At 45.2% G+C, this 144179-nt stretch overlaps 1 protein-coding gene across 7 annotated transcripts; it reads right to left on the bottom strand.

Annotated features, from left to right (window-relative positions):
- Window positions 1-34870: 34870 nt before the first annotated feature.
- Window positions 34871-136767, bottom strand: BCL11A (BAF chromatin remodeling complex subunit BCL11A). 7 transcript variants are annotated; one of them, XM_045979344.1, is made up of 6 exons: window positions 136602-136767; window positions 135862-135954; window positions 134931-135108; window positions 127665-127994; window positions 50192-50293; window positions 39652-44891 (listed from the first exon to the last, which is right to left on the bottom strand). In XM_045979344.1, the coding sequence occupies exons 3-6, from the start codon at window positions 134983-134985 to the stop codon at window positions 42871-42873; spliced, it is 2508 nt and encodes an 835-aa protein (XP_045835300.1). In that variant the 5' UTR covers window positions 134986-135108; window positions 135862-135954; window positions 136602-136767; the 3' UTR covers window positions 39652-42870. The 7 variants fall into 7 exon arrangements, with proteins under 7 accessions (XP_045835303.1, XP_045835306.1, XP_045835305.1 ...); XM_045979347.1 differs by lacking the exons at window positions 135862-135954; window positions 136602-136767 and adding an exon at window positions 34871-35135 and having other exon boundaries at window positions 43149-44891; window positions 134931-135515; XM_045979350.1 differs by lacking the exons at window positions 135862-135954; window positions 136602-136767 and adding an exon at window positions 34871-35135 and having other exon boundaries at window positions 44749-44891; window positions 134931-135472.
- Between the last annotated feature and the right edge of the window lie 7412 nt (window positions 136768-144179).

Genomic DNA, 144179 nt, shown 5'->3' with positions numbered 1-144179 from the left:
TCTCCCTGTTTTGTTTTGTTAAGTTTTTAAGAAATGTCTTTACCATTCCTGCTTCTTCCTAAAATGCGTTTACCCCAAATTAACCTCATAGAAAAAAATCCCTCCCCCGGGGAGCAAGAGGAGGGCAGGTATATTAACAGTCAACTCAAAGGTGACCTTTAACCCCCAACCCTTTCATCAGAAGATTGACCATATATTAAGCAAAAGGGCCAGACCAAGGGCAGCTGCAGCCACCTTTGGCCCCTCATCCTTATCACAGATCAGATGCCTCTTCTACTGGGCTGGCATCTGTCCAGAAGCTCAGTTCAGCCAGCGCAGACCATTCCGTGTGTCCAGGCTGGTTCCAGAATCCAGGACTTTTCCATTGCCTTCAAAAACAGAGCCAATGACAAGACCGTAGATGGCAAAGCCAGCAAGGACACTTGCTCTGCTACAGAGAGAGAGACTGTGGGGTGGACTGGACACATGTTTATGGGACGAGGTTGGAGCTATTGGATTCTGGGCCCTCCCAGGCCATATTTAATAGATCTCTACCCCTCGCCTGAGAGAAATGTAGGTATATAAAGTATTGCTAATGCAGTGAAACTGAGCTATTCATTTGGGACTGGGGTAGTTACATGGACAATTTACATAAACTAGCAACAGTTCTAAATTGCTCTTTACACAAGTGATGAGGCAATCACCCCTCAAGGTGATTTTAGGATTCAGGGAAGGTTGCCACACTTTCCTAATCCCCTCTTCCCAAAAATATCCTTTTCATCTTTCAATTTGATGTCTAAATTCCCTTCCATAAATTAGAAAGCCTTATACTCCACAATTGGAGCTGAGGCTATGGAATGCCTCAAGAAGTAATTCATTCATTGGCTTTAGTTCATGCCTATAAGGCATAGGTAGTGTCTAGAACTGGCCTCTGGGGAAATTTCAGAGGGAGGGTCAGAAGCCATGGAGGCAGCAACCTCTGATAGGATGAATTTGATATATAGAATTAGGCCTGGATAGAAAACCTGGCTTCACCCCATACTAGCTCTGTGATCTTGGCTGAGTTACTTAACGTCTCTGAGTATCAGTTTCTCCATATGTAAAATATTCAACTCACTAGGTTAAGCATAAAAAGTAAAGGTGATAGGGGCACCTGGGTGGCTCAGTGGGTTAAAGCCTCTGCCTTTGGCTCAGGTCACGATCCCAGGGTCCTGGCATTGAGTCCCTTGTCAGGCTCTCTGCTCAGCAGAGAGCCTGCTCTCCTTCCTCTCTCTCTCTCTCCCTGCCTCTCTGCCTACTTGTGATCTCTGTCTGTCAAATAAATACATAAAATCTTTAAAAAAAAAAAAAAAGGAAAGGTGATAGCATAAGTAAGTGGTCGGTGCATAAATCATCAATTTTCTTCTGTCTCTTGCGAGGAGGAAACTCCCAATAAAGGGTGGGGGGATAAAAAAATCCTTTACTTGTTTCACCATTGAGCCCAGAAACAGTATTAACCCCTTCTGAGATATAAATAGGAATTCATTAGTAAAATAAGTCTAATAACTGGGAAAGCCACACACTCATAGAGGACTTGAGTGACAGCCTACTTTGATCTGTATTCTATACCAGGGGTCAGCAGACTTTTCCTGTGAAGGGCCAAGTAGTAAATATTGCTGACTTTGAGGGTCAGCCTCTGTCACAACTACTCAACTCTGCACTGAAAGCAGCAGAGATGGACAGACACAGATCCACAGAAGAACAAGCATGTCTGTGTTCTAATAAAACGGTATTTATAAAAGCAGGCAATGCCCTGGATTTGGTCCCTGGACTATAGTTTGCTGATCCCTGTTCTATATAACAAGTCCCTCATTTTGTGGCTTCTTCTTTTTTTTTTTAAGATTTTATTTATTTGGCAAAGAGAGAAAGATCACAAGTAGTCAGAGAGGCAAGCAGAGAGAGAGGCAGAAACAGGCTACCTAGTGAGCAGAGAGCCCAATGCAGGGCTGATCCCAGGACCCTGAGATCATGACCCGAGCTGAGGGCAGAGGCTCAGCCCACTGAGCCACCCAGGCGCCCGTTGTGGCTTCTTTTGAGCATCACAGGGCTACCTCTGAAGATTCTGCTGTACCTGGAAGACTAGAGTCTCCATACTAGAATTAAGGAGAATAGCATCTTGGGTACATTCACCAGTTTGTCAAGCCCTTCAGACTGCCACTGGATTGAGTAAGTCAACCTTTGGTAGGGTTTTTTGGTGACTACTGCTAATACATGGGGAAAATATGCTGAGTCCCAACCCCAGGCTAACTGGCCATATAAACTGAAGCTGAGTTTACGTTCTTCAGGGAAGAATCATAGGTAAGGGTGGCAAACAACATGCAGAGCAATTTGTTCCCCTCCCATCCTTTATCTCAGCTCATGGCCAAACAAGGCCATGAGACAGAACAGATACCATCACCATGTTTTATAGATCTAAAAACTGAGATGGCAGGAATGAGGAGATTCACCTGCACAAGATCAGATAACTAATTGCCTAATTAGTGACAGAGCCAGAAATGAAATCCAGTTCTTGGTCCCTTTACCATATCATAATTTTTCTTGCTTTTTCCTTGATTTTAGGACTTTCGAAATTGGCTGTGTGAAGATATCTCCTATACTAAAAGGGACTGAAGTTTTTGAACAACAACTAACAAAGAAGCTCATGTGCATAGGAATTACTGGCTTGTTGGGTGGTTTGTGATGTCTCAGGCATATTGTGAAGATTATATACTCATTTTTAAGAGCGACTTCTATAGCCTAGAAGCAGGACTTGGGAGATGAGGGAGATGGGAGTTAGGGAGGAGGACAAGGCTATGGTTTTTCTGCATGGTGTTTAGTCTTCCCAAATTGTTCCTGGCATCTTGTGTCTTCATGCAAGCAGATCATTAAGCAGGTAAAACCGACCTTGATCCATTTAAGAACAACTGTCAAATGGAAACTGATATAAACAGAGTACTGCTTGGTTTCTGCAGGGATTCTTCCCACCACAATGCACCAAGCAGAAGAGAATTCCTCTCAGCTCCTAAAACTAAGGGAAATTATGATTTGTTCAGGAGTGTTGGCTGATTGAAGAATTCAAGCTTCATTCCTGAGCATGTTTGTTTTCCCTCTTCCAAATGCCCATTTTAAAACTCTGCCTTTGCCCCACAGATTTATGTAGACACTGCCTCTAACTCTTTGAAATAAGAACTAAATATAAATTTTAAGAAATAAATAATGACTAACATATATTGAGAGCCAAATCCATGTCAGGCACTTTGCATGCAATAACTCATACAATGCTCATAATAACCTCACAGTCATGTTATTACTATCCCCATTTTCCAGATGAGAAATGAAGAATCTCAAAAAAGCTATCATTTCGAGTGACACTCTGGATTTGAACCCAGGTCTATGTGCTTCCAAAGTCCTCCTGCCTTTGCTGATTTATGCTCATTAATAGAGCCACCTCTCTTTCATAAAGCTCGGGTAAAGTTTCACACAGAAACTGCTTATTCTGGTGGCTCATTCTCCCTCTCCCGGTCTTCAAAACTCGGTATCCAAAAGGTGAAGGAGGAAAATGACTACAATATCCACCAGGCTTGCCCTCTTCTATAAAGCATTTCTGGGGAGACCCAGAGACACTAGACACAGAGAGGGGTATCACTGCACCACCCCAGTCAGGATGATCATGCAGAGCAGCCATGCCTATGTGCGGACTGTGGTGATAAGGACAGGTGTTCACCAGGGTGTAGGTGAAGGTCAAAGCCATGGTGAACTCTGGTCCACAAGGTGAAAGGCAGGCCATTACTAGCCCATGCTACCCTGTTTCTCCCCCACACAGAAGAGCAGCAAATGGCCCCAGAACCCGCAAATGGCCCCAGAACCCAAGAGTTTTCATTGCCACTCTCAAGACACTTTGAATGCATCTGACTGCCCAGTCTCATTCATCACCTCTGAGATTTCAGGGAATGACCTGACCCTGGGCTGCAGACTCAGGCTCACCTTCAAGGCTGTGAGTAAGAAATATAATACCACTCCCTCCCTCTAGCCTCCTGTCAATCCCCAAGGCCTCAGACAGCCCACAGGAGCCCAGGAAGGGGAGGCAGAGACGGGCCTGACCAGAGAGGGAAGGGAGCACATGACCCTCCAGGGCTTCTCATGCCACCACAGTAAAAAAAAAGGTGATAGATCAAATTTCATTCATTTCTTCTGATTTATGTAAAGCAAGTCTCTGAGTTGGGGCAGGAAGGCAACACAGAGAAAGGTCCCTTAGGTACAGAAACCCAGACAGCCTGTGTGTATGGAGGGGAGGACGAGTGACACACTGTTTGACAAAGGTGTCATGTGATATTAAACATGGTCTCAGACCTGTGAACACTGACCTTTGCCCCCTTTCAGTCCCACCCCCTTTTTCCCTAGCTTCCCCCCATTTCAAATCTGAAATGTAGATTTGGCTTGAATACAAAATACCTTTCACCCACCAGAACTGAACATATGCACACCCGACTGCATTGAAATGATACAATGCCAGGGTCAGAGTAACACAAAATACTAGGACCACTAGACATAACACAGACTCTTTATTTCTAAACACCATTCTAGCAGTTCGCAGTCTCCCACCCCGCAAGCCGAGGCTCAAATGTAAGAGAATTTCACTTTATTTCCTCAGACTTGTTTTGCCTTCACTTTCACTATTCATTCAATGGCTTAGTGCTTTCTTTTGGCATGCATGCATACATACATACTACATACATACATACATATCAGGACCTTAAAGAGCTTTGGCCAGCCTCTTGAAAACAGCTGCAGCCGAGAGGAAGGCACCTTCAGAAAGGGTGTGGAAATCTGTTTGCAACTTTCTAGAGTGTAATTCTAAACCACAAGGAAGAATATCCTTCCGCCCTGTGCAGCTGAAAAATTTAACAAACCACAACTGCCTTTTCCACTTACAGGCAAGACATCCCTTCCAGTTGAAAAACTGGATTCTGAAGAGAAGGATCTATAGGAATATTAACCACAAAAAGGATATCTTCTCCTCCAAAACATTCACCTTTGAGTTCTGAGTGTCTAGTTGTATGTGTGTCTGTGTTTGAGTATATAGACGTTTATGCATACATACACATTTCTGCAAATATGTAAAAGTGAATAAGCATACATGAGATGAGTGACTTATGTGTGCACAAGTGTCTATGTATGTGTATAAATGTGTGTGTTACATGAATGTATTTATAATGAGAGTGTATGTGTCTATGTGTGTGTTGGTATACGTTCAAGTGTGTGGGTATATGAATGAGTGTGTGGACATATGTGAATGCATGGAAATGTGCATATGTATGTGTGAATGTACTAGTGTATATCAGCATGAGTATATTTGTGTGCATGCATGTGTGCACATAGTCGTGTATGTGTGTGTGTGCGTATGCCTGGGTTTTTAATGGAGTAACCCAGCATCTCATTAATGAGCTGGATTAGGGACCTATTGGCTCCACCTGGAACCCACGCACTACCCTTTGCTCCTTCAGTCAGGGCAAGATTGGTGTTGAGGTACCTGGAGGTATGTGATGAGCCAAGGGCCACAGAAACACAAAACAGCAAACATTCCAGGGAGACAATTCCCGTTGTTGAAGACATTCTGATGTTTGTGAACTTGACCTCAAGTCCCTGGAAAAGCCTACCCCAAGAGGGAAAGTCTATGGCAAGGTGAGGCCCTGTCCTTGAATGAAGCAGGAGAGAGAGCGGGATTCAACATAGCTGCTTGCTTGCCCAGCTCCTTAGTTGGTCAATCTGCCTCAAACTCACTGAATTTCCACAGGAAAAAAAACACCCTGAATCAAGAGAAAGATGCCCAGTCATAGAGCTCCTTCATTTCTGCATTTGTAGATCAAGAGACTGATACATCCTGATATATCCTGATACATCCAGTTCAACCCTCCTAAAACCCTCTTCATTCCATCTCTACCCAAGCATCTCCTCCATCTCATTTTTCCCAGCATTCTACCCAAGTGACAAAAGACTCAGAATTAAATGTTCCTTTTTTCTCCATAAATATATGCTCTTCACTACCCCCTTATTTTTCTAATCTCCTAAACTCATTTAATTATGTCCAGAGTAATTAAACTTGCTATCAGGGGGCATCTGGAAGGAAAGTTAATACATTTTAATTTGACTTATACAATGAATATTCGATCCCACATACAGTGTGGGGGGTGGTACTTGTACACAGACATTCTTGCATAATATGCTCATGGGGATTCTGGGTTGCAGGAGGTTCTCAGGGTGGGAGCTGGGAGTATTCACCCAGACAAGCTAGGAGACCATGAACACCATGTGGACAAGGCCTTGGGGTGAAAAGGGATTAGTGGGGAGTATTAAAAACCAGGCAGGGTGGGGCTTCCAGAATCTCAAACACCCTTCTGACAAAACAAAGTCCCTGAGATTTAAACCAAAGATCTTCCTCACCAAGAATTGAGAATTTGTATTTCCTTTAAAAGCAGAAGGAGATATTGTTTGTTTGTTTGTTTGTTTGTTTAAAAAAAAGGGGGAGCACCTGGGTGGCTCAGTGGGTTAAGCCTCTGCCTTCCGGCTCAGGTCATGGTCTCAGGGTCCTGGTATCGAGCCCCACATCAGGCTCTCTGCTCAGCAGGGAGCCTGCCTCCTTCTCTCTCTGCCTGCCTGACTCTCTGCCTACTTGTGGTCTCTCTCTCTGTCAAATAAATAAATAAATTCTTAAAAAAAAAAAAAGAAAAGAAAAAGGTGTGCTTGTATTGAGCCTCCCTCTCAAACTGAATTTTTAATGTGAACTTTTTCCTGAACTAGGGTACCTGCCTGCCATAGGTACACACGTGCTTCCATCTACACACATGCCAGGCTATGCTTGCATCCTCTGTAAACCAAGATGAATAAGTCTGCATGATTTAGAAAGAATTTTGAGGCTGGAGGTACCAGGTCCTGCTCAACACTTAACAGGCTGTGTGACATTGAGCAAGTCCTTTCTCTACTGGCTCCCTGTGGCCAGCTAGCCTCAATTTTGTCATCTGTGAAGTGCAGGGTTGAACAGGAAGCTTGCCAAAGTTCCTCTAGCCAGGATACCTTGATTCTATCCCTTCTTACTTCAGACCTCCCCAAGGAAATGTGCCTCCTGGTGAGAAGGGGTTATAGGCCAAGATCTGCTGGCAGTAGAGTTCCCCAGCAAGGGACATTAATCCACAAGGGGACAGTTAGCATAACTGGAATTTAATCAAATAAATGGCTAAAACGTAATTGTTCAGTGGGAGCTTGCCTATGCCATCTGACAGATGGCACACTCCCTAATCCTACAGCTTACTGCACTGCTGGACGCCATCTGAGGGGCCGTTCCTACTCACCTCCCAGTTGGCCCCAGACCACTCATACTCACACACTGGTGAGGCCACTTATCACCAGAAGGCCCCCTTATGCTAACAAGCAACCAAGATAAAGCATGTAACTATTTGAAGGGGCAAAAGATCCCTCGTGGGAAAGACTCATGGTAAGAGAACACACCTCCCTGGAAACAGATGTCCTGATCCTATAACACAAATTGCGGTATCACATCCCCAAAATACAAGCCCTCCCATAAATCATTCAGGGGAGCCTGTTTCGTTTTCCTGTTCTGATGAAAGTGACCCGTGTATGGGGCTCAAGGCCAAAAGTGCCGCCACACTCGAGCAACCCCACACTTCCCCACAGCTTACTGTAAAGGTGCTGACCAAAACCACCACAGCCGGAACCGCTTCCCCTGCTGCCCTTTAGAAGTTGGCATTCCCCAGGGGTTGGTCCACAGCTAAGCCCCTGCCCCACCCTCCTCCTGTGCCAGCCTGGCCAAGCCCAAAGGCTCACCCACACAAGGTTCCTTTCTCCCCACTTTTTCGGAATCATCCACACACATTGGAAACTAGGTCTCATCTTTACATTTCCATACTCTTCCTTTGGCCTCTCATATTTGGGTCATTCTCTCTTACTCTACCTGACATTGTTTCATGCCAACATGTTTTTTCTCTCCCTGTGGTATTTTCCATAATCAGTTTTACTGAGGTGTGATTTACATAAATAAAGCTCACCAATTTTCAGTGTGTAATTCAGTGAGTTCTGACAAATGTATACAGACACGTAACCACCACCACAATCAAGTATAGCACATGGACATTGTCTCCTTTGTTCTTCGGCAGTAAACCCCTTATCCAGGCCCCCTGACTCTTGGCATCCTGTCATCTGTTTTCTATGATGATTGTTTTGTCTTTTCTAGAATTTCCCTTAAATGGAATCATTCAGTGTGCACTCTTGTGTCTAGCCAGTCTTGGGTGTACTCTTGTGTCTTTGCTCAGCAGAATGTCTTTGAGATTCATCCCTATCCTCCAGACATCGGTACTTCCACACTTTTTATTACTGAGTAGTATTCCACTGCATGGCTAGTCACAATTTGTTTGCCCATTCACTGGCTGATAGATATCCCAGTTGTTTCCAGTTTTTCACCATTACAAACAATGCTGTCATGAACATTTAAGTACAAGTCTCTGTGTGAACATACGTTCTCATTTCTCAAGTCCGCAGAGAAATTGCTGGGTCACGTGGTCAGCGTGTCTTTAGCTGGGAAAGAAATAGCCCAACTCTTTTCCAGGGTGAGTGTACTATCTTGCGTTCCCACGAATGAAAGTTCCACTTGCTCCACCAGTGTTTGTTTCTTCTGTCTTTTTAATTTTAATCATTTTATTGTATATATAGTGGTGTCCCCTTATGGTTTTAATTTACATTTCTCTAATGACTGTTAATGTTAAGTATCTTTCCAGGTGTTTATTTGCCATTTGTGTATCTCCTTTGGTGAAACGTCTATTGTACAAATCTTTTTTTGGCCCTTTTTTATTGGGTTGTGGGTTTCCTACAGTATTATAAGAGTTCTTCAATTGGGATACAAGTTCTTTTTTTTTTTTTTCCACTATTTTTTTTATTTCTTTTCAGCGTAACAGTATTCATTGTTTTTGCACCACACCCAGTGCTCCATGCAATACGTGCCCTCCCTCTTACCCACCATCTGGTTCCCCCAACCTCCCACCCCTCAGGTTGTTTTTCAGAGTCCATAGTCTCTCATGGTTCACCTCCCCTTCCAATTTCCCTCAACTCCCTTCTCCTCTCCATCTCCCCATGTCCTCCATGTTATTTGTTATGCTCCACAAATAAGTGAAACCATATGATACTTGACTCTTTCTGCTTGACTTATTTCACTCAGCATAATCTCTTTCAGTCCCGTCCATGTTGCTACAAAAGTTGGGTATTCATCCTTTCTGATGGAGGCATAAGTCCATCGTGTATATGGACCACATCTTCCTTATCCATTCGTCCATTGAAGGGCATCTTGGTTCTTTCCACAGTTTGGCGACCGTGGCCATTGCTGCTATAAACATTGGAGTACAAATGGCCCTTCTTTTCACTACATCTTGGGATACAAGTTCTTAATCAGATATATTTTTTACAAATATTTTCTCTGTCTTTATTTTGTCTTTTCATTTTGTTAAGTGTCTTTTGAAGAGCAATTTTCAATTTTGAGAATGCCCAAATTATCACTATTCTATTTTATAGTTTGTGTGTGTGTGTTTGTGTACTGTTTAAAAAGGTTTTGCCTAACCCAAGATCACATAAATTTTTTCCTGTTTTCTTTTATAACTCCTACATTTAGACCAATCCATTTCAAGTTAATTTCTGTGTATAAATAAAAATTGAATTTTTTGGTGCTTGGTTTCTAATTACTCCAATTCATTTGATGAAAAAGTTATCTTTTCCCCCATTGAACTGCCTTTACCCATCTTTGCAAAAAAAAATCGGCTAATCATATGTGGGCATCTAGTTCTGGACTCTATTCTGTTCTGTTGATCCACATGTCTATCTCTACACCAACACCACAATGTCCTGAGTATTCTAACTCTACATTAAGTCTTGAAATCAGGTAGTGTAAGCCCTCCAACTGTGTTTTTCTCCTTCAAAATTGTTTTGACTATCCTAGGTATTTGCATGCTATATAGATTATAGAATCAGTTTGTCAATTTCAACAAAAAATCCTGCTGGGATTTTCACTGAAAATGCACTAAAATCTACTGATCAATTTCTCTCCCAATTATGTTTAAAGTTCCTGGTGGACAAGGAACCTATCTTACATTTCCGCGTGGTTCCTGAGTAATATAGTCAAATATCCATCTTTCAGTGGAAATGTGGCTATGGTTGGGGCAGGGAAGGCGGAGGGCAGAATGAGAGAAGGCACTGCTGAAGGAACACAGGTCAGGAATGGTGTGGAGTCAAATGCAGACATGAAGACAATGAATGGGAACTACTGGGTGGTTGCATATATCCTGGGACTAGCAAAAGAAAGTAGTGACTAGGAAGAAGTCAGTTTCTCTTATAGCCTGCGTTTCACAATCAGGGCAAGTTCCCAGATGTCCAGAACTTGGAAATTCTAGAGGGAGAAACTGGGGTTCTTAGAGACTGGGATCTGGTAAGCAATCACTCAGAAAGGGAATGGAAGTTAACGTTTCTGTCTGACTCCAGCTTCCCTCTAGCAAAAGTTGGAAAGGGCTTAGAGATCATCTAGTCCACGTTTTACAAGTGAACAAAATAAGAACTAGACAGATTAAGGTCACAAAGTTAAACGATGAATTAGTAGCACAACTAGGATTACAAAACAATACCGGTTTTTGTCTCCAAGGTCAGAGACCTTTCCATCATATCTCAGCCTCTTTCTTTAGCAATGTGTATCCCCTCCTGCCTGTCAACTAACAGAGCCATTTGCTTCCAGAACTGGAGCTCGAAGAATTTGATCAGATAGTTGTCCCAAAAAGTCAGAGGGTGGTCTAAATTCTCCCCACATGCTTTCTCCCTTTTTTGTCCACCCATCACCAGAAGCCGTTTTCAAGAAACCTTAGTGGCTTCTCTTCAAATCCCCACTACAATCAAGCTCCCTTTCTCTGCCCCTTGCTTCAAGCCAGGTTTGGCTTTCCCAGGTACTGTGGGAAATGAGAAGGGCACTTAGCCAAAAGTTAGGAGACCTGGTCTCTGGACCACCTGCCTCTAGCTCACTGGACAAATCACTGAACTTCTCTAAGCCATAGTTTTTCACCTCTGACAAATAAGAATAACACTTACTCTACTGGCTTAAAGACATTGTGAAGATACGGTGAAAATAGAGTGGAAGTGCCCTCCAATGCTTATAAGCCGGCATATAGTAGAAGGTACAGGGATGAAGAAAACAGATACCGAAAGCAGACTTTTTCTGAAGCCTTACTGCCAGAAGCAAAAATTACAAAGGAGGTTTAGGAGCATGTCCAGCATGCATATTCTCTCCTCACAATGGAACTCATCTCTGCTTGTAGGAAAACTTGATTTGGCCCTTTCATTCCCAGTATCTATAGAAGATCTGTGTGTATGGGTGAGTGGACATTCCAACTCTCTGCCAATTTCCCCACCTCCCTCTTTCTATCTGGAAATAAAACCTGCACAGAGATATTTAAGTGCATCTTTGCTCTGGTCTTAGGAGACCCTCCCGCTCCCAGGTAATTGTGCCCTCAAGTTGCAGCACCCCTACTCTCCCTCCAAAGGTAGGCCAGTGTCCTGGCCCATCTCTTGAGAGGCTTCCAGTCATGCTGCTGCTTTGCCTCCTCAACAGTTATTTCCAACAATCCAAGGCTATTTAAATTCCCCTGTAAATCAGTTATGCCTAAACTAAGATGGTTCAGTAATTGAATAGAGTTCTGAGCCCTCCCAGGTACTACTACTAGGAGAGAAAGAACCATAAGAGTCATCAGTGATCACCTCCTAGATATCAAATACTGCCCATAGTAAAAACCCCCAGATAAATGGCCATCTCATTTCCAGAGACATGCTCCTTTTGCTTGCCTTTCTCTCCCCAGAAAGGAGATCCCCCCATTTCTGCTGAGACTAAACGCTGCTTTCATAGAATAGCCTTCTTCCTGGTAATGTAAGATTCAACTCCCATTCCCAGAAGGCCCCAAATTCAGTGCTACTGCAATTGACTCTAGGCTTTGCTTATCTATCCTGCTTGAAGCAATTTAATTACTAAATTAAGGTAATATCATTGTTTTTCTAACCACAAATGGTGTTAAAATGATCAATGTCACTAATGGGTAGCTTGATCTCCCTCCAGCCACCTCCCCCACCTACCTCCTAACCCCCACTTCCCCACCCCCAAAGAGAACCAAACAGTCTCCTCTCCTAGTGAGAGTGCCACATTTCCATGCAAATTGAGTGTCCAGAGTGAATGGGGTGGGGGCGGTGCCCAGACTTTCTCCATGGCTGAGCTGCTGGAGGAGTATTTGCATAATAAAATGTGTTAACAGCTTGGAATTAATCATAGCTGCTACCCTGGATGGCCTAAAGAACTATTTTCCAGGCCCTTATCTGTGAAAACTCTGGATGGCATTTGTAGGTAATGGACCCTCTGTATATTTTTCTAATTATCATTACATTTTTCTATTTGTCTCCAAAATGTGCCCCCATTCTAAAATATCATAAAATTTTGTAGGTTTTTTTAGGATGTTTTTATTATATAAAAATTCTTAAGCACTCAATAAATTACACCATAAATGCCTTTATGCACAAGGTTATGTTGGAAGAAGATGACTAGAGATTTATATGATAGAATGGACAACAAAGTATAGGTTTTGGAACCTAAACAACCCTGGTTTGAGTCTAACTTCGTAGATGATTTAAGGAAAGTCACACATCCTTACTGAGACTTGTTTCCTCTGCTGTAAAAAGGGGATGTGGTAGGCTGCCTTCTAAAATGGCCCCAATGCCCCGCCTTCTGGTATCCACACCCTTGTATAAACCCCTCCCCTTGAGTGTTGGCTAGATCTAGTGGCTTGCTTCTAACAAAAGAACATGGCAAAAGTGATGGGATGTCAGTTCCAAGCTTGGGTTACAAAAGATTATGACTTTTCTCTCTCTCAACTTGTTCATTGTGATAAAGCTGGCTACCATACTGTGAGCTGCCCTGTGGGGGCTCACATTGCAAGGAACCTAAGATGGCCTCCAGCCAACAACCAGTGAGGAACTGAGGTCTTCAGGTCAACAACTCAGAAGGAACTGAATCCTGTCAACAGCTCGAGTGAGTTTGCTCAGTTGAACCTCAAGAAGAGTGCAGGTCTGGCCTACACCTTGATTGCAGCCTAGCGACAGACCCTTAACCGAGCTAAGCGGCACCTAGATTCCTGACCCATAGAAACTATGAGGTAATAAACGTGTGTTGATATCAGTGTTAAGTTTTGAGGTAATCTGTTATAATACTGCAATAGATAATCTATAAGGATATCAAAGCATATAAGCTACTTCACTGAAACACGTTCTTAAAATTTAAAATAGGGTTTTAAATAGTGCAGCACCATACAGATGTATATTATCATGTGTTTTCAACCCAATAAATAACTCACTTTCCTAAATGCTTAAATTGCTTTGTTTGAACAGCCAAAGGAAGTTCTGCTTCCTACAAATGTCCCCATCTATATATTTTCCAGGCATTTCATCCCTGTTGCAATTTTCACTCTGGGGCTTGGGGTTTGTTTTGTCAAGATTATGGGCAGGACCACCTCACAGAACATAGTGGGTAGACAACGATGGGAAGTTAGTTGTCAGTAACAGGAAGATTGTTCCCACAAAACTATTCTTTCTTGAGGTTTGTCACAGACCAACTCCTACCACTAATAAATGACAGTGGTAAGAATCAGAATGATAAAGTTACTACCATTTATTGAGCAACCATTATGTGCACGGAACTTTGAAAACATTCTTTCACATCCTCTCCACAACACTGAAAAAAAAATTCAGAGGGTTTAAGTCACTTGTTCAATACTAAGTAGTTAGGGTGCTTCAGGGCTGAGGTTAGAACATAACTCTTTTTGTTTGTATTTGACCCTTAGCTTTTATGTATGTGTCCTTAAATAATTTTTTTTAAATAAAGGGAGAATTTGTCTTGTATCCTTTTATCCTTTTTTTTCCCTGCTCAACACTTTATCATGAGCTTTTCCCCGATGTTATCAATTTTTTAACACTATTTTTAAAGGCAGCATAATATTCCATTATGGAGATTTCCTCTACCTTTATTTTTTTGGTATTTAGGCTATTACCAGATGTTTTGCTTTCATAAATTATGCTGTGATAAGCATCTGTGATCATATCTGATGATTTTTATAGAATAAAGCCCTAGGAGTGGGACTTCCAGGTCAAGTTTATAAGCATTTTTAAGGCTCCTGATGCATGTTGCCAAATTGCTTTCCTGAAAGGTTGTATAAATCCGTATTCCCAGGGAGATAAACACTTAACTTTGAAAGCAAAGGGAATTTTAAAATGTGAGATAAGCTGGCACCTTGTTTAAAGGAACAACTCCTTAAGTTCCCTGCAAAAGCCCTCTGAGAACCCCCATGAACCACTGGCTAAGGAAACACTGTTCTGCCTTCCTGACTGGCTGGTTAAATTCCCAGTGTCCCAGATGTCATTTTATTCACAGTTATAGGAGGGGATTGGGTGGGGTAAGAGGGGAAATAGAAGCATTTGCATGATAATAAACCTGAAACTTAATAATCATGCTTTTACAAAACATGTATATGGTCCTTTCTTGAGGCCGTTTTTCCAGAAAAGGATGACCTTCTCCAAGGGGATAAGAATATTTTTCTCTGCCAGATCTTAAGCTAGGGCATTGAAATTATTTCTATACACATACACAAAGAGAAGGAGGGAGCTGAGGTACAAATATTTAGTCACCCAAAGAGAGGAAAAAAGATACCACAGTGGTGTTAATTATCTAGATGGTATTTAAGGCCAAAGGAAAATTCAGGAAGATTTATTTTTAATTGTAAAAATTCTCCACCCCAATTTGTTATGTGTTGACACAGCCAAAGAACCACTGGCCCATTTTAACCTTTGAATATTTCCATTTTACTTCTACAAATTGGGAGAAAGGAAAAGAATATTCACAAAGATAAGGGGGGAAAGGATGATTATAGGAGGGAGACAGAAACAAAAGAAAAAATATTTTCAATTCTCAGCAGTTAGTTGGATTTTCAAACCATAGTCTGGGTCTTAAGAAATGGAAATTAACTTCATATACACACTGAGTAGGGCAGGGCCTAGATAGCAGGGTTTTAAAAGATCAAAAATATTTTGGTATTTTGCCATTATTTGCAATGCACTGCACTGATCAGGATTGGCCAACTGCTGTAGCAAACAAACCCGGTTTCAGTGGCCTAACATCATAAAGGGCTCCTTCTTGCTTATATCACAGTCTAGTGTAGGTTGCAGAGGGTGGGGGTTGGTGAAGGAGAACCTATTCCACATAGTCATTCAGGGACCCAGGGAAATGTGAATTAAACAAAGAATGTACCATTCTCATCCACTGGATTAACAAAACTTGAATTTTTATAACAAAAACATACCTGTATATAAATTATATCACTTGAATAGATTTTAGAAATTATAAAATGGCTGCTTGGTATTCTATGTCCCCAGAGCAGACAGAGAAGGTAAACAAAGCTTAGAGTAAAAGAAGGGTTAGATGACAAGAGAAGAATTTGGGGAAACCACTTGCATTGAAGGGGAAAAGGAATCCAAGTCCTAGAAAAAAGTTGCCATAGTTTACAAAGAGTAGCTATTGGCAACAGGATACAGGCTGTACCCAAACAGGCATTTTAGACTCTTACCGCCACTCTCAGAACCCTCCCTCCCAGAATAAATCACCCGAATCAAGACATCTTGGATCTTGGGCATGAAACACCCATCTCTTATGGTTCCTGCTCTGTTGTGGCCATACATTTCTAACTTAGCAGCCCAACCAGAGCATCAGTTTTAGAAGAAAGGTTACTTGTTCCCAGGCCCACAATGAGAAATGGGAGGAAATGTGGAAACCAGGGCAAGACTTGGCCACGGTGTGATTAGATGACTAATGAATACTAATAATACTAATAATTACTAAGACTTCTTCTCCAGTCTGGAGCTCTTCCCACTGCAACACACAACTGCATCACTAGAATCCCCAAGCAACTGAGTTAATGGGCCCCAAGAGATTATGATGGACATCCCTCCTAAATCCTGTGAGAAATGCTCCCAATAGTCACCACCGTTGACAAAGGAAAGGATGGCAGTGGCAGGCTCCCCTTGGGGAAATTCATGTGGTGCCTGAGAGGCCATACCACACCACCATGAGCTGCCATGTCTTTCTGGGGCTCCACTCCCAGCCTCCAAACCCTCCCGACCAACATCAGGGCCCTAAACTTGCCTGTACTACCTTCCTATCCCACCTTCTCAGCTTATACGGGGGCTAGAAAAGACCAAAAAAAGGGCAAGGAGACACATGGGATGCAGTAAGTCAGAGTCATTACAACAGCCTCACCGAGAATCTCCTTAGAATTTTGTTGTTTTCTAAGATTTTATTTATTTATTTCTCAGAGAATGAGAGCACAAGCAGGGGGAATGGCAGGCAGAAGGAGAAGGAGGCTCTTCACTGAGCAAGGAGCCCGACGCAGAACTCAATCCCAGGGTCCTAGGATCATTACCTGAGCAGAAGGCAGATACTTAATCAACTAAGTCATCCAGGTATCGCTAAAGTTTTTTTTAAAGATTTTAGCATGCGCACAGGTTGAGGAGGGGCAGAGAGAGAGGGAGAAATGGGCTCTCAGCTGAGCAGGGAACCTGATGTGATTGGGAGCTGGATCCTGGGACCCTGGGATCATGACCTAAGCCAAAGGCAGACGCTTAACTGACTGAGCCACCCAGGCACCCCAATTGGTAACTTTTGAGAAGCTGAATGAAATACACTGCTCAAGCTGATTCTACAGATAACAGCATTGCTGTTCTCAAAAACCAAACCAGCCACCAAGCAACTACTTCTTCAATCAAAGAAGCACCTACTTACAATGTCTTATTTTAAAGGGAACGAAAAAGGTTCTGATCACACATAGAAAGAGTCTGTGCAGCTGGTAGTATATACCCCTTGGGAACATGGGGCTTTTAAAATCATTACTCTTATGGCTTCTCCTATTATTATTTCAGTTTTATTAAGGCTCATCTGTGTAGACGTACCCATAGAAAAGGTAATTCAGGTTGGATACAGGTTTAAAAAGCATGTGGAAACTGCCATCAGGGATAATTATTTTATATTCTCACCCCTCCTAGGTCCCTCTTCTGGATTTAGAGACTGTTGTTACTCAGGCAGATGAGAGTAACACAGTGCAGGTACCTCTCCAATATCTTAGAGATTAGAAGTCCACTTCAGATAGATACATTTAAACCTAAAAGGCTGTGACATTGCAAAGACCCAGCTTAAGTTCCTCCTAAAACATCTTGCCAAGCCTCTACAATCCACATCATTCTCCCTTCTCTGAGTTCATGTAGGTTTTAAAGTAGCAATTAATTACAAAATGTGTTCTACTGTGCTCTTCTTTCATGATTCAGGTATACAGAATGCCTCATAAGAGAAATGCTCAATTAATACTTGTTTGATGAATAGGTAAATATGAGCATGGATTTTGGAGTCAAAAGACCAGATGTTACTTCTCACTAGCTAGATGATCTTTAGTAAGTCACTTAACCAGTTCTAGTCTTGGTTTCTTCACCTGGAAAATGGCAGTAATAGGACACAGCTCAGAGGAATAAATAAAATGCAAATAACAGGTGGTCAAGGACAGAGTGAGCCCTTTACTTTCACCAAGTACCCACTGAGTCCGCATTCATTTATTGTCTAAACCAGTTTATATTCCAGAGTCTTTTTTTTCCCCAGCAGTATTCATGCTGAGACATGTCTACCATATTTTTTTTAATATTTTATTTATTTGACAGAGAGAAATCACAACTAGGCAGAGAGGCAGGCAGAGAGAGAGGAGGAAGCAGGCTCCCCGCAGAGCAGAGAGCCCGATGTGGGGCTCGATCCCAGGACCCCGGGATCATGACCTGAGCCAAAGGCAGAGACTTTAACCCACTGAGCCACCCAGGCGCCCCACCATATTTTGATTAGGACAAGGTTTAGCCTACTGATTGTGAAAAATTTTCTAGAAATCAAGACCAAGTTCTGTAGCAAAAGGACATGGGGCAGTTGTGGTATAAGTGTGTGATGATATGCCCTCTTATGGGAGAAGAAAAATTCCCCAAACTTACTATAACAAAAAATGTTGCTTGAGTCACCCGCCATGGCCCTAGTATCATTCACCATTGTTTCCTTCAAAATACCTCAAAATGTGTCCACCAGGTAGTAAGACATAGCAGGCACTCTATTTGTGTTTGTAAACTGAATTATAGCCATGATTCCAAAGTGTTAGGAATTTAACTAGCTAGAACAGTAGGGAAATGTCTTCAAAAGTCATTTAATTCTTTGTGTCCTAAGGTATAATTCAACAAAACAGAACTCCAAAAGACTGCTAAAAACTGCAGCCAAAACAGGCCTGGGCCAAGGATTGTTAAACAGTGTCCTTTAAACCCTGCCCCATAAATATTCTCAGCCTAATGAACCCATGCCCCCAAACATCCCCTGAACTGGTCTACTAACCGCAATACATGTTAAATTTATGATTTCTAAACAAGATAAAAGACCTGATTGGATTTATTTCCTTACCAAAAAAAAAAAAAAAAAAAAAAAAAGGCATTCCATTCCTGACCAAGTTGAAACCCTGAGCTGGTTTATTTGCTACCAAAACCTACTTGTATGTAACTTAGGCAAAACCTTCTTATATAGCTTCCCTGGTGTTCTGTAGAGTGGCCTTCTTTCCCTGACTGGTCTGGGCCTACTCCTCTCACCACAGATTGCTCATGGTGACTTCGCAGCCATTCACTGATTCCTCCTATCGCTGCTCCAGGTGACTTCCTACCTGGCCGCCACAGCAGCATTCTCCCAGGTTGTTCTCCGCAGTTCTCCCTTCTAGGGAGAGTCACATGGAATCACAGAGTCAGAAGTGACCTTGGAATTCATCTAGTCAGTTTGCAGATGAGAAAAATAAGACCCAGAGAAGAAAATGAACATGAAGAGCAGGGACTAGATAGAACCCAAGGGTCTTGATTCAGAATCTAGAGCTCGGCCCCTAGTGTCAAGACCTGAAGACATCGTCAGCAGGCCCTCCCCCCAGCACACATTCCAGGAAGGTCACGTGGGAAGTCCAGAGCATTTGCCTTTAGTGCCTCAGCGGGACTTCCAAAATTTCTGTGTGGATAGGCTCCTAGTGGCTACCATCCTCCCACCTATCATTCTCCAGACTCCAGTCTTATCTTAGCTGACTTCCCTACACTTTTGTTTTCTCAAGGTTAGACTCTTTGTTTTTAAGAGTCTAAGTTAAAGTGAGATGAGCAATATCTGACAAACCAGCCTACCTGAGGAAAGGAGATTAATGACTCCTCCCAGATAATCTGAGAATATTAAAACAAGGGCCTTCTGAAGGCTTTGCTATCTGGACCAATGCAGCATCTTTAGAAGAAAATATCTAAATCAGGGGGTGATTGAGTGAGCCATTCTTTTAGAGGTAAGGTGTGGGAACTGGCCAGGCTCAGAAACGGCCCAGGGAATACAGGCTGTATGTGGATCCACATGATTTCTTGGCCTGAATGTAATTGCTGAGAACCACATACCAGTATCATGAACCCAACACTCACACTCCTCCCTTCCAGGAAAGAGTCTGTCCTCAATTCCTCTCACCTCACTGTGGCAAGGTTAGGACCAGCTCCAGCCTGAGCATGTTAGGACATTTAAGAGCCTACACCCACATTTATCCACTATCTCCAATACCCGCCCATCTAGCACCTAGCATGAGTCTAAACCCAGGAGAGAGCATGTCCAGAAAGGACAAGATTAAAAACCTTACAGAAAGTCTGCAGAATGAGTCATAGTGCCTGGGTCCCAAGTCTTGTCTACTCTCCTAACCAGTTCTATGGCCCCCAACAAACCATTGGACTGCCTTGTGCCTCAGTTTGCTCACTGGAGAAGTGAGATTGATGGCAATACCTTGCTAGAATAGGGGCAAAATGAGAAAATAAAAACTGTTCAATGAAGGTAAAAATAGTTTTCAAAGGTGATACCTCATTATGTTATTAGTAATAATGCAATCACTTCCTTGTCCTCCTCCCAGACATTTACTCATATTTCTTCAGAATGCTTTCAGAGAACTCTCAGATTTATCAGATAGCTTGAAAGATTTAGCTTCCCCTCCTATTTTAATTCCCTTGCAGTTAAGCCCATTTTGTACCAACTGACTTTTTAAAAAACAAGATTAAAAGGGAAGCTTTGACCAGGACTCAGGACTCAGAAAACCAAATCATTTGGCAAAAAATGAATTCCAAGCACCTACTTCCATCACCAGCAAATACATGCTGCATGCTTCCTGAGAGCAAGTCACAGAGTTGAAAGCTTGGAGTCCTTTGCCCTGGTCTCAGAATATAACTTCAAGTCTCTCAAGTTTTGTTTCTGAGGCCAGTTCTTGACCTGCAAGTTCTTTTTTTTTTTTTAAGATGTTATTTATTTGATATATAGAGATAGATCACAAGTAGATAGAGAGGCAAGCAGAGAGAGAGGGGGAAGCAGGCTCCCCACTGAGCAGAGAGCTCGATGTGGGGCTCGATCCCAGGACCCTGAGATCATGACCTGAGCTGAAGGCAGAGGTTTAACACACTGAGCCACCCAGGCGCCCCAAACTGCAAGTTCTTAAAGCCCAATAGCAACCAGAGAAAACTCTTGCCCACACTGTTTTATCTCAGTATTCACACCTTGCATTCCAGCCTCTTTCTGTCTACAGACCTGAACCTTCAGAATTTGACAAGCAGGGAGTTCTACAGGCAAGGGCGATGATTATACCATGCTGTTGCTTGAGGGAGAAAAGAGAGGTGAGGGAATCTTAAACAAGCAAGGACTGACCAAACAAATTAACAGGTCAGACAACATAAGACTTTGTCTTCCCTGATCCAGCTCAAACACATGTATGAAAGCCAGATCTTCTACTTTTTTAATGGGCAGAATGAACAACAAGAAACTTTTAGAATGATGATAGTAGATTTCACAAACAAATAGTAAAGAGCCCATCCAGGGTATAAAACATCTTACCTGTCTTTGGAATGCTCCCACTCCTTGAAGAGGTCCCCCTACTTACACTTCCAAACTCCTCAGAAATTATTCAAAGTGAGAATATAATGAGGGGAAGGAGCAAACTTGCAATCTGATTATTTTTTCCAGTCCTCCCCAACAGAAACCTTCCATAAAGTAAAGGGCTCTGAGGGTGCAGTTCACTGAAAGCACTCATATCAACCACCCGCCTTAAAGTGGACATAAATATCAGGTCAGCTTCACTGCCATTTATCCTACTCTCAGGACAACACACATAAATAAGCTGGAAGTGGACACTTCTCCCACTCCAGGGAGGTGATCCTGACCCTAAACTCCAGGGACCCTGTCAGGCAGTCGAAGAAAATCAGCCCTTCTCTGGCTGCAACAGACTGGACAGTTTGTGGGTGCCCCAGACTCTAGAGAGTGCCTCTGTCTCCCATAAGATTCTTTTCCCTCTCTGTGGCTGCCTCTCCCATACCAGCTGCGGTCCTTGCTCCTTTGCTTTCTCTTGCTAGTCTTGTCTCCTGTTTTGTGTTTATTTTGTTGCCATTTGTTCTTGTTAATCTTTTTTTTTTTTTAAGATTTTGTTCATTCATTCATTCACTCATTCATTCATTTGAGAGAAAAAGAGAGAGGGCACAAGCAGGGGGAGAGACAGAGGGAGAGGGAGAGGGAGAGAAAGAAGCAGGCTCCCTACTGAGCAAGGAGCACAACTCCAGACTCAATCCCAGACCTGAGCTGAAGGCTTACACTTAACCAAATGAGCCACCCAGGTGCCCGTGTTCTTGTTATTTTCTATTTTGTTTTTCTTTGCTTGTTCCTTTAAACAGCTTTTTTAGTTAGGGTGAAATATATATAACATAGTATTTACCATTTTAACTACTTGTAATTATACAATTGAGTGGCATCAAATATACTCACAATATAGTATGCCCATCATAAATATGCATCTCCAGAGCAATGTATCCCTTCAGCAGACCCAACAATTCCCACAGCTGGACTTCCCTTCCCTCCCCAGCCAACATCAAGGTGACCCCAATGTTATCTAAGATAGCATCTCACAGTGCATCATCCTTGTGCCCTGACAACTTCCAATGAATCCCTATGCTTCCTATGTTATTTTTCCCTCTAATTGCAAAGATTCAAATCCCCCCCCTTCAAAAAAATAGATGTTTAGAGAACTTTTTCTTCACTATTCCAACCCTGAAAACCCTAAATGATAAATGCCAAATGAAGGGCCCATGCAGTAGGCCAGAGGATGGGGTTGGCCACACTTTTCAAACTTAATTCATGTTGTTAAAATGTAGACCATGACTCCGTAGCTCTGGGGAGGGGCTGCAGATTGTGCACTTTTATTGGACTCCCAGCTGACGATGCCCATACCCTGGGGTCCACTGATAGCACTTTGAGTCTGGAGGGGAGATGCCCCTTCCCCAGAGCCCCCAGGTGTGGAAGGCTTCTAAAAGGAGGAAAGCTTAGGAATAGTTCTCTTGCCTGTGTAGTCCCACAAGAATGGCCACCTGGGCAGACATAGGGTACAACCTCACCATGTCACCCTGAAAGGGAAGCATAATTCACCTACCCAAGGGTGGAAGTAGTGGCAGGAAGTCCAAGTACACCCAGCAGGCTGTTTGTGCCACCCAAGGAAAGAGGAACTGACCTTTTTCTCATGGGGAAGTGTATCTTCTCTTCTCCAAACCACAGGCTCCCAAACATACTAGCTCAAGTGAAGTTCCTGCAATGACCATTGGGTGTGGGCCAGCCTCATCTGGCCCCCACCACACAGGCTACGGCCAGCCAAGAAGGGCTGCCATTCCACTGCCCTGCTGCAGGACCCCAGCCTTCCCACCCAGGAGCACAGCCCCATTTGCCTTCCCACACCAGTGCTGTGCCTCTAAGCCCAAGCCAGGGAAGAAAGCTGTGTACACTGACACTTAAATTAGATCCTTGCAATTATCTCTCAATCCTGGCTTGCCCTGTGCTTCTTTATCACTTTTTTTAATAGCTAAAGTTACTCGCCCTCGTTTTAAGTACATTGTGCAAAAGGCATAGGCCAACTTCTGATATATTCCCACAAGCAAAATTAAATACCAGTAACATGTGTTTTAGTGAATTGGGTCCCTCAATTTGCATCTTATAATAAGGATGTTATCATACTGGTTTATAGCTCAGCTCTTTAGTTTTTATCTCTCTGGGGCTAGATTCCCCCTCATGAGTTCAATGTAAGTCTATGAACTAATGCAGTTTTTAAAATGCTTTTCTTCTGTGTTAACATTAACACCCTTATGAGCGAAAAGATTTTACTCCCCAAAGTGTACAGAATGTTTGCATTCACTGGAGGATGGGGCGGGATATTAGCCCTTAGTGATATCTGTGGCTGCTCTTAAGTGAAAGGAGTTGAGTCAGTAATCCAGTCTGCCACCGCAAAAAAAGCCTTTTTCACCTCTTTGCACTGAGACATAATCTCTGGTGTGTTCATTCCCTTACATTTAGATTAATTATAAAACATTGTCACCAGAATATTAAAGTAATGTTTAATACACAGAAGGGAATAAGGTATTCTGGAAAATGCATAATTTCCCTATGATGATTTTGCCAGTTGCATGCAATATGATCTTTTGATTGCCAGCTATAGAAATATTGTGACTAAGCTTTCACTAGCTTTTTATTTTTGCAACCATCCTGTCATAGCACTTTGAAAACTGTAAGCTTGGCCCATCAAAAAAAAAAAAAAAAAAAAAAAAAAATCCAAGGGTGCCCATGCTAAAGAGTTCTCTCAGCTTGGTTCCAAAAGAGGGTGGCAGGAGGAGAGAGTGTGCAGTGTACAACAGCACCTTCCACTTCACCAGTCCTAACACAGTGGGGAGACGGAGAAAGGACTGACCCTACCTTCTACACAAATCCACCAAAGGCACACACGCACATGCACACACACATGCACACACCCACATACACACACACTCTATGTCCCTTGACTAGGGGAAGGTGTCAACATTCCTAAATGGAAATCCCAAGTCCTTTTGCTCGCTTCAGATTTTCCAAGCTCTAGTGCAGCCACACACCCAGGAGGAATGGCCTAAATCAACATAGAACAGCGGCAAATGAAATGTTCCTTGCTGGCGGTGGCTGAAATGGGACCAACAAGCCTCGGAGGACCACTCCTGGGGATTGGTTACCTCAGCCATCTCCCTCTAGGTCACTGGGCTAGTCCTTGGCTGTGTTGGTTAACAACCAAGTGTCGTTACCAGCGGAGGGCTCTTGTCCTTCGAGGTCTCACTCCAGGTCTCTGCAGGTGGAACTTTTCCACTTCAATAATAATTTTTTAAAATAATAATAATAATAGCAGTACCTTCCCATGAGCACTCACTGGCAAGGTGGTGGTCCCATCCCTCTGTCACATTACCAAGAATGCTGGTAGAATTCTTCGAGCTTTTAAAAACTGGAATTAATTTTTAAATATGTGTTCTATTTATCCATGCCACCTAACAGCAATACGCCCAACACCTGTCATCTTGTTTTCCATTCTCTTCAAGGCTTCCTATGCCTCGCTGGCCCCCACCCTCTGCTCTTCAAAAATATACTGGATCTATATATGAAAAGCTAAGCCCTCTCACCCCAAAAGGCTCAGAGTCTGGAGGCTTAATTACCTCTCCATTTGAAACACAGAGGCCCCTTGGGTCAGAATTAAATGTGATTTCCAGTAGGAGAGGGGATAGGTTTACTCCACTTCTGCCCATCCCACATCTGTTCTGTAGACACAATGACTCCTTAGGGCAGGAGAGGATAAACGAACCTTCTCTAGTCCAGTTTTGAAGCCTTTAACTTTAACTCCTAGGGAAGAAGAGTGGGGGTCAAAATGAGTACAGTTTCTGAAGATAAGATTCTAGAAACCAGGGGGTGCTGAATATCAAAGATCAAAGCCCAATAATGTCCTTGAGATCATCACAGTCCCCATTTGGGATGAGGAAGGTTTTCCTGGCTGGTTGTGTGCATACTGGCAGCATACACAATACATGAATATGCATATGTTATAAACAGGTGTATACATACAAAATTAGAAGTATAACTCTGCATATATATACACCCTTCCTGTACATACACCATACTTCTGACTCATGGGAAAAATGAAAAGAATAATCACATAAAACTATTACATTAAACACTTGCATTACAACTACTACATTAAACAATTAAATATATTATATGGACACTTACACTTCCTAACCAAGTATACAGCCCACCCCCTTATCCATGGAGAATATAGAACCAAGACCCCTAGTGGATGCCTAAAACCACTGTTAGTACCAAACCCTATATTTACTATGTTTTTTTCTCCCTATACATACATACCTATGGTAAAGTACAATTTACAAATTAGGCACAGTAAGACATTAACAACAAAAACTAATCATAAAATAAAATAATTATAAAAACATACAGGCATCCCTCGTTTTACTGTGCTTTGCTTTACCGCACTTCACAGATACTCATTATTCAAAACTGGAAGGTCTGTAGTAACCCGGTACTGAGCAAGTCTATCAGCATTTTCCAACAGCACCTGCTCACCTCATGTCTGCTTTTGGTAATCTCACAACATTCCAAACTTTTTCACTATCATTGTATTTGCAATGCTGATCTGTGACCAGTGATGACGGCCCGCGCAAAGCTCAGATGATGGCTAGCATTGTATCGCGATAAAGTATTTTTTAATTAAGGTATGTACTTTTTTAGACATCACACTACTGTACACGTAACAGATGACAGTATCATGTGAACATAAATTTTCAATGCACGGGGAATGCATAGAATTCCTTTGAATTCCTTTGACCTGCCATGTGACGATACTCACTTTATCGCGGTGCTCCGGAACCAAACTGTAGGATCCCCGAGGTGTGCCTGCACTGTGTTAAAGTTACGTGTCTGAAAATCTCTTATGTACCTTACCCTTCTTCTTCCTGTGAGGACGGGAGACGGTGAAATGCCGGCATGATGAGATGACGTAGTGAATGACGCAGCGGAACGACGCAGGGATTTGACGCAGGGGAATGACACAGACGACGTGACGTAGTGCTGGCTGTGGACCGTGCGTGAGAGGGAGCACCCCCTTCCTGACCACTGTTGCCGATGGCCAACTGAAACCACGGAAAGCCAAACTGCAGATGAGGAGAGGCTCCTCTCTGTGACTTTCAGTGATTATCATTTTGTTGAAGTGTGAACTGAGCCCTGTGCTGATACAGAAGAGGGGGAGCTTAGCGAGAGAAGGGAGCTTTGTCTTCTGCTCCACAGACTTCATCTCACAGAGACCTTACTTTCCTCCCTGTCCCACGTCAAGGTCTATAGGGAATACTTAACTTTTTCAGTTATTCTTTATTTCAGTGGGAGGGAAATATGAGCCATACCTGTCATGTCAAAGTGTTTTCACACCTCAGGGGAATGTTTCCACGTTTATTGAACTCCTTGGGCAGCTCCCAGCCACTCACTCATGCCTGATCTTTAGCTCATATTTACATCCTTGACAATCCTCCTGAGAAGTGGGGCCAGCACTGGGGCTTGTGGCTATGGACAGGTCACAAGGGTGAGGAAGAAGAGGTTGGAGGGGTAACTCAAGGGTGAAACGGAGAGTTTGCAACCCCGTGTCAAAAATGAATCCCTCGTATGCCTTAAATGTCCTCATGGCACTGGACAGTCATAGACCAATCCTGCTTCCAGAAAGAACAGAATGGTAGCCAGGAGGAAGGGAGGTGTGGAAGGATAACAGACGATATGACTGCTGTATAAAAATACAAAGGTCTCTCTCTCTCTGTCTCTTTTTGTTTGTTTGTTTTTTGTTTTTTTTTGAAATTTAAGCTCCAAGAGAGTAAAGACCTAGCCTGCCTCAGCCTTACTGTGGTGCAGAGAACATTTCTCTGATTCTGTGTAAACATTCTTGCTTACTTTGACTCCATGCCTTCATTATGAAATTCATCTAGTGCTGTGGCCAAATGACAATAAAATCGTATTATTACAGTATCTGGCATGTATCAACAAGCATATTGCAAAGAAAAAAGCAACATAATTCAACTTTTACAAATAGTCAAGAGAACTTAAAAAAAAAAAAACTTTAATCTTTCCCCCTCGAAATCCTTGGAGCCCACTGAACTACCAAACTCTTACAGTTTTCTGTTCTTTTTCCAGTTAAGTTTATCATTATGCTTGAGACTCTGTTAAACTGTTAAATGCCTGATGAAACAAGATGTTTTCCCTTTATACTATAAAAACGGTTCATCTCTAGGCAACTGACCTGTTTGGGCCTCAAGGTCTTTATCTTCAGGCTCTTCATTGTGCGGGCTTTAACAACAGTCAACACATAGGGAAGATCTTTTGTTGCACCCTTTCATTGTTAATTACCTGATTTTATGCTTCTAATTTTTTGCCCTCTTAATGGGACTGATTATAATCCCTCTGAAGACAGGGCTTGGGTATTTGTAGTTGTCCACAGTGCCCAGAACACCACCTTGTACACTGTAGGTGGGGAAAACAAATTTGGCTTATGCTGATATTCTGAAAGAGATCATAGGACTGCACATAGGAGAAGTAAAGATCTCTTTGTCATGTTTCATTTAGAATGAATTAGCAGCAGATAATCAGTGACAGGTCAGCCCGGAGAGTGGAAATACATGGATTTAGCCCTTCTATAGGATATACACATAGGATATATAGGATATAGATAACACTTATCTTTGATCCACAGGACAAGAAGCTGTGTTTTTATTGCTACTCCCCTTCTAAATGATCTGCTGTTATTATTTACCATAAGGACTGGACCAACTACCCAAGGAAACATCAGTGTATACTTATCCCCACCATTAGAAAAATAACTTTTAAATATATCCTACTGATAAAGTATAAAGAATAACATTCCCATTCATTCAGGAGTGCTGAAGCCCCTGGCCTGTTGTCTACTTTGGCAAAGTGAATTATATATTAGCATTTAAAAAGGCCCACTGTTCTCACCATGTCAGCTTACCTAGTTATTCAGTAGGATTCTAATTAATTTAATTCTCCACTGGTGGCAATTTCTGATGGGCAGTAACTGTGCCCTTTACCTCTTTGCCTCCTTTCCTCAGCACTTAGCTCAGTAGGTTGCATATAGCGAGGAACTAATAAATATTTGTTGATTGAACAAACGAATGAGCCTTACTGCAGATGGAAAAGATGCATGAGTGAATTCTCAGTTATGCCACACAAAATCAGACTGGTCCTCCCAGTGCCAAGGACAGAGAGAAATGCAAGCACTGTGGAAATACTGACACCAACCTTACTAAGTATTTGACAAGACCAGAACCCTGAAGGCAATGCTTTCTAATCAGTTTAATTAGCCCTGCACTGTTGTTGCTGTTTATTACAGGGGACCCTCCCCCATGGCGTCGCATATGATGACAAAATTCTGGAATGAGACAGAAACTGGAAGTCAGTATGTAGAGGTTAAGAGGGAGGACTCTGGAATTATATCATGGCAGTGAGACTGGGCATGTCACATAGTCTCTTTCGGCTTTGGTAAAATGGAAATAATGATAGCAGCTACCCCACAAGATGGTTATGGAGAAGAAATAAGAATGTGCATGGAAGGGGTGCCTGGGTGACTCAGTTGGTTAAGCGACTGCCTCCGGCTCGGTGATCATGATCCTGGAGTCCCGGGATCAAGTCCTGCATCAGGCTCCCTGCTCTGCGGGAAGTCTGCTTCTCCCTCTAACCCTCCCCCTTCTCTCTCTCTCTCTCTCTCATTCTCTCTCTCTCCCTCAAATAAATAAATAAAATCTTAAAAGAATGTGCATGGAAAATTCTTATCACTATGCCCAGAACATAGTAGTAATTCTGAATAAGTATTGGCTAATATTATTGTTTTTATTTTAACCTATATTTTGCTCTTTGTCAAGCACCAGGCAGTTGGCCAGCTGAGAAGTGTTCGGTGTTCAACAGAGATCACATTTCGGATATCTCCTGGTCCTTGATATTCAGGCAGCAGATATGTGGTGCTTTGCAACTTTCAGGGAGGTGCACAAGGCCCTCCAGTGCTACCTCAGCAGTACAAGGAGCAGAGAGGGACCTCCAACCTTCAGGTGTACCTGAGTGATAAAAGGCACCTTGAGCACTGCAAAGGTGAGCATTTTGAAATATGACATCTTTAGATCCCAAACAAAAATTGCTGCAGTTTTTTCCCCTGTGCCATAAAGTTACAAAGAAAACGGGCTTACTAACTAAAATCAAAGAAAAGCCCAGCTTTAAGATGGACCACAACCCCACTTGCCTATAGTCAAGACTGGATGTCAACACCCCTAACCCTATACAGAATTGGGACCGAATGGGAGGCTCATGGAACTGAGACTCTTGTACGCTGCTGGGTTGTGGGAGGCAGAAAACAGGGTATGCCCTTCCTTTTTTAAGAGGAATGGGCGTCGTATAAGGTCAAGTGCAGAGAGAGGGGACACCAGGTGGGTGAGCATGGCAATGATAAAGCCAAGATCAGAGATGCTCAGAGATTGACACCACTCGCTGGCCTGGACCATAATGCCCAGGAGTCCATCCTCAGTGCATCACCATGTCAGAGGGAAAAGAAAACGTACTCTCAGAACCCGAAAAATAAAAAAGAATTCCACAAATAAGGCATAGTGGCTACAGGCAAATCCACACAAAGGAGACCGCTTTAAAGGGAAATCTCTTGTGTTCAGAGTTCTGAGCTTTGAGTGAATTTCTGAGGAGGAGGATTTGCATTTGGTTTTTCCCCTTTGCGAGGTGAGGCAAGCAACAGGTGACTAGGAACCAGGGGCGTGAACAGCTCTGCAAACCTCAGAGCCCATAGAAAGGTAATCCCCAGTTCCTCTCAGCAGGCTTTCTCTGTGTCTGAGGAGAGAGGACAAGTCAGCGGGGAGAGAGGAGCAGAAGGGACAGTGATGTCAGCTGAAGTTGCTTGTCGGCAGTGCTCTTTCAGGAAATTCAGGGGACTATCCCGGGGCGGGCGGGGGGGTGGGGTGGAGTGTGGAATCAGGCAAATTACTTCCTCTCAGACTATCCTCAACAGGGATATTTGATTCGCTGTTGCTCTGTGAGACTTCCCGCTGTCCCGCTCCTATTTCAGGGATGACTTTGCCTGAGCGGACTCTGAACAGCTGCTGCACGGGACTGCAGCCCCGTCAGGCCTGGACACCTTCAGAGTCAAACCCTGTTCCATTCAAAGAAGCGAATGCAAATCAGAGGATGGCTGGTGAGGAAAGAAATGGCAGCAGAAGAGCTGAACACAGCAGATCTAGTAAAGGGTGAGGCGGGATGTGTCCATCTCTGAATAGAGCCAGGAAGCCCTGATCGAAGGGGGAAGTGGGTAGGATCTCGTCTAGCACAGAAAAGAAAGCATGGCGTAATGGGCACGTGAAGGCGAATAACCCTCGCGATGGCGAGTTGTATACTCGTTCAGTGGATCCTCCCTGCCGTTCGTGGCTGTTTCTCCACCTTTGAACTCGAAATTAAATATCCCCAGTAAGAAGATTCAGGTCATGCCATTGGCTATTTGGATTCTCTAACAGGATGTGATGTGGCCTTAAAATTCAAATTAAGTGGGTGTTTCTCTTAAATCCTGTCTAGAGAATGGAACAGATTGTGAAATCTATTTAAGTCATTCGAGATGAATTTGGTTTGATGAGTAGCTCTTTTTTATGCCCTTTTAACTTTAAAAGCTGTCTCGCAGCAATTCTGGGTCCCTTAGTTTATTTCTACCATCGGAGGGGTGAATTAAAGGAGGAATGCTTCCAGGTAGTGACCTAAATGTTCTCCACCATCGGGATGCTGCTTAGAAACCCTTGAAATATGGGACATGTTCACATGCTCCCCACCAGGACTGGCACCAAAACAAGCTTTTGATTTTATTCTTAAAACCTTCCGTAATGCACACTTTTCTGCCACTCTTGCTTCTGAATTTAGTAGGTCACAAGGGAGAGATTTGCCGCTTGAATTCCTTTGCACAGGAGCTGAAGGCTTGAGTTCCAATTCTGACTCAACCACTAACTGTGTGGGTTCGAGCTTGGCTCTCACTTTTTTTTTTTTTTTTTTTTTCCCTCTCCAAGCTGTGTGATCTTAGATCCTTCCCTTAACCTTTGGGACTCTGCTGCCCTGATCTGTAAAATGAATGATTGCCGTGGTTCCTTTCGGCTTTAGGCTGTTCTTGGCCCAGCTTTCTAGAATCTCTAGGAAAACTGATTCTACCGTATCTGTAAAAGTGTTCTATAAGCCTGAGATATTTTCTGGGAGCATTCTTAAAAATATAAAGCCAGGAGAAAAGTAATGTGATTTAACAAGAAGGTATCTTAATTACACTGAGATAGGAAGGAAAAAAATTATGTTTCTGGATTTTGCTGGAAGTGTGAAGTGCTTTGTCTTCATGTAACCCTGGGGAAGTACAAACTGAGGAGTGCCAAATTCATCTCGAATGACTCTCTGCTAGAGACTCAGAGGAAAGAAATAGCATTATTGCTTCCCTGTTGGCTAAGAACTCAGACAGAATGGATCCTTGAAGAAGGAAGGTGTGCTTGGAACATTTGTTGTTTCTGAACTTCCAAATGAACTTCATATTGACTTCACAGCCAGTATGTAAATTCCTGGAATCTGTTTCCTCACACTGTATCCCAGAAGAAGCCAAAGCTATATGGCATAGAAGAAGAGAAACAACAGTCAACAACATACTTCAATTCTAACCGTCTCTACCACTACTTCCTGGAGACACTGATTTGTAAAATAAGAATTCTTGATAGAAAGAAACATTAACGTAGAGGAGAAATGTGTTAACATTAATAATCATCTTCTTCAACATTAATCTCAACTAGCCCTCAAAAACGGGGGAATCGTGTCAGTGCACACAAAACTTGAAAGATGTTCTTCATCTTTTGCAAGGCTTGAATCTAATACAAAAGTTGTTGAAAACTCCAAGCAAAAATGCCCAGGAAACGTTCTGCCGAGGTTTGGGGCATTCAGATGTAGGTAGAATCCAAGTTTGCTCTCCTTGCCCAAGTTATTCTTTAAACTACCACAAGTTTTTGCAGGAGCTACTGAGTCTCTGCCATCACAGACTCAGAAGTCTAACCAGACCTTTTTGTTTAGTGTGACAATCTAGACAGACCACAAAATTAATGTTCATAGACCAGGCTTGGGAGGGTAAGAACAATGTCCCGTGTCTGGTCCCCACCCTCCCAAGCATCTGAGACCATGTCCTCTAATTCATGCTCAGTACATGCTGGGCAACCAATTAATCTCTCTACACTTTGAAGTTTCACTCTCAGGAGAGGGCACACTGAAGACTCCGATCAGATTTGTCAGTCCCTTTTTCAGCTTCCACCATGGAGAACTACGACCTTGACATATCACACAGGGAGATGTCTTCCCAAATCATCAATCCTACGTGGGTTTTCAAAAGTTCTAGCCCTACCACAACACCATCATTTCATAATGAATTTCATAAATGAACTTTTATTCTCTTTCAACTGAAAAAGATATGGGGGAAAGAGAGGTCTTTTCTTTTTCTAATGAGGTTGTTTTGTTTTTTTTTTTCCAAAAGGGAGAGGAAGAAAAGATATTCTTCACCCATGCCCTCTCTCCTCCCCAAGCCCCTCAAAAACCAAAAATCCCACTTTTAGAGATAGCCATGTATTTATAATGGATCCAATTATTTATAATTACCCAATAATTTATAATTATCCATTTACTTTCTAACTGTGAGAAGAAAAAAGAGGTAGAGGCAGAAATGTAGACCAGAAATGGAAGTGTAGTGAACACCGAGTGCAGTTACAAAGGCCGACGTTGTCTAAAAAAAATCTTGATTGTTTGTTCTGTCTCAGTCGGGTTTCCCTTTGGAAATGGTGTCACTTTTTCGAAGTATCACCAAGGAGCTTAGCACTTTCAAGGAGGATGCTGTCACAGAATCCCTATTGATCTCAGGTTTCAACAACACAAAAGCAGAGCATGGGGCAGGGAGAGAGTTTCTCTAGGAAATAACTCATGTCTGGAAGACCCATCCCACCTAGGTGAGAGGGACTTAACTCATCAAGGCCACCTAGTCAATCAGGGTTGTTTATCCGTCATGGAAAAGACATGGGAAAGATGGCAAGGAAGGACCCTTGCTCCAAGCTCCTCCTGCAGTGCCCAGAGCTGTTGGTAGGAAGGGACAACTTTGTGGACCTGATGTTTGGACATCCTTGAGTGTGTGTGTGTGTGTGTGTGTGTGTGTGTGTGCCATACGTGTGTGCATTTATGAACATTTATGACTTGTGTGCTAACACGGGGAGACAGTCTCTTTGATCAGTTACAGAGTTCAGTGAAATCAGCTCGGGACTAGACACCAGAACACCTGGCTTCCCTCCCCTCCCCTCCCCCTCATCGCCCCGGCCTCTGGCAAGCCCTCAACCCTGGCAAGCCTCAGTATCCTCACCCACGAAGTGGAAGTTGTGAGATCTGTCCCGATGAGGATCAGATGAAATAATGTTCATGAAAGCACTGTATAAAGTAGAAGGCAGTACACTACTGTAAGAAGTCATTATTTATGATGGATAAGCAGGAAAGAATCCAGATGCCAATTATTTTGCTATCTTCTCACTAGGCTAGGTAATCTAGCCAGAGGGTGGTGAGTGGGTAAGATTTTCCCCACTTACATTCACAGCCAATATGTAAATCTATAATACACAGGTGTCTGAGTTCTATTATTTATAAACCTATTTTAATATGCTATATTGTTTCTAGTTCTCTTCTGGTTCTCCAGGCAATGGAAAACACCCAATTGAGAAAAGTTCTTTTACAAATTAACTGGACCAGAAGGGATTTTTATCACCTGTTTGTAGACCTAACTTATTTGTGTCACTAATTTCTGAGGAATGGATGTCGTGATCATAACCATGTGTTCTTATGTGAACCTCCTTCCTCCCACACTTTCCCCCCCAACCCCCCGTATAAAATCTGCCCCAAATTTCCTGATACAGTAATGTAAGTAATAAAGAAGTTTTATGAGTGTTTGTTTGTCTGTATTAAGATATATTTACTAAAGGTTTAGGAACCTGAAATTAGAATATTTAATAAGCCACTACTGACATTTATCACCTTCTTGGGGATTTACCATAACCCAGTGACATTATCTTTCTTGAGCTAAATTAAAAGACAAATTCAAATCCTGCATGGTAGCCACCAAAAGCATATATTTGAAAAACAGAATTCAGCGTGCCATATTATGCATTATTTAATGGTATGCAAATTATAAGTCAGACAGTTAGGAAAACCACACTTCAGCATTAATAAACAGCAACACTACTACTACATTAATTATGATATTGCTATGATTTATTCCCAAGTTTTGCATTTTGATTCTCCTTGAAAATTTATGCCATCTGATAAGCAGTAACCTCTTTCCCCTCCTACACCTCCTACCCATTCCTCAAATCTGTTCTTCCTACCCACCCAATGGATGTCTGCAGGAAACGGGTACAGAAACACAAAGTCATAAGCAGCTGCATTGTCTTATAAGCATTAATAATTAAAGAACAAGCAAACACCACCTAAAGCTCCAACATTTATTGTGTCAATGTTAAGCACACTTTTTAAAAGACAACATAGAATGTATAGAAACAAGGGGTTGGGGGACTCATGCTCATTTCCACAATACGGGTAATTAGGTTGGCTGGTTTCAAAAGGGCCAGGACGCTGCTCAGGACAGCGATGGTCCAGGGGCCCTCTGTAATGGGACTGATTCACTGTTCCAATGTGGGTCTGTTTTTTTGTTTTTACTTTTTATTAAAAAATATAAATAAAATGGCACTGCAGGCCCGGGCAGGGAGGACTCTGCAGGACTCTGTCTTCGCACAACGGCTTCTTGGAGGCTACTGTCAGAAAACATCACAAACTAGCAGGATGACAGACCACGCAGATGTCGGCTGGGCGGCACGCGTCCACCCCGCCCCTGGGGGCTTCAAATTTTCTCAGAACTTAAGGGCTCTCGAGCTTCCATCCGAAAACTGCCACACATCTTGAGCTCTCTGGGTACTACGCCGAATGGGGGTGTGTGAAGAACCTAGAAAGAGGTTGGAGACAGAGGAGGGGGGAAAAAAAAAAGTACAGGTGTGACTTGGCCCAGTGATTTTCTGTTCTCTAACTAGCTTTTTAAAACTATAACTTAAATCCACCACAGGTTGAGCCACTGGCATCTTAAACATGATTTCAAACTCAGTCCCCTCCCCCACCCCATCTCTGACCTCTCTGAGTACCTTTCCCATGCCTCCCTCCCTGCCTTCCCCACCAGGGACCCAGACCCACTACCCGCTTGTATGATAGTCCTAATAAACTCGGGACACACCTGGAAGGAAACACTTTCCCTTATGACTGAGAAAACTGAGTAGGAAACAGTCCTTTGGTTGAGGAGAACAGGGGAGGGAGGGGGGAAGGGGACATTTCCTTAAAATAATAATAAAATTATAAAGAAACAGAAACTCAAAATTGATGTAAAAGCAGCACAACGAAAACATGAAATGTCATCAAGTTCAACGTCAAAGCAGCCAACGATTTACAAGAGGCGAACAAATCTCTGAAGAGGAAACCAGAACCCAAAATAGTTGCTCCCAAATTGCACCAAAAACTGCCTGTAGTTTCTTTCAAACATGCAGTTTTCTTTTCCTTTTTTTTTTTTTTTTTTTCTTTTTGGTAAGGGGGAAAGGCAATGGTGAATGGAAGAAGGGAGTGGTTATTTTCCTCCGGGGTTCCTCCCTTGCTGTGTACATTGACTTGAAGCAGCAGAACTGGGAGTCCGGATGTGCCGAGGAAGAGGGCTACCACTGTGGCATTCCAGGGCTCGTTGCCATGGCGACCTGAAGCCTGGGCCTGGGGCCTCCTCTCCCCCGACTTGGCGCCGCAGGAGGCCCAGGGTCTGGAGCTCAGCTGCTCTCCTGAATTCCCCCCGCGCCGTGGAGACCCGGACTGAGGGGCCTCCTGTGTCCAGGTGGGCTGATACCCCCATCGAACCCCTTTGTCCGACCTGCTACCAGTACTGAAAACCCTAACAGACAAAATACAGCATGGACATGTACCACGCTCACCATTATTGAAAAGCACAGCCCCCTATGGGTTTGGGGGTGGGGAGGTGGGTCCTGCGTTAGAGGATTGACTTTGGGGAAATCGTTTAATTTGCCTTTTCTGCTGAATCACAAGGACCTGATATTCGCTCCCTTTAAGTAGTCTTTGCCACTTTTACAGAAAGGAAAAACAGTATTTGGATCAACCATTGGAATTGTGTGTTCAGGCAAGTTTAGGTTCTTAAGTACAATGACCCACGTGAACTGAATTGGTCTCCTTTCCTGTTTGCAAGGGAGGAATTAATCGCATCCCATGACCATGGATGACACTGGGAAACAGAGAGAGAGAGAGAAACAGACCCATCCCCCTAAAGGCTGATTCACTGGCCATGTGTTTTACTAAATGAAACAGAGGGCTAATGGGACAACAAGATGACAGTGAGCAAAAGTGCACACCCAACAATCCATTTGTCTACCATTTGCAGCTACAGCAGCCCTGAAATAAATGTACATAATCCCAATTCTGGCTATGTGTCCTGATGGCCATTTCTCTAAACATGGGTTCATTTATTCTTAATTGGAAAAGCTGCAGGGCCTTACGAGACACTTAGGAAAATTTGCTAAGTGCCTCGTGCCTTTTTTAAAAGTTAACAGTCTTTTAAAGGACATTTTTCCAAGCAGGTTTAAAGAACACTGCCAATCCCATCCTCTCACTGGCAAAATTCCCACATTTCTTTCTTTTTCTTTTTCTTTTCAGTTTTTTAATGGGAAGTTGTCTGAAAAAGAAAAGAGAATGGGATGGGTACATTCTTGAACACACCAGGCCCGGGGACGATGGAGCAACAGAATCATAATGAAGAACACACGACTACAACACAGTCATAAGAAATCATGTTTGTGTGTGCGTACAGAGGGCAAAAGAGGCTTTTAAAAAAAAGAAAACGCCGTATTTCCTCCCTCACGCTCTGAGCTGAAAGTGTTCAAAGCAGGACAGGATGGGGCCTGAGGATCCTCAACTCCTTTTCAGGAAAGCCTGAAATATCCCGGTTTACAAACTTTCAACAAACTTTTAGGGTCTGTGAATAAACCACCTCATTTCCTTATTTCTCCAAATGAAATGATATCTAACCCCCACTGCCGCTTCCTTTCAAATTCTCACTTCAAGCATTATGAACATACACAGTACGTACGCATTACATATACAAAAAATGGTATTTAAATAAACAGTCCTATCACAGAATGCCCTGGGAAAAACTCAGCTACTTCACACTTCCTGCCATGGCTGGGACAAATGAAGAACCAAGTGTTCTGAGCCACCTTTAAAATGTATTGGCTTCAGTCCTTTTGTAGGTCCTAAACAAAGAGAGGGTAGGAAATGGTCTCGGGATAGAGGTAATCCATGCACTGGGAGGGTTTCTAAGTTAAAATCGGTGCGAAGTAGTATTTGCGGTACTCCTGTTTATTAAGTTGTTCTCCAAAGGAAGACAAAAGGGAGCACTTAAGCATTAAGAGTTCAGGTACGTAGAGAACATTGCATCAACACATCGGGGCTTTCACATAAACTGGAGAATTCTGAAAAATGTTAATATCCTTAGTATTTCCTCATTTTAAAAAAATCGGGAATTTATCCTCCGTTGGAAACATTTTGTTATTTTGCGTTAATATTTTTAACTTTGGGGTCCTGGATACAGATGCCATTTTAAAGTTATATTCCTGTTGCCTGGGTTTTCAGGCTCCTATTGTTCACTCAGCTTCAGAAGTAAGATTTTATAAGAGGGCTTCACTGAGTCAGGAGACTAAGTACCCTGAAGAACGTGTCTCCCAATAAATTTATGTAACTTCGGGACCATGTAAATCAAACATAATCTGTGATTTATCACCAGATGTTTGCATCCCTCCCCATTCCCCATTTGATTTAAGAAATTTGAACATACAAGTAAGTATACAGTATCCACCATTAATTCTGTCTGTCAGGACGCAAAACCCAATTATGCTAAGAGCATCAGATACTGAAAAATTAAAACGAACACGGTATATAAAACCTGCACAGCTGCACTCATGGCTCCAATAAAAGAGTAATAGGGACACACAGCAGTTTTATGGACATTTAACATGGTGAAGCAGAAGTCACCACATCTAAAACTGGCATGGCCCTGGGGAATATTTCTATCCTGACTAGTATTCTGGATCCGGTTGTGAAGTAACCTAATTCAAAACACAAAAATCGCCTCTCAGTTCACTGCCAATTTCCAAGTCCTGCAAGATACGTCCACCTCTATCCCAGCCCCTATCCCCAGCCCCAGACAGATCCTCTCTTGCGGGATTCCTCTCTGCCTCCACTCCCTACTTCCCACCCAAACTGGCTTTAAAAAAATACACCTACTTTCTGTGCATTTTAGAAGGATAAAACTATTCTTGCTCAGATCAAAGGCATTACATGAAAAGGCCACCTCACAGGCACCAGGGCATAAGAACTGAGCAACAAAAATGCTACCACAAGAAGACAACAGAACAGCTTTTGTTTTGGTTTTTACAAAAAGAAGAACAATGTTGTATCCATTCATCTACATTGGGAACAGGGAGACAGGATCAGAGAAGTCTGTGCTTTAATAAAGCAAATAGACGCTGCAGGTTGCAGTATTCGTAAAACTGACAACACAGATTTCCAAGGAGGCTTTTTTTTTTTTTTTTTTTTTTTTTTTTGAATAAGGGACCTAACCTGCTTTCCAAAGACTATGTTTCATTTCATAAATCTGTTGGTTGGGCAAAAGATCACTGAAGGGTACTTCCCCCCTCATTTGCTATCAGCCAGAACACAATATAAAAACACCTAAAAGATATGTCCCATCTCTGGTCCCTAGGACCTCAGAATCACAAGGCAAACACCATCCATCTCCGGAAATCAGTGGCTGATTCCACAGATTTACCACATCTGGCTAAACTACTATTTACTTCTCTCTCTCTCTCTTTCTCTCTCTGTCTCGTTAACCTGATGCCTTTGTTTCTGGATTTTTATGGGGGGGGGGGTGAAGTTATTTTTGGTACGAAGAAAGACTCATATGGAAACGAAAGAGCTGATTTTTTAAAAAAAAAGCTTTTTTACATTATGTTCTAAGATAGGGCAGGGAAGGGAGAATAGAAAAAGAACTTTCAGACAACAAGAACAGCAAAAAATCCAAAAGAAATAAAAGTTTAAGATGCTATTACCAGTAAATCTTTCATTTATATCTGAATGAATTATTGTTAAGAGATGAAGGGAAAGTTTTTAACATCAGACTGAAAACACTTTCCATTTCTTGAAAATTATTCTAGAACTATAAAATCTAAAAACTATTTCCATGTTTGAGACATGTCTATTTTAATATAGCAAGCACTTTATGTTCCTTTAGGGTATAATACACGCATCAAAATGCCCATAGAAATAATCCTGAAAAAGACTGACTGGCCTTCTCTTAAAACCTGTTATTTTCTTGAAAGTAATTTACAGAGTGTGTCAAATGAGGACACAAGAAGCTTACATTGTGTACTTTAATTTTTTTTATTTTTTTCAATAAAGGGACAAAATGGGTGTATGAACAGGTTAATGCAGACAACTGCCAAAAAAACACAGACAGTGGTTTTTCCAATAGAACTTAACAAAGACCAGAAACAAATACAATAAAAAGCCAGGTTGTAATGACCTTTGGTCATCCAAATAAAAAAAAATAAAAACAAAGAAAAATAAAAGATCAAATTAAGTGCCTCTGTTTTGAACAGGGCACATAAGCAATAATAAATAGTGACTCCCATAGTAAAAGATAAAATTTCAAGTTACGACAAACAGCTTTCATTACAGGAATAGAAAAGGCCAATAACAAAATATTCTGCATTGCCATTTACAAAAAAGTATTGACTAAAGCGGGCTTTCTCTTTAATATGCTTTGCATATGAAATTCTTTCCAATCTAAATATAAAGCACCATTTAGTTTTTGGCAATGAAAAAAACTGCAAAACATTGTTTTTGTTTTTGTTTTTTTCCTTTTTTTTTTCTTTCTTTCTTTTACTGCATATGAAGGTAAGATGCTGGAATGTAGGGTGATAGAAGGAAAGGGACAAAAAGCACACTACATAACAAACCAACGTTATTAGCTTGCAGTACTGCATACAGTATGGCAGCAGGAAAAAGGAACAAAAAAGGATATGTACAACCCCTATGACAGCCATCCGTGTGACATTCTAGCAGGCTCCCCCAAACCGCCATTATATGGCTTCTCATCTGTACAATGTCACACTTTTTTGTTTGTCTCTTCTTTTTTTTTTTGAAGCATACAAATAATTTGCACTATATTATCCTGCCAAATTAAAAAAATATACTGTGGCAGCCTGTCTTTTTTTTTTTCCACTACCAAAAAAGGTACATTGATACCTTTTAAGAGAACAAGCAACAGTTAAAAATACAAGCTTCAATATAAATACTATAGTGCCTAACACTAGATGAACATTTAATTCAAATACCATTCTAGAAATACAGAAAAAAGACCATAAATGTGTTTTAGCATAGGAATCAACATGAGTGTGCATTTTCCTATATTTAAGTACTATATAATCTTAAACCTTTCCCCAATGTATGTTTTTTTACAACCTGAAGAGCGGTGTGTATCCAAGGCATAGAATTTCCACTACCATTTTTAAATGGATAACAAGTCTTGTAACACCACCAAGACAATGGAACCCTAAAATGCAGTTCCCCCCTAAACATAATGAAGTGTTTTTTAAAAAAATTTTTTTCTTAACATTTATATTTAAAAAAGTTTTGTACAAAAAAATCCTTGCACTGTAGAAGCGAAAGCAATCATTCATTTCTATGTTAAGTGTATTCTGTTTTCCATTCACAGCGCTTGCAATGTTGAGTCCGAGTAAGTAAGCTCATTAGTCAAGTAAATGGCTGGCAAAGGTTTTGTTTTTTTTTTAGTTTTTTTTTTTTTTTAAATGCTCATCAATGAGATTGTGTTCAATTTTTTTTTTCAGCATTCTTGCAACTTTTCCCTTAAGTATAGACCTGTAAACTGGGAAAATTGTACAGTGCACTTAATTGTCCTATCTGAGCAGGTTTATTTTATACTCAACCTCTGTATCTCTGATTAGAGAAAAGATACAGATATTACAGGCAGAGTCAAGTGCTATTTGAACACCAACTGGGGCAGATGCTAGCTTAATAAAAAAGAAAAAATTAAAAAAATAAAATAAAAACAATGAATCCTCTTCCATGTTAACACAAATAGCACACAGTGTATGGAAAAGAAATGAAGTACAACTTTTAGGGAGCACAGACATATATACTGCTACTCTTAAAATTCTTTCTCTTCTTTTTTAAGAATGTCACATTTAAACACAAGTCTTAAGAATTCATAGTTAATCATCATTGTATCAATATTAGCTTATACACCTGTTCTAGTTTAAAATGGCAAATAATACCACATTGTGCTAAAAGATCACATATTTTTTTTTCCTGTTACCCTCTGTCAAACCTTATCGTCAGTCTCTTGTTTTTAAAATGGTCTACGAGGTCTTAAAGTTTATCGTTTGATTGTCCCTTTGACAACCAAGTAGATCTGGATCTATTTCTTTTGGTGCCAGAATTTTTTTAAACAGACATTATTTAAAACAAGTTATCTTCATAAAATGAATTCTTTACTAATGCATTTAATTGTATTGCAGGGCTTTTGCACTTTGCACATTCAATCTAATCATCATTTAAAAAAAATAAAACTTTGGGCAAAACAGCCCATTTCTTTTAAGCTCTCACCAGGAGCAAAATAGCGTTTATACTGGTATAATCAGTTTTGCTTATAAGATTAAACTAAACGGAGAATGATGATTAACTAGGACATAGTGGGTCATATTTTTAGGTAGCCATTGTTGTGAGAAATACAATATAGAATTATATGCTAGGTCCTAAGGTTTCTTACCTCACCCAATGCTGAATTAAGCTACAAGTTTATAACAAGTAGAAAGAACCATCAACGTGGTTTTCATAGATCCAAGGCACTCATATTTTAAAACCAAATGATAGGATAAACTTGTTTTGTTTTTCTGTTAATTTGTCAATTCAAGGCCTTTTTTTTTTCCCTCTCCAATTGATACATTTAACCCTTTAGAGACAGACATTTAGCTCATAGAGGTTTCGTTTCAGTGCTGTCCATTCTGTCTGTAGAGGGTTAACCCAAAGACTGTTTTTCCTCCTCACGTTATAAAATAAAACTGTACATGATATGTATTACAGAATGTATGCAGCATGGTCTTTTTCTCTCTCTCTCTCTTTTTCTCTCAGAACGGAACTGGAAACAGCAACATGTTTGCTCAGCAACGAATCGGGGACAATTTAAAATAGCCATAACATACCATACATGCTGTCTAAGTTTAAAAAAAAAAAAACATACACAACATGTAAATTATTGCACAAGAGAAAGGCTCAAAGTTTGCGTAAAATGCAATAGTATTGCCCCATACAGATCATGCATTCAAACGGTGAGAACATAAAGGAAAAAAAGAAAAAGAAAAAAGAAAAAGAAAAAAAAACAGGTGTGCTGGTGACAAGCACTCTCATATTCTTAGCTTCCGTTACTTCTGTTTGTTTGTTTGTTTAATCACATGGGACTAGAAAAAAATCCTACGGGGGAGTGGGGCTGGAGGGCGATGGGGGAGGGGGTGGTGAAAAAAGGAAGTGTCAGGTGGGAGTGAGGGAGGGGTATTAATATACCTCTATTCAGTTTTTATATCATTATTCAACACTCGATCACTGTGCCATTTTTTCATGTGTTTCTCCAGGGTACTGTACACGCTAAAAGGCATCTTACAAATTTCACATTTGTAAACGTCCTTCCCCACCTGGCCATGCGTTTTCATGTGCCTGGTGAGCTTGCTACTCTGGGCACAGGCATAGTTGCACAGCTCGCATTTATAAGGCCTTTCGCCCGTGTGGCTTCTCCTGTGGACAGTGAGATTGCTACAGTTCTTGAAGACTTTCCCACAGTACTCACAAGTGTCGCTGCGTCTGCCCTCTTTTGAGCTGGGCCTGCCCGGGCCCGGACCACTAATATGGGGCGTGCTCCCTCCACTTCCCGTGCCGCTGCGCCCCGAGATCCCTCCGTCCAGCTCCCCGGGCGGCGTGGAGAAGCGCAAGCTCCCGTTCTCCGAGGAGTGCTCCGACGAGGAGGCGAAAGGCGATTGTCTGGAGTCTCCGAAGCTAAGGAAGGGATCTTTGAGCTGCCTGGAGGCCGCGTAGCCAGCGAGCCATTGCGAGTACACGTTCTCGGTGTTGGGCATCGCGGCCGGGGGCAAGTCGAACTCCTTCTCGAGCTTGATGCGCTTGGAGAAGGGGCTCAGCGAGCTGGGGCTGCCCAGCAGCAGCTTTTTGGACAGGCCCCCCGAGGCCGACTCGCCCGGGGAGCAGCCGCGGCCGTTAACAGTGCCATCGTCTATGCGGTCCGACTCGCCGGCCACCGAGTCTTCGTCGCAAGTGTCCCTGTGGCCCTCGGCCTCGGCCAGGTGGCCGCGCTTATGTTTCTCGCCCAGGACCTGGTGGAAGGCCTCGCTGAAGTGCTGCATGGAGCTGAGCACCATGCCCTGCATGACATCAGGCAGGGCGCGGCCCTCGTCGCCCACGCCCACCACCGCGCCCCGCGAGCTGTTCTCGTGGTGGCGCGCCGCCTCCAGGCTCAGCCCGAAGCCGTAGTCCACCCTCTCGCTCTCCGTCAGCTCCTCCTCCTCCTCTTCCTCCTCTTCTTCCTCTTCCTCGTCGTCCTCCTCTTCCTCCTCGTCCCCATTCTCCGGGATCAGGTTGGGGTCGTTCTCGCTCTTGAACTTGGCCACCACAGACTTGAGCGCGCTGCTGGCGCTGCCCACCAGGTCGCTGGTGCCAGGTTCCGGGGAGCTGGCGGTGGAGAGGCCGTCGTCGGACTTGACCGTCATAGGGGACGACTTGTGCATGTGTGTCTTCATGTGGCGCTTCAGCTTGCTGGCCTGTGTGCACGCGTGGTCGCACAGGTTGCACTTGTAGGGCTTCTCGCCCGTGTGGCTGCGCCGGTGCACCACGAGGTTGCTCTGAAATTTGAACGTCTTGCCGCAGAACTCGCACGACTTGGACTTGACCGGGGGCTGGGAGGGAGGAGGGGCGGATTGCAGAGGAGGGAGGGGGGGCGTCGCCAGGAAGGGCGGCTTGCTACCTGGCTGGAATGGTTGCAGTAACCTTTGCATAGGGCTGGGCCGGCCTGGGGACAGCGGTGGGCTAGACGTGTTCCCTGCCAGCTCTCTAAGTCTCCTAGAGAAATCCATGGCGGGAGGCTCCATAGCCATTGGATTCAACCGCAGCACCCTGTCAAAGGCACTCGGGTGATGGGTGGCCAGGGCCATCTCTTCCGCCCCCAGGCGCTCTATGCGGTGGGGGTCCAAGTGATGTCTCGGTGGTGGACTAAACAGGGGGGGAGTGGGTGGAAAGCGCCCTTCGGCCAAGCCGGAAGCCTCTCTCGATACTGATCCTGGTATTCTTAGCAGGTTAAAGGGGTTATTGTCTGCAATATGAATCCCATGGAGAGGTGGCTGGGAAGGACATTCTGCACCTAGTCCTGAAGGGATACCAACCCGCGGGGTCAGGGGACTTCCGTGTTCGCTTTCTAAGTAGATTCTTAATCCATGAGTGTTCTGTGCGTGTTGCAAGAGAAACCATGCACTGGTGAATGGCTGTTTGCAAGTTGTACATGTGTAGCTGCTGGGCTCATCTTTACCTGCAAAATAATACAACACCAACATCAATGTTTCATCACAGAGGAGTGCATTAGCAATTGCTTCTTTATGTTTCACCTCCAGCCTTCCCTGCCCCCAGCCCTCAACCTGAGAGGCCTAAGCCCTCACTGACCTATTCTTCCCCCAGCCTACATTGGTGCCCGGCACATCTGGTGACTGAGGCCCAATAAATACTTGCCCAATCAGTCTTTCTGCCATTTCATTCAGTTCTAAGAATTTTAAATCCAATCTCCAAATCAGAAAAATGTGGACCAATCCAAGCTTGGGAATGAGGATCCCTAAATTCTAGGGAATCTCGGCAAACATCTGAGCTTTCCAGTCCTTTGCCAGCTGTGGTTTGGGGCAAGCTACTTTATCTCCGCGACTCCCGTTTCCTCATTTGTTAAAGGAGGCACTTGGACAAGGTGACCTAAGGGAAACTTCCCTGCTTCCTAAATCCCACCGTTCTATTCTCCCCTGGGTGGCAGGTGAACTTTCTAAAGAGGCAATCATTTCATAGAGATATCAAAAAAGAGAAGGTCAACTCGTTACAATTCTCTGTGGGCCTAGAGATGCTTTTAATCTTAGCCGGAAACACACTAATTGTTGATATTGTTAAAAATGAGAAGATACGCATAAAGTAATTCCATGGAAGAGAGGCTAGCGACAGTCTCGCCTCCCAGCCTGCGTGAGGATCAGTGAGTCCCAATTCTGGTTCCACAACTCCCTACAGGGACTCCCCTTTTTATCTCAAGGGACGGTGCAAAAATCTCAAAAGGGAAATTTAATTCGGATTTAACCAACAGGCCGGATCACATCTTTAAGAATTGTCCCCCAGTCAAACAAATGTGAGTCTGGAGAAGTTAGGAGGAGTGGCCGGTGCCAACTTAAGCAGACACAGCATCCTAGCTGAAGAACAGTTAAAGCAGCCAGCACCATGACGGGCAGCAGGCTGAGAAATGCTACACTAGCCTCCTCCTCATTATTTTGAGAGGCTAACAACGTGAACCAAATTATACAACATCCTGCGCCCTCGGCTGAGCCTCAGCTCCAGTTGAGAAAGAAACAGAAAGATACAGTTCAGCTAGTCAACTCTTTGGCCAGTAGCCAAGCCGTCTGGAGAGGGGCCCTGCTTAAGTCACATTATTTCTCTCTCGCTGAAAAGAACCCGAGAGTGGTAAATGCCACTTTGGCAAAGAGGGGCCAGCTTGACTTCACAATCATTCATTTCTGGAGATAGCTAAATTTAAAAATATATATACACCAAGGGAGTAACTAACAGTTTACCAGTCAACGACAGCATTAAGAAGGGCACAAATGTTGGTGGCCAAAGGACAAGGATGAGAAAAATAGATAACTTCCCAGGGACTCCAAAAAAGGCGTGCATAAAACACAAGCGAGGAATAAACTTGAGCCCGTCTTTTAAAAAGGGGACTAGACGAATCGCTTAAGGCCCCCAGCTAGTATGTGTCAGTAACTTTTTTTTTTTTAAGCAAAAAATCCACCATGGAGCTAAAGAGTGGGAATAAGAAAATTAATCAGTTATGATTCCTTCATTTAGCAAGTCAGAAAGAAAAGCTGGCAGGGTCTTCTCAGGAGCCCCAAACACTTGCATTCCAAAACAAGCCAGCCCTGCTCAAGCACTTGTCTGAATAATGGACTCCCTGCCCTGACCTTGTAATTTACTTTACAATGCATTTATAATCTCACTCAATATATCCCACTCGTGGGTAAATCTCTTTAACAAGATTAGATGATAAGATACCAAAATTAGGTTTCCAACATTTGCCTAATGTGGAGGGAGAAAAAAAAAAGGCAGAAAGATTTTGAAAGAAAACGCTGACATTAGTATCACATTATCTGCCTATTTTTGTTTGCCTCCTCTCTTCAAAGGGAAATAAAAAGCATCATTGAGAGTATTTTCATAAATTTTTTGTTGTTGTTGAACAATGACTTGGGTCCTAAATAGGCAGGAAAAAACCGATCTGGTTCCAACTAACGTGACCCTCTGTGGCTTTCTCCTTTGCCTCCCTAGGACTCTGTGTTATTATCATACATTTGGCCTGACAATCCGAACTGGATAAGGAAAAAGGAGATTTGTCAGCTGGAACAAGTCCTTAACACTTTCATCACTCCAAATGCCTTAGAATCATATTTTAGATTATAATATTCGATTGAAACTCAGGACTGGACCCATGATTAGCAATGCCAGTTTCGCACACACTGTGAACGGGAAGGCCACTGGTGAGTGCCGAAAGGTATCTGGCACAGCTTCAAGGATCTCACCTGCACCCTCCCCAAAAGGCTTAAAGGGGAATCGTCTGTTTGGTTTTGCTGCTCTGAACTTCCGAAAATTTGGCTTTCAGAGCCAGTGATGTGGACATGCTCCAATATGTTCACACCATACTGTTACCCTCTCTTCTCATACATCAGGTCAGAGAAGATGGCATTTCCTCTTATAATGAGCATACAACATACAGTTTTCACTATCACGTTTTAGTATTCCTATCAACTAGATATTCTAGATCGTGAGGGCAGCTAGTGTAATCATAATGTCAATGAGAAGGGCTGTTAGGAATGAGACTAAAGATTACCTCAAAAGAGCTGCTTTGAAACTGGTAATTATTACCAGCCCACTAATAGCAAATGATGCATTACAGTTTCACCATATAATCTGTGTTTCACTCAGCTCACACCAGTGCACCATATTATATTACGGTGCTCACAGATTCTCAATTCCTAAACTGCAGTCCTCAATAAATGTGTTACTTGCCATAATTTGTGAAATTACTTTGTTCATAACATCTCTGATGGTTTATAAAGACCAGAATTGATTTCCTGCGTGGCAAAATTAGGGCTACATTGATTTATTGATGTGTAAAATATAATAATATTCTTCATTTACTCTGACGAAAATCAACTTCTCAATTTGAGAGCCTCATTGGGCATTCACGGGGATTGTTTTGATTTAGAGCAATAAGCGGAGACCTGGCCCCCGGTGTAGGAACTCCAGGCAGCAAACGGTTAAAATCGGCTATTAGCTCACCTACCAGCTGTTATTTTATTTCATTTTACTGTATAGGAAGGAGTAACCCCATTTTTAATTTGTTACCAATGCTAAAGAGACTTGTGATCTCAGCCTCAGGATTTAGAAGAGCAAGGTCTGACACCAGGGCTCTGAACCAGTCATTTCTTTGGCCCTTAGGTTTCCTATCTGCAAAATGAGCATAAAAACAGTACCTGACAGAACTGTGAGGCTCAGATGACAGATGCATATAAAAGCCACATGTAAACTACCCGGACCAACAAGAACGTGAGTTTTCCTTACTCCCAGCCTTGATGAGTTCCCTAGCATGATGACCCACCAGGTCGCACGCCCAGAAGGGCTTCCAGAAGAAGGCTGGAATCCAGAATCCAGGCCTCACCTCAGGCCCAGCGGAGGCCCTGGCTAGAGGGCAGCAGGTGGGGGCCGCATTAGGGCCCACGATGGTGCTCCACCAGCAGGGAAGCCACAAGGTAAGGGCTAAGTCTCTGAAAGCCAAGGGGGCAGCTGGTTAAGGCAGCTGAGTGGCCTGGGGGTCAGCTTTGCTCCAGAGCTTTCTGGAGTTCCACAACCCATCTCGACATACCTTGTCTGGTCACTCCTAAACTGGTCCTGCCAGCATGGGCACCAGCAATCTAGGTACCCTCCCTTTAAAGGGGGAGAGGACAAGGGCTCTGTATCAGGCTCCTAGCTTCCCACCCCTCTAATCCAACTCCCTGCCCTCAGGAGGGTCAGCGGAAGAGAGAGAGGACGGAACTGTTTCCCAGGCCATCAGCCAGTGGCCACTCAGCCGAACCCTCCTCTCCACCACCCCACTCCCCTCTTTTCCCTTCCCTCCACGGGTGGTTCTGTTCCCACGGCCCAGTGCGGGGCCCCAGGCACCCCCAGCCAAACGAGGAGAGAGCTCTCCCCACCCAGTCAGCATGTAGGGACTCGAAATCATGAGTCCAACCCCCTAAACTCTACAGTCTGTGACCTAAGCCAGCCTTAGGCCCAGCCTGGTGTTGGGGAGGGGGTGGCAGAAGTGGTGTTTTAACCCCTCCACCGCCCAGCCCTCGGGACTGGAGGACTTGTGAAATTCAGACAATGAGTCCTTGTTACCTAGGATTACCTAGGAGTTAACAAAACAAACAACTGGCTTCCAATTTGGTCTCAGGGCACAAGCCCTGCCCTGCAGACACCATTTACCTGCTGGTTAGGTCTACCTTACGTCTCTCACCGAATAGCCAGGCCCCTCTCTAGCTGAACACCTGCAGCATCTCGTTCTTTTCTTTCCATGACACACTCCCCGTTTCCTTTCTTCTGTCCACAACAGGTTTGTTTTCACACACTTTCAAAGTAAAAATAACATTCCTTAACTAAAGATTAGATGCCACGCTTCTTTTTTTCGGGAAGCTGCTTTTTTGTGTTTGGGGTAGAATCAACCCCCACCCCCATCCGACTTTGTAGCCGTGCATGACTCATATCATTTGTTACTCCATAGAAAAGCAAACTGAATTACCTTCTAAAACAACATCGATTCAAACACATTTTCACCAACATACAAATCTACAATTTCATAAAAATTTCCCCACCATAAAATTGGTTTGAACAAGTACGTGGATGGTGTTAGTGGTAGTGATGTGGGTGGCGGTGGACTCTTTGAATTTAAGCAACAAGGCTGTGCATTTGTCTCTAAAACTAGGAGAAAAATAAGTAGAAATTGCATATGTATGCACATATATAATACACCATGTGGATATACAAATATACCATGCTTCAATACACACGGAAATGCACATATAACACACATGAGCACAGCTCTAAAGTAACTCTACATTGACTTCTTTTGGTTCTGGCCTCTGCTAACACGGACTCCATGGGATAAATTCCAAGTCCTAAAGGAGGCCATGCAAGCGAATGTCCAGCAATAAAATGGGGCCTGAACACACAGATGGTATATGATCACCAGCCGTGGAGACAGCTAAGACCCTGGGGAGGCCACCTCCCTTGCCCTCCACCCCCCAACCTCCCCCTACCCCCAGGGATGAACTGCTGTCAGTTCCATGTCTCCAGTGAGGAAAGGGGAGGGGGGAAAAGGGAGGGGAGGGTCAAAAGGAGCGGGAGAGAGGGTACCAGTGAGTAATGGAATAATGCAGATGAGAATGCCAATCTGTTTTGAAAGTAACACTTTTCAGTACTTAAAAAGTAAGGGTAATTTCCAGAAACTCTCAGCTTTATACACATGGACATTTGTAGAAGAAATAATGCTCAACTTACAAATACCCTGCGGGGCATATTCTGCACTCATCCCGGGCGTGGGGATTAGAGCTCCGTGTGCAGAACGAGGGGAGGACAGGCCCCTCCAGTGCAGAAGTTTATCTGTGAAAGAAACCCAAAATCAAGCACTAAAGCTATAAACAATGTGCATCGTAAACCACAGGATATCACATTTCAATTCCATTAAAATAGATTAACATCATTACAACAGCCTTGCAGATAGTTAACAGGCCCAAGGCCTGCATCAAACAAACAGCGATGAAGTTATTTCCACAATTTTGTTTTGTTTTTGATTTTGGTCTTTTTAGACAAAAGAAAAGGGGTTTGTTTTAATGGGGGGGGTTGGCCTTTGGTTCCTTTGCTTCTTTGTTATTGTTTGTTTATTGTCTTACAATAAGAGACATGTAAATAGCAAGGGGGAAATTGGTAATACTGGGGGTAGACGGCAAAATGGAGGGGACTTATCTGCAAGGCTGGTTTACATGCATACATTTACTTTAAAAAACAAGCCCAAACAAAAAACAATATGCAAGTAGGAAATAAGTGGATCTGTGAATCATTCCTTCTAGAACAGAGAGACCCATTCTGCCTTCCCTGACCCATTGCTCCCTCTTCCCAAGCTGTGCTTAAGGACAGCGCCTTCAAAGACAGGGAAATCGTGGGCATTGAGGACTTGGTTGGGCCACACTCTAGAATCGCATCCATGGAATACCCCACAGAGACACGGCTTCTTACAACACAAAGCAGTGGAGAATAAAGATTAGATTTCTGGGGTCCAAATTACTTTGGCCAAGTCCCCATCTTGAGGGTGAGGAATCCTACTCTTACGTGACAAGGAGAGAACCAAGCACCCAGAAAAAGTGGCCCACCTTCTCCATTCTACTGCACTTGGTCGCTCTCTGGCAAGGAGAAACGACTTCTCACACTAATAAACATAAATCTAGCAGTAAATCAAGCATTTCTAGCACTAAGACTTTTGTGAGAAAAGAAATATTTGGTTTGTGCGACCTGGGGATTACATGGTTTATGTGGTAAGTTCCTAGTTTTTCCAAGTCCACCTTGAGCCAACCAAGCATGGAGAGGTCAACCTTGAGACAGAGTGTAGATGGATGGAGCAGGAGATACTCAGTGTGTTCTAGAGGCTGGGAGGTTGTGATGATTGGGGGAGGAGGGAGAGAAGAAAAACAGACTTTGATGGTGAATAAACAGAGTATGTTTTCCATTAGCTTAATATTAAGAGCACTTAAAAGTGTTGTTGTTAGACTCTAGGATAGCAGGTCTCAAGTGTAAAATACATCCTGTTCTCCTTATAGAGATTCACGCTGCCAAGAACAGCCACGGCAGTCAGCACAAGGCTCCCTTTCATGGGGAGCCCGGTGGGTAACAATGGCGTGGTGCTCGTGGAAGATCTTATACTCTGTTGTTACCAGGCCTGCAAAGGGGGGGGGGGCTGCTCTCAGAGACCATCTCGAGAGACATATCCTCTGCTCTAACTGCAAACAAAATAAATACCACAAAATGAACCCATGAAAAGTGCAAAGACTGGACTTTAAAAAAAAAAAAAAGTAAGTCTTCATTTGATCGTTTATATTATAAACAGGGTATTGAGAGTAGAGGGTAAAATTCACTGCAGATTTAGTCATTGTGTTTTTCAACAAGAAGTCTGAGAACCCATCTTTGTGCTTGCTCTTGCCTTAGCCATTTCCTAAGTTTGCTCAGCGTGAGACTAAGATGGAAATCCTTTCCTTAGGAGACCCACACAACTGAGGTAGCTCTGTGACCCTGGCAGAAATGCAGCAAGGGATCTGGACCCCTGCACGGGGACAGTCTGATTTCAAACTCCCTGCCACTTCCTCTGAAAAGAGCCTTGAGGTGCCCTGATAGGCCTCCAGCAAGAAATGGGAGAGCTCTTCGCCAGATCTAGGTCTGACCACTCACATTTACCTTTGGTTGGCAAGCCTGTCTACAGACTCATCAGCCCTGAGCAAGCCGAGCTTCCAGGGGCAGCAGCCCGGTCCACTTTTCCACAGGGCCAGGGCATGTGGCAAAGAGAGGGTTTGTCAAGGACAGTATCTGGGTATCTGGCACCACGACCCTGCTTTTGGCTTCTGAATTGTAAGAAACGTTCAAGATCCTCAAGTCTATGCCTTCATTTTACAGATGGGGAAACTGAGGCCTTGAGAAATTAAGTGGCTGGCCCACAGCTATGCTGACAGTTAAAGTAAAGATCGGAATCATCTCCTGACTTCCCATCCTGTGCTTTTTTCTGGGATATCCATCTAGCTCTTCCCCTGGTTCCCGCCCAAGAAGTGCCAGTGTGGAGGGTTCCATTTCTCCTGACCCATTAAGAGAAACAATTTCTCCTAACAACGTCTTGGGAGAGAGTCCAATCCAAAGGTGCTGAGTGGGCCTTTTGAAGGTCCAAATAAACTGACCGAGCTTTAAAATTGGAAACCAACACCTGATCTGCTTCCTGAGCCTCTTAGCTTCCCACCCCCCCCCCACCCCGCACCCCCCCCCCCAACACCGGCCCCCAACCCAGATCTCTCTGCTTTCACCCTCTACCACTGCTTCCCCTGCAGAATGTCCTCTGAAGAGAGACAAACTGTTCCTATCAGCTTAACAAGCTATGGACACTGCCTTTCCGAGAGACCCATCCTTGCATTTCTCTTCCTCCAGGAAGAGTGTCAAAACAAAGGCAGTGGGGAACCCCAGCTGACTCTGCAGCCTCTCCCACTGAACACATTCCCCTTGGTAAGTAGACAGCAGTTCTCACTGGAACTGAAAATGCTAAATTGTTAATCGCCTCCCTAGGGTTTAACTTTTTGCAGTGATTTCAACATGTTTTAGGCAAAGTCTCACAATGAATGCTTCTAAGCATCGCACTCATCAAGCAGGTCTACCTGCCTGAGCCATCCCTGGCTGAAGGCCTTTGCTCTTCCTTTTCCCCAGGGAGTGGTGGGCTGGAAAGTGGGCAGTCTGGCTACGTTCTCTTTTGTTTCCTTGGTGGTACTCTCAGGGCAGCGGTTCTCAAAGTGCAGACCGGAGACCCAGTATCAATATTCCCTGGGAGCCCGGTGGAAATGCAAATTCTCAGGCCCACCTCAGACTCACTGAATCAACACCTGGGGGTGGGGGCCGGGTGGCAATCTACCTTGAACAACTCCTCCAGGTAATGTGTGGGCACAGTTCCGGTTTAATCCTGCTGTCCTAGGATAAGGGGAGGCATGGAAGCTGGAAGCATGTTCTTCTGGCAGAGAGCCAGAATGGCTACGAGACTATTGTCTCTTCTGTCTCGACTCGCCTCCTTTAGAACAGTCAAAAACAGAGCAAGCTTGGGACATAGTTAAGAATCCCTTCATGTGGAATCTCAGGGCCACCCTTCCTCAGTGACAGGACAGAGAACAGACCCAAGCTTTCCATCCAACAGGGAATGCTCTTTGCACACGACAACATCCAGACTGGTTTATGCCTGACAGATGGTGTCCTCACCACTTCCACCAAAGCTGAAATGTTTGAGAAAGCAGCTGTGGCACACGGCAGGGACAGAGTAGGAGCTGGGCTCTGCTTCCTTGTCTGGACTCACAAATGTGATGTGTTGCCCTCTTCTGGACCAGTCTTTTCAAATGTCTGTACGCTTCTGGCAAAAGGTGTGTTAACCTGTTCTGGTTCACAAAGTTCTCTAGAGACCCAGCATTTCCCCTTGGGGCCTTGGAAATGCCTTATCCATTGTTAAGTTGCAATGTGTCTTTACGGCTGAATAAAAAATAATGAATCTTATTTTTCAGGTCTCATTAAAAATCTGCAGTAAATTGGGAATGGTTTTGATTTAATGTTTTACACTGGTCACTTTACATTTCTATATACAATGGGTACCAACTTCAGATGCAGAGCTCTCTCAGCCCTGTGGGATGTCCCTGGAATTTGAGGTCCTTAAATCAAGTTTTAGGTTTCCTCAAGAGCATCTCAAAGACTCCTTTATTATTGCCATGCTGTTTGTTTCTGAAATTAATCCCTGGGTATGAAACGCAGCCACACTATAGTCTCCTCATCGACAAGTAATACTGCTGGTCTACAAAGGAGCCCAAACAGCTAAGTACGAAGCATCATTTACAACATGCCTGATGACTGTTCTGGTGGCCAAGCTTTATCAGGTATTAAATCCCCAGGCCTCTCTAGCGGAGTACACGGACGTATAGATATTTATATGATATTTACTATATTTACTATAATGTATACACATGTATATGTTTCCTTTCTTGAACGTATGTTTGGTTTTTCTTTTAAAGGGATTTTATTTATTTATTTGACAGAGAAAGAGAGACAGGCACAAGCAGACGGAGTGGCAGGCAGGAGAAGGAGAAGCGGGCTCCCCACCAAGAAGACAGTCCAACGCCGGGCTCCATCCCAGGACCCTGGGATCAAGCAGAAGGCAAAAACTTACCTGACTGAGCCACCCAGGCATCCCTTGAACATATGTTTTTAGAAAACTTCTCTGTTTTTCCGACTAGGTAGGGCGCAAAGGGAATAGAGTTGTCTCCATGTAGACAACAGGTCTACATGGTTCCCAGGTTACCCTGGGAAGCTTTTACCTCCCATTCACTCTGGGTCTTGAAGAAAAGAATGACATGGGGCACCTGGGTGGTTCAGTGGGTTAAGCCTCTGCCTTCAGCTCAGGGAATGATCCCAGGGTCTTGGGATTGAGCCCTGCATCAGGCTCCCTGCTCTGCGAGAAGCCTGCTTCTCCCTCTCACACTCCCCCTGCTTGTGTTCTCTCTCTCTCGCTTCTCTCTCCGTTAAATAAAGAAAACCTAAAAAACAACAAAAAAAAAAAGAAAGAAAGAAAGAAAGAAAGAAAGAAAAAGAAAAGAATGACAACCCGCTATGATGGGGGAGGGAATCTCGATATTGGGTGATAGGCCGAAATAAAGGACCCTGACCCTCTGTTCCAGTTCCAAAATTTTCCAATCCCCTCTTCCCCCAGCCAACTTACCAACTACACTTAAAAATTCATCCTGAAAGTTTAGACAGATTGCTTAATGAACCAATTCCAGTTCTATCAATATTAGTGGATCCAAATCACAAAAATAACAGTAGGGCCGCTAGTCTCGGACAGAGGCTTCTTTAACCGGAAAGCAAATCCACTAAACGTCTTTCTAGCTCTTGACCTTCCGTTTACAATAGATACCAGCTCCTCTCTGAGACTCTGTGACTTATCACGGTATTATAGAGCAAACATTAGCTATGCCGGTGTCTTGAGTCATGTCAGTCTAAACTGAAAATGTGCCAGGTTTATCATCGCTAACAGACTTCTTAATTAACCTTCTGATATTGTCAAAATTGCATTCCCTTTTGTTCTAGAAATGAGCATTTTACACGAGCATTTTTTCCACCATTGCTTTTTTTTTTTTTTTTTTACTAGTTGAGGTTTTACCAAATTGTGATGCTCTTTAAAAAGTGTATCCTATACAGGGGTGCCTGGGTGGCTCAGTGGGCTAAAGCTTCTGCCTTCGGCTCAGATATGATCCCAGGGTCCTGGGATCGAGCCCCACATCGGGCTCTCTGCTCTGTGGAGACCCTGCTTCCTACTTTCTCTCTGCCTGCCTCTCTGCCTACTTGTGATCTCTGTCAAATAAATAAATAAAATCTTAAAAAAAAAAAAAGTGTATCCTGTACAAATGAAAGCAAGCAGGAATTCTAGAGATATCACACTTAGCAATTTCTCTGCTGAAACTTGCTCATGGTCTCTACGTTCCTTGATACTTCATCACTGACTTCATCAATTATACACGAAAAACTCTTCTTTTTTGACCAATTCTATCTTCTGAGCCAAGCCTTGACTCTCTAAAAACTAACTTCACCTTTTGAGTTCTTACCGTAGGAACTCACTGAATGAGGGGAGGAGAGATGACACTTTTCATGCCCCTTTATCTATAAAAATGCAAAAAATGCAAGCGACCAATCTGTCAGGCCTAAACAAAATTTCTGCAGTCTGTGTCTTTAACATAAGCAAAGCATATAATTCAAAAAAGAAAAAAAAAGATGCTTGCTTTTCTGAAGAATAACTAAACCAAAGACATTGTGCTCCATCTTTGTGTTGAAATGCAGATTTCCCACTAAAAGGCAAATCCTTCATTTCAAAAGGTTGAATAGGATGGTACTTAAAAAAAGAATTCCAGCTGGTTAAATTTAGGGTGTTGAAAAAAGTGCACTCCAATAATATTCTTTGGCTCTGGGCCCAAAGTATTTTCACTTGATTGTGAATTAGATAAATTTTTATTACACTTTAAGCTTTTGCCTTAGAATGGTGGAACTTATCAAGGAGACTGGAAGGGCGGCTATATAAAGACAAATTGTCTTAGGACGGGTTTTTTTTTCCCTTTGTTTAACTGTGTACTTCACTGCGCAAAATGCAAAATGCATCGCCCAGGTTAATTCCATTCATTCATTCTTCCATGCATTTATTCAACAACTATTTACCGAGGGCCTGTGAGGCCCAAAGCAATGGGCCAGCGTCTGCCGGGAACACAAAGAAAACCCAGACACAGACTTCCCCGAGGCAGCCTTCCACTAGTTGAGAAGATAAGGCCTGGACAGAAATCGCTCCACTCCCATGCAGAAAGTGTGTCATGAGAGAGCCACAGATAAACTGCTAGGAAAATTCAAAGGAAGAGAAATTACTTCCACTTGAAAGGGAGGAGAGCGGCTGTCAGGAAGAGGGAACTTAGGAATGTACCTGGAGAGCCAAGAGGAAGGACTTTCTGGACAAAAGCAAAAGTAGGTAGAGATGCTCAGACGAGCAAAGGCCAAGGTGCGCACAGAGCAAATGGGGGGCCCAACAGGTCGTTACACTGAAATCAAAATATTGTACACTGATCCATTCGGTGTCCAACAGAGGATCTGCTCATCTAAATACACCCTCTGAGGACTTCTGCAAAGTCTTCAGCTTTGACAAGTTCATACTTCCAAATACCACATTTTCTTCAAAGAAGCGACACAGCCCTGCGGACGCTTGTGAAACTCTTCATGGAAGTTCGCCTGGCCTGTTTTGTCCCTGCCGCCCACCTCCCTTTTTCTCCCCTGATGAATGGTGGGTGGTCCGCTGAGGCAGAATTCACTGTTTTATTTCTCCGAGTCAGACAAACAAGTGTTGATAGCCACGTCCTTCTTCACAGTATTGCCTCCCTGGCTTAAATAATCTATATCAGATGTATCATTGGCAGTTGAAGATGGGCTTGCACTTGTGGACACATTTTCAACAAACGACTGTGCAAGAAATGTGGAGATTTTCATACCCTGCTTTGTCTCTTCAATCACCAACTTGACCTTCTCTCCGAATTTCCCCCTTTCTTCTCTTCAAAGCCACCGGGAAGCCCGGGTCCCTTCACACTCCCCCACCCCCTGCTCTGAGTCCTTATTTGAGCATTTTGTTTGTCTGGGGTGGAGTGTCCGTGCATGTGTGCGTGCGTGCATGCGTTTGCTTTTACCTGAGGTCTTTCTCAGGCTGTTTGGGAGAATAGGAGAACTACTTTTAAAGATGCCCAGGCCCATGAACTGCACTGACCCTCACTCTCCAGATTCTTTTCTTCCTTTAGGACGGCAGGGACTCGCTCCTCTGGAGAGGCTGCTGGCATGAAGTCAGGAATCCAGAGTCTTCCATCCCAACTCTGCCACTCACCAGCGGTGCATGACCTTGGTAAATCCCTTCCCCTTTCTGACCCTAAGTGTTCTTGTCCTTAGAAAGAGAAGACTGGATCCGATGGATGACTCCCTCCAGTTTCCCAGGCCAGTCGGAGTCTCTCTGAGACCAGATATAGGAGAGGAGTTTGGGATGCAGTGAAGAGACCTGCTATGGGCCATCCTAAACACTGGCCAGGATGGGCCTGTGCCCCTCATGCCCTTGCAGGGACTAGCAAGAACCTACACACAAGTGTGGGCTGGGTTCAGCTGCCAGCCTAATTCTTTGGCTCAGAAGGTAGGCCTGGTGGTGGATTTCAGCTTCCTGGGACACAATTTTGCCAGGCTTACCTGTCTAAGCTTCAAGGAGGAAACCTAGATGGGTCTAGAGCCAAAGAGACTGAAGGTCACAGAGAACCAGGAAAAAACTTTCCACAAACTCAGGCTAAATGTCAAGGGAAAAGGTCTCAGCTGTCCGTGCCAGACGGCCAGTGGCAAAGCTCGGCCTCATGCCAGAGCCTGGCACCCACAGCTTGCGAGGGCATACACAGGACTCTAGGAAAGCCAGGGTCCTCTCCCAGCCACCTCAAACCAGGGCAGCAAGGCCCCAGGGTCCTGTGGTCCCTGCCTTCAACCAATGTGAAGGTTTCCTGGAAAGCCATGTGTAAAGTGAGTTTCTGTAAACGAAATCACATTTGCTAACCAACATAATTTCAGAGATGTTTCATCGCCCTTCCAGGCCCATCGAAAATTGGCAGGGCTTCTAACATTTTACCTTTTAAGTGCTTCTTCCTCCACCCCCTCCCCAACCTCTCTGTCAAGTAGTTAATGATCTGTAAACAAACACTTTAAATTCAGTGGGGGAGCTCACTATTTAAAGGAAACCTGTGGCGAAACCTTTTGAAAAGTTAACACTCTTTTCTGTTATGTGAAAAATCACCCTCTAATTTATCAGTTGCCATTGATGAGATTTTGTGGGTATTGGGCTTCCTTAAGGTGGGGCTCAGTGCAATACCTCTGTGGTGAGAAGGGGGCAGTGATCCAAGGAGCTGCCCTGAATTCCTATCTGTCGCCCAAACTGTCCAGCTTCCCACAAATACACTCACAGACACCAATCATGCCCCCCTACCCGCAGGATAAATGAAGAAAAGGATGGAAAATCATGGTCCCAGACACCTGGAAAGCCTTGAAAACCACACTTGAGTTTCTCCTGACTTAAGTATTAGGTGCCTGAGAAGGGTGGAATGAACATTTTTGCACTGAAGGGAGGGAAAGGCATTTGGGCCAGGAAGATGGATCCAATGAGACTGACCATTTGCTCAGCAAACGTTTAATTCTGATAACACCGGCCGGAGCAGAGCACTTGTCTATCAAAGCCCGCAGAACATGCAACTCCCAAATTACTCTGAAGAGGCCACCCCGAGCCTTTTTATCTGTGTCAGTTCACGGCAAACATAATTTCTGCCTCCACACCACCATTTTCATCAGTCTCAAGAAAAAACCAGAATAAACTTAAAACACCTAAGCTTGGCATTTATAAAGAGACCCTTAATGTTTTCAGGTGTTCTTGGGTGCTGTGGGGGAGGAGGTCGACAGGCTGGGGCAGTGCGGTGCTGGAGAGACAAGGGAGGGCATAGGCATGATTGACCACCCATGGAGCTGGAGAATTTTCTAGTCTTATCTTCCAGGGCTGATCTATGCAGCCATTCAAGGGAAGGGGGCCCCGAAGAACAGGCAGCCCCAGGAAGGCTGTCAAGCCTCCCAGCCTGGCCCTTCTTAAGAAAGATGTCCTTCTTCTTCCCAAAGCATCCTCCTCACATTCTGGCCCTACGGTAATCCTGTGGGATGAGGGAAGGTGTTATACTCACCTCCCCAAGGAGGAAGCAGAAGGTGCCAAAAGCATCCTGCTACAGGTCATGAAGGCAGGGCTGGAGGTCAGAGTCCAGTCCACCTTCCTGGAGACCAAGCTTTGCCCCTCATCAGCACTCACCTCAGGAGACCTCAAGGTGAGCCAAGGCAGGGTGTGTTGTCTAGACACAAGTCTTAATGCCATTTACGTGCAATCACTTGCCTTCCTGGGACTATAAAGTGGTGTGTGTATGTGTGTGTGTGTGCGCGCGCACGCTCACCTGCGTTTCAGGCAGTGGGGAAGGGATAGTCTTCAGGCCAAAGGCTCTGTGACAATCTTGGCCAAGAGATTCTTAGGACCAGAATTGGCCATTCTCCAGAATTAAAACCTATTATGTCCTATGGTTAATATAGAAGTGCTCGGAAATTATGAGAACTAATTTAAGGCTTCAAAGCTCTACAAACTAAAAAGAAAAAAAAAATGGTCTAGCAGGTCAGGCTCTGACATTTCTTCAGGAACAAAACTAGGCTGCCCTCTCGCCTGAGGTGAGATTGAATCAAGGAGGGTTCTGGTCCTGTGAGGCCAGACCTCATCCCAAGGCAGCTAGTCCTTCTTTCAGAAACAGGCCTCTGCCCGCCACCAGCTCCTCCAACTTCTGCTACATTCTTCCTCAGTTCCTCAGCACCTTCCCTCCTTCTGGGCACAGAGCAGCCAAGCTCTGGCCTCAGCCCTAACCTCCCTGACAGAATCCCACAGAACAAAGGAGAGGAGGACATAGCCTATTTATCTGAGGCCTGTTTTCTTGGCTTCCTAGTCATTTTCCTGGCTTTTTACCCAATTTCTAATCCTTCATTTATACCACTAACCAACCTGGAAAGAATTTCCTGAATAAAAAAGAGATGCCCACATGTATCATCTACACTCATTCAAGAGTTCCCAATCCAGCCACAGGGTGGGTGTTGCTAGCTGTTCTTGGCTTTACTAATTCTGTTGATTCAGCAAGGGTAACACCCAGAGTTACCAGACACCTCCAAGCTCCTCAAACCAAGAATGCACCATCTCAACTCCTTTCTACCCAGTGAACAGGTTCACTTGGGGGCTCAGCCAGTGGAGACCTGGCCTCCCTGGGCAAAGGGGCCACAATCCCCTGTCCCTATTCCGTAAGGATCAAGGGGGCATAAAGGGGTCCAACACTACAAGGGAGACCCTGGAATCGTTTGTCTTTGGAATCTCTCTAAGACGGCTGGGGAAATGAGGTCTGAGAGGGTTCCCTTTCCCAGCTGCGCTCTATTTCCTGGCGGTCCCAACCATGAGACTGACCTAGAGCCACAGTGTCAGGATCTCTTATGTCTACCAAGAACGGAGACACTCCGCTCTCCCTAACAAGCCCCTCAGGCTGAAATCCTTTTACTTCCAGAGCCTCAACTTTCAACTGCTGGGTAGAAAGCTCCCTCTGTCACGGGCCCACAGATCTCCGCCGCCATGGTGCTCAAACCTTGTCAGGCGGTGGGGAGTGTGGACAGCAGGGCTGACGCGGTTTCAAAGAGGCCGACCAGGCAAGAACCGTCCTGTACTCCTGCCCCAGCTCTAACGCAATAAAATGTCTTTTATCAGTGTAATTCAAGGCAAAGAGTCAAGGGTCTGTCACCATTTTAAAGAGGCTTATTACATGGCCACAAAAATTTGCCTCAGGCTCAAACCTGGCCTGTAAGGTATCAGCGTGGGACAGGTTCTTTTGATTTGATTTTATTTTCTTACAAAATCTGAAAATGAAACGCTTCTGTCCCTCCCTTCCACCAACCGTTTTTTGATTTATGGGGAGGAGGAAAGAAATCTGAAGTTGACAGGTTGGGACAACTCCACTCAGCTTTCTCACTCAAAAGCTGCTTTTGTTCAACCATACTTTGCATTTATGGCCTGAGGCTCTTGGCTGACATAGGCTGGCTCCTCGGTGTGAGAGGGCTATGGACTTCCCCAGGAGGCCCCACTGAGATTACCGAGGTGGGGGGGCCCTCTCCTCCCCCACCTAGGGCTGGGGGCACGGACAGACTCTCACCAAGGGCCCTGGGTAGACAATGGAGGGGATGACAAAGGCTATGCCATTCCTCCATCCTCAGCTCTGCACTGCATTCTCCTGGGCCCAGAGCCACCCCCCACCCTGCCCCTTCCCGCTGTGGTCATCATGCATCCACCCGCACGGGTTCCTCCACCAAGCTCCCAGACTTCTGAGAACCAAGACGGTATTGTCCACCTCTCGTAGCCCGACACCATCCTGGGCAGAGAAAAGCCTCTTAATAAACAGTCAGAACCTGAGCACAGCTCAGTGGACTTTTCTTCATGTTAGAGAACCCTTTATTCTCCACGCGCTGGCTGGAAGGAGCTGCACGGAGCCAGCAGCGACCAGGGGAAACTTCCCTCCCTGAGGTCACTCCAGTAAATGATTCACTAACCAAAGAACCTCCAGGTCAGCCTTGACCCGGGAGATGATTACAGCCCCTTGAAGGTGGCTGCTGGCCCATCAGCTCACTGTACAATTTTGGCAATCTCTAATTGTATATTTACTCAATGGTTGTTATGGACAATCAGGTTAATAATTCACCTTCCAAATGCCATATAATTACACAGTTAGAAGAGTTACAATCAATGTCAGATTTTCTTAAGTCTTCTAATGAACCGGCCCCAATTACCTAATCTGGGTCCCTTTCTTTTCCCTCTCTCATTTTTTTTTTTTTTTTTTTTTTTTAGTAATCTCCCACACTTTCCTCTATTCTCATCCCCCACCTACACCCCTATCTTTCTGCCCCAAGAGAAAGAACAGTGTGAAGTTCTTCAGTTCAAATAATTCTATTTAGAACCCATGGTTTTGCTCCACTAAAAGGGCTTAAAATCCAGGCTAGGAAGCTGGCCATGGAAGGTTGCAGAAAAGGCTGGCAGGCTGATCTCAGCTGCCTCCCCGTCTCAGATGCAGGAGAACACCTGCAGCCACCCACACCTCATCACCCATGAGTTGCACCATATCCTGGCGCGGCCCCACAGAGGCCTGGGAAAGAAAGAATGCAAAGGCCTGCTGCGCTCCGTGAGGCCCCAGGGTCCCCAGCCCAAGGCCTGGCAAGGGCTGCGGTGTGTGAAACCATGGCTGTGGGCTTCGGAGAACAGCCCCACAGATTCCCTGCCCACCCACAGGCCTAGGCCCCCACCTCTGTTTGGGACATGCTAGAGGGCAGGAAAAGAGAAACGTGCACCCTTAAAATAAAAATAGAGCAGGAATCCCAAGAACAGTGCAGACATTCAGAACCCAGGGCCTCGTCTCCATCACTCAAGAGCTAAACCAGGCCCTTCGCACCTTTGTTCTGTGGCTTTAATACAGTATACCTCACCCACCACAAGCAGGTGACCTGTTTTCAAAGGTCAAAGCAATATCTGTCCTCTCACAAAAGGGCAGTGTGCTCAGCTGACCTGGCTCACCAAGCTACCCGCTGCGGGGCCTGGCAGGGAAACCCAGGCAAGGCCAGGGTCCTGGAGCACAGTAGTGAGGGTAGAGAGGGGACCAAGGTGATAGGTCTGTCCACTGCCCACTCCTGGCCAACACTGATTGCAGCATGGACAGTGTTTCCTCTCCGTTAATGGGTTGTGACTTCTTTAAAGTTTTCCGGGTTTGGAGTTTTTTTTTTGGATGTTCCACCCCCTCCGTCTTTCTCTTTCCCACAAGTGCACACAACCCAGGGCTCCAGTGTTTTTTAAAAGGTGCTTTTTTTGCCCCCACAGATGAGATTCACACCACCTACCTTCCTTCCTTTGTTCTTTCCTTCCTTCCTTTTTTTTTTAAGTAGGCCCCACACCCAGCACAGACCTCAATGTGGGACTCGAACTCACAACTGCTAGATCAAGACCTGAGTCAAGATAAAAAGTGGACAAGGAATGATGGAGCCACCCAGGCACCCCGAGATTAATTTCTTAATAGACCCCCAGTACATTTTCTATTAGGGTGGGAGACTCTTTTGACCACGAAGGTGTCGTGGACTCATAAGAGCTCAGCATGCTTGTATAGAAGTGGACTGGGAAAAACCCTCCCAGCCAGCCCACCATGCTTGTTCTCTAACTCACAAAATCCACCTAGATACAAAGCGCATCCTTGCAACCTCCAGGCGTTGTAGGAATGGGGATGGCCTAACGTCTCCCAGCGGAGGGCCTGCTGTCACTTTCAGATGGAACGTCCTATTCATCAGGGGCACTCCTGACACCCAGAATTAGGGTCAGACTCTTAAGGGGAAATTTCTATACATTTGGGACAATTTTGTCCCAAATGTGGCTTTAATACAGTATATCTCACCCACCACTTGAGCTTAGTTTGGTTGGAGTTTTTGTGTTGTTTGTTCAGGTTGTGGTCTCTTTGCCTCCATAAAAAAATAAATAAATAGATTTGAAGCTGTATTTGTTTCCTGTTCGTGGAGCGGACAGAAGGAGGGTGTGCAGTGGAGGAGGAGTGGGGAGAAGGCTGATAGATGGAGCAGGGCCGAGAATATCCGGAATTGGAGAAAAGTGAGAAATGGAGCTTTTTCTTGGCTTCCAAAGAGTTGTAATTTCTACCGCCACTGCTTAGATCTTGGGCACCAGGCAGAGAGAGTGGGAAAAGGGGCATGTGACAACTTCGCCACAAATCAGGATTTGGCATTTAAATCCACAGGAAGCAAGAAGAATAGAGGGACTTCTTATTTATAGATTTGCAGATGAACTGAATGAGATAACCAGAATGCACTTCTCGTGTATCTGAAGGAGCAATTCCATTTTCAGACTTGGAAAGTTTCCCATAATTGAGTATCACCCGACCCCGGGAGCACACTGCCTCCCAAGGTTAAGATCAGCTTCCTGAAAACCAGGCAGAAGGCTTCGGCTCTGGTGGTAGCTCAACCGTCGTGCTTTGAAGGACAGGTTGGTACCACACTACATTTAACTGGATTCAGTTCACCTGATTATACAGTGCCTTGCTTTCTGGAATATGTAATCATCTCTTTCTGATGACATTTTAAATATCCAACTAGACAAATAATTGCAGCAATAATTGATAGCAGAGTCAAGCTGTAAGATCACTGATTGGCAGAGTCCCCACTGAAACAAATCTTTCTTTCACACATTACAGGAATGATGTTTAAATCTAACTTTTGCTGATCAATGCTCGAAATCTGATTTACTGATAAAGACACTGCAAGAAAACCTGCATGTCAGCCTGTGATTACTCTGTAAGCTGTTTGAGAAGAATCAGGCAGCGTGATTTACGTTATTTTATTTCCCATGAATAATTGCAAGGACGGTATGGGTAGTTTGGGGGGAATCCACACAAGCCAAAGAACTACCACCCCAAATGCAGCCCTTCCCGAACCATGGCAGCCAGCCATCAAGGTTTATGGCCCTCTCCTCTTCCAATGGATGTCCTATGGTAGAGAAATGGTCTTGCAAGGGAAGCACCCACAGAGGAAGGCATACAAATGAGCCCGCACCACTCAGTCCTCTGAAAGCTGCTTTAAATCAATCAATGCCTTGGACTGGGGTTCAAATACCCTGGCCCTGTGCAAAGAGCCGGGGACAGGGTCAGGAGATGATCTGATCTGATGACCTGATCTCAGATGAACATCAAGCTCTCTCAGGCAAGTCCTCAGGTACAGCTGCCCCTAGTCAGTTTCTCCAACCACGTCGAGAACCCTCATCAATTGTCATCTATAGTATGTGTTTTGATTGTAATGTTCAAGTTGGTCCGGTTTGGGGCACCGCTTTCAACAATTCAGACCCCGCAGAATACGCCATGGTCAGAAATAACTTGCAGAAGATGCTTGTCTCTGGGGAACATCAGATGAATGAGCTGGCCTATTAGCAGACACAGATTACAGTCAGGAAAAGCTAAAACAGAGGATGTATCTGAATGCTTCAGCTAGCAACAAAGGCAAGAATTCGGGGATGGGATCTGAGCGTTTGCCCCAAGCACTCGCGTGAGAATTTCTTTTCATTTCCCACCCCCCTCTTTTCTTTCCTTCTTGTTCTTTCTTTCTTCCCTTCCTTCTTTCTTTCTTCCTTTTCAGGGTGGAGGGTGGCATCCCCCCCTCCCCCGAACCGGAACCATTATAAGCAAGTTCACCTCACAGCTTCTGTTAAAAATCAGAAGCTTGTTAGATGTAATGATGATCTGCGCCGTGACACTTACGGCATCTGAGGGGGCTTGTCGAACAGCTTTCCAGTAATTTAGAGCTCCCCTGTTAATTAGAAAGCCCTCAGATTTTCTGCAAATGCAGGTCACTATCGACAGCTCATGCTTTTGATGCTTTGCCTGTGACAGTTGTTGGGCTGTCCTTCCAGGAGCTGGCAGGGTTGTCCAAACTCTGACAGTGTCAGAGAATTTAGTCACCATGGCTGCTTTGCAGGAAGTTACATGCAAGGTGACTGTCCCCACACAGTGTCTCCCCACAGCCAGCAAGCCTGACGAAATCTGCATTCACATTCAGCTAAAAATAGCTCAGATTTCAATCCTCTTTCCCACCTGTCTCTTTGCCTTCTCTCTTCCCCTTCCCCTTCTCTTTTCCACCTCTCATCTCTCTTCCTTCCATACTCACTAACATCTCTCTTCTGTCACCCTCCATCCCGTTACCCCTAACACACACACAAACACACACACACACACAACCAGGGTCCTCTGCTGTTGAAAACGGTCACATTCACAGAAAGGGAAGTAGGTTTTACAGATAAACCAGGTTGCTTTTTATTGAAATAGCAGTGATTGTGGAACAGAAACTACCTCCTCTTAAAAAAGTTGGTTTTTTTTTTCCCCACGCTGGTCAGCAGCTGCACCTGGTAAGGTGGAGGTCAAGTCTGTACTTCCAGACTGGCTCACAGGTTTTTTCTTAAGGGAAGGGGGACTTTGAAGGGGGAGGGAAAAAAGAGGAGGAAGGAAGGAAAGGTTAACAACTCAAGCAAAAATGCATATGGGGCTGAGGTTTTATGCCCTGATCACCATTCCAGTGAAAGACCTCAAAATTATAGGCATTCTCACTTAGGAATAGCTTCTTATAGGATGTGTGCTGGAGTGGACAAGGGGATGGGTAACGTGTCCATGATCATGTATGTGTAAATTTGTGTTTATTTCATCAAATTCATCTAAATGTCATCATGTTTAGGCCAAAAGGAAATGCTCTGTGGCACTTGCCTAAGACTCAGTCAACAACAAGAACAGTATGTAAGTCAAAATAGGCAATATAAAAACAATTTGCACACCCCCACCAAGAACAAGGGACAACCCTAGAAAAACAAGCTGTCCCTTGCTTGCCACTATTCCCATGTTGACTCCAAGTTTGATACTGGGCCCAGTTCCCTAAGAAGACCCAATTCTTCCTTGAGGTCCTGCAAACAAATGCAGGCAGCTAAGGGTAATGGGAGCCTGGCTTTGCAAGTTGCTGGCTTCTGAAACACAGTGGGATGGGATGGGGTGGGATGCCACCAGCTAGACTGATGAATTCACACAACCCCAGAATTAGTTAAAGTCACCGTGACCCGGCAGGGTGGAGCAAGGCGACCCCAGCAAGATTCCCAAGGACAGCATCTTTGACAGTCGCAGTGGGCCGCTAACCCCAAAGGGGCCCATGCCTCTTCCCACATCCTGCTACTGTCGGGCTGGCCAGCGGTTTCCAGACACCAGTCCCAGGAAAACCCTCAGTGCCATTAAAGCCAAATGACAAAACAGGATCGAGTGAGCCAGGGCAGATTCCCTATTCCATTACACACCGCCCGTGAGGAAAAAATAAGAAAAAAATCTAGACCCAGAAAACAATGGGGCAAGTGGCAAAAACCAATCAACTCATTTCAAAAGACGAACCCTTTGTCCAACGTCACCAAGCTGCCGACTATGAGGCTCCTAGGAAGCTGTCCCAGCAACCTAGAAATAAGAGACAACGCTTGCTATTCTGAGCTGAGAAGTGAAGTGCCTTCCACTCGGGACTCTCAAACGTGGTCTATAAATACCAGCACCGCCCCTTTGTGAGCCACCGGCTGAGCTCAACCCAGAGAAGGCAAGTGTTTCCCTAAGGTCACACAGCAATTCCAGGCCTTCCAGACAAACACCCTCGCCCAACAGATGGCTTTGTCTTCTCTTGGAAATAGATATTGCTACATCTGATCCCCATTTCCAACAAGACAGGGAATGAGGCTGCACATTTTAGTATTTCCTCTACTTTCTCCAACCTCCTGATCCCCACCCCCACCCACCCACCCCCAGCAACATACAAGGTCTGTTTAGTATTTTTAGGGCTCTGTTTCCATATCTATTCAAAGTTTCTAACACTCCTGTCTGTCGGCAGGTCAACAGGATGGGACAGAGGCAAGCTGTTCTCCATTCTGAAGTGGATTTGACAAAAAGGCTGCTGAAGGTCAAGACATCCTGGGGAGGCTGGTACTGGGGCTTTCAGGGTCACTGCTCTGCAGGTGGATCTTGGCTCATTTCCAGAGAATGACTTGTGATCTGCTCTCTGCCGCACACATCAAATCGAGACACCAACAGCAGCTCTACTGGCCCACGCTGCCCCATTTCGTCTTTGGCAACCATGGCTTCTTCTCACACGATGGAAAGATGACGGTGCCAAACACGGATGGACAACCGGATGCCCGTATGTGTAGTTAAGTACCAAAGAGAGAAACCCAAGAAATCTCTACTCACTCTACACACACACACACACACACACACACACACACACACACTTTAAGAAATAATTTCTAAAGACCAACCCGTCTTCAATTTATCTGGCCTGAAAAGCCTTGAAATTGCCGCTTTCTACAAATCGCCAGCCCTACGGTGGCCTGAGAGCCTCAGGTTTTGAAATCAGTAATGCACAGAAGTCGGCGGGGGCGGGGAGGGCATGATGGATTAGCTGGCAGATGATGATCAGACACACGGAAGCTCCACCCCAACAACAGAATTAGGGCTGAAATTTCTTTCAGAAAGAACCTGACACCATTAGACAGTTGACCGAGGCATCATGGGGTGACAGCCAAGCCGCTGGTAGTCATGGACCCACCGCGTCCCTTGACGGACGGCATGTTTCCACTCCATGGCCAGGAATGCCCCTCACAGACTGACCGGGACTGACCCCATCTCTGAAACCTGGCTGCCGCTCTGCCCCCGGCTCACTCCCCCTTTCACGGGTCCGCCCTTTTCTCTGCTAATAGCAATGGAATCAGAACAAATTCATATCTAATTTTGAGATTCTAGTCTATCAGTATCAAAAAGACTCAGGACGCTCAAAGCCAGGGCAGACACCCTTCCTCTAAATCTAACTTCTCTATTCAGACATTGCACATTTCCATGAGCACTGAGTCTCCCGGCCTGGCGTCCGCTATTTGCCATGGGGCCTCTGCCGCGGCAGCAGGGGAAACACCAGCGCTACACCTCTAAGTGTATGAAGGTCTAACCTTTTACCCATGTAATGATCTACTTAATATAATATTTCGTCTTTAATCAGAGAAAGAGTAAGATAATTTGATATCCCATAAAACTCCCTAACCTATATTTTGCAAGTCAACTAGCCAGTCCTTTCGCGTTAATGTCACCACATCCCAGGCTGCACCTCTAGCCGGGCTTTGGGGTGTCCACGGCCCACATGCCACACACCGAGAGTACAAGGAAAAAACTCTGGAGGGAGGCCGTGCAGTGGGCAGTTACCGTTTCGTCATCTGCATGGAGATTGGGAAATCATCTCCTCAAATGGAGATTATCTTCCCTTGGGAGCCTTCTGGAGAGCTATAAATAATAGAACATACTAATCAACATTGTATATTAAAAAATGAATACAGAATCAGATCAAGGAAAGACTAAGTTATACTGTTATAAAATGCAAAGCCAAAAAATAAAAAGCAAAAAACCGAAGAGGCATGAGAAAAAAGTGTTAGCTGGTCCCCCTTAAATTTAGCCCTCTTCTCTGGCAGCCAGGCTAGCCTGAATAAGGGTGCTTGGGTAACCATTTCTCACTCCCTTATTTATGAGCCACAGAGTGCAAAAAGCAAGAGGCTTAATTTCAATGCAGCCATCTCCCCATCAACTAGTCTACCTACAGAAGCCACGGAAAGGTGAAGACTGGAAATTTATGAACGTTTTATGCAAAATCTGGATACTAATCTGGTCTAAATATATAAGGAAGAACATGGACACGTGGAACAAACCCAAAATACGAAGGTTCCTAACTCCAGCTTCCTAGAACAACTGCTTCTACACGTCTTACGACTCAGTTTCCCCTCTCTTAAAATGGAGTCTCCTCACCAAGTCTGGGGAAACATCATGAGAAACAACTGGATTTTAAATTCTTAGAGAGAGCCCTCTCTTTGCTCTCACTTTTGACCTGGTTTTGAAAAAACAATAATAATACTTATGAGGAGCTCTCATTATGCAGAAACATGAATATTATCGTGGAAGAGTGTGTCTCATTAGCTGTTAAAAGAGAATGTTTCTTTCTTTCCTTCTAGGAACATGACGAGCGAATCTGGCTATTTCGTCAAAGCTTGTAAAAGACACCTGAGTCATCATTTTAACCGAGCAATTTCTCCAAGAATTCAGCCTATGGGATGGGAAAGAGCCGTCTCTGCGGTGTGTTGGGGAATGCCACTGTGCTCTCTCTGGTTCTTCTCCTCTGTCCTTGGCAATCCAGTTACGATCTGACAGCATTCAAAGATGACAGTACTTGGGGTAATAGGACAATGCCATAACAGGATTACAGCAAATGTGAAAGGAAGGACACACGTAGGTACTGTCATTTAGGTAATGTCATCTATGATCAGTTTTTGTTTCACTTTTTGCTGACACAGAAGTCAGTATCACTTATACAATTCATTGTAAACCCTGTTAGGGCTGTAAATAGTTTGCTCTCCCGATGAAAGGAAACACCGATTATACTGCAAGGGGATATGGTAAAACTCCCCAGCTTTGGTTGATGTGACAATAATTAAAAAAAAAAAAAAAATTCAAACCAATAGCCAAAGATTCAAAAACAGCCTGAAGTCACTACCACCCAAAATGAATTTATCTTCAAAAAAAGAAGAAAAAATTCTGTTGGTTAAAAAACAATAGGCGGCCACAAAGTTTCTGAAGGGTGTCTCAGACCGCAATAACACTGTTGCTTTAGAGAGTTTGGGGAATATAAAGTGGAAACACCTCACTAAATTCACATTGGGGGAGCAGTCAGCACTAGTCAACCGGCCAGTAGGGTCCTTGCCAGTCACTTACACTATTTCTCATTCCATTTCCTTTATGTCGTTTCGCCCACAGCACATCCAAATCCACATAATACCGGCCTTTGGAAGTCAGTTCTACTCTACTTTCCAATTAATTTCTGCCACTGTGAGTTTTTCCCCAAAGCCACCAATTCTCCTAGAGCTGTTATTCCTTTGCAGTGAACACACAGCTGCCCTGTACGCCATTAAAATGGCTTCCTTGCTGTCCAGGACAAGGAGCCATGCCGTGTGCCAAGTGACCAACCACAAACAAAACATGCTTGCTTGACTAACACTTGTCTTGAAAGAAAAATCTGCCTGCAGGAAGGAGTACCGTGAAGGCAGCTGAAGAGATGTTCTGATCATTTCAAATCTGAACAGAGGTGAGTTCTACTGAATTTTCTGGGCTCACTAGGGTCTCTGCTTTGTTTGACTTTCTGTGCTTCCCTGGCTAATCTCCTGAGCCCACAGACCTTCTTTCCTTTCCAAATGCCTATCTACCACCTCTTTTCTCAACTTTCCTCTTACCCCACCCAAAAAAGTTCTTTAAATTCAGGCTAGCTTACTGACGCCCCAACTAGGAAGATGCTATTAAAGAGAGTTCAGAAGGATAGGGATTTTGGTGCCTTGTTTCCTCACATCTGAATGATAAATGCCATCATGGATAACTTCCATGCCCTGAACAATTCCTCAACATGGATGGTCTGGAGGAGAGGGACAAGAGAACAATGTGGAAGCTAATGGGCTTTTCCTTCCAAACTCCATTCCTGTCAACTCTCCAACCATAATGTGGGCGAAATGAAAACTTTCCAAGACCTAAATGATTCTATACATTGAGAACAGATCCATTTGCTAGTATCTCACAATGTTTGTTTCCATCCTGCTTGTGAAAGGAAGCCCTACCTTCAACTAGACAAGAATTTATATATCGACAAAGGAGAACTCAGCATGAAGGACGTTAGAGAGAGCATTCCAACAACCTGCCCACCCCAGCCCAGGGCAGACTCCTCCGTTTATGTCTCTGAGAATGCTGCCTTCATCCTCTGCTCAGAAACCATTTGACAACCTCACATGATCAACAGGATATGGTCTAGCTCCTTAAGCCACCATTCAGAGCTCCATAATCCAGCCTCACACTTCTATTCTAGGCATAGTTTCCTCTCTGCACCAGTGACAATACTCCGTGCAAGTATAAAATCCCTTCCATTCTCATTTCCTTTCTGGATTTTCTTCTTCCTCCCTGACTTTGTGGAATCCAGCCAATGTTTCAAGGCCCAGCTAAAGGTCTACAAGTCATCTTAGCATAAGAATCAATCTCTTCCTTCTCCAGCCTCACTGTCTGCAGCAACCTGAACTCATATCCAGTCCTCACATCCCTGGTTAGCTCTCCATGCCTCTCCTTAATTCCACATCTTCTCAAAGCGCTTCTTAAGTGCAGGGACCCTGTCCTCTACTTATTTTAATTTCATTTCAAAGTACCTGGTACGGCATGTGATATATGATAAACATATACCCTAAGAATTCAATAAATACTGCTTAAATAACTGATTTCCGTCTAAAAGGGAAGTTTTTTTCCCCTAAATATCATTTCTGTGCATAATGGTAACTTTAACCATCACTGTACCCACAAACAGTTCCCTTCCGATATCTGTTTGAACTTCCAGATAAAAAAGGCAAGTGGCAGCAACACGTTATGCTACACAAAGATTAGCATTAATATCTACCCTCTTTAAACAGCCACCCCACACCCTGGAGAAGAGCAGAAGTGAAGTACATATGCTGACCAGAGCGTTTACCAGGCCAATTGAGTCTGGTTGGCAGAGGTACCAAAAAATAACAACTTTTCAATGTGAAAACCAACTTGAAGGTTGTGCAACTCTCTGGTCTTTTTTTTTTTTTTAAAGTAAATTCTACCCCCAAAAATGGGGCTCAAACTTATGACCTGGAGATCAATAGGTATGTGGTCTACTGACTGAGCTAGCCAGGCACCCCACTCTCTAGGTGTATTTTAACCATGGTCATCTGCAGAGAAGCAAGGTTCTCAGCAGGAACACACCCTGCATGCAAAAAGCTAAGTTCCAAAAATATAGTTTTAATATGATTTTTAAATCCAGCATCACTAAGAAGGACTTCATTTTGATGCCGGAGAGCAGCAAACATGGACATTCTTGGCTCCCTTTAGCTACTGGGTATGGTAAAGGGGAGGCCTAGCAAAAACTAAGGTAGCAGCTACTGTAACTATTATTTGAAATGTGGCTCTTAATTCTCCAGGCCGGGCAGAATGGTCATATCCAAGTGCCCTGCACATCCCCACTCCACCCTGATAACCAAGATCTAGAGTCATGCCATGTGGCCAAGGGGGACCCAACACTACTCATGCATGGAGGTGTTCTATGTTAAGGACCCAAATCTAGGCAGCCTTAGCATCAAGCTGGATTCAGAAAATACACCCCAAATAAGTCTGCAAATAAATGAGTAAAGTTCAGGGGTGCCAGGGTGGCTCAGTGGGTTAAAGCCTCTGCCTTCGGCTCAGGTCATGATCTCAGGGTCCTGAGATTGAGCCCCGCATCTGGCTCTCTGCTTAGCAGGGAGCCTGCTTCCTCCTCTCTCTCTGCCTGCCTCTCTACCTACTAGTGATCTCTGTCTGTCAAATAAATAAATAAAATCTTTAAAAAAAAATGAGTAAAGTTCGGATTTCACATTTATGCTGACTACCTTGGAAACTCTGTATGAGAGACAAATTTGGAGAGAAAGATGAATATTAAAAACATATAAAAACTCTCATTTTACAGGAATTCCCCAATTATACAGTTGAGATCTCCACCCAAGGAGAAGATATTATCAATGAATAAGACTGACTCAGGCACCCTCTCCCCTTTTTATTTATTAAAGCCCAATGGAATGCTAGGCAACAAATACCCTCCCTTTACTTTCTCTTTCCCTGATACACTCATAAATGCTCACCCATTTCTCACATGGGTACACATGTTCCACTTGTGGTGGATGACACCATCTCAGCCTGCTTCTTTCTCTCTCCCAGTCATACCCAACTTCTATGAAATCTCCTCAGAATCCAAAGAACATTCTGAGTTCTAGAAAAAGTACTTTGGCGCCCCACTCAGAGACGGCTGGAATCTTGAGAAGGCACAAACAGTTAAAGGGTTAGAGATAGACAGCCAGCCTTCCATGCTGGTCCAGCTCAAGAGGTTGGTTTTATTTATCTTTATTGAGGCATAATTTACATACAATAAAAGTCACTCATTTTAAGTGTACAGAGTTTAATGAATTTTGTCTATTGTATACAGTTGTCTCACCTCTACCAAAATCAAGCTAGAGGACATTTCCATGACTCTGAAAAGTTTTCCCATGCCCCTCTTTGCAGTCAATCCTCTCCCCTAATTCTCTGACCCCTTTAAATCACTGATCTACTTATCACAATAGTTTTGATTTTTCTAGAATTTCATATAAACGGAATCAAACCACATGACTTTTTTTTTTTTTTTTTTTTTTTTTAAGTAGACTCCATGCCCAATGTGGGGCTTAAACTCAGGATCCTAAGATCAAGATTGTATGCTCTACTGGCTGAGCCAGCCAGGCACCCCAGCATGTCACCTTTTGTGTTTAATTTCTTTCACTGAGCAGAATGATGCAGAGACTCCACGTTTTTGAAATTATTAATCCATTCACCTCCTGATGGACATTTGGGCTGTTACCACCTTTTGACTATGAAAAACAATGCCAGGGGTGCCTGGTAGCTCAGTGGGTTAAAGCCTCTGCTTTCGGCTCAGGCCATGATCCCAGGGTCCTGGGATGGAACCTCACATCTGGCTCTCTGCTCAGCAGGGAGCCTGCTTCCGCCTCTCTCTCTGCCTGCCTCTCTGCCTACTTGTGATCTCTCTGTCAAATAAATAAATAAAATCTTTAAAAAACAACAACAACAATGCCATCATGAACATTTATGTATGTGTTTGTATGAATGCATGTCTTCATTTCTCCTAGGTAAATGCTGAGGACCACTCAAGTTTTGAGAACAGAGAAAACGTTTTGAATTTAAGAGTCCAGGGAGTCCCCATTTTGCCACCCTTCAGTTGGCCCCCACCACCACCCCATTCCCCTGAGTGTTCAGCTCTGAAGCCTGTATTCCAGCCATCTGTTGGGTTCAATTACCAAATGTCACCTTATTCCAAGCAGAAACCTCTCCACTACCCTAAGGAAGTGAGAAAAAGAGACCTCAAAACCCTTTTATAATGGGCATTCAGAGGCCCCTTCTGAGTCAGGGGTAACTATTAAATGTGGTATGGAGTGGCCTAAGAGCCCCTCACTAGGTCAGAGAAAGAGGTGGTTGACCTCCCTCATTAGCTATATAGTTGAACAGCAGCCAAGGGTTCTAGAGACGACTTCTACCTTGCCAAAAGGCCTTGGGAAGAAAGACAACCTCAAGGCCTCTCTCAGACAACAGCGCAGGGGGAAACAGCTGCTGCCCAGTGCTGTGGACAGCAGAGAGCCAGGGGAGGAAATGAAGATTCACCCTCTTTGCCCCTCCCCCACTCTCCTCAGCTGTGACAGGGCAGGGCTGGGGTACAATGGGTGAGCAGGAAGCAAAAGGATCCATGAAGGAGCTAGAGTCTCACAACAGGAGCCATAATGGCCCCAGGCAGCGGCAGAAGCAGAGTAAGGGAAGACATGGAGGAATGGGGGCAAAGTGAGCAAGAGGGGCAGCCATTTTAAATAGACAGTTACTCAAAAAGAAGCTGAAGAAAACAGAACAAAGACTGTTACTGGCAATAAACTGAGAAAGAGAAAATGAAGCCCCATGAGTGACACACACCTACATTACTTAAGACACCTGTGCAAATCCTTATTCCTGGGGCAACAGATCCATTAGCTAAATAGACTGAGGAAATGTGAGATGGAGGGATGGTGGTGCTGACAGAATGGTATGGGATAGTGGAAGATGTGGGGCCAGGAGCTGGGAGTCCTGGCTCCTCATCTGTGCATAGCCACGACTTGGCCAGGTGACCATGCCTGGCCTTGTCACCTCTCTGGAAACCTAGTCACCCCACTGTAAACAAGAAGGTTGGAAAAAAATGATCACTGATTCCTTAATGCCTTATCAATTTCATGCTGTATTCGCAGAGATAAGAATGTAGGGAGAGGACAGTGAAAATGGCCATAGCTGAAATGAAAGATCAAAAGGGAGGAGAAAGTGTTCATTCCAACAACCTAACCTCCATTGATTAGCAAAGCCAGACCTGGGAAGATAGATGCTGGATCTGTGATGACAAATAATTCCCGGCTTTTGGTGCTGCACCACCACACTGCATTTCTTCTGCTAGAATAAAAAAATGCACTCATCTGAAAAATGGGAATAATAATAGTACCTGCTTCACAGAGTTTCTAGGGAAATCAAATGAATTACTATTTGGAAAGTACTTACAACAGAGTAAGTGCTCTGTGAAATAAAACACATACCTCCTAGTATTTATTAGTTACACCTCAGCAGAAATGAGGTGATCAGCCCCTTTCCCAAGAGTAATAGAAAGGGAGGAGGGAGAGAACAGAGGAAACAATGTGAGGCTGGGGGGCAAGGGTGGGGAGGGTGTCATTTGGGAACTCAGAGTAGCTGGAACCTGATAGGTGCCTACATATGCAAGTTGGATGGACAGACCAGACAGATGAAAAATGAATGGATAGTGACGAGGTGGGGAGAATGTAGATGGAGGGGGTGGGTCTTAACCTCGTTTACTGTTTTAGGAGGGATGATCTAGTCCACATGGCAATGCATACCAATAATTTTATTCCCATTGAGAAATAAAACCTAACTTTCCATCAACAAGAGAGTCTTCTGAAAGAGGTCACCTGAGCAAACAGCCACAAACCAGGAAATCTACCACTTCTCTTCCACCCCACCCTTCCCCCCACCCCAGTTGGAAGCCAAACCCTTCCTTGGGGACTTTGATAAAAGCAACTGTTAGCTTGCACCAGACCAATTCTTACAGTTGTGTGGACCCTGGGGCGCTCTAAGGGGGGGATGCCATATCTCTTTTCTGGCCAGTGTTGGGTCTGTCCTGCACTGGCATCAGCTACCTGTTCCTGTTCTTACTTCTGCACCTGGAGTGCACCGGCTATGTATCTCTTCTCAGCCACGTCCCTCGAGATAACGGCCAAGTCCGGCGTAGCTTCCTCTCTTCTCACAGCAGTGGCTCATCCGTTAGTACCTCAAAGTAGAAGCCCCGAGACGTGAGTCCGGGTTGGCCAGTGGAAGCAGCCGTGTTGTCTTCCAGGTTGGGGTGCAGACATTACGTGTCTGATGTCGCCCCTGTGGTTTGAAAGTTTGGGTCTTACCTGCAAGGAAAAATGTCCCCAAAGGACTTCCCACTGGCACAGAGACATAAAAGATGCTTGGCAAACTCCAAGTCCCTTCCTGCTCAGGAACCGGCAATTCACTGCTCTCCCCCCACCCCCCAGTCGGAACGCCCAGCCACTGTGGGAGCCCAGGGCAGAGGTGGAGCCCTGCCCACGTCACACTCTACGTGGTGCTACCCATTTCTCTGACAGTCTCCACAGTACAAGGACATTTTCTTTCTTCTTTGAATATTTTTTTAAACACCTAAGAAACATGCCACAGAGCTGGGAAAGACTGGCCGAAAAGGCAGGAACAAACTAGAGAAGGAGGCCAGAGCCACCCTCATACATGAAAACTTAATTGACAATGAAGGCTTTTAGGACAACAGGAGGAGGGATGAATGAAAAGTATGCATCTGTGAGGAAACAGATGGGGAACATGCACTTGCTCATGAAATCCCAGAATATGAGGACCACGGACGGCCCCCGGAAACCAGGAGAACAGATTATGAACTCTACGGTATAAGTCCAATAAAGCCGTTTAGAGAGCGCCTTGCCTGGCAAGGCGGAGTGAGCTGCCACAGACTTTCCACCGCCAGGAGCCGACCATCCCAAAGGGATTATTCTAAAGAGGCAAGCGGCTAGCCCTGTGACGCAGGTGTCCAGGCCACAAACAGGGGCTCTCGGAAACCACTTCCCAGGCAGACAGAGTTGGTGCTGACCATCTGATGCCGGGTCTGCTGTTGTCCTCTGCTGGGCTCCACACACGCGGCCAAAGCAAGCTCAGAGTAGCAGCGGGCAGGAGAGCAGGAAGAAAGAGGGCAGCCAGCTTCCACTTTGCCACCAGTTTAAGACACAGATTTGAGCCAGCTACCTCTTCCGGAAGGGCCTGCTGAGTACCTTTCTCCTCTCGTGTACAACCCTCTCTCCTCACCACCTTCTCCCTCCCACCATCCATCAGGGTCTTGGGCCATTTTAGAGTGTCAACTCCAAATGAAGTTCCAGGAGAGCCAACCCTCTGCATTCCATCGTGAGCTCTCGCCATGCCCCCAGGAGGAGTCTTAGGCCAACTCCTTCCTCAAACCCCCCTCACCATATGCAACAGCAGGAGTCCTGAAAAGCAGTATTGCAACCTGATTTTTTGTAAAGCATGGTCCGTTTTCTGATCAACAATGGTACGAGGTGAATAAACACTGCTTAGCATTCATTTGATTTCTGCCTTCATGACTGTGTCTTCACAGTTACTTCACCAGAGGTCTCTGCTTCCAAAGGGACTATAAGTTCTCCAAGGGAAGGAAGCATGCCCCCTACTTCTCTCCCAACATTGAGTCCACACAGTGCTTAGCAGACACCATTGGTCAGCAGATTCTAATTCTCTTTAATTAGCATCCCTGTGCTGGAGTGGGGAGTCTTACTTCCTTGCAGTCTTCCTTTTCTCTACCAAAGTCCTTCCATGGAGTAGTTAATGACCTGTAAACACTCACTCGGCTACAGAAACATTCCACTGTGAAGAATACCACTGTGGATCCTTTTGTAAAGTGAAAAAAAAATCTTTGGTAAAACAAAGTATCACCTTTTTCCTGCTCTATGTGATACATTCAGATTTTCCACAGTATGTACAACTAGTATTCAAGGATAGAGAAGCCATCGTCAAGTCACATCCTAGACACTAGCCCTCCATTTAGTAAGTCAGGGGAATAGCGGAAAGTGTTGACATCTGGACTCAAACACCAGCTCTTGAGTTGAACTGGAATGTTCCAAGGAAACAAACTCATGGCCTCCGCAATCAGGAGTCAGCTAGAGCCTTGGTCAGTTACACCTACCTCCTTGGCATGGGAATGATAATGGCCATGACAGTGAAGATGATGATGATGACGACAGCTTCCACTGAAGGGCACGGTGCAGTTTATGGAGCAATTTAACAAACTTTAACAAACTTCACTTCCTTTGAAGGCCTTCCAGGCCAGCCTTCTTCTCCCCCTTTCCATGTGCTACCACCTTATCCTCTGTACACATTTCCCCCAGAGGACTCTGTGGCCTCCTTTGTCCCATTTTTCCCTTTGCCAATGACCAGAGAATTGCTCGAAATGGTCTGTGCACAATCCTAAATGAAGCCACTTCCTCGGCTGAGGGCCATCAGGAGATCCCACAAAGGTCTGGGTGTTGAAGCTACCAGGCACAAAATGGACAGGCCCAAGGAGGTGAGGGACTGGGATCCACAAGGCAGCGCTCAGAGAGCTGGGTCTGGTTCTTTGGAAAAGGACGCTGTCCTGAGAAAGGCGGGAGGTGAGTCAGAAGTCCCTGAAGGAGAGGGGAATTGGGTCAGATTCTAAGCAAGAAGGGCCCCTGGTAGATGGGTGTGTGGTTCTTGAAGGGGACACCACAGCCCTGAGTGCAGAGGTGGCGAGTGGAGATAATGCCCACAGCGATAACCAGCAGGGCCCTGGCAGAAGAGAGCTTGGACACTGCGGGCTGGGCACAGCCTCGGGGACAGTTTACAGGCCATGTGGCAGTGTGCTCCAAGGAGATCTCCTCCCCATGGTGACCCCTATCAGGGCCGACCAAGCACACAGATGCACACTCGGGCTGGGCTGGACACAGGGGTCCCTGCAAGGTTGCAGGGTGTGCACTGAGGACATGGGGAAGGACAGCCTCCAAGCACTGCACCATTCTGATACCAAGAAGGCACCATGAAGCACTGGGCTACCCTCTACCCCTTTCCCTTCCTAAAACTGGCCTGAGACACTCATAGCATAGCCCCTTCTAGCACCTGCCTTTGTCTTCAAATTCTGGCCACCGACTCTGGCCATCTATGGCCATCTACCCACCTATTCACCTATGTGTGTGAGCAGGAAAGAGAGGGAAACGGGCCGATGGACGACAAGGAGGCCAGAAGCCAGTGGGGCTGCAGAGGTCATCTCTAGGCCTGTGGCCGTCCCAGACCTGCCCTATTGTTGGCCAGGCTGCCAATTCTCTGAAGGGCCCAGAGCCTTGGTTGCTAAGGGAAGCCTCTCGAATTTATGTGCGAATACATATGTACCTTACATACAGATCTGAATCACCAATAAACCTCAGTCAAATTCAGATGATTGTCTAACTCATGCAGAAACGACCTTTCTTGACTAGAACAGGAAGCAGGTAGCGTGAGGGGTGTGAGGCGCGGGCAGCCTATCTTCCCCATTTTCCCTTTCTCCGACTCTCTCCGAAAATGGGCATCGAAAGGGAAGAACGCTACAACAAACCCATTTACCTTCACCTTTTCTGGGAGGTGACCCTGGGGCCTGTCCCGGAGACTCGGTTTCCCAGGACTGCCATCGTCCTCTCCCACCTGCTGGGCCAAGCCAGTGAGCTGGAGAACAGCATCTGGCCACAGAGGCTGGGGGAGCAGGGGAGCTCGGGCCAGACGCCACGCTAGGCAACGTCGGGGGACAGTGCCCTCCAGCTGAGGCTGAAGTCAGAAGACGGCCAGGCCTGTGCCTTCCAGAACAATATGCTTTGGGGAAGAAATGCATTCTTTAACACCTCTGAGAGAAAGTCAAGCAGAACACTTCTTCCCAGGGGACAGGAAAGTTAATTATTCCCATTTTACAGATAAGGAGCCTGAGGCTCCACAGAGTGGATCAGCTTGTTTCAGGGCACCTAGCCGGCGGGGGAACGAACCCAGATACACCTGGCTTTCAGGCCCAAACTCCTTCAACATGTGGCCTTCTGAAGACTAACCAGCCTGACCTACTCACCAGCCCCAGGTATGGCTGTCAGTGAGCCACAGGGACCACAAGATCCCCAAGACAAAAGCATGGACTATGGTAAGGAAAAGCACCCCACTTCCAGTGGGGTAGCTCTGAGGCCACGCCTAGGCCCCACAGGGTGGCAGGGAAGGGGGCCTGCCTCAGTTCTCTCTCCTCCTCTTCCCAAGCCCTAACCTTCAAGACTCCAAGACCCTGTGTTTGTCGCCCACACACGGCTCCAGCAGTTGGCCAGCCTCCAGGAGGACGGAGACTCTGAGAGAGCAGGCGCCAACCTGACTCCTCCCAGGGCAGGCCAGTCCGGGCCAGCCCTCCAGCCAGGGCACCCACCCCACTGCCAGGCAGTTTGCTCTGCAGCTGGCTTTTGTCTCTCTCTGGTCTGCTGCGGCTCCCCTTGCTCCTTCTCCTCCTTTCCGTCCTCTGCCCAGGCCTGCCTGAGGCTGCTTGCCAGAGCGATGGCATGTCAGGGCTATGCCCAGGGCGCTGAGGGTTGGGACTCCCACAGTCCCACTTCTCTGCCCACGATGGAAAACCCAGAGGCCCGGAAATTTCTGGGGGTATGCCTGAGGTGGCAGAGGGGCTGGTGCTGGAGACAGGACCCTGAGAGGAAGACTCGCCCAGCCACGGTGGGGAGGAAGAGGGGGGGACAGGTGAGGCCCCCTGGGACCAGTTCCTTCAGGCAGAGTGCCTCTGACTTCTTGCCCATGAACCACACCCCTGTGGGCTGACAGACATGCCTTCAGAGCAGGGTGGGGGGGCGGCCACAGCCGGGCCAGGGCAATAAGCCCTGGCGGGAAGGCACACTGGAGCAGGCAACCTACCGTCTCTGTGGCTGGGAAACAAGGAAGGGGAGGCCCTGTGAATGATGGGGGAAGAGTGGGAAGGATGACGAGTACCCCATTCCTCCCCACCCCTCGGGACCAAGTCCAGAGCCTGGCCAGTGGCTGTCACCTTGAGAGGAAACCCTGGGAGCAGTCGAGGTGTAAGGCTGCCCGGCCAGGAACATCAGCCTGGAGTTCAGAATGGGGTGCGTGGGTTCAAGCTCTGGTGGGTCAGCAGGGTGAGCTCTCAGCATCCCCGGAACTAGGTAGATGAAGACTCCTGAGTCTTCATCTCCAACCCCCTCCTGGCTGTGCACCCCAGAGCAACTCTTTAAGGTCCCTGAGCCTCAGTCTCTCCATCCGTAAAATGTGCCTGACAATACTGTGTAGCCAGCCTCCAGGGGCTACTGCCTATTTTCACCATAAACACCTTTCTAGCAAACATTTTCACCCCCATAACTAATTGGCCGTAAGGCAATTTTGCCACTTTAAAAGATAAAATCACAAAAAATAAAAAAAGGGGGGACATTCGTTGAGAAGGACATAACAAAACATGAAAAATTAATAACAAAATTAAAGACTTTATTGCAAAATACAAAATATTCGAATACATTCCAAATGTATAGTGTTGATGATTCATGGTAATATGGTGCAAATAACTGATTTTATTTTGTGGATTGTAGCTAAACATTTGTCTTCGAAGTCTTTCATTCATAGTATTATACATATTTTTGCTTGTTGATTCATCTCGTTCACCATCCCACTTCTTCTCTTGCTAAATTTTCTTCCTTCATTAAGAGAGGCATCTGTTTCCAAATACTAGGATGTTTATCTGTAACTGGGCTTTGTACTGCATTGTGAAAGCCTTCTACACTGCTATTCGTTCTTGGCATATTGTCACTTGTCAGTTGATCGTGGTTCCAAAGTTCTATGAGAAATGTGGGTTCAAAACTCTACACCACCATAGAGACCATTATGAGAGCTGAGATTTGTATTATATAAAAATGGGAGGACTGCCTCAATGGAGAAATGAAACCAAACTGTCAACCAGTTTTTGTTTGTTTTTTGTTTTTTGTTTTTTTACCTTTTATGGCAAAACTGCCTTAGGGCCAATTAGTTATGCAGCAAATATGCTCGCAATGAAGAGGTCTATGGCGAAGATATTTACGGTGAAATGACCTAGGAATAAAATAAGTGTCTGGAGCTCAGGAGCTGTTGGAGCTTGGTAACATAGCAGAGTGGGCTCACAAGCACTTCTTTCGCTCTCCTTTCATGGGGAAAACCTAAGCTGCTTGGCCCAATCATGGTTGACTGCACCAACGACAATGGTCTCTGAACACCACACGAGCCCCTCCCCAACAAGATGCCATTGGCGCATCGTCCAAAACAAGACCCGTTTCTGGAAAAATGTCAGTTAAGTATCCAGTTTTGCACCTATTTACATCATTGTTCTGGAAATTCTTCCAACATTCTGCTCCATATTCAATGGCAGCCAACTTCATTCATTTGCTCCACACATGTATTGTTAATGGCAGGGAGAAGAAAACGAAATTAGCCTCAGTCCCTGCCCTCGAGGAGCTCACAGTCTAGCAGCTCTAACCCTCACTGATCTGTAAACAGATGTCTAAGGGTCCCAGGGAGCCATGGATACTTTGGGGAAATGGTCGCTTTGGTAATAGGATTAACCACTTCCAAGTTCTCTCTCAGGTGCTCACCTGAAGCGATAAAGGCCTTCCAAAATGCTATATCGCCTCCTTAATTACAGTAATGGGCTCCTCTCACATGAAAATTTAAGCAAGGGGAGCTGGCAGACACACTCTGAGAAGTTATGCCGGCCTCTCTGTGTTCCAGAAGGGCCTCTTCCGGTCATTTTACCAGTGAGCGATGGGGTAATGTCCCACTCTTTCCTACAAAACCTGTTTCGCACGAGGTGAGATCCCAGGCTAACAGGGTTGCAGGGAGGGAAGGCCAGATCAAAAGGAAGCCTCGCTCCACAGAGAAGCTTTACCACCAGCAGTCCTGGAAAACTGACAGCTTTGCGTGTTGTAACAACACAACCCAAGATGATCAGAATCGTATAAATATTTGTACAGATACTTATCAGAGCAACAATCAGATATCAGGTCCCTCCGAGTGAGCCGAAGTGCTTACAGTTTATTGTCCCGATCTGTGAAAGCTGGTGCGACAAAGCGCCACAGAGCAAATCTGCTGAGGTCCAGAGTCAGGGAGTGGGTAAACAGTGGAAGCGCCTTGGCTTCACTCCCTGGCTCTCTTCTACGGACTGTGAGCAAACGGAAAAATAAACCATCGGAAAAAGTCTCAGCCTAATAAAACGACAGACAGAGTAACTTCTTGGTGGAATTCAGAAGGGTAGTTCAGTGGGTTCTTGCTAGCACGTATCTGCACTTTGCCATCACACGCTTTGTACCCACGACTCCCAGATCTCAGGTGGTGCTCCAGAATTGGGCCCAGGCGGCTTCCTCCCCTTATCTTCCTCCTACATCAAAAAGTAGGGTTCACCTCCAATCCGTGCTTTCTCGTGTTAAAATATGCACTCAAGAAAGACCAATTTAAAAAAAATTTAGCTCTCATCATGGTAATAGAGTAGAGCAGAAAAAGCACTCAGCTGCTAACCAAAAGACATAGATTCTCGTCCTGTCACTGGGAAGCCAGGTGACCAGGAGGAGGCACTTAATCTCTAAGAGAGTCAAGTTTCTCATGGGTAAAATGAGATGGGGCGTGAGGGGGACGGCGTGTGCAAGACATGAGAGAACACTGGTCCATCCGGGGCTCCCGGGACAGTGAGGCTTGTTGCTTACTCTCTTCCCACACCCACCTGTCTTGGAGGGCCCAGGGCTGCTACTTGCTTGGAGTAAAACCAATATGTCTGTCATGTTAATATGCATGGAATGTGTTTTAAAAAGAATCAAAGCTAGTCATGAAGGTATCTGTGGGGAAGGAAGCAGCCCCAGATCCACTCCTAACATTTGCCTCAGGGGTGGGAGCAGGGATGGGGGCTGCATCCTCCACACTGGGTCACCCCCAGGCCCAGAAGGGAGGGGCCGCATTACCCCAATCATGTTGGCCCCGTTCTGGAGTCTTGGCAGTCTCCAAGCAGGTAGAAGATTCTCAGTCCGTCCCTTCTACCTGCTTGGTCTGACCAGGAAAACCAAGAGAGACAACGGGGGCAGCTGCAAAGGAACCCCAGTTCTCCAGGGATTCTGACTTCTTACTAAAATCCTCATGCTGCCACCCACTTCGGCCTGGACAGCCACCTGAGGCCCCAGACTTCTCCCTAGGAGAGAGCCACCCCTCGCTTCCTCTGAGCACCATGACAACTTCCCCTGTACCTTCTCCTCCATCTGTTCCCAGGACAGGGCAGAAGCCTTCCACCTACGGGTTAGATTCCCCGTGCACAGCCCAAGGCTGGAAAGGCCTATGTGCCATCCAAGCTCCTACCCCAGTGGCTGTTTCGGGGTTTACGGTGGTTTTCCACACCCAGCAATTCCAACCCAGCTCTGAAAGACTCTGTCAAACACCCAGATGGCTCTGCCAGAGAAATGCGACATTTTGGAACGACTCATTTATCCTGTCCAGAAGATCTGGGGAACAAGACACAAACCCAGCACCCATTGAGAGGGACAGCATTCTGGAGCTTTTGTCAGAGTTTAATTCTCTGCAAAGTTTTTAAAATGCAACAATAATTTGCATTCATCTAAGCCTTCTGAGAACTGATTATCAACTGTTTACTGATTTAAAAAAAAAAAAAAGCAGCAGGTGTAGGAGGAGGAGGAAAGAAGTAAATGACCTGAGTGAAAGGCCCAACAAAACCGAAACCCCACATTCGTCACCGCCTGCTGGAAGCATTCATGGCTTTAGGTAGCACATTCCAAGAACTCTGAAAAGCATCCTTCAGCCTACACCACCCCTGGACTCCAGGGGTCTGGTCTCCTTTTCCATTCACACTAGCTCTTACATAAAACAGAGATGCCCACTGAGCCTTCACACAAGCCAACAGGGCCTAGGGCTCACACTACACAGCAGCTTCCCCAACGCCACACACAGCTGCCCACTGGCATACGTGCAGGGGTGATGATGAAGGCACACAGCCTTCCAGAGGCATGTCTGGCCCACCCTGCCCTTTCTAAGTTGCCTCAGGGCTTCATCCAGCCCAGCCGCCCACTGCAAAGAGAGAAGAGGCCACCAATCCGAAGACCAGAATATTACACAAGCTTGAGTCTTCCACCTGGCCAGACTGCTTCCCCAAAGAGGAAGGTGTAATGAAACAAACGAGTCAACCTCTAACTACTTGCAGTTTTGATATTTACACGAATGCTCTCCTTGCAGTGGGAGCTCGGCATCCCTGAACCCAGGGAAAGTCAAGTCAAGTAAGACCAAGTGTGCGAAAAAAACCCAGCTCCGTGTCCATCTCCCCCAAACCCTCCTTTTCTGAACCTTCCCTTGGCATTGCAGGGAATTGGGTGTAAGCCCAAGAAACAGCGACTGCTCTTTACCAGGAACTGTACCTGGGGTATTTACTGAGAAGCTTCTCCAGCTTAACACTCCCCTGGTGCTTAGGGGTTACGGGAATTAATTCATGGAAGTATACAGAAAGGCTGAATGTCAGGCACGTTTCTGCCTCTGCAGACCCTCAAAGATCATCGTAATTTCCATCACCTGGCTCCCCTACCAGAAAGCACTCCCACCGGCATGTCCCTGCTCCCAACTGTTCAAATAGACCTTCCACCAAAAAGCAGCCTTCTGCAAGCCCCAACTGTCTGTCCTGTGGGCGGGCTGTGGACCCGATGGAGGGCCAGGAGGGAGTAGTCCTGGGTCCAAACCCTAAGTCTATCCCCTAGCTGTGTAAGACCCGACATGCCCTTTAACCTCTTTGGGCTTCATATGACACCTCTTCTGCCTCTTCACAAGTTAACTCATGAGGTAAGGCTCAAATCTGACAATGCTCATCAAAGGGCTTATTCAAGAACCTTATAAACATACTGTGATTTTATCGCCATTCTCATTATTAAGAGCACAGTAGGTATTTGAAAGGGATGGGTCCAATTTTTCATAAACCAAAAAAGCGAGAGGGTTGGTCAGAAAGAAGGGAACAGATACCGAGAAACTGCTTCAAGGTCGTCCCTTGGAACCCCATTCTTCCAGATTCTTCCAAATGCCTACTGCGGTAATAACAGTCCCAAAAGAACATACCACTTTGTCAGGACTTGTAGGTGAAATGTGTTGGAGCAGCTGTCAACTTGGGGAAAATCACTCATCAGGTAGTCAACCGAGTGGGGCTGTTTTCAGCTGGACAAACACTGCATCTGCAACCAGGAATGAGTGCTTTCCTGTCCTTCCCTTGGGGGCCAAACCAACCCTCCTTCACCTTCTTGTCCCAACCAGCCGGACTCCTTCCCCTCGAACGCACAGCTGCCCTCCCTTCCTTCCAGCTCCCCCAGCTCTCTTTCAGTGGACTGAGAGCCCCTGGCCAAAGCAAGAGTATTTTGAAATCACAAGCCCTCCCAGCCACCCCCACCTCCGAGAGGCAAGGGACCCAAGGTGGCCACTCAGTGCTGAGGAGGGTAAGCCTCCAGCTGGGTCTTGAATTTTAGATGAAGTCATTCATGGCTGACTCCCAAGGGGAAGGGCCAACTACAGATATGGCCAGGAACAAACCCACCTGAGGGAGGGGGGCACAGTACCCCCTAGAACAACGGTGGGCCGAAAACTCTGCATCCGGAGGATGCCCAGCAGCTACAGCAGAACCACCTGATTTCCCTGCCAGACGCTGCGAGGGAGGCACGGTGGCATTTGGTAAATAACCCACATAGGGCACTGCAGGGGACGGGACACCACGCTAGGTTCCGCAGCCGGGTGAAACCAGATGGCGTCAGAAGACAATGAATGACTCATAGGCAAAGAATCTGCTGTTAGTACACCTAAAAATCCCTTTTTGCGAGCAATCGCTTGACACCCACCACACTAAATCACAGAGAGGTGGGAAGGAGCACCCGGGCCCCAAATAACTTGCCACATTACCCAAATGCCAGCTCTCCCACTTCGTCCAAGGGCGTGGAGGGAAGGTGGCTGACTGGGGGCCTGGGGCTCCAGCCCTCTCCCGGAACTCCCTCTGCATCAGAGGAAGCCGCCTTCACAGGCAACAGCTGTGGGCTGATGTGCCACACCTCACGCCCCAGGGCTCTCCTTGCCAGGGGCTTCCACCCTGGTCCGGGAAAATGTCCTGGAACTCTGACACAGCCTTCCTCGGATTCCAGACAGAGCTGGCTTGGAGAGCCACAGAGATGACCCAAGTGTGCCAAGCCTTGACCCTCCAAGGTGACAAAGGCCTCACTGGACTGCATCTTGTCTCCTTGGGCTCAGCAAGCCGGCCCAAGTGGGCAGGCTGCCACCCAGAAAAGTGCCACCCTAACGCCTTTGTGTATCTCTGCTCAGAGGCCTAACGATAAAGACGAAAGGCGGCACACAAAGGAAATGGCCGTGCCCAGCAGCCTCGGAGAGTGCGAAGGCAGCATCTGCCACGGATGCGGGAGCCCCCTCACGTTTCCTTCCAAACGTGATCTATATCCATTTCTCTGTCAGCAACCTCAAATAATGTCTACAATGCTGAGATTTATACATGTGTACTTATAAACGTTATTTCATTATAGCCTCTGCCAAACTACCTTTCCACCTAAACATTCAATTAATGTAATTAAATTGCTACCTGATAGCATTATCTAATTTAACTCGGGATCCAAACTATTGAAAAGCATGTGCCTTTTAACACCCTGACTGGTAAGGCACGTGATGAGCAGAGCTATAAACATGTTGGCATAACTGAGTGGTTTAAAAATAAATTAGCAAACTATAAAAATAAACAGTTACATACATATGTACTCAATTATGAACTAACTCTAATTTTTGTTCTGAAATACTATCTTTGACCTTAGTCATAAACAAGCACTATTAAAAAAACATAATATCTCAACAGACAGGAGGCCAAGGATTAAATGCTCTTCCAGTTGAGCAGAATGTACAACAAGGCACCAAGAAAGAGGGAGGAAGGAAGGAAGGAAGGAAAAAGGAAGGGTAAAGGAGGGGAGGGGATGGGAGGGGAGGAACAGAGGGAAGGTAGGGAGGTAGGGATGGAGGGAGGGAAGGGAAGGGGGGAGGAAGGGAGGGAGGGAAGGAACGAAGGAGGGAGGAAGGAAGGAAGGAAGGGAAAGGAGGGAGAAAGGGAGGGAAGGGCCTATCTTGATTGAAAAGCTCAAAAATATGTCTACAAAACATACGAAGACTGCTATGCTCTTGTTGCTTCTGTTTTAGCCAGAAAAGTTAAAACCTGGTGAAGTGCTTTTGCATTTTCAGATGTTTGGGAGTCTCTCAAGAAAAGAGGGCAGGCAAGGGGAAGCCTGATTTCCAAATGCAGCTGTTTCAACAGTTCTTGGTCTACATAACCGTGTCTGCCGTACAGGGCTGCCTCCCCACCTGAACTAAGCTTGCTGTCCTAAGTCTGCTACTGTCTCTAAGTCCTGAGCTTTTCTAAGACATATGGCAGAAATGTGGAAATTGTCTTCCAAACAGCATAACCGTGTCTGCCGTACAGGGCTGCCTCCCCACCTGAACTAAGCTTGCTGTCCTAAGTCTGCTACTGTCTCTAAGTCCTGAGCTTTTCTAAGACATATGGCAGAAATGTGGAAATTGTCTTCCAAACAGCATAAGACAGAAAAGGGGGGTGGAAGGGGGAAGGAAGAAGCAAAATCAAGCTGTTGAAACTGTATACAGGACACGTTTTCACACTAATCCAGTGCTCCGGTAACAAAGGACAGCATACTATGGGATAATTACTATGGATTATTATTACTGTTTCTAAAGCAAAAGAAAAAAAATTCACAAAAGACATATTACACACGCAGATTTCTAAAGCTTTAAAATCATATGGTCTTCAGTGTTCGTTCCTATGGGGTTACGGGTAATGCCCTAACTGAGCAGGGCAGATGCAAACACAAAAAAGAAATCACAATAAACCTGAAATACTCTGATGTCATGGTGCTTACTACCCTTTATTTCACAAACAAAAGTAGTTGAGCAACAGCTAAGTAGTTATTCATCTCGAAGAGCCAAACTAACATGCCGACTGCCCCAGGGTTGTCTACCCTCAGCCATCCAAACAACAACTACACAAAATTACATAAATAAAAAATAGGAGGAAACGCAAACTCAGCCACCATTTGTTTTCGAATGTGGCAGACAAGGCATGATGTGAAAGAGGTGCCAGAAAAAATCCTCTTGGGGGACACAGAATTACGCCCCAGGCCATTGTCCCCGCCATAGTGAAGGGAGCCAATAGGGCAGCCCAGCTCCTAAGTCTGACATTTTCAGAAACAAGGAGGTTGCCAGCTGCTGTGAGACAAACATCCCCAAGACACATTTTTTAAAGGAACGTAATTGTTAAGTTTATGGAACAGCTAATGTGGAACTGTGCTGGGCTTTTAAACCTTTCTGAGGAGGACAGTGTTTTCCTCTGGTGGGCAAGGGATCTCAGGCACCTCAGCAAACTGGTCAAGGAGGGGTATAGCTATGAGAAGAAAGATGTCAGCAACCCATGCCAGCTTGATTCAGGAAGAGGCTGGTGCTCACACATCTGGGACCGCGGGAAAGGCTGGAGATCCTTGGATTTCCCCTAGAGCGTCTTCGACAATAGGCTGAATCTTTAGGCTGGCAGCCTAGACCTTTCTGTGGGTTCTTCCTTGGGCCACCTTGGATTCCAAAATAATCTGTCCTACATGTAGCAAAGCCAGCACCATGGAAGAGATAAAGAGAAAACTAAAGCCTGCCTGTATGGATGTTAATAAACTCAAGCTCTAAATGCTGTTATTGAGTAAGGTCTTTTGAGACTTGAGGGCAAAGGAGTGCCTCCTAAGATAAGGCGTCTTCTGCTAGCAAAAGATGCTCACCTATGAGTCCTAAAGCCTAGAAGCACCCCCCCCCCCACCAAAATAACTCAGATAAAAATGCTCACTCTTATCAAAGTCCTAACATCACCAGCTTTTGGTCTCAAGATTCAAGCTGAGGTCAGTGCAAAAAAGCAATTTGTTTGATTCAGGCCCTTGTAAATTACCCCCAAACAATTTACTTCATCTCAGCTTTGGCTGGCTTCGGTGGAATAAGAATTCCAAGAATTATTTTACTTTTCCATTAGAGGGCTCTCCTCTCTCCTTTCAAGGAAAAACACTCTATCTGCCAGCCAGCTTCTTTCCAGGAATGGGGAAAGGGAGGCGGAGGACCTATGGAAAGGAGGACAACAGATTTCCATAAGAAATTCCAAAGCCCAGGCTGAGCAGCAGATCTGGGTACAGCAGAGCCACAGAGAAATCTTCAGAAAAGGACTCTTTACAGGTATAAGACACAGTGGCCGTGGATTCCTGATAATCCTCCGGTACCCGGGGAGGGTGAAGTCCAGGGAAAGAGGCAGCTCAGATGCGGATTCTCAAATCCCATGATTCACCAGCAGCCCCTGATGATTTACCTGAGCTCTGAGAAAACAAGCTGAAGAAAAGAAATGCAAGACACAAAGCACATATTTCTGAGTCAGAAGATCAAGCTGTCTTTGGTAGCTAACAAACAATAGAGAAAGAAATGGAACAAAACAGCTCCAGAAAAGCACCTTCTCTAAACAACTACAAGTTAGAGTTTGACCTAAGCCATCTCAGCTCCCAGCAGTCTACTGGAGGTCTCTCAGCTGCCCCATGAGGGTCACACTCCTGTCCCTCCCAACCCTCCCTGAGCAGGACAGGCTAACGGCCACCTGTGGCCCAAAGCAGAAGAGGAAGAGGAGCCCCACAGCTTGGAACAAGCACCTCCATCCTCTCAAACACTTCCCAGGGCCTTCTTCATCCCAGGACCCAGCAATTCCATCCTTCTGGTTACCAAGCCAGACATCTTAGGGTCCACCTTGACTCCTCCACCAACTCTCCCAGGCCATGCCCAATCTGTCGGCGATTCCTTTTTGTTTCACCTTCAAAACATTTCCAGAATCTAGCCTCCTCTCACATGTCCATACCCCCAGTCCAAGCTGCCATCATAGGGCCTGGATTTTGGCAACAGCCTCCTGAATACTTCTGCCTCACCTCCCCACACACAAGTCTCAAAAAGCAGCCAGAGTGAACTTCTGGAAACCTAAGTCACATGAGGTCACTCCTCTGGTGGCTTTCTCTTAGAGTCAAAGCCAGAGTCCTCACAATGGCTGAAAAGGCACTGGACTCCTGTCCCTTGGACTTCAGCTCCCACCCACCTCCGTTACTCCTCCACTTGGACACCAAGGGCCCCCTGCTCCTCCTCCAACCAAAGTCTTTGCATTTGCTCTTCTTTTGGCACAGAACGCTCCTCCCCCCAGAAATCCATATGGCTGATTGTCTCATTCCTTGGAGCCTTTGCTTCCCTAACCATCCTATTTAAAGTGTGCCCACCACACATTCCCTATCCCTCGTCCCCGCCTTACCTTTCTCCAAAGCAGTCTGATCCTATTCTGATACACGATATAATTCACATGTTTATTCATTTACTGTCTCCCCAGCTAGAATGGGAGCGCCACAAGGTCAGGGATTTTTGAATGCTTTGATCATTGCTATGTGCTCAACACCAAGAACAGTTCCTGGCACATGGCAAGCGTTCAAAAAACGTGTTGAAAAATGAATGAGGAAACCTCTAGAATCCCAAACTGCCAGGAAGCCACTCAACGCCCTATCTATAAAACCATCAGGCAGCCAGACCTGGGGTCACTTTGGCTTTGGAGTCTGAGTTTCTGCCAAATTCCATTTTCCCCACAGGCCCCGAGGCCCAGAGGGAATAGCATTTTGCATTGTAACATAAAGGGGTTCAGCTGGTTTGGGAAAGGAAAAAGAAGGGTGGGCGCTCTTGAGAGAGGCCAATCAAGATCAAACTGGAACCTCTTCCCTAAGGCATAGGAGGAGGCTCCAGAGGGAGAAGCTAAGAGCCTGGGGAGATGCCCACCACCAGCAGTTCTTCAGAGCTCCTCCAACTCAGCATCCGTGCAAACACACCCCGTCGCGGCCAGCCATGCCTCCAGGCACTCTGAGATGCCCATACTCAGCCCCAAGGCTGTGTGGGGGCATGGGGCCAGCTTCTTTCAGAGCATCACTCATCCCCTGTTTGTGCTTTCAGACTCACCTTCCTCCCGGTAGGGACTGGCATTGGGGGTAGGGGTGGGGGGCGTGGGGGGCGAGGAGGGGCAGTCTGGTAGAGGGACAAAACACCTGAGAGCCTGAGATCAGCCAGAACAGCTAAAGTACCTTTTCCCACCCTGGTGTACATTTTGACAGGTGAATAAATGCTCCCCAGTAGGCACTAACAAGGAGAAGTCTGAATTAAAAGAACTTGCCAATTTGAAAAGTAATGCCATTCTGTGTGACTCCACTCTATTCTGTTACCAATAAAACACTTAAAGATGCTATTCATGCAGACATAAAGTGCTAATGGCCACTTGTTAACATGTTTCATAATGCTAATATTTCCCTCTGATTTCCGACAGTTCTTTTTTTCTTCTTCCTTCTTTTTTGGGGCTATTTTAAGTTAACAGAGAGCTAATCTGATTTGAAACTGAAGGCTTAAGGAGCGACTCTCTACATAACTGCGCTACTAATGACAACCGTTGCTTTACATGTTGCACCGTTTCATGAAAACAATCATCACTCCGTCAACGGACTTTCCAAGCCACAGAAGAGCTGCAATACGTTGAAAATGCAGGAGGCAGAGAGGAAGCTTGTAATGTAAGACATTGGTGAGGAGGAGTGTCACTAATTCTTTCCCAAGCTTTGTGCACTTTGTTTCCATGGAGGCAAGAACAGGAGGACCGGGTAAAACGAGTGAGAATTCTTTTCTTTCAGAACAAACAAACAAATAAATAAGAATACGAGGTGCTTTCCTTGCTGCCCCCAACTCACCAAGCTGGTCTCCCGGTAACTGGAACAAGTATCCAAATACCAAAGAAAGGTATGGCTCAGTGCTTAGGACTGACTGGGCCAAAGAGGCAGGATGTCTTCCCAGGACATACAAGAGTCTCAGCTGACTCCAAAATGGGAATGTGTGTGGTGACCAGGGGCTACAACCTCATCCACACGACTCGGAAGGCTCAGAAACACCTGAAGTGGGCGCAGCAGAAGTTCTATGCGCACCTTCCCTGGGGAGTTAGTTGTCCCAAGGGGAAGCATGCTTACCTAGGATGCTCTAAAGGGGGCAATTCAGAGGCATCTAGATCCCCACACATTAAGGCTGAGTTGCTAAAGGCAGCTCCTTGACATGCTAAAAACGAGCATGACTTTGGAACTCGGAAACACCTATCTGGGTTTGTGGCTGAGGGTGGCCGGGCCAGGTCACTTGCCTTCTCTTTGCCTGTGTGCTTTAGATTTTTCTGGCAGCATGCCTGGCCGTGGGTATAAGGGATTTGTCCCTCTTCTTCCCCCTCTCCCGACACACACACTCCATGAGAAGAAACTTGTCTGGTCTTGCTCTCCTCTGCACGTCTAACCCCAGCACAGTGCTGGGCATAGGGTAAGTGTTCAATAAACACATGCTGAATAAAAACCAAAATGAGATGAGATGGCCTCTGCCTCTCCTCTCAGTTCTCATTCTCTGGTCCTGTGAAAACAAAAGCCCTGAATAACTCCATGTTGTTTATCTAATTCAAGAGGCCTCCGCGATGTAGGCATCAGGGCATCCCCGTTACTAGAGATGGGTTCAGTGCCTGGAGAGGTTCACCGTCTGGTGAAGATGGTTTATTTTCTTTCAGTTTCTCAACTATGAGTCACCTTGAAGGAGGGGTAGAGAACAGTCAGGTTTTACTGCAACACATCTAAAGTTAAGGAGTACACTTGACCACACAGCCCACCCACATGATATCCTTTTGGATGACACAGGAGAAAGGCGTTTTACCACTTAGCCATCTCAGAGATGAACTTCGCCCAGAAACAGACACCCAGGGCACAGCTCACAGGTCGCATCTGACCACGCACCATCTCTGGTTACCCCCAAAGAGGTAGCATAGGGACAGCCCACCGAACGGCCACCTTTCAAGAAGTTTCAGGGATAGGGAGGACCTATCCCCGCCAGCACCAAAGCCCATGGGGCACAAATCCTTGGAGGGGTGGTGAATTTGTCTTTCTCATCCGCCACAACTCTTCGAAATGCTCTCCCCTGAAAGGAGGAGGACCAGAGTAAGGGACTCACATGTTAATTAGGTTTGCAGCACCCCCTATCACGCCCCAGTCCCTTGTCTATGCAGTCGACACCACAAGATGTTAAAAGGTGGGACAAGGAATTTCGTGCTAGGAGTGACACTAAATGGAGCCCCTGCCCCCAGCGCCCAGTCCTCAGGGACACTTAAGACACGGTGGTAAGGCAGATGCTGCTTCCATGCCCCTGTTGAGGCTATGTTGCAGAAGCCACCACTGGCCAGGCACCCTAAGGCCAAGCACCCACAGAAGCACCTTCACCAGGGGTGGGTGCTGGCTCTGTCTCTAGCAAGAACTCCTGCTTCTTCTCTCTTGTTGGAGCTTATCTTCAAGTCCTGCCAGGACCTTCCTTGTCCTGGCCTCTCCCTTCTAGATTCCATCCCCAGCAGAGGGCTGGCAGCCTGCTCCCATCCACAACAGAACCAACTCATTCCTTGGCCAGGATGGCGAAAAAAAAAATGTCTCCTGCCACAACTAACACTTCCATGATGCCAATACCTGGGAAATTTAGGAAAAACACCTATAGCTTTTGAATAGAGCACAGCTGCATCCACACTAGCAAAGGGGTCCTGTGGGCAGGAGACCCATTTTTCTCAACAGGCCAGCAACTCACTGCCTTCCACAGACAAGCAACTCCATGGAAGAGAACGCTTCTGGCCTGGGGGTTGGGGGGGGCTTGGATTCGAGTTTCACTGTCTTGAATCCTGTAAGGCCACAGTCCTAAATCTCCAAAGAAGGAATTGGAGGGGAGGCAGGAAGGCAGCCTGGCCTGAGGGAGGCATGAAAGGTGGGCTGACCTGGGCTGGGGCCAAGGCAGAGCACAAGGACCTCTGGTCACCTCAGCCGTTTCCTCCTGGACTTCACTAAGAGCACTTCTGGCCAGCAGTGCTCCCAAAGGTTCTCAAGGGGAATGCTTTCATGCGGGACCACCTCCCCTACCATGAGACGGGTCACGGTTGCCCTGGTCACGGATGGGACAGCAGCGCTGAGCCCAGTCCTGCTGAGCAACCCAGTTCTGGCCAGGCCGGGGACTTGGAGAACAGACCATCTAAACATAAACTTCAACTGGATTTCTTTTCCTTAGGAAAGAAATCAGAGCTATACAAATAAATCTAGTTGGTCTGGATGACTCTCTTCACAACACTGCAAGGGAAACACGCCACAAGAGTTAGTGAATTCCATGGATAAGAGAGGATTTCCCTACTCAAATATCAAAGGTCTTGCATACACATACACCAGAAAGAAAGGATCCCCATTTTAACCCCAGCCAGCATCAGCCAGAGCTATCTGAAGAAAAGCAGTTCTCCCTCCCTTCTGAACACGGGCGATGCTCCCTCTGGTATGTTCTGCTCTCGGCTTCCCTCACTCCCAGGGTATCCCTGGCTGTCGTCCTCCGTGTTTGCCCAGCCCTGACGAGCCTCCCCCACACAACTTGCAGGCAGGAAGGGGCAGAGCTATAAGCAAAGAGCTCGTGGCTCGCTCAAGAGTAAAGGTGTCAGCCAGTGAAGGCCTCAAGACGACGCCACACCCGTCCCAACCCCTCCATATCTTTGTCCACAGGGAAAAAGAGGAAAACAAACTCACTTAGCCCTGTGCTTTCCCCATACGGAGCCAAGCTCCAATGCAAAGCCTGGCCTTTCAATTTTCAACCAATCAGCCAGAACAAAGAATGAACTAAAGACCATATATGGACCAGCATTATGTGGGGCATGAAAATACAAAAAATAAAACATGATCCCTGCCTTCCAAAAGGTTCTAGTTTGGGCAGCAGGAAATACTAGCCTCCAGGAGGCAGCGCAAATACTACTGACACCCTCTCATTAATCTCAGAGCCACACTCCTTCCAAGGGGCACGAAGGGGTTGCAGCCACTTCCTGACAAGAGGCAGGACTTTGCTGGGTCCCCACTCATACGCTCCTAGTGACTTAGAGGAGTAGCCTTGAAGCCACCCAGCTCAGGGAAAGGCAAGCCAGAACTAAGCACTCAGTGCCTGTGTATGCGACCGGGCCATCTCTTTATTCCTCGAAACATAGCCCGGTGCTTTCAGGCTGGGAGAATGAGGTGGCAAACAGAGGGCCACATGGAAGCAGGGTCTGACACGGATGCAGGGCCTGCCGACAGACACCTCACGCCTCGACCTCCCAGCTTCCCTATTTGTGCTCCTGACACGAGACAGGAGGCTAAAGTTCCCAAGCCACTTGGCCTACGGTGAGGTCATACAGTGGGGATTACCGAGTCACCTCTGGGCTGGGCAGACCAGGAAGTGAGCAAGTCAGTCCGAGAAAGAACCAGTCAGGGGATGTTCTCTGGGCTCTGATGGGCCAACACCCATGGGGGGTCTTGGGCTACAAATGCCTTGCAGAGGGCAGGCGGTCCTTTTTCTCACCACTTCGTATACATCTTAACTGACTGAACAGGGGTACAAAAAACGGGAGGCAGGGCTGAAAATCTAGCCTGTGGCTATTAGCCTGCCATTACTCATGCCATGTTTGTGTGTTCTGAAATGCTTTCCCATGTCCGTAATGCTTTTCATCTCATCCTACACACCTGCGGTCACCTCTCCTCACCCCAGCACACAGAGAAGATACGCTTTTCATGCGCACTGCAGTTTTGTTTTCCCTGTTTTTCTTCAAGATTTTATTTATTTATCTTAGAGAGAGAGCACAAGCAGGGGGAGCGGCAGGCAGAGGGAGAGGGCAAAGCAGGCTCCCCGCTCAGCAGGGAGCCCAACATGGGGCTTGATCCCAGGACCCTGGGATGATGACCTGAGCCGAAGGCAGCCGCTTAACCAACTGAGCCACCCAGGTGCTCCAGTTTTGTTTTACTATTAAACACAATGACCAACTCCTATTACTATAATACAGGTTGTGCTGGAGACTTATAAAAGACATGACTTTGCTGGCTCCCAGGGAATCTGGGCTCTGCTCCTCCAAAGCCTACGTTCTCCAGATGTCAGCAGAAAGTTATGAACAGTTCTCTTAGCAGCAGTGAGGCAAGAAAGGCCACTCACTGTATTTCTCAGCCTCCATGAACAGAGTCAATGGGAGAGGAGCCAGGAGGGAGGAGGCACTCTCAGAGATAGGATCATAAACCCCCGACCCCTGGTGAAGCAGAGAGGTGGCCGGGGGCTTAGGATAGGAGTGGAGAACTAGGTTCAGTATGAAAGATGGCTGAAGAGGGCAACCGTGTCGGGTCCCCTCCCTCTTTGGGAGCTTTGTAGTATCCCTTTACTATCGCTCAATAAACTTTGCATTGCTGGAGGAAAAAAAAAAAAAAAGACAGCTGAAGAAGCTCTAGAATTCCTCATGGACATGGAGCTGAACACGAATGTCTGCTTTTTATTAAAAAAGTAAGCAAGATACCTGAGTAGAGATCTCAGGGTAAGGAATGTGGAAAACATCAAGTATCTCACCAGTGTGCTCTATAGTAATCAGACCCATGTTTGAGTAAAAGATCTGGGAAGGTTAGAACCAGGAGGTTCTAAAGAGGGGCACAAAAATAATAAATGGGTTAAAAGATAATAGACCTGTGAATTCAAGTTCAGGGAACAGAGATTATTCAGGAAGGAGAAGTGGCAGGGAGCAGAGCAAAGGATTCTAAAATATGAGAGGTTTCAGCTCAAAGCTAGTGATAAGAAATGCGGTCTTGGGGCGCCTGGGTGGCTCAGTGGGTTAAGCCTCTGCCTTCACCTTGGGTCATGATCTCAGGGTCCTGGGACTGAGTCCTGAATTGGGCTCTCTGCTCTGCAGGGAGCCTGCTTTCTCCCTCTCTCTGCCTGCCTCTCTGCCTACTTGTGATCTCTCTCTCTCTCTCTGTCAAATAAATAAATAAAATCTTAAAAAAAAAAAAAAGAAAGAAAGAAAGAAATGCGGTCTTCTCTGGAATGAAGAGGAAATGGGTCTAAACTGAAGCATAAGAGATTTAAGGTGGACAAAAAGGAAGGATTTCCTGCTGTTGAGAGATGTCTTTAAGAAGAGAACACACGTGGAGGAGGAAGAGGTTGAGCTGGTCAATTCTTGAGACCCGTCTGTCACCGAGAGGGTACAGGTTCCCCCACCACCTCAGCTCCACCCCACCCATATGTTCAATGATCCGGATAAAAATGCCAAGCTGTTCCATGTACACGTGCACAAACCTCAGAAGTACCACTCTGCGTGAGCCCTATCAGGAAACATGGCGGCCAAGCCGGCCTGAAACAGGAGGCCTTGAAGAAAGGGCACAGCACAGGACCACAGCACGGGTCTTCCTCAGCAAAGCTCCAGCTCTCAGAGGCATTCCAGCCATCACACATAAAGGCATCCGGGGGGTGGGGGGTAGCACGAGTCTCCCAACCAAAGGACAGCAGGGCCAACCCGGGTCCTGCTGGGTGAGGAGAGGCTCTACGAGTCGGGAGAGCAAGCCAGGGTAAGGGTGTGAGGCCCAGTCTCTGGGCCAATTCTATCACTGCCTAGTGAGTGGCCTTTGGGCCAATCATCGTCCCTCCTCAGCCTCAAACTTCCTCATCTGTACAATGAGAAGGTAGATAATAGGACTTCATGACTCTATGTCTGCAAAGAACATGCACCATGAATACTTACTTCCCCCTTTTATGAAGGACACTAGGCTCAAAAAACTACCCTTGTCTCTGATTGCTCAGCTACTGTGGTCAAAAAGGAATAAGAGCCTTGCCCTCAGAGTCAATTTTAAGGAAAGGGAGACATTTCTTTAAAGCACTTAAAAAAAAAATAGCTACCTTCATTTAAAAGGTAAATCAAGGGACACCTGGGTGGCTCAGTGGATTAAGCCGCTGCCTTCGGCTCGGGTCATGATCTCGGGGTCCTGGGATCGAGCCCCACGTCGGGCTCTCTGCTCAGCGGGGAACCTGCTTCCCCCTCTCTCTCTGCCTGCCTCTCTGCCTGCTTGTGATCTCTCTCTGTGTCAAATAAATAAATAAAATCTTTAAAAAAAAAAAAAGGTAAAATGAGATGCAGGTTTCTGTATCAAGATTCCCTCCAGCAAGGCTGGTTGGGCCTCCGGTCATCTTGTCTGGGTCCCTCCATCACACCTGCTGAGCTCCCCTACCACGTTAAGACATTGAGAGCAAGGCCCACAGCATCAGACCTCAAGATCCACATGGGAGTGGTGCAGCCCAACACAAAGTGAGTCCAAATGATTTTGTTACTCCTTAGTACAGATAAAACGTGTTTACTTCGTAAGTGTCGGTGTTCGAGCCGACTCAAGATGACGCCTACAAAATGCCACTCCGAGGCACCTGAATTTCAATATGCTTACTCAAGTGCAGACTAGGAGGCGGCCAGCCAGAAGCTGCACATGGGAGGGCATCGCACATGAAAATGTCAGTTTCTCACACACGCAGACACGGGGGGACAAGGCGAGAAGCACTGCACGCAATCTGAGAATCGCCACCCACCAGGGGTGGGTGAGAGACGACACACAAACCCATTAGGGAATGCTGAGGAAAATTCAAGAGCCCACCTATCATCACTGAGTTCCTTGAAAAGTCCATCCAGAACCAGGATGGAAAAGGAGGGGCCACGGGGGCTCCTGAGGACCCAGCAGGCACTACTCAGGCAAGCTGGACAGACCATCAACATGCCGCTGCTCCATGGGCAAAAGTTAAGATGCAGTCGCTCACAGCGGCCATTGATGGGGCTGCTTGTCACTAACCTTCTGCCATGTGACTTGAGACCTGCAGCCACAGTACCACCAAATCAGTTTCCCCACGACCCACGACAACGGGAGAGTTGGTCCTTTGAAAGAGCTACCGTACACATCTCTCAACCCTTGAGGAGAAAGATGAAGAGAAGTGGGATTTCTCAGTCCTGACACTGATAGGTAACACCAGGCCAAGAAGTTTCCTGTCTCCCCAAGACACCAAGGGCCCCTTTCGAATACAGGCCACACACACACACACACACACACACACACACACACACAGTAGGCGTAAAAGCAGAATAAGAAAGAGCCTAAGAACCATGAGAGTTTGGTATATGGGTATCAACATCTTTAAAGCATTTTGCAGCCTTCTTGATTCTATAACCTCCATATTGAGAGACATAAAACACAAGACATTACACCTGTCAGGTGCTGTGCCCTGAACTATCTGCAGGCAGCTGAAAGTCAGTACATCAGACTTTTAACGACGTGAAAGTTAAAGATTAAAAACATGTTGGAACCCTTACTTTATGCGGTGCCAAAAATGTGTCTGTAACCTGTTACGGGAGATGGGTGTGGAGCATCCGAAAAGAAGGATGACGGCACTCACGCGGCAGAGAGAGGGCCAGGTCCCCGCCCACCAGCCCGCTTCCCTTCCTGCCGTCCTTCCTTCCTTCCTTCCTTCGGAGGGAAATTCCTCCTGAAATCAGACATGCTTTGCAACAGCAGTAGGTGAATGGCCCCAGAGAGTGAGGCTGGAACCTCTGGAATCCTGGGCAGATTTCTGACGCCAATTCTATTCCGACCCACGAGGTCACAGCCACCGGGTTAGATGTTCACGTGGGCATGGGAACGTGGTTCCAAAGAAGAGGCCACCAGGTCACATCCTGTATTTCCTTGAATTACTCCAATGACAATAAAAACCAATGAAAGCAGAGCTACTTTTGCAGGGTCTTCCATCTGCCAATCTCTAACTTAAGACTTCATGGTTATGCCCAGTTAACTCTCTCTTGACATGGGTTATCAAAAATTTGCTTGCATATCCCTGCTCTCCCCTCTTTCTAGCAGAAAACTCATGTCACTGGTAGGCAATGTCTGTACCTCCTTCAATTTCCTCCGCTTAACTTGTCATTTATGTCTGTACATACATAGGCACAAATGTGTATCTGATGTAGCTTCTTTTTTCCAAAAACTGAAAAATTCAGAAAGCCAAAGATAACATAATATACCTTGAATGGCATGTTCTATGGGTAGAAGCCAAAACAACAACAACAATGTGCAAAATTATGCACGAGTATTAAAATTTTCCTCAAAAGTTCCCAGGCAAATGGGTGCCTCTTTAATTTTCACCCTTACAATAAACTCTTCTGCAGGTTTTGTTTATTTTGAGGAAACATTTCACTTTTTTTTTCAAGACATGAGGTGTGAATGATGCAAAACAGTATTTGGATATGTAAACTGAATTATTTGCATAATGTATTTCTAATCAGTGAGTATAAATTCTGGTGTCTGAGGAACTGAAATCAAGTGCCACAGAATTTTTTAAAATCCAGATTATAAAAGCAAAGAGCATTGCCCTTTGGTGGAATATTGTACACATTTGCATTCTGTTTATAAGGAGAAGTTATCCACGCAGACTTTTCTGAAGAATTTTAAATAAGTGATGTTGATGTACACTGCCTTGCTGAGACTCCACAGTGGAGGCCCAAAGGTCCTAAATTCACAGGCACGACCACAACCAAGAACCAAAGAAAGCAAAGACATTTGCCTCTAAAAGAGAACACCTTCCCCACAAGCCTCACGTTGGTGTGCCTGCTGGACCCACAGGAGTCTGAGATACAAGGCAGACCACTCATCACATCATCTTGGTCACCATGCTGGAACGAACCCGAAATCATCTACATCCTTCCATTGGTTTCCATTGGTGTTTTCACGCAAGCTTAGCCCCTTTGCAGAAAAACAGTGACATGTGTGTGCAAATAGTACAAAGATTATTCTAGCTTTGTACACTCCCTTCTGTCAACAAGCAAAATAAAACCAAGTTGAAGAAACAATCTGTCTGAAAAACACTTTTTTGGGAAGGGATGCAACCGCAGAGAAGAGATAATGGAGGTGTACCCGGTGGCCAGCCCCAGGCGATGGCACGCTCCCCATTCCCACAACGGTGGCTGGTCAGGTCCTTCACCACCCCGGAGTCACCTGCATGCTCAGCACCCTCATAGGTGCACATGCAAGCGCCCGCGCACAGACAGAGTTTCTTGAGGGTGCCAGGTTACATTTCGACAGCAGCTGGTCCTATTGTCTACTGCCAGCGAAGCCAAACCAGCCTAAAATTTAATTTAATCGGCTGTAAACCCAAGTGTCAGGCACTTCGATGGCAGCTAAAAGCGCCACTCTCAGATAACTGAGTGACACTTGCTAATAATAGCCTCTCCGTGAAGTGAGCAGGAGCGGACATTTTGTGAAACCAGAGGGACCTCGGCCTGGGAATGGCTCGGGGAGGCTGGTCTCAGCTCCCAGCAGCAGATGCACCAGAGACCAGGCCCACCGCACCTCTAAGGACACTGGCTGCACTAGGACCACCAGTGACCTCACTTTCAAGCGAAGCAGCCATATCTGAGGGCTTTTGCTAAACAGAACAGAGCCCCTTAAAAGCTCTGCCATCATTGGCCTGCACACCCATCTTCCAGAGGCTGTGCCCCAGAGCTCCCTCCACTGTGCTGTGGTCCCCCCTCTTCCTGACAGCATGGTCAGCTTCCTCTTGGGGAAAACATCTTTCTCAAACAGCCAGAGCTCAACGGCCACAGGAAGACCCAAGAGCCTTATCTTCCTCAACACTGCCAGGTAAATGGGCATTTCCCACAAGCTCTTGCCAACACCCACCACAAAGAAAAGAGGCACCAGGGCTGGAACTCAACGAAACTCCACCTCCAACTCCTCTTCACATGCTGAAACAAATGTTGGCAACTTTCTTCCAGGAGAATGAAGCAACTTTGCAGTGAAGACTCTAAGAGGAACTCTCCCTTACCGGTGAACTTTCCAGAGACAAGACTTGAGTTCACAAGTACTTTCTTCCCTAAAGGATACCTGCTCCCTCACTACCTCTGAGCCGAAATCTTAGTGAAGAAACAAACATCCACTGAACAAGGCCATTCTGTTCTTGGGCAGTGAGGCAGCACCTTTATTTTTGGGAAAATCTCACATACATACAACAGTATGGAGAATGGTATAAATCAACTCCCAAGTACGTGCCGTCCAATTTCAACCACTAGCAACTCACAGCCAAACTTGTTTTATCTATAACCCTACTGCCAACACTGCCCACTGGATTTTTTACATTAATTCTAGACATCCTATCATTTCATCACCAAATACTTCAGTATGTATTTTAAAAGCTAAAGACTTTTTTTTTTAACCACAAAACCATTCTCACACCTAAAAAAATTAAAGTGAAAATAATTCCTTATCATTAAGCAGAGGAGTTACTTTAGACTCAGAAATACTTCTCTGCATCTAGGTCCTGCTTTGGAGGACCCCTTCCACCAAGGTTCAAAACTATAGCTGCCAAGAAAAGCATTCGGAGAATCACACTCTCTAAAAAGGGTCATGGACCTTGCTTTAAAGCCACCTTGCACTTCAGCCCAAACTCCTCCTTGTGGTCCCTTGCCCTCTTTGGGGCCAAATGCACCCCCTGGGAGTCCCCCGTGAGAGTCCTCACCCCTGTCAACATCCCCCTGTTTCCTGCATCTTCCTCATTCCCCACTCTGTGACCCATCACCGCTTTAGGCAAGCAGGTACACTCCCAGTGTTCAGAACTAGTATTTATTTTTCTTCGAAGAAAGTGTTCTCCTGGACAGTTCCGACCAGAATTCATTCACAGAGCATGTCTTGGATATACAGCTGACTAGATATGTCAGTTATGTTCCAAATGGGTTTTCACAGGTCAAGGTTCTGCAGGCAAGAGCAAATACTATTTTTAGACAGGATAAGGTCACAATGCTTTTAGAGACAGTGAGGTCTACAATAAAACCTATTGATCAGCCTCTGGAACTAGTGCTCCAGAGAGACACAGAGATTGAAACAAAAATTGCCTGGCCGTTTTCTCTGTAGACTCGGTGGGTAAAAGCTTGTTGGACTTAATATCTTTCAGGATATAAAATAAGTAAGAAGTAACTGTGCACAGATTACTGAAGTCCATTTAACCAGATCCAGAGGCGGGTCAGGAAACACTCTCATGGCAGAACTCTGCAACAAGGGTTATCGCCACCAAGAGAAGACCAGCTTCAACTCTGTGAAGGCAAAGGGTATAGGCCACCATCCAGGAGTTCAGCTTGCAACTGGTGTCCCTAAACCAGAAACTGTGCCCCTTAGTCTAGGGGTTTGTGAACAACAGACCCTCAAAGACAAACAGCATGAAACAGATTTTCATCAAATAGGAATTTGATGAAAAGAGATATTCGTATGGATGACTTTTTAGAACTTTTATACTACTTAATGGAAAATTGGAAGGTCTTCCCACTCTCTCTCAATCCTTCTCTCTCTACCTATAGAGTGCATATACATATATATATACATACCTATACATATACACACACATTTGTGTGATATACTATATATCTGTGTACATGTATATATGTGTATTGTGTAGTACATATGTATAAGCCCGTGTGTGTGCGTTACATCTTATGATGATAGTTTCACTGTATTTGGAGGGTTTTTTTTTTCCCCAAAGAGATATGTCTTTTACAGGTGTACCACACAAGACTCCAGTAAGAAAAATCATTCATTGCCATTGAAACTTGAGAAATAGATTGAGAAATTATACAAACACTCAGGAGCCCAGGCAAATGAATCATGAAGGCACAGAAAACCGCTGGAAAGTTATTTAACTAACCTGACCATTCACGAATTTACTGAGATATTAACAACAAACCCTAAAGAATTTACTTCAGTCAAACAGAAGCTTTAAATAGAGACATTATCATAATGGACTATCACATCTTAAACTTCAGCCGGAGATCTCAAACTCTGAAGCCAATTATGTCCCCACAACTACTTCTCCATTATCAGCAGCGCGGGATTGTTTTGGAGACGTGGGACCACAGGACCTCGTGTGAAAACCTGTAGGGTATCTTCATTTATCATCTGCTCCCGTCTCACAGTCCAGCTCGCAAACAAAATATGCCACGGTAAACATAATCCATATATCACATTGTGACTCAGCTGACCCCATTAGTAAGCCAAGACTGTCCTAGTGGTAGCACCCTATCACACATTAACAATACACCGCTGATACATTTGCACAATACAATGCCAGGTGGAGGGAGAAGAGGGCCTATCCGGCTATGAAATCCTAAACTTCGTATCTGAATACATATTTTGTTGCCTATCTCTTAGGCATGAATGCCGTCGTGCTTTCTGTTCAAGTAACAACCGAAGGGGAAAGCAGTACTTCTGGGTGGCGGCCGTTCATTCACTCTGCCCATTATCTTCCTTTGGTTTGAGTCAGGGCTCAACTTTTTCCTTTCCCCTATTTGTTTTTTTAGCGTTTTGTTTTGTTTTGTTTTTCTGCCAGAGACAGAAGAGAAGGCAAAATTTGAAACAGCTGATTATCAGTGCCCTAATTGAGCCCTCCTAATAAAAATCCCCCAAAACATTATAAATTAAAGAGGCAGTAATTTAAATAAATTGCTTTTTTATGGAAGCTATAGATCTCAAGAGTGCCTGAGTTCTACAAGGAACATGTATCCCACAACTGGTTCATTCCCTCCCTCTTCTTAGCACATGGGTTAGTAGAAGAGAGTTTTAAATAATCACTACCCAAAGGGTAATTCTGAGTGTTGTTTATCAGCATGCTTCTGAAAACATCATTTTATATCGAATTTCATGCCATGCATAGATGGTATTTGCTGGACAGTGTGGAAAACAGAAACATCCATGCTAAAAGTCAATGGTAAACACCAAGTTTAGAAAATGGATTGCAAAGATCACATGTCCCAGAACAGGCCATATGCTTTTACCTACATGATGAATAAAAAAAGAACATTTCCCCTCAATTTATGCTGTCTTCAACACTAACAGAGGGAGAGTTCTTCTAAACATGTTGCATTGGATGCCTTTAACAAGCAAGAATTTGTAACTCCAAGAACTCAGCATATGTAGGCTATGTCCATACAGAGAAACCAGCTTTTGGGGGAGGAAGAAGGAAAATATCACTGAATTCAGTCAGTTAATTGAATTTAAAATACCTGGTTGTTTAAATTCAACTGATTTCTTTGTCAAACGTATTTCTATTTTGACATAGCTACAGTTGCCCAAAAAAGCAAGCTTGGAAAAAATACACATTACACTCCTTAGAGTTTATATTAAAAACACACACACACACACACACACAAAACAGCTTGCAACAATTAAAAGATGGAGAAATCTTGTAAGGCTGGAAACTTCTGTGAATTATCACCATTCCATTATACCATGCTTCAATTTTGCTTCCAGCAATCTGAAAGTTGCTCTTAAGCTTTCTGCAGAGGGATCATGAGCCCAAGCCTTAATCTCCACCATAGCTCCTACCTTTGAGGCAAATAAAGAAAATATTCTGTCCTCTCTGCAGGCGAGCCCCATTCAGCAATGAGATTCCAAAAAGAGCAGAAAGGAGAGGAAGCAGGCAATCTGCCTACGGTGTTCAGGGTACGCTGGTACAGGACAGGGGCTTAGAGATGCACCAGCTCCTAACCACCCATTCCATAGACAAGGAAACTAAAGTGAAAGAAACCCAAAGTCTCACTGCTCAGAGATAGAACCCAGGCATACTGGTTCCCGAACCTGTGTCTTCCTGCTCCCAGTGAAAGTCAAAATTTGGCTCTAGAAAAATCCCCAAAGACCTCAATCTCTACCCCACCCTCTCAACTCATTTTGTTCATTTTTCCACTGCCTTCGTGGAAGAGGAAATATCTAGTTATTGGGCATTTAAAATTTTTTACATTTTCATATTCTCTCTTTCTGTTTTACTTTATTGTTTGGTAATCAAAAATTGTTTATCATAATACTGTCAAATGGATTGTCTTCCTATTACAGGCAGATAATGATATCTCCTAGCGGAAAATGGTAACAGGGCTGGAAATAAGGATGACTTTCTTTCTTTTTTTTTTTTTAAATTTTAAACACTACAGTTTTTTCTATAACAATGATTTCACAGTCTAGGTACAAAACAGGTAGGGTTTCTCTCTTAATTTCTGCAAAATCTAGATTGACTCAAATTCAGAATCTGGTGAAAATCCCATATTTGAGGATGATGTAGTCTAGCAGAAAGCTCTGGATTGGCTCTGTTTTGTTCTTTCTCCCCCACACCCCCAACGATTTTTAAATAGTTTTCCATTTAGAAAAAAAAAAAAAAGATTTCAACTTTGGATTGTGCCGATGCCAAAGTCTCTATACATCTAATCAATCAATAAATAAGAGAAACAAAGCAGCATATGTTTATCCTTTACATTTGGGAAGTGTACATTAATTACTGTGGATTGTCTCCTATGCATCTCCCCCCACCACCACCCCGCGTCGCAGACAGCAGTGCTCGAAAGGGTCCGCAAAATAAAAATGTATGGGGTAATGAAATGGATATTTATAATTAGAACTTAATAATTTGCATCAGGGACAAATGAGCTCTGATTTTAATCTGCAGCATATTTAGATTAGCCTGAAGATAGTGTAATTTGGTGGTTTTATAGGCCTCCTCTCGGATTATGAAATAATACCAAGCCTTCCAAGACGGCGCGTCCGTGTCAGGAGTGTGTTAAAGAAGAAGATGCAATGAAAATGTTTGACAACGTGAAAGCAGCCATAAATTACATGACAACTGTGTAAAAGTCATGATGAAACAAATAAAGGGCTGACCTATAATGCGTCTGATTCATTGTAACACGCACAGCTCCCTGCACTAATCTTTGCCCAGCCAACGCATTCTTAAGCGGGGGAACTACTTAGCACCGGGAACGTTGTAAATTATCACTAGTCAACAGCATTGATTTTTAGTCGACATTTCAATCAGGTTGAAGTAGAAATACTACCCAGCTCATCCAACAGCCTCTTAACCAGTCCGCTGCCCCTCTGCGGGCTCCTCGGTTATGGCTTTGTTAAATTTCCATTGCTCTCACCATTCAATATTTATTATAGTGTTGCCACATCCAGGCACTTGGCCTGAAGGGTCACCGGCCTGCCTCTTGGGACATTAAATTCGTGCTTACCTTAATGAAGGCAGAACCAAAAAAGAAAAAGAAACAAAAAGCCACCATCAGAGAGCTGGCCTGATTTTCAAGAGAATGGGGAGAACACGAGAGGGGAAAAATAGGGCCTCGACAGCAATGGTACTCCTTTTATCATTTCTGCTTTTCAGTCTGGGAATAAAACTCAGAGCTTCTCTCCTGGGGTGATCGGGGAAGACTGCTATAGTCCTGAGCGGGGGGCAGCCAGACCCAATGTGGAGAACCAGGGGAAGAGGCGAGCGCAAAAGAAGCAAGGACCCAGGTCCAGGACAGAGTGAGAACTGACGTGTAAGGCTTGGGGTTCTTCATCCACATGTATTCTCACCCCCAACTCAGAAGACCTCCTGGATCCAGGCCCATGGCTACCCCTTGGTGGTGGATCTGAGCAGAACAACCTCCCTGGGTTCAAATGGAGGAGAAGAGCACTGAAGAGTGAGCAGCGCTCCCAGCCTTGTCACCACTGAAGGCAACTCTTCAGGTCCCCCACCAGACCGCCACACACAGTAGGCGCCTCCTCGCTACCCAGTGGGCTCTGAAATGATATCAGTGGTGGTCCATGTTGGCCCAGCCGATTCAAAAGGATGGGTAATAAAAAAGGAAAACCCTGACATTTGGTTTTGGAATACATTATGCAATCCCTCTGCAAAGAACCTCAGGTCTTGCTTCAGCAAATATTAATGGTGTCAGAGCAGCCTGCAGAGTGACTAGGGGAGGCCACCATGCACTTGAAAACTTGCCTCAGGGAAAGCCACATGTGGATCATATGGAGTTGCTGACTGCAGTTTCCATTCAAAAATTTTCTCAGGTCTCTTAATGTGCTTTCCGGACTTGCCTTACCACAGCACTTGTTCAGCCAATAATGAAAACCTCCTAGCAGATTATTACCCCCCAGCACTCCCAACATACACATATACACATACACACACCCTCATACACTCTCACACTCTTCTGCTCAGAGCCTAATTCTGATGGTCCCCACTCTTTAAAGGTGTGGTTGGTGAAACGAATGCGGGAGAGACAACAGAGCAGAAACGCTGGAAGCACGGTTTCACCAGCCCTTCAAAGTCCTAGCTTGGTTTCTTGGTCAGCTTACTGCTATCTCCTAACCGAGTCATGTGCAAATAGTAAAACTTCCTTCCCGTTCTTCACAGGACCCTCGCCCCATTTCTGCCTTACTCTGGACAGATGGAGAAGTGACTACTTGCAAAGCAGAATTCCTCACATTGCAACTCTTTCCAACAGCTCCAAGGCTCCGCCAATATGCCCAGGACAGCCGCCCAGGAACTGGATGAGAACATTCTTCTCTTTCCCAGAAGACTAAAAAACTTGACCACAGAACCCACAGGAGGGCCAGCCAGCCAGCACCAGAGCTTCCCACCCAACTGGTGCCCAGCTCCACTGCAGAAAGCTGCAAACATTTTGAGGAGGTGACACAGGATAATGCCTGGAAGTCAAAGGATTAAACCCCTAATGAGTGCGCACCTTCAGGAAAGTTACTTAATCCTTGGGGGACCCCAATTACCTCCTCTACTAAATGGGGCTAACAGGACCTCCTTTCTGGGGTTACTGTGGAACGGAGAGGCAACGTGTCAGACACAGCATAGCAATGGCAACTCTGAGTGCATCCTGTGTGACAGGTAATTTATGTGCTTTCTCTCATTCACCCCTCGAACCCACCTTAGGAGGGAGGTGCTTTGGGTTATCCGCATTGCACAAAGGTTAAACCCTTTGCCCAAACTCTCACAACCAGTCCGTGGTGAAGCAGGAATCTGAAACCAGAGTGACTGTGTCACATACGCAGGCATACTCACCTGGTAATGCAGCCCATGTCTGTAGGGAGAGAAGCCAAGCCTAAGGGAGCTGCCAATGAGCAGAAGCCCCTCCAGTCACCCCACCTCACCAGATCTACAATGGCTACTCAACTGTTCCCACCCAATAGCCCCTTGCCAACAGGCTCCACCAGCAGGAGCCCACCCTGATGCAGAAGGAGGTGCTGAGCCCCTTCGAACCCTCCCTGCCCTGCTCACCTCTCATCCCAACCTATTACCCCCGCACTGTGAGGAACTATGTTGAGACCCCAGTTCGTCTGGAAGAGGAAAGTGCTAAGCCATGAGTCAGAATCATAATAATAACTGGTTTTCCTCAAGTGCTTACCGCGAACCAGAACCAGGCAAGCATTCTCATGCAATGCTAATGATGTCCCCCATGGGGGGGAGGTCCTATGACTCCCCCCATGTTACAGATGAAGAAATGGAAACTCAGAGAGATGGAGAAATCTGCCCAAGCTCACACAATTAGAAATGGCAGCACTTCACCATTTTATTTCATGTATGCCCAGAAGCTGAAGAAGAGGGAGAAAAGGAAATGAAAGGAGATAAACATATTTTTAAGGGCTTATTTCCCTCTCTTTCAGCCCCACTTCCCCGTGTTACCACTCAGGTCACAAAAGTACGTAGGGAATGAAAACAGCATCTAGGGGCTTGGCTGAGTGTTTTGGGTTACATGTGGGATGAGCCCAGGGGCCTCCAAATTTTCCCAGTTTCTATTTGCTACTAGATAAGGAGAAAAAGTCTACCTCCCAGCTGAGGCTTCAGCCTGGGGAAGTAAACATGATTTTATCCTATTTTATGTGGCTGTTCACAATAGTGCCTTTTCAAGTCTATGATGGGAAAAAAAAAAATCTTTTATTGCGTGAACTGCGTTCTGGACGGGCCCCCAAACCACTTGGAAGCCCGAGTGTCCCCTAGGTAGAATGCTATGAACCCAGCTTTAGCGCCAGCAAGCTCCTGTGGTGGGAACCAGAACATGCCTCCCGCCAGTAAGTAACAGGGAAATTCAATTACCTCGCCACTTGTGGCAGGAGGGCAAAGACTGCACATTAAAAGAGCTAAAAATGTCAGGAAGTTATTGGGCTGATGACTCTTGCTTGCCAACACTCATAAGTGAATGCATAATGTCATAATAAACTAAAAAACACAGAAACAGACCAAAGAAGATAAGATAATTGAGAATAAAACAAGCCCAGACACATGGGTTTGCCATCAACCCTACACGAGGGGTAAACGCTGTGCTTCCAACCGGGGTGCTTGCTTCCCCACCCCGGGGCCTTTCCTGGGCCTTGCTGGTGTATTACCCTTCCTAGCCACCAACAGCCCAGTTCACAGGTCTTTCCCAACAGGGAGTTTAACTTCAGCCATTAAAAAAAAAAAGAGCGCGTTCGCACCCATTTCTTACCTGCGCGCAGGCCGCCCCGCCCCGCCCGTGCTGGGTGCACGTAGGCCACAGCGCACGCGCTCACACACGCTGCTCTCCTGAACACGCCGAGCCCTTCCCGTCCGGAGCCCTCGGGTTACTGGCGTTATCACAACTCTTTTTTTCCCAATGGCAAGCCAGGAAAGATGATAGAACCTGTGTGTGTAGCCAAAAGACTGGCCTCAACTGGTTCAGAGGGGGGAAAAAATTGAGCCGTGTGTCTTTTTTTTTTCTTGCCTTTAGCCAAAGACCTGGGAGCATTTGATGTACAGTCAGCAGGTATTTTTTTTTTTTTTAAAGAAAGAAAGAAAAAGGAAGAAAAAAAAAAAAACAAAAACACTGAAAAGGCTTGGCTGCACTGGGGCCCTGACATGCTCTCATCTAAAGCTTGGCCCTCGGCCAAGTTCATCTGTTAATGGACAGCCACAACCAAGGCCTGCACCTCCCCCACCTCCCCGACTCCTCTCTGTTCTCCTACCTCTTTCGAGCTCCTAAAAACTAGACATCGATTATGTCTGTGCTTTTCCCTTTCTATTCAAGATAAACAAAGTGCTTCAAGTTCAGGGCACACCCTGGGACCCTTGACAAAACAATCTATCATTCTGTCTGCTAAACCAGTCTGGCTACACCACGGGCCGCGAGAGCAACGCTCCCAATGTACAATTTTCCCTTTGTGCTTCTTCCCTCTTGCCACTAACCTCTTTTCTTTACCACCTTCTCCGGAGCAGATGGACTTGACCACTTTGCTTAAGGCCCTCCTGGTAACCTCAGAAATTAAAGAAAAGATCAGAGCCCCTGGTTGCCCCTCCTACAACCCAGGTTTTCCCCCTTTCCCTGTGTGGCCCCCATGTCCCTCAGACACAAACACACGATTCCCATTGGACCCACATAATCCTTTCAACCCTCTCACCACAGACACCCAGAAAATAAATTTAACACAAGGAATGTCCCTTCTTTTGCTCCCTGCAAGATTATTTTAAGTGAGTTTTGTTTTAAATCATAGCCATTAATTTAGCCTGACTTGCAATTAAATGCAAATACACTTTTTACAACCAGTACGGAATGTATTAATTATAACTACAAATGGTCAAATGAGAGCACAGTCCCTCCTAAAAATATTAATAAAATACATAATAAATAATATTAATGAAACAAAAATAGATTCATAAGCCTTGGCCAGGGCTTTTATTATTTCACGCAAGGGGAAATCCAGCCAGTGAAACTTGCTGCACATACTTTGTGGCAGGACGCCGGCCAACCACCACCACTGAACTCCAAAGACTGTGTTTGGAGGGGGGCGGGGAGGCGGTGCTCTGGTGTTGGGGGTTCTGTGTAGACTCCCCTTTGAGAGGCTGAGCGATGGCCACAGAGCACAAGGCAGAGCCCATAACATCTCATACAGCTTTCCCATGTGGTCAGGGAAAGTAACCCACAGGCAGCTTCCCCTTCCTAAGGCAGCTTGGCTCTTATTTCAGTGCCCACCCCTCCCCTCAAATAAATCCCCTAGACCCAAGGGAAATGAGCCTGCTAAATTAAGGGCTCAGGAATCTCACCCCACCTCAGCACCCTCTACTGCACCAGCGCCAGAAGCCACCTTCCCCCCTTACACTCCCCCCACACCACCAGACCCCTGTTAACCTGTCTCTACATTGCACAGCCCCTTGCCTCAACCCCCACCCCCGCCTCCCCCACTCCCTACCCCCGCCTTTCCCCCCAAACCCAACACACCCACCGCACAATCGAATCTAATTAAGATCAGGAAGAAATTTGCATTTTCTTTTCACTGTACCCCCAGTAATCACAGAAGTTCTTCAAATTTTGAGAATTTTGTTCCTCTGCTAATTATTTCCCTCATTTTGCATTTCAAGGCACAAAGACAGTCTATCTCACTGGTGGTCTATTAATAGTTTGAAGTTTTGAGCATCAGAAGGTGGGGTGGGGTTTTTTCCCCCCCCCTTTTTAAAATGATTCTGTCATTTCCAGTTTTGTAAAAAGGTTTTTTTTGTGGTTGTTGTTGTTGTTAGTGGTGGTGAATTTAATGTTTCTTCCAAAAGATAGCTTAGCTGTGCCATTCTGTGTATTATGATTTGATCTCCCCCTACTTTACTGATTTACAGATCCTTGGTATGTGAATGGCAGAAGGAAGGAAGGAAGGAAAAGGAATGGAGGGAGGGAAGAAGGAAGGGAAGAAAGAAAAAAATTAAGAAAAGAATGAAAGAACGAAAGAAAGAAAATTCCTTGGCATGAGTACATGTTTGCTGATCAAATTTCAGATCATGTGTTGTTCATTATTATGACTTTACTTGAAAAACAGTTTGCCACAGTGAGATGGATTCACTTTATATGCTTTCTACCCCTCCACTCCCTTTAAGTACTTTGAAAAACAGTACAATTTTTTTAAGGTACATTTAAAGCATGAACTGGTTTGGATTAAAACAATGTTTCAACATCCGTAAATTCCCTCAAAATACATTTTTAAAAGACTTATGCAAAGCCACACATGATTTTGAGGGACCTAATGAGAATGTCCCACCAACAAAATTTAATGGTGATTTAAGAAATTCTAATACTTTTCATTTACTTCCCGTAGAATTATTTGTGTATTTGACATTTATACACTTTCTCCATTATATAACAATCTACTCTGGGTACACTAGATTATGCCAATATATTAGAATGAAATTTGTACTCCATATAAGCAGAAGTTTCCAGTCGGTTTTGACTTACCATTATGTTTCAATGTAAAGTGTTATTATAGCTGAGTATAAAGCACAGCTACTCCGTGCTCACGGTTTTTAACTCTAATACTGTAATCTTTCTGGCTGCTTCTAGAGCTGTGTCAGTGTTTACATTCCTGGAAGTTAAATAAACCGACATGGCAAAACTCCTGGATAGACTGAATAATAAGGCCTGTGATGACTAAACTGTTTACTTTTTACCTTGTTAGGATCCCTTTCTTGTAAAGTTTGGAGGAGAGACAGAGAAAGAAGGAATGAAGGAGGGTGATATGAGATAGAAAGAGAGAGATTTACACACTGGCTTCCATATGTCATAAAGACCTTCCTATCCACAAGCAACGTGATTGAAGCACAGCGCATGAGTTAGCTTTGCCTGTTTCGTTTTGGTGTGTTTTCTAAATAGCTGGTCATCTGAATACCCCTTTCTCTGTTGCCCTCCCCCCAATAAAAAGTATGAACACTTTTTTGCCCATTTTCAAATAGCAAATTATCCATTAGATTTCATCATATCTTAGTAAAGCAATTACATCAAGAAAATGATAGCGCGTGTGGAATCAATTATGCATGCAGTTGGCCGGAGACCAAAGGCTGTGAAGTCGGAGAGGGCAGAATCGCTCGACACACACAAATAAAAAGCCCCTGGATCTCACAGATGGACCCCATCAGTTCATCTTACTGCCTAAAAAGTTCATGCACTTAATAATTTATTTGTGTTCTGGATACTGTTTCCCAGCTGAATATTAACAACTTTGAACTGCAGCATGCTTTTAGCATGGTATGGATGGAAGTCATGGTAGGGCAGTGTTAGGGTCCCTCAGAGGTTAAAATTGTAGTTATGTTTCTTACACACTGTTCATTTTCCATCACAATTTATTTTCTTTCATTAAACATTCCTTTTAATCAGAATATCAGTTTCTGTGTTCTGATTCTGCTTGTTAACCAGGGATAAACTCACAGACCAAAGATGAGCATCAATAATACAGCACGGGCCACTCAACAGCAAGGGCAAATACCAAAATCACAGGCTCTCAAAAATCGGAAACCGTTAGTTAGCACCTTGTTTTCACAACCAGGGCACTTGTGCACCTTGAAGGAGGCACCCGGGAGCCCAGGGACCAAGATTTACTCTCGTGACTAGGGGAGGACACAGACAGAGCCGCGGAGAGCAAGCAGAAGCCGACGAGGCCACAGGAAAACTTCCTTGAGCTCAAAGGTAACGAAGTCAGCCAAACCCAAGCTCAAAACGTGTGGGTGCTAGGCACATACTGAAAGAAGAAACCCAAAACATTGTTGCAAAGGTCTGTCTGTACTTTGTAGCCATCTCTCTTCCAAAGGAGAAGCCTGATGTCTTAATACGCTGGAAAATTCAAGTCTCCCTGACATCAAACTGCTTAACAATGAAACTGCCGGACAACTTTCGCGGGGGAACAGGGACAGGCAGCACGTATTTCCCCACAGATCTGGATATGCCTCAATCATACACTTGAATTTCACAGTCCTCTCCCCAAATGAGAACGACTTCCAGCCAACACTTCCACAAACTGTACTTAACATTAAAAGAAAACGGCTAAAACATATGTAATTACTCAAGGTTAGACTTCTAATTCCTCAATTCACTAAAGGAAACTTGGCAAGAAGATGCATCATTTTGCTCCTTTCTACTGGGGCATCCGAGGAGGAGAGCCACTGAGGCAGCTAATACACAAAACATGATCAAAAGTGATTAACAACAGCTTCATATGCAAATTGCATTAATGAAGGAGTGCAAAGTCATCATGTAAATTAAATATGTCAAATCTCTTGGTGAACTTTCAATCTTGAGAAGAAAAAACACTGCTTTAATTTTTTTACATCATCAATTTTGCAAGATTGAAAATCTAAGAATCTTGGTGCTATAAACAATTTTCACCTTTTTTTTCTCCTTCAGTAGGCTGACAGGCCAGCCTGATGTGCACCGAATGTACATGTTAATAGGCCAATCAAAAATGCAAAACAATTCGCAATTACTGGAAGGACCTAATGGTCATTAGAATTTACAACTAGGTAATGAACTGAAGTCTGCCCACACCATGCATATTCATAAAGCAATTTAGCCTTTGAAGATTAAAGAAGTGCTTAAAATTCAAATGAGCTTTAGCAAATTATCAGTAAGATTCATCCAAAAAGCAAAGGGTTTTTCTTCCTATGATTTCCTCATTTTTTTAATGCAAAATTGTTATATCTTCCAGACTGAGCTTAAACTAAACATTGAGCTTCTAGTGAAGCCAAAGGGGCTAAGAGACAAACAGAGGCTGCAAACATCATTACGGACTTTGTTCATAAAACTAAGCCCTTAAGAGCCAAACCTATCTCTAAACATGGTAATTTATCAAGAACAGCCCAGAGTTGCGCATAGGCAATATACTGCACAGGCCTCCAACAAAACAGATTAACACGAGTCCCACCACCCTCCCAAAAAGCCTTTTTCCCCTCAAGTTGAGTCTCCTGTGTAAACATCCACTGGGGTATAAAAACAGCTTTTTCATCGCCTTGGAGTGGCATTCGTTTTAGAAGTTTCTGCTTCCAAAAGGAAAAGAACAAGAAAGGAGAGGATATGAGGCAGAGGAGTGAGATCTGGTTTACTTCTGAGGAGTGAAAATCCTGTCGTTGGGTATTTATCTTCCTGGGGGTTCCCCCCATCCTACACTGGCAGCATGTAATTCAAGAGGAACAGGTCACACAGACAACAGCTGACATTCAGAAAGTCGTGGTGTCCACCCCCCCACCCCCCACCCCTCACGTTATTACATAGTGGGAATTTGAATTTTCATGCTTCCCAATGACAAGTATGGAGAAGAATTTATCTCACACCTCGAATGCTAACTCACACCTTAATAACCTCATGATATTTAAGAAATTCTAGTGAGAGAATTCCCAGTGAATGCTTCCTCTTCCCCCAGTCCATACACCCAACCAGATGAAAGTCCTATCTCGGCTAGCGTACAAGTCAGACTGAGAATAACAGCTCGGAAAGGACCACGTGCCCATGCTTACTGCTCCGCATCTGGACCCAAAAGACTTTCTGCCTGGGTGATTGTGTCAACCCCCCACTGAAAATACTCCAGTAACTTCCCTCTGCCATTCTTTACCCCCCACAGCCCCCCCCAACCCTCCCCCCTACCCTACCTCCAGCCTCAGACATTTTCCCAAAATGGATCTTCCTACCTGAAAGGCAGGTATACCAAGGAAGTGCGAAAGAGGAGTCGAGAGAAGGGGGCAAAAAACCCCAGGTACTATCCCTGATCCCTTAGTTCTCTTATCCCTGGGCCCTGCTCACAAATGTGCCCCATTTTAACGTTTATTAGAAAGAATCGGATGCAGAGCTGCGTGTAACTCACATTCACAACCATCTGTATGAGCCACAGGTCCACAGTCCTGACCAATTCCGTTTGACACTAATGTTACTCTACATGAGTAGAGTTCAATGAGGGTTGTTATGGGATGTGACAGAGTAAATCAGAATTAGATTAAAAACAAAAGTTTAGAAACTGATGCTACACTGCCGAGCAAATGGGACCTGAAGGCCAAATTTCCCCTAACTGCCTTCAAGTCATTTTCCCTATTAGAGCGTTTGCCTGCCACCCCCTTGCTGGCAGCACCGCAATCACATCAGAAAGGAGAATGGAATGCATACAGGAAGGCTTGAGATGTTGCTCTTTAGATACAATACCTATACATTTAATATATAGCAATTAACTTCTGGTCAGGAGTCTGCAGGCAGCAAGCTGTCCCAAGCAGATAGGGGGGAGAGGGGGCCCAGAGCTGGGACAAGCACAAAAGACAGGTCCAACAACAATGCCTGCTGTCAGCAGCTGAATTATTTTTATACAGGAATTTTTATCTCTATTGTACAAACAAGTACGTGTCTGTGCAGACTTGTTAAGCAATCCACTTGTATGTAGAATAAGATTTTTTTTTCTCTCTTGCTACCAGTCACACAGCTCCAAGATCAGAAGAAATACATAGTCTTTGAAGCTGCTCAAATGTTTTAGTTAAAAGGACAGCAGTTGTTTTCAAAGATCCAAGAGTATCTTTATCAGAATTAAATTTTTCCTTATTGATTTTTTTCCCTTAACATAACAAAAACATAACATGAGAAGGTTACGATTTATTATTAAAAATTTTTGCAGCCTTTAAATCATTCTTCAGTAGCCAATGTTCACTTTTAAATGTAAAAGAATAGTTGTGGGGTGTGTGTGTGTGTGTGTGTGTGTGTGTGTGTTAATCTTAGGATAGAATGGAGTAAGAGAAACTCCTGAGATTTAAAATTTAACATTGGTTAACGTATTGTTTTAGCTGTGAACCCAAAGACTTGTGGAGGAAGCGGCTAAAAGGGGCAGTAAATGGTTTATTTCGCGCTGCCCCTTAAATGTAAATAAATGATGAAGTCATGGTAACCCCTGAGTCAGTAAGGGGAAATGCTTCAGAGTTTTGTTTTGTTGTTTTCTTTTTTTAACCCAAAAAGAAACTCCGTATTTAAAAATGTAAAAAGATCAAACATGGCATGTAGGGCCTTGTGCTCCATCTAAGGTAAGAATCCAAGCTACAGCTTTTTTCTCTAAAAATTAACAGATGTGATTTTTTTTTGCAGTTTTTTAATGCATCATGACATACCAAGAAAGTGAATAACTGATGAATATGAATTTAAATGCCCTGATGCTTAGCGTGAGGCTTCCTTGTGTTTTGCAGAAAATTCAAAAAGAAAACTGAAACCAGAGGGCGGGGGACATAACAGCACCTGTGTTCTTTTTGAAAGCACCTTCACAGGCTTCACAATAATTCCATTCTTCATTTTAATGGGAGTTTTTAATCAGTGGACTCACCTGTATCTAAAACTCAGATCAAATTGTAGGTGTAATTGTTCATCGCCAATGCTCACAAGAGTGAAGATACAAACACAAACGCATTGTGAGTGACCCGAGGTCCCCAGGTATCCCCTTCATCAACAGGCCTGCTCCACAGTCCCACTGGGAATTCCCTGGCAGGGCTGGTTCCATTCGGCAAAACAGCTGCCAACCCTATCTGGAAAAGGGTGTGCTGGGCGCCTTCTCACCTCTTTTACAGGAAGTTTAAATCTGATCATCTCACCTTCAGTGGATATAATTTGTTGCTTAGCACTCTACGAACTTGGTATTTTATCTCTGCAGAGAGATCAAAAAGGGAAAAAAAAAAAAAAAAGGAGGGCAGAAGAAGGAGCAAGTTGCAGCCGTGGGCAGCCCGCGTGCACGGCGCCTTGTCCCAGAGCGGCCACCTGGTCAGGTAAGCCTCCTAGGGGCGTTGCATCAGATCCGCTCACATCAGTCTCCAGAGTGAACCCGGAGATGAAACACTCCGGTTCCCTGTCTGCAAACTTCTCATTCGCCAGTTCTTGGCAGCTTATTTTTTCCAAGTGTTTTGTTTCAGGAAACGTGTGTACTTTCTTTTGTACGTTTTGTGGATTTACCACAACTGGTTCTGACAGCTGTTGATTCTGTTAAATGAACACATTATAAAAAATCCTCTTTAAAATCTCAAACAACAGTGGACTCAAAAATAATGGTGAAATGTTTTAATGGAGTTCCAGCTGAGAATTGGTTAGAGAAAAAAAAAAAAGTATAACTGAAGGGACCGAAGTCCTTTAAGTCAGCAGTAGATCTGAACCGAATGTCTGTGTGTGTGTGTGTGCGCGCGCGCGCGTGCGCACGCGTGTGTGTGTCTGCGTGTGTGTGTGTGTGCGTGTGTTTAATGGGGAGAGAGGGGTGTTGCAAATCACCACAAATATTTACACTGTATTCCCTTTGTTCAAATCACATACTTTTAACAGGAAAAGCTGGAACTGCGGCTATTTAAAATTTTAAATATTCAAACGCCTGTAATTAACCATATGAAACAAATTATGTCGCATTTCTCCATACCACACATGCAAAAAATTCTGGTGGTGGGTTGGGAGGTGGCAGAGTTGGGGAGACAACTCCAAGAGGAGGGAAGGATGATGTTTTCATTTTGCTATAGATCAAAGGAGAACAAGAATGGAAACTGTAGCATATAGAGCATTTTTACATTGCTGTCTCTTACACTGGGCTATCTAAGTTTACACAATTCCCCAGACTAGCTGCATATTAAGCTTGCTGTGTACAGCTTTATTACGGTGCAGTGGTGGAAGGAGCATTAATATTCTGGCTCCGCATCTGACACGGCATTTACATGCGCCCATCTGAGCGGCACCTGAGTGCTCCTCCAAGGTGCAGTAACTGTGCGCCTATTGTAAAGGCAAATGAAGCTCACCTATTCCCTGCTGGGGTCAGAAGTGACCTCACCACCCCCCATGCTTCAAATCCTTCCCTTGCCAGCCTAACTCAATGCCATCGCAGAATGACGAATGAGCTCAGAAATAGACCCCAAGTTACTAACCCTGCTAAGAACAGCAAAAGCCTTTGCTGAAATGTTTTAAAAATGCATAGGGAGTGCAGCTGGCCAGTAAAAAGCAGAGAGACAGATTCCAGTGAACCCAATATGGAATACGTTACATTCTAAAACTGATTAGAAATACAGTCTGATGTTTACTGGCTTCAAATTGAGTTTGGCATCAAGCATACTGGCTTTAATAATGCTGGCATTTTTTTTTTATTATTATTATTTTAAGCCCGCCTTTGGTCTCTGGGAGCACATGTGGAGAGCTAAAGCATTCTTATTCGTCAGGTTACATTTCCTGGAAATTAAGTTTGTGACAGAAAATGACTCTAGTAGCAATAATATGGTTCGTGCTCAAATTAATTAGGTCATTGTTGTAAAAACTACATGGCAAATTACAAAGGTAAATTTACTGATATTGGCCAGAGCCTCTATACCATAAGTGAAGGGGAGAAGCAGTTTAAGGATGCTTATTTACCTGGGTAGGAGGAAAGAACAGAGGAGGGAGCGATACAATGGCCAATTTTCTATTTGTCATTGCAAATAAAAGTACTGGTTATTAGCCGTTAAATTACATAGTCTGAACATATTTATGAACTTTATTAATGTTCTCCAAATTGACACATAAAATAAAAGCCTGCTTGATTTGAGACAATGTTAAAAATGGGCACTAAGTTAAAATCTTTTTCTTTTTTAATCCTTGTAATAACAACACTGCTGACATAACCATGACCCAAATGAAATCTGAACAAGCAGAAAGGTACTAAAGATCCTTGGTGATTAAATCTGTTGCTAAAAAAGTGGCAAGGTGCCAGCCTGGGTCCAGTTGGATGCTAAGTGCTTTTTATTGCACGAAGCTAGTACTACGGTATGTAAAAACAGACTTGGGCTTGGGGTAAATTTTGTCAAATGATTCCTTTGTGCAGTAAAGGGTGTGAACAGACCAACCAAAGTACATTAAATTCACATTGAATGCCGCAATCTCGGTGCACTTCCCTAGCTGTGCTACTTTGGTTCTATTTCATGTTTTTCCCCAAAGGAAAGCCAAACTTTTCTTCCTTTCTTACTGACTAGTGTGCACAGCCACCATTCATCTATGCTCCTTCCTTAAATACTTTCACTTAAGAAATCACGGAATTCTGAAAAATCCTTCCCTAGGATTTGCACGTTTGTTATATACTCCAATTTAGTCCTCCCACATTATCCAAACTACATTGAGGCTGCAGTGTGAAATTAATGATTTTCCAAGACTCGAAAATGTGCCATTAATATGCATCCAGCTCCCCTCTTCCCTGAGCTTAAGGTTCGCTGTCCTGACATTGCCTGCCCGTTTCTACACAAAGTTGCATTTTCCAGCCCATGGGCAGCTCCACAATTAAATGCCACATTCACAAGGAGAAAGGTGTGCAAAACAGATTTCAGATCCTTTAAAGTAAAAGGCACAACTTGCAGATGCAAGGAATGGGGTGATTTAAGAAATTACAGTACTGTTTTTTTAAGCTTTCACAGAATGAACACAGAGAATGGGAATGAAACTTTCCCCCTCTGCTCCTGTTCTTGAAGTGAATACATATTTGTGTTTCCAATAAAAGGCCATTTTTACATTAACTGTCTGTAACAGCAGGAGACAGAAAAACTAACACAATCTCTACATCACACACACAGGATGATCTTCATATCACGTGGCCCTATTCTCAAAACTATTATTTATAAAAGACAACTAGAAAAATGCACAATGCATCTTTTCTGTGTCACCGAAAGGGTAATGTCTGAAAAACTTTGGGACCTTTGGGATCTTCCACATTTTAGATTTTTTTTTCCTTTTTGGCTTTCCGAAGCAAATTTAGCAGCCATGCGGGCCACTGTGTTTAATTAAGCTTTCAAAAGTCCTCTGACAATGCCAACAATTGTAAGACACTTCTGTGGCTCAATCATGCAATCACTGTGACAGTTCTATTTACAATTTGTCTTAGAGAGAGTTTCTCTGACATTGTACTTTGACAAAACATCCAAGCTGCCAGTTCACAACCTTTCTCGGTCTTATTTACAAATAAAGCTTGTATATAGGACTCCCAGACTCATGAACATGAGTCTTTGGGTAGTGGCCTCACAAACACAGGCTCCCATTGAATATCCCACATATATATAAGGAAACAATATTCTCTATTCTCTGGATTCAAAAGGTAAGTAAAATGTTCACCAGCACATTGGGGGTTTTTTTGTTGTTGTTTTTGCTTTTGTTTTTTTATTTGCTGTTTGCTTTTTCAGCTACCATGCTAAAAATTCACTTCAGAAAGCAGTGGTTTTTATTCAGAATCACATGAATAAAGAGAAATTAAAAATAAGTAGTCATACTAGGATACTATAATTTATAGTCTCATTTACAATTACACCATGAGGTACACAAATACATCCCCAAATCCAGAGCTAGAGAAAGAATTAGAACAGGTACAAAAGGAAAAGGCAAGTTGATATGCTAGATTCTGAAAAGCGTAAGTATGTTATACTTGATTTACCTTTGAGTAACATGCTGCTGTATTTCTGTTTTGAATTAGTATTTCTCCCACCATTAGAGTAACTGTCTTACATATTTTTATCCAGTGATGGGCTATATTGCCTAAGCAAATAATTTTGAAATATCCTGATATAAAGGCCTATGCTCATGATTTTAAGGAGAAAAAAAATAATATTTATCAATGGTAGTAGACTTGACTACATTTTATAGCACTGGTCATATTTTCTCCCATTCTCTTAAAAAAGCTAACTTCATGACAGCCCAATCCTAATTTGAAGATTTCTGTGCATAATAAGCCAAAAACCTCAAATCTGACACTGTGGGATGATATTTTTGGCCTTTTCTGTAAGTGAACAGCAGTTTCCCATTCACTACTCTTTGATGAGTATTTCCCCCATCAGAAAATAGGAGACTAGAAAACACAGCAACATCCCTATTAAAAGGCCTCACTGCCAGTCACAGGCTGCTCATATTTCATGGTGAGTATCTGACCCACAAATATATTCACTGGGCCCCCCACAATATAACCTGCTCATCAGTTAAACGAATACTATTGCAATGGTCTCAATGGATCACAGTCACACAATATTTTGAATATTTGAATGAAATGAAAAAGCAACCTGATTAATGGCAAAGTGTTAACACACGTACAGGGGGGGAAGTCCTAGAGCCCAACCCCTTCCATTTCGCCAGGTAAAAATCATCCCTTCTAAAAAAACACTCATCTTGGAGAGGCCTGTGTCCAGTCAAAATGCGTATCACTTTACTAAGGATTTAAAGAACTCTACCTTATTCTCCTATCTGAAAGCCCCCAAATTCTAAGCTTTATTTATCTTAAGAAAATCTGTCACTGTTTTATTCCTGCTTCCTGCCTATAAAATGGCACAGAGCACACTGAGCTCAAATCCAACTTACATCACTTTAATAAAGCCTTTCCTACACAGCGCTCTTAAATGACTACTTTTATGTGGTTGCCAAACATATTCTTCTAGAGATTCATCAATAGATCTCTCTCTTAATACGGAGCACTGCTTCTCCTTTCTTTTTTGTGACACAATTCAAATATCTACTGAGTGATTATTCTTATTGTTTCCTTCCTTGCCATAAAAAGAAAAGCAGACTTGGAACTCGGAAGACATGCTGGAGAGAAATGGGCTAGTAATAGTGCACAGCCGTCTTCCAATACTTCCCTTCAGAGGCACCTGAGGGCCAGGGCATCTTAATTTATGTGCAATGGTAGAATGTTAATTTCACCATAGGAAACTCTTAATTCATTACTGTGAATTATGAGAAGTTGTGATTCTACTTACTGACATCTCGCTTTGAGATGTGACCACGCTATTTATGTTCAGCCAGTTCCAGGGTGGGAACAGGTGATTAAACACAATGAAAGGAATCAAGGCTTTGTAATTATTTGTGCATGAAAGGTTTACCTCACCTGGGTTGCTGCGCTGGTGCACCCATTGAATATCTTAGCTACCTTACACTGCTTTCCATCTCAGTGAAATCATTTTGTATTAGCACTCTAAAATATATTTTAGATTTGCTTTCTTTTTTCTTTCTTTTGTGTTTGTTTTCATTCTTGTTTTTGGCAGGGTGGGGTGCTTCTCTAGGCTCTGCTATTGCACTAGGTTTTAAGAAAGAAAGAAAAAAAAAACCTTCACGACAACCAGAAGTTAAGAAAAATATCTTTTCTTTCCTTATGTAGATTCACAACTATCAGAGTAAAAAGCTTTCACTATAGTGCCTTTCCCAGTTTAGATTCCTCTTCTAAGTACAGAAGCACAGAATTTTGGAGCTGGTTAATCTGAGAGTGAATAACCTATTTGGGACCTCAGTAAGAAGTGTGGTTTTAATTCCTGCTTGACAGACACTGTGTTTTGTCTTTTAAACGAGCAGCTCGATATGTAAATACAATGTTACATCACGCAAGTGTTACTCCATATTTGGTGATTTAGAAAGGCTTTGGATCTCCGAAGACGACAAATCCCCTTCCGCCTGCTCTTGCTTCATTAATCATGCCTTACGTTTTTCCTTCCAGTCACAAGACAGCACAGGGAAATGGTCATTGCCATATCCTACTTGGGGAGGGGGGGCGTGAACAGGGAGCAGGGGTATAAAATCTTAACCTACATGTCACATAAGCTAACTGTGGCAGATTCTAGAAAAATATTTTGTAAATGCAGCTTCTCTGGCACAGATTTCTCATTTCACTAAATGAAAAGTATCTGAGGGTTATTACAGGAAGCATTAAAAAAAGAAGAAGAAAGAAAGAAAGAAAATGCCACATTTGATTTTAATGATCAAATTCCAGAGGCGGAAAGGAGAAATAATACGACATTTAATCCCCTCTGGACCACTGACCTACTACAGTTCAACTCTGTGGTCAAACTAGGTCAGAAAGACAAGTTTCAGTGAATCAATTGATTATATGCACTATCTTTCCTAAAACTGAACAAACCTTCTGCCTTTTACGGGAGGGGCAGGGGGAAACAGAAGAAAGAGATCCACCAACAGGCTTGGCATTTTTGTCACCACAGACTCTGCATTCACTCTGTCTTGAGTGTTAAATCACTGTTGTTTCACAAAAACACGTTTTAAGGGTGACTATACAGGGTTGCTGTTTATCACTTAGAGCAGCGATTTAAGTCCCTCTGTTAGCCGCTAATTCCTTTTCCCTGTGAGCTGCTCAGAAACCCACACACCTAGCTACCTCTCTGCTAAAATTAACCAAAGGAAGGAGAGCTGTTGAATATGTGTATGTATTTTTCCAAGAGAATTTTTACATTGTGTTATAGCAGAAACAGGGGAAGTCTGGACTGGACATTTGTAAGGGTGACATGTGGTTGTGTAAACCACAAACAAAATCAAGATACATCTGTCAAAACCACATCAGAGACAAGAGAGAGCACAGAGAAGCATTTATCATTTAGCTGAGGAGGCAGGATGCAGGGAGCAGCCGTTCCTGTCAAACCAACCTTTTGAAATTTCCAACATGCCCTTAAACTTTTCGAGTAAGCATGTCTGTGCGCTTCAGCAACTGCCCTCTCTACTCTGGCCTGGCCAGTCGAAAATGGCATCTTAAAGTCAAGGTCATGGTGTCATCCCACCACGGGGCTGTGTTTAATTACAGCCCCATACGGGCTGACAGCCAATATGGATCCAAGGCTAGCCCTGAAGCTCAGTTAACTCTTTCTCCCCACTCCGAAACACCCTGCCAGCCCACCCCACTTCATGGAAACCTTGAGAACTAACTATACCCCTAGAGAGGTCTGACCAGGTATTCTGAATCAAAGAGGTCATCGGCCGAACTACCAAATGTCTATGTGGCCACTTTCGCCTCCAACTGGTCACCATGGCTGGAGATGGACAGTGGAAACTGGGCCGGGTATAGTAAGGTTCAACACTTAAAAATGAGAAGAGGAGAAAAAAAGGAAGAGAAATTCAGCATCAGTAGACCCAGATAGAGGGTATCAGGTGTGTGTAGCACCTACATCTGACTCAGTGAAGTGGAAAATATTTATTTTTTTGTGTTCTGGACGGAAGCAATAGGAATGATTATTTTAACATTACAGGGCTGTCGTGGACAGTTCACATGGAGAAATACAGAAAGCACTTCACCACTCCTTAGTGCTTTGGCTACAGCACCTCTGAAAATGAAAAGAAAACATGCAAACAGCTTTTCTCCTTGCTTCTCATTTACCTGCTATGTGTTCCTGTTTGGGGCAAATTCCTCTAGATGACGTTGATAAACAATCGTCATCCTCTGGCGTGACCTGGATGCCAACCTCCACGGGATTGGATGCTTTTTTCATCTCGATTGGTGAAGGGGAAGGTGGCTTATCCACAGCTTTTTCTAAGCAGAGGCTGCCATTGCATTGTTTCCGTTTGTGCTCGATAAAAATAAGAATGTCCCCCAATGGGAAGTTCATCTGGCACTGCCCACACGTGAGGAGGTCATGGTCCCCTTCTGGAGCTCCCAAAGGGCCGTGGTCTGGTTCATCATCTGTAAGAATGGCTTCAAGAGGTTCGGCTGTGGTTGGAGAAACAAAAGCACAATTATTAGAGCGCCAGAGTAGAGAGAAAAAGGGGAAATACATTCTCAACCCCATCCCATCCCACCACATTATATAAAGTGTTTCTAGGCTCCTGCATATAATACCCAGAAAGCATGAGCACCTAAAACATATAAGGATATGAAGGTTATCAACAAGAAAGCAAATTTATCAATGAGGCAAATCATCATATATTTAAAGAAAACTCTCTGACTTGCCTAACTCCTGAGAACACACACACACACACACACACACACACACACACACACTATAAACTGTGTCTGGTTTGCGAGTTTAGAAACAATGTTGACTGTTAAATAAATCCTTAAGGCAGGGAATATAAAGAAAGCTTAAATAATAACTACCCCCCAAACTGGTAAAAACATGGACTGAAACCAAATTTGTTTCTTTTCATAGAGACTAAGTTGTCCATTGTGCCAAAGAATAAAAGGGGAGGTGGATAAATACACGTACCCTTTGTGTGTGAATGTATATACTCCTAAGTACACAGAGACATAACTTCATAAATTAGAAAGCTACTATATCACACAGAAAATGTGCCACATGTACACCGCCATAATAAGAAAATGACTGCATTCACCTGTGAAACGGATCTAAATAATAATCATAACACAGCATAATTCATACTGCCAAAAACCTTTCTGATCTCACTCTCGCAGTGCCACAAAATCAAAGAAATACCAAATTCACTGGCAATTCTTCTCAGACACATTAGCTAAATGGGATACTTTTGAGTACTTAAGAAAATAAGCCAATTAGTCATTTTTTCATTCAGAAGAAAGGAATGCCTAAAATATTCTAAACATGCTTGCACTTAGTGGCCTCCGTCACGTAAAAATCAGAATGGTCAAGCAAACGCCACATTTCAGGACAAGGCTGAGAAGTCCTTTCTTTAGACTTGAAATACTTCGCCTAATGTTGTCAAAGTTGACTAATTTTCTGAATGAGCTCCAAAACGCTTCATTATGGGACTATTTCTACACACATAATCACCAGTGGATGGTATAACAAGGTAGATATGTCTTTCATTCTTGTTTCCTTTTTTTTTTTTAAACTTTGCACCAAAATACTCCAGCATCTCATTTGAACAGCTTCTATCATTTTTTAACCTTCCAAAGGGAAAACGAGAGTTGGTAAGTCTCTGCTCCTGAAACTGTATGCTTACTCTAGCCAAAAAAAAAAAAAAAAAATCACAAAATAAAAAACACATCCAGGATGCTGCCAGTTAATAAAACTGAAGCAGAAAATGTACAAGTCTTAAACAGTTAATCAGTCTGACCTTCTTTAGCAAGCTGCCAATTTCACATTTAATGAACTTAAAGCCACAGAGAATCAAAAAATAGATTTTAATTTGAGTGTAGAATATTGGAACCGATTTTGATAAAGTGCAAAAATCCAGTGAACTCAGGTTAAATTTATTTCAACCCTACCCAGGCTGAATATTGAGGGGGAAGATCTGGAGTAACTCCCAGATGTGCTGGGTGAAATAATATTGAGAGAGCCCTGCCTAGCTGCACCTGTGCTCAAGTAGGACATGTCATAATTTCTAGCCTCTGGTACTCCTCCTAATTTAACATAAGGTCACCACAGGAATATGAAGGTTATATTCCCACTAATAAAGACAGCAAGGTAAGCACTTGTGTTTCTTTGCCCAACAAACTGACCAAAAGATAAATACAGAATACACATGCACGCTTTTCAAATAAAAGGAGATAAACGGAAGTGCTTTTGCATTATGCCTCTATGTCATTTTTCTCCTACACTTGCTTTCATTTTGACCAAGAGTGGAACCGAATAGGTAAGTCATCTCCAAGATCCCTGCTATTTGAATTAAAGATTTTTAAGTAAACAATGACAAATGTGGCTTTTGTTGTTGTTATTCAGCATTAATTACAAGTGCTGAGGTTCACAGATTAAAGAAAGACTCAGAGATAATATATTTTGCTTCATTAAAGTTAGTACTACGTAGAACCTTTGCAAAAAAAAACATTTTTTGAACTCCACCGTTAAGATTCTTTTTTTTTTTTTTTAAATCTCCAAGGCCTGATGTATTTCTGAAAGTGGAAATATTATTTAGGAGCAAAAGGAAATATTCTCCTAGGTATCAAATAGTTAAAGGTAATGCGGTGCAAACAGACTTGGTTAAAGTCTTCTAAATGTAGTGACTGAACTGATTTACAATCAAAACCAGGAAATGAAGTGGTAATTCAGAGGTTGCTGATTACACCTCCACATTTCACCTAATTAATTTTATAGGAGGCAAAGTTCTTGAAAATAACAAGATGATCAAATGTACAGATATAAAACCTGTAACCTCAACATTTTCTATGCTCTTAACGTAAATTATTGCTAATTAACAAGAATTATATCCTAATGTATGAAATACGTCTAACATTGGGCTTCTTGCAAAACATTTGGCTAGTAATGTTCAGAGAAATACCAAAAGATGTTCTTATTATTGCTGCTATATTATTAAAAATGAGTCGAAGTGGGGCACAAAGAAAATATGAAAATACAAATCTCTTGGTGTAGTCTACTGATTTGCATTGACATCTTTTCTCAGTGGTAATCAACATTTCCTTTCTGGGCATCTGATAATTTCTCTGTATTTTAATGCAAATTCCTCTTTCCCTAAAAACATTCCTAACCTCAGCCATTTTACCCCCTCCCTCAATTCAACTCCATCCTCCTTCGCCCCCACAATACCATCGTTTCTAAGCTCCGGCCTAAACCTCCCGCTACAAAGCGGGGAGTCCAGGATTGAAGTGGAAGGGAGTGGGCAAATAATCATAATAATTAGCTGCGAATTCTCTACAAGAGGAGAAAGAAATGGAAAATAAAATGCTTCTGCGTTGAAACAGCAAAACAGACTGGAACGTCTCAATGCCCCAGCGGCTCACTGAGATCTCCTTCCTCTGTGCAGTTGTAAAGGAATAAATTTAAAGAAGGAGGAAAAAAAAAAGCTTTAGAAGAAATGTAGGGAATGAGCAAGGGAAACGAGGGCTGCTGGGGGAAGGGGAGGGGGGGAAAGGAGGTATGCCTTCAAGTTTGCTTTCCAAGTCCTTCCTTTTGATTGTCTTAACAGGGTAAGGAAGCAAATCTAGTCTGAAACGCCGAGAGGAAAAGCAAAGAAACAAAAGCGAAGGCTAGGGCGACAGGCCCGGGGCAGGGGGCCCGGCGGGGGCGGGCTTTGCAGAAAGTGAAGTTGGGCGCCGGGACTCTGAGGCACAAAGCAAGCAGCTTGCTGGCTGCAGTCTCCGGCAGCGCTCGCTGCAAACACGTGCAGCGGCGGCTGCCGGTCGGTGGGGCTCGGGCCAGGCCGGGAGGCGACCGGCAGCCAGGGGCCCCTACTGCCGCCTCCACCGCCGTCCCGCCGGTCCTCAGCGTGAGCACTGTTCCCTGGCCCCGCCAGCTGGAGAAATGGGAAGTGAGGCTTGGGAAACTCGGCCGGTTAACCTGGTGTAGTCTCGGTATCACCACACACACACCTCAAGCGCGGGCCCTGAAATTCATTCTGTGTCCCCAGGCTCACACTTTTTACTTTGGGGGAATCTCTGCAAATGCGTTTCTCCCGCAATTCCGGGCACGAGTGTGCGCAACGCGGCGGCGGCTGCGGTTATTCATTATTAATGATGCTGCTAGCCCGCATCATTATGATGATAACTATTACTATTGTTGTGATTTCGGGCTCCGAGGCGAGAGCTGCAGGAGGCGGGGGAGCCAAGTGTCGGGCTGCAGAGCCGCCGTGCAAACCCACCGTAGCCGCCGTTGTCCGTGCTTTGCGCGAGGGTGTGGGGGGTAGAAGTGAACCGGGAGACTAAGTGCAAACTTACTGGAGCCCGCCCTTTGGCCTTGCCTCGAAGGCTGAGAGCGCATACTCCCTTTTTCCCCCCTACCAAAAATGCCTGCCCCCAAAGCGAAAACTGCACCCCACTCAGCGCCCGGCGCACCGGGTTGTCAGCCGCGCTCCCGAGCGCTTCTCCGCAGCCCTGGCCAGAAGCATTTTTAAAGTCAAAATGAAGAACAAAGACATAAAGGGTGATGGGGGGAGAAAGGGAATTCTGCCTAACCGTCCGTTTCCCCCACCCCCACCCTCGCAAAGCTCGTCCCTCCCAGGCGGAGAAACGCAGAGCAGGGAGTGGGGGAGGCTCTGGTACAGGTTCAAGTTCGCTGAGCTTTCTTGATCTTGTTCTGCCTCCTAGCGACCGAATGGCTCAGTCAGCCCAAGAAGCGGAGGATTGGGGGGGAGGGGGGGTCTTTAAGACCGGAATGGCTCCCGCCCCCTCTGCGCACCCAGAAAATGAGAAAGAAGCGGTCCCCGCACCCCCTCCATACTAGTCCCTTAACCCAAAGACCGCACTGAGACTAGGCGAGAGGCCGGCTAAACCCACCCAGCTTGGAGTGTCCCGAGATGGACCCGGGGTGGGTGGGGGACAGGGGAGCAGCCCGGACTGCACGCCTTTGAGCCCCCAGTGCATCCTTCCGAAGAAGGGCCCGGCTTTCCCGAGTCCTGCGAACACTGCCCTTCCTTCCCGCCGGTACCTGGCCGGGCTGTAACTTCACACCGCCGCACGCCGCGTCTGCTCCGCATCCGGCGCGGCCGGGGGAGTGGGGGGCGGGGGAGAGCGACGAGGGAGGGATGCGCGGGGGTGGGGAGAGGGAGGGCCCCGCAACGTGCCGGGGCGGGGGAGCTTCCGAAGTGTGTGACAAGTTCCAGGGCCTAGTGAAAAATTCAACTCCTTATGCGCACCCCCCAACCCTTTAATAAATATAAAACTGCGTATAGGTGGTGGTTTTAAATCGCATCAAAAATTAAAATAAGGGTCACGAATAAGGAGGGGAAGGAATGTGGGCCCTCTCACGTCTTTCTTTCCCCGGCTGCCAAACTTTCCTAAGTGCCCACCGCCCGCCTTTCCGGACGCACTCTATTAGCCTGGACCCAGTAACCCACCCACCACCCCCATAAAGGCTCAAAAGGACCACCGCCGCCACCACCACCACCACCCCTGACCAAGACAGGCCCGGGTTAGAGAGCAGGAAATGAAGGGTGGGGTGCACGGAGTACGGGGATCCAGCACTCCCCCAAAACACACTCGCACAGACTACTCTGCCCACCTCCCCAACCCCCACTCCCCCAACTCAGCCCCCCCCCCCCCCCACACCTGGCCAGGCAGAGCTCGGGAGGTTGGGGCTAGTGGCCAGACCCGGTGGGAGCGGGGCAAGGAAAGCACGTGGTGACCTCCCCGCGGTCCCGAGCTGCGGACAAGAACGTCGGGGGGCGGGGGAGGGGGAAGCAGACGTGCTTTTTCAGTTGCTTTGAAAAATAAAAATGCTTCGCAAAGCTGAGTTTCTCCCCAACCGATTTCGCAGTCTGGTGGGCTGGGAGGACGTCTGGGCATTGTGCTGGGGGCGAGAGTGCACTGTGGACCCGGCTGGCGCGGAGTCGCCGCTCCGCACGCCGCTGTGCGGGCTGGCAGTCTGCTGGCGCGGGGTGGGCGATCCGGAGCAGGGCGGGGGCGCGGCGAGGCCCGGCGAGGCCCGGGCGAGGCCCCGCCGCCGCCGCCGCCCGTTCCCGGGCTGCCGCGCCGCGCTCGGTCCTCTGTCTGTTTGTTGGCAGGAGGCTCCCGCACACGCGGTGCTTGTAAACATTCAGACACGAGATTTTTCCCAATCAAAATCCACTTCCACTTTTTTTGAAAATCTTCCAAAAAATAGTAAGAGGAGGGAGTTCCTCGCTCCCTCTCCATGCCGACGGCGCTCTAAGTTTGCAACTAAAGGGGTTTTGGGGAAGTGGGTAATTGTATTTTCCCCCCTCTAATAGAGATTGAGATTTTTGCAGGGGGGGTGGAGGAGTCAAAGAGGAGAGCGTTGCAGAAAACGGCTGGCTGAGCGTTTGGCTTCTGTTTGGGGGCAAGAAATTTTACATCCTCTTGCCTTGTTTTATTTTTGTTTTTGTTTTTATTTTATTTTTCACGTCTTTTCGCCGCCACTGAGGTTCGGCAGGGAGGGGCGGGCAGCGGGAACCCAGGCGGCGGCCGCTCGAGCGCCCTCCCTCCATCTCCCGCTCGCCCCGGGCCCTTGCTCCTGCACTTCGGCGGCGGAGGCGCGGAAGGGCAAGCGCGAGGAGCCGGCACAAAAGGCAGCGGGACAAACACCCACCTCGGGCCGGAACAAAAGGCGGCAGCGCCGGCCGAGACTCCCGTCCTTCCCGGTCGCCAACCTCTCCCGGCCGCCGCGGCCCCTCTCCACACTTAACAGACTCCAGAGCGCCGGGGGGCCCCCTCCCACAATCCCACTTTCTCACTATTGTGGAGATGACTACTTTCCTCCTGATGCACACTTGACCGTGAGCGCGCTGCTGTCCGAGGGCCAGTCTCACCTCTTTTCTCCCAGGGAATTGTTTTTTTGGCTTGGGCCCCCTCCTCCCGCCCCGTTTTCCTTCCTTCGGTGAGTGCAAGCAACCCCCCTTTTCCCCTCCAACTCCCTCCTCTACGTTTGCAGGAGAGTTGTTCGCAACCATAGCATTGTTCATTATTTTGCAAAATTGGAGGAGGAATCATTGCATTCCTTTTCGAAAAGCGAAATGAAGCAGTAGAAAGCATGAAAGAGGAGGAGTCAAATTTTTGTAAATTAAATAAAAATTAAAAGGTGCGTGCTATCCCAAAAGTGTACGTACGGCTGTGGTTCGGGATAGGAGGAGGTTTGTTTTTTGTTTGTTTTTTGTTTTTTTTTTCCTCCCTTTAAGCTCGTTTATCCCGACTCTCGGAGGTTCTTCTCGTGAAAAAAATTTAAAAATGCATGCACACACCCCTCTCTCCCCCTCGCTCTTACTTCTCGTCCTGCGCGCTCTCGTGATTATTAATAATTATTATTACTATTATTGGGTTACTTACGCGAGAATTCCCGTTTGCTTAAGTGCTGGGGTTTGCCTTGCTTGCGGCGAGACATGGTGGGCAGCGGGGCGGGCGGCGGCGGCGGCGGCGGCGGCGGCGGGCGGACGACGGCTCGGTTCACATCGGGAGAGCCGGGTTAGAAAGAAGGAGACTCCAGAGAAAATATCTTCATCAGTGCCTTTTGACATCCAAAATAAATTAGAAATAATACAAAGATGGCGCAGGGAAGATGAATTGTGGGAGAGCCGTCATGGCTTTTTTTTTTTTAAGCAAAAAAAAAAAAAAAAGAGAGAGAGAGAGAGAGAGGAGAGAGATAGAGGGAGAGAGAGAGAGAGATGAAAAAAATGGCAAAAGCCCCCCTGAGCTGCAAGTTCAAGTGCGGACGTGACGTCCCTGCGAACTTGAACGTCAGGAGTCTGGATGGACAGAGACACACAAAACATGGGCAGGGCGAGCAGGAGAGAAGGGGAGGAGGGAAGGGGAAGCTCACACCAATGGACACACATCAGGGGCTGGACATGAAAAAGAGACCAGGACAAGCCAATGGCCAGTGCGGGGCGGGGGAGGTGCGGGGCGGGGGGCTCCGCAGACGCCAGACGCGGCCCCCGGGGGAGGGGCGGGCGGAGGGGAGGGGGCGCTGGGGCCTCTGGCTCACCAGTGGCCGCAGCTAGCGCGGTGGCGGCAGCGTGGCCGGGAGAGAAGAAAGGGGCGGCGGGGTTGGGGGGGAGCAGGGTGGGGGAGGCGAGACGTGCGCCCTGCTCCCCCCGCCCCGGACGCGGACCCTAAAATGAAAGATTACTTAAAAAAAAAAAAAAATGGCTTGAGTGTACGGCTAGTCTGCAGCCTGGGTCCCGGGAAGCGCGGGCGGAGGGAAGCCAGGTAGAGTTGCTCCCGGACACCCTCCTCCGTGCGCACACCCACTTCCCCTCACCGACGCGCGACTGCAGCGCTCGCTCCCCGCGTGCGGACGCCCGGGGCCGTAGTGAAAGCCATGAGCCCGGAGGCTGCGCTCGGGAAACTTTGCCTGAAGAGAAGATAGCAAAGAAAAATCACCCGAAGTTCAGAGCTGAGCCTCCAAGTTACTGCTCCGCAGCGGGCGAGGGGAGGCGGGAGGAAGCGCGCGGCAAAACGGAGTCCAGCCCAAGTTTGGAGGGTTGCGGGCCCGGAAAGGCAGCTCCGGGGCCTCTAGGTGCCGGGGCAGCCTGGAGAGAGGGGGCTAGGGTGAAGGAGGCGGCGCAGGCCCGAGCTGGAGGGCACCCCCAAGGCCGAGCCGGGGGCGAGGCGGGGGTGGGGGCTGGGGAGAAGCTGGGATCTGAGCGCCCTGACAAGCGATTGGGTCTGAATGAAACTGGGAGCACGGACTCGAGGCTCCCAAGGGTCGCAAAGACAGAGACCAAGGAATAAAGAACGAGGAGCCAGACTAGGGGACACGTTCCAGCCCCCAGAGGGGAGCGCCGCGGCCCGGGGCGAGGAAGGCGCCGAGGCGTCCACCTCACGGAGCGGCCGCGGGCCAGAGGACAAAGCACCGGCAGTCCCGGAGTTCCAGTCCCTGGGAACGGGCTCCCGGCGCCGCGGGAGGTCCTCGAGCCGGGTCCCAGGGATGGACACACCCCCTCCCACTCAAAAGCAACTGATAAAGCACAGAGGAACGGAAAGAAAAATGTTTCTTACAGGCAGGGCACAACTATTCCTGTGCTGTTACCCGGGGAAAGAAAATGGGGAATGAAGAGAGAGCGACTGGCTCTCAGGAGCAGCTGGGGAGACCACGGTGGTGGGGTGACCGCCCTGGGTCAAAGCCGCGCTGCTCAGGCGCCCAGAGCCAAGGCGCAAACCCTGGAGCCTGCCGGCCCCTCCAGCCTTTCCACAGACGTTCCCGGGAAATTAAAGACCTGTTGGAAATAAACTCCTGTCTCTTTAATGCACACACGCGCTCGCGCGCGCGCGCGCGCGCGCACACACACACACACACACACACACACACACACACACATACGCGCGCGCGCGCGCGCGTGCTGCCGCTGTCAAAAAGCGGGCTTCACTCTGGCGTGGGATACTTTCAGTTTTACGTAAAATGTACAGCAACAGCACCCCCTGCGATTGGAAAGTTTATTCAGAAACGTGTCTGCAAAGTCCCCCGGCGTCTCCCGCCTCCCAGCCTGCCCGCCTGCCTGCGCCACCCTGTAGCCTCCGCCGCCGCCGCCGCCACCGAGACCTCGCTGCGATTCCAAATCAGGAAGGGCAGGGGAGGGGGAGAGGCAAATGGACGCAAGTCTGAAGCAGGCGCGGAGGGTGCAGGGTGGAGGCGGGTCGCTGCGGTCCGCGAGACTCCGAGCTGCAGGTGGACGTGTGTGAGTGTGTGTCTGCAGAACGAGGAGCCTTCCTTCCCTCTCCTCCAAGCGGCTCCACAACCCCTCGAGTCTTCTCTCCCCCTCCTCAGTCTTAGGGACGTCGTTACCGTCGTTTCCGTCGTTTCCCCGCCTGGCTGGGGGCTTTATTGCCTTAAGATGAAGCCCCTGGCTTGCAAGCGCGCACCCACTCCTTGCCGCGCGGGTGAGCGGCTGTTTATTCTCGTGTTGTCTTAGTAAAGTTTCAAACCTATTAGAAAATGACTGGCTTGCCTGGCTCCGCGAAGCTTCGGGCCCCACTAAGGAAGGAAGAGAGGTGTTGATGCTCAACATTAGGAGAAATGTGTGCTGAACTGGGTTGCCTAAATGTGTTTTGTTGTTATTGTTTCTCTCCAGTTTTGGGGGGGGGCACTCAAATCCTGTTTAAGAAGCAGGAAGATTAACTTGCAGTAAAGCTCTGTAATGTGTGCGTTACACCATTTCCCCTTTTTCATGAGTTCTTCAGAGCAGGTTGGCATCTCCCACTACTGTCTTCCTTCTCCTTCTCCTTCTCCTTCTCCTTCTCCTTCTCCTTCTCCTTCTCCTTCTCCTTCTCCTTCTCCTTCTCCTTCTCCTTCTCCTTCTCCTTCTCCTTCTCCTTCTCCTTCTCCTTCTCCTTCTTCTTCTTCTTCTTCTTCTTCTTCTTCTTCTTCTTCTTCTTCTTCTTCTTCCTGTTCTTCTTGTCCTGCCTCCTCCTCCTCCTTCTGTTCTCCTCCTTTTCTCCTCCTCCTCCTCCTTCCTCCTCCTCCCCTTCCTCCTCCTCCTTCTACACCTCCTCCTCCGCTTCATTTTCTTCTTCTTCTCATCTTCTTCATCTTCTTTGTCTTTTTTAACTAGCTTCAGCGCAACCAAAAGAGTGCCATTGCACAGGAGGGGGGCAGCGTGGAGAAGAACGGTTGGAGGGAAGGTGAGGAGAGGGAAGAATAAAGTGCAACTGGGAGGTCTTTGAAAATATAAATAAATAAAATAAAGCCTCTTCAGGTAACAATAGTGATTCAGATTCTTTTGGAACCGACTTTTTCAAATTTAAGTATTTCCCCCATCCATCCATAAAAGTCCATATATAGAGAAGGTATATAAATGGGTGAATGTGTGCTGTGGAAATATATATATGTATGATTTATATATAATGGTGTGTATAAAGCTTTTCAGGGTTGGCTGTAGTGTAAAAAGTAATGACTTTATTACCTCTGAAAGGTTCTGTGGTTCACATTTAACAGTCTTCTGAATTACAATTCATTACACAATTGTGTGCTCTCTAACACCGGCACCCTATCAGGGCCGCTATCTGTTGTTATTTCCAATAAATAACTGGCAACATTGTATTGATTTTCTCTTTTTAAAAAAAATCATAGGAAATTAAGCACTTAGTTACAAGTAGGTCTGCTATGTTATTGCACTTGTTTCAGATTCCAGGGGGTTCCTTCCGAAACCACATCTTAAAACATACATTAAAAACCCAGTTTTGCAGCTGCTTTCCCTAGGTGCCAAAGGAGAGGTAAGCAGCGATGTTTCCACCATTAACATATGTTTAATTTCACCACCTTAAAATGCCCAGAGTGAAATAGGAACTGCCATTCGCTCCCGCCCCTCCCCCAGCCTGATTTCACCCAGTCCAGAAAACCTGGGGCTGTGTATTGGCATTTGATCCCTCTTCGTCTCGGACCGCCACTGCCGGTCCCTCGTGCTCGCCGGTCAGAGTGACGCCCCCTCCTTCATTGCCGCTGGATGCTAGCTAAAGCGCTCAAAAGTGGGGGGAGGGGGAGGGTTCGTATGTGTGTTAAGGAAAGAAAAATGTGTTGTTTTAAGAGGTTTAAAAATATTACATAAGTATTGATTAATGATGCAAGTGCTTTTGTAGAGGGGTGAAAGGTCACTTTAAAAGCGCACACTTGGATACACAATAAGTATATTTACCTTCCCAAAGTGGCTTTTAGAAAGTAATAAATTATGACAACGTTAAAATTATTTTCTGGCCATTCAGTTAACTTAATTTGGAGCTGTGGAACCTTTATTAATTACGCTCCGTGGGCTCTTTCCCAAACCTTTAGTGACGACACTGAATGTAAACTCCAGGCCAACAGACGACCCCTCCTCTCCCCTCCTCCCCTTTGTATCTTGCCCGCGGAGGAGACTCCCCAGGACTTCCTGCAGTATATATTCTGCCTCTGATCTCCGTACTTAATAGCCAAGTCCTGGTTTATGCTTTATAATGTGTTGACAAGTTTTCTAACAGACTTTCTGAAATAATGCACATATATTCACGTCGGTTAGAAACCCACCGTATTTTTAGAGTCGAGTAGATCTATACCCTAATGCAGAGAGAGAGTGTAAATCATAGAGGATTTCATAGTCCTTTCAGTAGTTTTCGGTATGAAGTATGAGCCGCGTGGCCTCCAGACGTAACCTTTTAGAAAAAAAGACAGTGCTTTTATTTTATGGTGTAAAGTGCTTTTAGCTCCAGGGCTCTGAACGTGAATGTGGTCAACAAACAGCTCCAAGAGGGAGACTTAATACAGTCCCAGCCCTCGCGCAGAGGATCGCCTGGTGCGGGGGACTCGGGCGGAGCTGGAGAATGAAGGGTTAAAGGTCTGTCTCGATGGAAACTACAAGATTAAAATAAAATATTCACTGTCTGCCTTTGGGGGAAACACCTTTATAGGCTTAAAGATAAATAAATGAATGATTGAATGAATGGTTAAAAATGGTTACAATCAGTCCCACCTTACTTTGGACTTCTTTCTTTTTCCTTTTTTCTTTTTTCTTCTTTCTTTTCTTTTTTTTTTCTTTCCTCTTTCCTCCTTCTCCCTCTCCCTTTCCCTCTTCTTCTTCCTCCTCTCCCTCCTCTCCCTTCTCCTCCTCCTTCTCCTTCTCCCCCTCCCCCCCTTCTCCTCCTCCTTTTTCTTCTTTTTGGCCTAATAGCAGCTCAGAAAATAGAGAATGGGCAGTCAGCTTGATAAAAATAAAACTTGGGTTTAGATTCTATACTTGACATAGGCTTTGCATTTCGAATACTTGAGGGTGGGAGTGCTAGGGTGTCTTTAAGACGAAGAAAAAAATTAATTTTACAAAAAGAGGGGGTTGTGTGTGAGAAAGGGGGTGGACTTTATGTGGGTGCCCTAAAGGGAAAGGTGAAAAGATGGGCCACAGACCCCTCCTCTTCCTACCCTCCCTCAACCCCCATCTCTCTATAACATTTCTTCCCCCTTTCTTGCCACTGTGATCCAGAGCTGAGGACCTAAGGAGGCCCCTGGGGAGTAGTGTCTACACCTTATGCAAGGGCAGACATGCCCCAGAAAGTTCCTGGGGGAACAGTTGGTTTGGCGTTTCTCTAGAGGCTCCCTGGGCCTTCAGATGGCTGGCAGGCTACTTCACCCACCTGATGGTCCTGTGCAAAAAAAGAAAGAAAAGAAAGAAGGGAGGTAGGGAGGGAAAGAAAGAGGGAAAAAGGGAGGGAGGCAGTGAGGAAGGAAGGGAGAAAGGGGGGGAAAGAAAGAAGGAGAAAGCTGAATCTGCTCTAAATAAGTCTATACTTGCCTCTAGACTGGGCTGATGTGTGCTGAGTCAATAATGTATGGGTAGGGGGAAGCAGTCTCACCATTTAAGTAGGAGGCCCCTTTGAAGACAAGAGGGAATTCTGGTTATTAACACTGCTAGGTAAAATACTTAATTTGGTTCCCTACCATTGACATTAAAGACAGGTGTTGGACAATAAAGCCAGTCCAATGTACTGCTTTAAAAACATATAAAATTCATATACAGTAGATGCTCAATAAATGGTTTTGGAGTGAATAAGTGAATAAATCCAATTACCATGTGAATGAAACCAACATGACCATTCAAATTCTACTAATTTGCCCCAGAGACCAATAAGGCTTTGATCAGGCAACCCTATTATAAGAGCTAATTTTAGCCTAAAAGTGATTCCCACCAAGGATGGTGACTTCAAAAAGATCACCTCAAATATTATAGCAACTGAACAATTAAGAATACAGTGCAAGATAGTTCCATCATCTCCAGCAGCCTACATAATCAGATATCTTCCAAATAAACCAGTATCAAGAATCTAGTATCGAAAGATTCATTTTTTTAATACTGTTTTTTGGATCTGCACAAATCTGGTTTCCCAAAGGAGAGCACTTCTAAATGAAAAAATACAATCAGGACAACCTCCCCCCCCCCCAAATATAGATATAGATATAGGTATATCAAACTTAGTTTTCTGCACCCCTCTTTGTTTCCTTTTCTTTTAGCAAGAGAATAATTTTTTCAGGACACATTTTTCACACCTGATCACACCCAATCACAAAACAAGCCTCACCTATTTGCTTCTTTGGGCAGGGGGAGGGAAAAATAAAAGGAAAAGCAACATCACACACACACACACTCACACACACACACACACACACACACACATCTGGTCTGACATTTTGTACAGCAAGTTTCAGCCCAATGTGATTTAAAACAATGTGAGTTAAAAACCTCTTAAAATTTGGGTTTATAATGGAAACGCTGACAGACTCTTAATTATAGCAGCCCTGCCAGACACGGCTATAATGAAATAGTTGTGCTTTCATTACTATAGAGGCACTATAGTTAAGGGTCTGTCAGTGTTTCTATTATAAACCTCAAGTTTAAGAGGTTTATAACTTAGGCGATTTAAATGACACTGGGTGGAATTTAAGTTATCAGTCCAGATGTGAAGTTGTTTTATAAAAGACAGAATAACTTAGCTGAGAAGGCTTTTGGAGAATTCTCCCTCTCTCTCTCTTCCTCTACCCCACCCCACTCCTTCCCTCTTATCCTCCTTCTCTTCCTCACAGAACATCACAGAAATGTTTTTAGTGGTTTCAGGTGGTCTTATTGTCAACTTCTAGCTATATAACTTCACTGTCTAAAAGGAAATTTTATAGGCAGTTAGTCCTTTATTTGGACAAGTACTCTTTGCTGTTATTATAAGTTTTTATTATTTTATCATCCTAGAATATACATACATATGGACAGAGAGAGAGAGGGAGGAAGAGAGAGAAAGAGGAAGAGAGAGATGGAGAGAAGCAACTAAAATTCAGACTATATATCAAGGAATGTTGTAACCTCAGATATATACACAGATTCTGTGTTACTTTCTGATAAAAAGTATAAATTTACCAAAGAGAAATAAAGCACTTTAGATCTCCTTTATCTAGTCTATCAACAATGTGATAAAAATAAAAGAGGTATTAACATCTTATTTCAGAAAGTTGTGTCTTCCTGGTATCAACTGATTTGCTTAGAAAGTAACAGTCAGCATTGAGCTACCCAAGGACCATGTGTACGCAAACATGAGACATTTCTCTGCTTGACTTTGTTCACAGATAAATGAAGGATGTACCTTGGATTATCTAATGGGTCAGAGTTTTGCAGTATGTTCTATTAACCTGGTATGCCACCAATATAATATGTAATTAATGTTTGTTAGTGAGGATGTGGTTGATTCTATCATAAGGAAAACAAGGATGATGGGTGGTAATGGACATGATGGTGGCGAAGATGACAGTGATGACCATGGAAGTGAGAGATAGGGATGGTGGTGCTTTCTCTAGTTAATATGTCCATGAGAGGGCAGTAAAAATGAGAGGAAAGATGAAGGTAAAAAGCTCAAGCCGGGGCGCCTGGGTGGCTCAGTGGGTTAAGTTACTGCCTTCTTCTCAGGTCATGATCTCAGGGTTCCCAGATCAAGCCCTGCATTGGGTTCTCTGCTCAGCAGGGAGCCTGCTTCCTCCTCTCTCTCTGTCTGCCTCTCTGCCTACTTGTGATCTCTGTCTGTCAGATAAACAAATAAAAATCTTTAAAAAAAAAAAGCTCAAGCCCTTGCTTCTCCAATTCTTGTTGTTTGGATGAGTTCAAATGAAGTTTTCAAAAGCACACGGCCCTGTGACCCTCCCCCACACACAACAAGGTGTGGCCATGGCTGGGTGTTGTTAGCAGGCCCTAAGGACTTCATGCAGAAGGACCCACCAAGAACTGTGGGGCCATCATGTCTGCATTCAGAAATCTTTCACTTTCAGAAGAAGAGCAGTTCATTTTCCTCTATTCCCTCTTAAGAAAATCAGACCACCAAACCAGGCCATCAGCTATCATTAGAGCCTTGATAATTCTCACCTCACAATAGCTTTAGTTGGTCTCTTCTGGCATTAGTTAGGTGACAGAAGAGAAGTAGTCATCAAGACATGTCACCAAGCTCCAGTTCCTTCTCTGCCAATTTCTCATAAACCCCGCAAATGTGTAGGTCCACAACCACTCCAGAATTATACCAACCCTTCTCAGAGATCACTGAATAGTTGGAACTGTTCTGGTCCCTTTTTCAGAAATTAAGACACCTTTTTTTCTCTAATAGTTAATCATCGGTATTTGTTTTTCCTGCCAAATTCAGCAAAAGGAACTTTTCCGGTAGAAAATGCCTATCCTTATTTCATCTTTCTTTGGCAGCCTGGTAGAGGATAAACAAATCTCTCTAGTCTGCTTGTATACAATTTGCCTGTTTTCTTTCTCTTTCTCTTAGAAAAAAAAATAAAAATTCTTTGCCCAAAGTCAGTTATCTAAGCCTCCAGTTTCCTATAACATGAAGAATCTCGTCCTAAGAATTGTTATTCCTTTTTTATGGAGCACCGCACCGAGACATGAGACATTGTCTGTGCTCTTGGATGGCTTTTATTTTTAAGGCACTAGGGTGCACATAACACAGGCACAAGCTATCACATAAAGTTCATGAGTCACACACGCCAAAGCCATACCGATGCACACTATCATCCTTGCCTTATACAACCTTGGCTTCACATTGCTGACTTGAATAGTTCTAAACCTTTTGCAAAGACCTGTTTGAGGG

This window comes from Meles meles, chromosome 15, assembly GCF_922984935.1.
Source record: "Meles meles chromosome 15, mMelMel3.1 paternal haplotype, whole genome shotgun sequence".
NCBI lineage: Eukaryota > Metazoa > Chordata > Mammalia > Carnivora > Mustelidae > Meles > Meles meles.
Note: the sequence above shows the minus strand (reverse complement) of the source record. Positions and strands in the feature narration are given on the sequence as shown.

Excerpts from the sequence above, each read along its gene's own strand:
- BCL11A (XM_045979344.1), bottom strand. The coding sequence starts at position 134,985 with ATGTCTCGCCGCAAGCAAGGCAAACCCCAGCACTTAAGCAAACGGGAA. Across the intron at positions 127,995-134,930 it reads AAGCAAACGGGAATTCTCGC|CCGAACCTCTTGAAGCCATT; the intron begins GTAAGTAACCCA and ends CTCCAACCACAG. Across the intron at positions 44,892-50,191 it reads ATATGCCCCGCAGGGTATTT|GTAAAGATGAGCCCAGCAGC; the intron begins GTAAGTTGAGCA and ends ATTATTTTGCAG.